General features: G+C 35.5%; 1 protein-coding gene across 2 annotated transcripts; it reads left to right on the plus strand.

Moving 5' to 3' along the window:
• Nucleotides 1-6,672: 6,672 nt before the first annotated feature.
• Nucleotides 6,673-111,963, plus strand: LOC149085721 (ATP-dependent DNA/RNA helicase DHX36-like). 2 transcript variants are annotated; one of them, XM_089232110.1, is made up of 26 exons: nt 6,673-6,858; nt 16,271-16,464; nt 18,608-18,703; nt 18,971-19,072; nt 23,783-24,058; nt 27,654-27,728; nt 34,318-34,413; nt 35,573-35,649; nt 35,800-35,874; nt 36,060-36,226; nt 39,653-39,734; nt 44,020-44,145; nt 55,296-55,398; nt 58,889-58,976; nt 64,181-64,301; nt 68,216-68,359; nt 73,231-73,348; nt 74,952-75,050; nt 79,534-79,707; nt 83,124-83,210; nt 84,777-84,854; nt 90,233-90,332; nt 90,440-90,533; nt 98,659-98,782; nt 107,083-107,235; nt 111,300-111,963. In XM_089232110.1, exons 1-26 carry the CDS (start codon nt 6,822-6,824, stop codon nt 111,807-111,809), a joined length of 3,396 nt encoding a protein of 1,131 aa, XP_089088236.1. In that variant the 5' UTR covers nt 6,673-6,821; the 3' UTR covers nt 111,810-111,963. The 2 variants fall into 2 exon arrangements, with proteins under 2 accessions (XP_089088236.1, XP_089088237.1); XM_089232111.1 differs by lacking the exon at nt 18,971-19,072 and having other exon boundaries at nt 6,674-6,858.
• Nucleotides 111,964-117,006: the final 5,043 nt, after the last annotated feature.

Below are 117,006 nucleotides of genomic sequence, written 5' to 3' on the forward strand. Positions count from 1 at the left end.
AGAATTGATGAAAAAATTGTTCCAGAATTGATGAAAGAATTGTTCCAGAATTGATGAAAAAATTGTTCCAGAATTAATGAAAAAATTGTTCCAGAATTAATGAAAGAAAATTCAAGAATTGATGAAAGAAATTATTCCAGCATTAATGAAAGCAATAATTTAATCTTTTTTCATCTTAGATGAGTTCTCTATCCCTTTTTTAATCTTTAAAGCCCAATACACGTTTAGAGACCGAACTGTACATTATTGTGGGCAAATTGCAGGCACGAACTTTGTTTTCATCGAGTCACGTGATTTCCTTGCATTTGATGTCACTGCCGTCGCGGAGGCTGGATGCTCGGCTACGAATTCAAAAGTAGGTCGCCATGGATTGGAGAAAAAATGGCGGCTTATTCATCACGCGTTTGAGGTCGGCTTTTTCTTCCTGTTTGCTTAATTTTCAGGGTTTTTTTTTATCTGTTTCGCTTAATTCTTCGCTTTTGTCGTTTTTTTAGTGTTCAAACGTATATATAATATTTATTTTGCTCTTTTTGGTCAACTAGTTAGTATCTGGGGTGTTTCTTCAGTGACGTAGGTGTAGATACTTCTAATACTGCATTGTTCTCTCCCAATGAATACCATCAATCATTGAATTCTCTATCCTCTAATATGTTTTCTCCCATGGAGACATTGAATGACTTACCTTCTACATCGGCGGAAAATAATCTCTGGGTTTCGGTCATCGGCCCCAAGGACATTATTCAAAATCTATCTGGATCAAACTTACAGTTCACCGTCAAGATTGTTGGAGATACAACCATCCCAAAATCAAAGCCCAAGGAATTACGTATGTGCCTTGAACAAAAATTCCTGAATGCAAAACTCATCGATGAAATCCGATTCGCAAGAAATGGTGACCTACTTCTCACTTCGGCATCACCTGAAGTTGTATTGGAGGCCCTATCGCTGTCCTCTATTGGAAATATTCGGGTTAGAGCGACTCTACTTACTGATACATTATCTTCAAAACTGCTTCTGAGAGATATTCCATGTTCCGAAAAGCTGAGTGATGTGGCTTTAGAGCTGATGGACAATGGTTTGGTTCCATTGTGCATTAGACGTTTTGTGAAAAATAAAATACCCACAAATACTTTGTTAATTACCATCTTGGGCAGTTCCATTCCTGCTGATCTCAAATTATGGTTCCAAATCTTCCATCCTCAAGAGTTTATAGAAAAACCAAGCCAATGCACTCGTTGCTTCAAATTTACCCATCGTACTAAATTTTGTCCAGTTACGAACACTATCTGTAGGACCTGTGGTGATCATCATGATACAGAATCATGTTCAAATGCTCCTAAATGTATAAACTGCGCTCAAGGTCATGATCCCATGGACAAGAAGTGCCCAACATTTATTAAAGAGGCAGAAATAATCAAGTACAAAACAATCAAGCGGATTCCAATTCATCAAGCTCGCAAATTCTTCCAAGATAAATCGCCAACTTTTGCCGACAGAGCAAGTATAAATTGTGTGCCATCAACTATCACAGACTTAAAAATCGATATTCAAAATTTGGTCCGTAAAGAAATCGAATCAATGCATGAAAAAATAATTGAAGATGTGAAAATCTCCATGCATGCACTGATCACTGAAGCTATTCAGGCAATTGTTCCAGATCTGATATCTCAAGTCATCAAGGAAGCTGTACCACTATTGTCATCTGCACTTAACAGCGAGCTGATCACATCCGCATTCACCAGTGAACTGCCTCATAAGAAAAATAAATTACAAGTTCCTCCTTCAAAGGATACTCCTGCGCAGCAGCCATTGCTAGAGTCCTCTACAGTCACACCAAAGCGAAACTGTTCAAACCATCATAATCAATGATAACTTTTTTTTTTCTTTTTCTTTTTCCCCTCTCTTATTTCAGTACAAGTCAGTACTGTTTTTGTGTTCAACTGCTAGATTTGCAGATATGTTCATTTTCAATTTTACTTCATTGAATAAGCTATTCATGGTTTTCAAAATTTTGTTCTTTCTACTTTAGTCAAGATTATTCAATTTTCTGTATGTTTACATCATTGAAGGTGCTTCAATGGAACTTACGCAGCATCAATAACAAGAGATTACACCTTCTTCGTTTTCAAAAAGATTATGATGTGCTTTGTCTCCGGGAGACATTCCTTACATGTAATGACCGTTTCCACTTACCAAACTTTATAACATACAGATGTGACCGAGACAACAGCTCAGGCAGAGGTGGTGTTCTCACTGCTGTTCGCTCTACATACCCTTCACACGTTATTCATAAATTCTGTCTTCAAGGCGTTGAAGTAATAATTATCAAGATTCATTTCCATAACAAGTACATTCATATAGCAAACACCTATTTGGCTGACACTTCCGAAATCCCTACAGTCATGAATACCATTCTTTCTAAAATCTCATCTTCATTCATCATTGTTGGTGATTTTAATTCGTCCCATTCTTCTTGGAATAGTCCTCGGACAGACACAGCTGGCAGAAATCTTTTTTTGTGGCTTCCACAAAACCCAGTTTGTCTGATCCAACCCAAGTGTGCTACTCACTTTTCAAGCAATTCGTCTAACACAATAGATTTATGTTTTTGTTCTTCAAACTTAATGGGTAAAATTAACTGGTACAGCAGTGACTCCCTTTACGACAGTGATCATCTGCCTATTTGTCTCGACATCAATCTTCGGGTAAATAAATTTTCTCGCAAAATAGCCATCACAAACTGGGATTTCTTCAAGGAAAAGTTGACATCATTTCACAATACTTGCTCTTTTTCTGATCATGTAGAAAAATCCTGCATATCAGCTACAAAAAAGGTACAATCACATCCTCACCAGTATAATGAGTATTTTGATTCATCCTTAAGATCATTGCTCATCTGCAAGAAAAGGTCATTCAGACAATATCTGAGATGCCCTTGTCCTCCGTGTTGGATCATCTTTAAGAAAAATAATGCAAAATTCAAGGAGCTCAACCTCCGAAAAAGGGAATTTATGTCAGAAAATATTTTTATTCATGCCACTTATCCTAAGATTTTTACAATTCTTAGAAAACTCAAACTCATCCAGTCTAAACTCCAAGTGGATCGTCATCTTGTGTTCCAGGTCAACAATTTAGAAGTGGTGGACCCTATGGATCAGCTAAATCTTCTCCAGTCAGCTCTTATAAATAATTACACTCACAAGGTCTTTGACTGTTTCAGGGGCCCCCATCAAGACTTCTCTAGTTTGATGAATGTTCCGATTACCATTGGAGAGCTCAAATCTGCAATTCGTCGTACTCCAAACACATCGCCAGGTCCTGATGGTATCATCGCTAAATCATACTCTTTAATTCCTGACTATCAAATTCATCTCTTGTGTGCTGAATACAACAAATTTGGCTCTCTGGAACTATTCCAGTGGATTGGAAGTATGGAAAAGTAATTTTTTTACTCAAACCTAATAAAAACCCAAGTTTTCCTAAGTCTTATCGTCCACTGACATTAACAAACGTAAAACTGAAGATTTTGGAACGAATAATTCTGTACAGACTCAACTGGATCTCATTAAAATACAAACTCTTCTCAGCGAACATTTGTGCCTTTAAACCACGTTCTGGATCTCAAAACCTTATTAATGACTTAAAATGCTTTATTTCTAATACTTTCAGGCTCAAAGAATTTGGCGTCATGGTTTCCTTGATATTAAAGGCGCCTATGACTCTGTCATCTATTCTGCACTTTTATACAAGCTCAAATCTTTTGGGTTTCATGGTACTTTCGTTAAATGGATGGAGAATTTTTTGATGGACAGAAGATGCATCATTAGTTGGAGAAACCATCAGTCAGATTGGATTGACTTAAAAAGGGGATTGCCTCAAGGATGTGTTACTTCTCCATGACTATTTAATATTTATATTGCTGACATTCTTTCTCACCTTCCCAACTCCATTCATCCCTTCATTTATGCTGATGACATTTTTCTTTGGATCAGTAAATCAGACTTGAATGTTGTTACAGACGAATTGAATTCTGCCTTAAACCTTGTTTCAAACTGGATGGATCAGTGGGGATTTGTTCTGTCTACTGAGAAATGCAGTTACAGCATTTTTACGAAAAAAAATATTCCTTTTCTCCCAAATATCCAAATCAACGGTGCTCAGATAAATTACGAGGAAAATATCAAGATTCTTGGAGTTATTTGGGATCAAAAGCTGAGTTGGAGCCCCCAGATCAATCACATTTCCAAAAAAGCCATTAACATTTGTAATATCATGAAGTTGATTGCAGGCAGGCTTCGTGGAGCTAAAGGGCATAAACTTTTGGCTATCTGTTCTAACATTACTTCAAGCTTCATGAATTACAGTTCATTCTTGTGGCATAATAGCTCCAAGAAAAATATTCAAAAGTGTTCTGCTATCTATCACCAATCTCTTCGCATAGCTACTGGTCTTCCAATCTCAACACCGATTCCTCTGTTACTCAGCATCTGTGGAAAACCTCCATTTTCACTGTTTTTGTTAAAAAATGTTACTAATCATATTATCAAAGCAAGAGCTTCCCATTACAGCTCTGTGTTCAAACATATCTGTTCTAATTTCAGTTTTGACCGTCAAGGCTTACATACTAAAATTTTGGATCTTTCTATTATTCAATTCATCAAGGACAACAATTTACTTATTCCTCTTCAACCTCTGTTTTTTGCGAATCCTCCTTGGCTTATCACCAATATTGATTTCACAACCAGTTCTCTACCATTTCAAACATCATCAAATGATCTCCTCACAAAGCAACTATTTTATGAACATGAACAAAAATTCTGGTCTTGTTCTACTATTATAGCTACAGATGCCTCAAAAGGAGCTCATACCTCTATTGGAATTTTCTGTGCAAAATCTCGTAATTCATTTCAAGCAGCGCTCCATGATTGCTCATCTGTCTTCACTGGAGAATGTGTTGCAATAATGATCGCAGCACTAAAATTCATTGTCAGTAATGAAAACTACATAATTTTATCCGATAGCAAATCAGCTATTCAAGCAATCGCCAACATCAACCCAAAATCTCATTCCGTGGTTTTAGCAACTTTTTATGCCTTATATTTAGCATCATTGCTGGCGACAAGAATCTCATTAGTTTGGTGTCCAGGCCACAAGGGTGTCTTCTACAATGAGCTTGCAGATCATCTAGCACGTACAGCAGTTGATTCCGAAAATCCAGTTTTCCCTACATATGCTTACTTCGAGGATGTGATTAATCTTTCACACAAAAATTGGCAATCATCAATTCATCAATATTTTTGTAATCAACCCCTTTATCCAGTTGCAGATCGTTTCTTCGATGCTGTTAAAAAATTTTCGCCCTATTTTACTAGCCGCAAGTTTGAATCACTCTTTTGTCGTCTCATGACCAACAGAGCACCTACCAATGGTTACCTTCACAGAATTCATCAAATAAGTTCACCTAACTGTATCTGTGGCAACAATTGTGAATCTAACAATCATTTCATATTTACGTGTCCTAAATGGTCAATTTTTAGGGAATGCTTTCTGCAGAATGTAGGCCTTGGTAATAATCAGATATCTGACTGGCACACACTCATTGAAGTGACTCCGAGCACTTTGATCAAGGAATTTGAAATTTTCATGGGAAAATGTAATCGTTTTTGACATTGGCTGCTTTCATTTTTCTTGGAGCTGAGATTTTTTTGGTTTTTTTTCCTTTGCATCATCTACCAGTTTTTTTGGTTTTTTTTTTGCTAAGACTGTTTCTTTATTGTACTTTGTTCCCCACAGTTCTGTTGTTCCTGTTCATCTTCGCAAATGTTTTTGTACAAGATTGCACTCTGACGTTGTGAACTAAAGCTGTCCTAGAGCCCTAAGCAGGCATAGAGGACGTTAATCTATCTGTATCTCGCCATGTTTGTTGACATAAAAATTCGGACGGCTTTGACCAGTAGTGAAGGAAAAAAAAATCAATAACCAGAATTTGCTGCCATCTATGGTTTAGAAGTAGAAGGGCTCACACTGGCCAACAAGCCAACGAGGGAAGACGCGTGGTCCAGGACCTGGCCTGGACACGGCGGAGGGCTCACCCGAGCCAACAAGCCAATGAGGGAAAACATGGTTCAGGACCTGGCGCTTGGCCGCAGAGAGGAACAGGGGGCTCGGGCTCAATAAAGCTGGAAAGGACATCAGAAGAGCTCATCGGAATAAATTGTATATCGTATAATAGAAATATTTAACTCTGTATATACTTTTTTTTTTTTTAATAATGTGTTTTTATATTCAATGTTCATGTATTTTATATGCATAATAAAGCACCCAACATCACCCAGCCCCCTCATCCGGGCAATGGCTAAAATTGACAATGGTCGATAGAGCCTGGGCGGTGCACGAAATGAAATGAATGGTTTAGAAGTAGTACTATTCGGTAATTTTCCGTTTTTATTTTCAATAATAGATAGCAGCACCAGTCCTATTTTTTTTTTCCGTTTGTGATTCATTAATGAAGTTCTCAAATTACTAAATAGGTGGCAACAAAAGCCATCATGGACTTCGAATTGTTTCAGTACATAGCTGACCATATATTTCAAATATTTGGGGTTACTTTTTGGCTACTTTTTGGGGATTGTTTTGGCTGGAAATTTTTCTAAGGATCTGGCAACTCTTGTATGTTTACTTTCGGTTTCAGTCATTCGCAAATTCGCTCCCAGACATCACGTTCCAATTGCTGTATATTGAACTATAGTTCGCCCGTGTTGCACTTGTTCAGTATTTTCGTGGTTGAAGTCGCTCGAAATTCCGGATGCAACCCGCGTTTAATGACATCATTTGGTTTTTTGAATTGCACTTTCAAAAGTAAGTTGTTATTCATTCCTTTTTTTGAGTTTCTTAATTCGTATGACATTCGAAATTTGCGACGCCCACAAGCGGTAAAACCATAAAATCCGCCTCTGCCTAGAGCGACCAAATTAGTGACTTAGGGAGTTTGTAAACATGCTGAGTGAGCACAAGTATCACCTAGAAAGTGATGAAACAGGTTAATGTGTGACCAAAACAGTGTGCGAGCATGTGAGTGACATAGAATGTGTGAATGACCGAGAGCATGGCCAGGTCAGCGTTTGCAAGCATGTGAGCTATGAAAAGAGTATCCAAGAGAGCGAAGGAACATGTTGATGTGTGACCAAACGAGTGGCCTAGAGAGTGTGCAAACAAAAAGCGTGACTTCGAGAGTTTGCAAGCAATGTGAGTGGCCTCGAGGGTGTGCAAGTATGTGAATGACCGTAAGCGTGACTAGGTCAGTGAGTGACCTAAAGAGTTTGCAAGTACGTGAAGGATCAGAGAAAGTGACCTAAAGAGCTGGGGACAAAATCCATGAGCGATCAAAATAGTGACCTAGAGAGTTTGCAAGCATATGAATTTCCAGAAGTGTAGGGTAGGGAGCAGGGTTTAAGCTAGATTTTAAAAAATTCCTGTAGCAAAAAAAGCAAAAATTGGAAAAAAAGCTTTAGCAAAATACACTCGTGCTAACATTGGCTTAATGCTTGTCAGTAGTGATGAATGTTAAGCTTTGCCATAGGGGGTACCCCCCCCCCCAGGACAACATAATCGTAGTGCAATAAAAAAATTTAATTTTAAGTGAAAGTTCATTAAATACAATATCTCGTTGGCACTGGAATCTACAAGGTTCAGGCCGCATAACCCCTGAAGCAACTTTCCGAGGTTGCTGAGTCCCTTAATAATTCATGGATATTCAATGCAATCCCAACCTGCATACACTCTTTTGGGCCATACAGACATCTAGCAACCCTACATCCCCCTCCCTATTGCTGTTTTGTTCTCATCAGAGTTCTCGCAGCACCTATGATGAAACATTCTTTCCGACACAAGTTCCGTGAGCTCGACCATGCACTATGGAAATAAAGTCTGGATCCGGACCTGTAGCGCTGAACCACTCAAAAACCTTTTTTTAAAGCACCGCGTGGGACGGTTTTGCTGGGAAACAGGTTTTTTTCCGCATTTGGGCATCAAGTAGAGCTGTGGATTTAGAGACTGCCTTCCGCGCACAGACAAAACAGATGTTGTTTGTCTTCTCTCGAACTCTCTCACATGGGTATACAAATTCATTGTTATAGTAAAGATCGATGCAATTTTAACAAATAATAATAGTAATGAAAAAAAGTAAAACACCAGAAGAAACTCAAAGGCCTGATTTTTGTTTTTTTTAACTGATTTTAGTAGTATTTAGAGTGTCTCCCATAGCTTCGTAGTTTATTATAGACAGTCTGTAGTAGTTGGCTGCTCTGAAAATGCTAAAATGTGTTAATGATTGATGGATGAATGCCTACCCATTTTGTACCTCCTGCACGCATTTTTTGCGAAAGTGGCTACTACTTCTTTTGCATTCTAAGGTTTTCTTTAGCATTTTCCAAAAAATGTGACCGTATCTTAAACCCTGGTAGAGAGCAAGTGCGAGAGTGATCTGGAGAGTTTTCGAGCATGTGAGTGATCTAAGGAGCAGATGAACAGGTCATTGAGTGACGAGAAGCTCATGAAAAATGCTCACAAATTCAATGCTCATGCTTCTACTTGATCTTTTTGCAGCATTTTCTTCTTTTTTTATTAATATAGTCCATTCTTTAGCCCTATATTTGCTTTATTATAAGTGTTAAAAAATTTCATGCATCGAAAAATTCATGTTGAGAAAAAAACTGTGTTTAAAAATTGTGAAGCGTTAAGTTCTTATTGAATTACTTTTTCTTCAAACCTAGAACTGTTAAGAAAAATTTAAAAATACTCAAATGTTTAAAAATGTGAGCATTTGAAACATGTGTTCACATTGTTGTCATGTTCTCTTAAATTTTTTGGTCTTTTTAATTTTTCTGAGACATGCAATGAAACTTGTGCACGCCCGATTTAATTTTGTTTTCCCAAGTTCGGTCATTTGGCAGATGGCAATAAAGAAACACGATATTTTCCACTTGAACATTTATTACAGCTTATTTAAGTTACATCAACAATTTCAATTTTCTTTCTATAATCAAACTAAATAACACAATGCTGTAATTTTAGAGTTTAGCTTTAATAAAATATCCCGAGTTTGTCACAGTAAATTAGACTGATTTCACCCAATGGCCATCAATCCGACTAGAACATATCAAAGTTTGTTCCCACTCTGGAACCACCTTTCTGTGGCATCACAATCACATCAAACGTCTAGGAAGTCCATGCTGATCCGCATCACCTTTTCATGGACAGCATAGGAAGAACAAGAATTTTCAGGAAAAGGAGGTGTTGTCGAATCTATCCAACATTAGTTCCAGAAACCAGTGAACAGAAGACTATTAGAAGTTACGATCAAGTCATGATCACATTGAAGGCATCGAAGTGATTATTGGCGAGGAAATCTGTTTGTTCATCGCAGCAAGAGTTTTGAGACATCCACCAAGGTGATATTTACTGCATTCAATCCATTTCAATGTCCAAGCAATCGGGAAGTGCTTTCATTCAGATCATAACTAGAAACAAGCATAGGAGCAAGTGGAGAAGTATTGTATGTTACATCACAAAACTAGTATTTAAAGGGAAATTCACAGGAGCCCATCAGTCAAGATCTCAAAGATCAGTTTAATTTACATGCGCACACATAATATTGAAAGATCATGACAATCAGAACCAGGCGCGGATCCAGGGTGATGTGTTGGGAGGGGGGGCGATTTTTTTACAATGAAGATGTCGATCGGTGAGACCCAACCTAGTGTCCGCAGGTGCCAAACGTACTTAAAATAAAAAAATTAATTAAGAATTAAAATTATTTAAAACTTTCAATTAATTTTTATTTAAAAAATTAATTGAACATTAAAATTAATTACGATTACATTTTAATTGAAAATAAAAATTAATTAAAAATTGAAGGCAGTTAAAAATTAAATCTAAATTAAAATTTATATTTATAAAAATTATATTTTTTCAATATGCAGCATACTTATTTAAAAACTTGCTTGCAGCAACTGGTGTTACAATTAATGAATAAGCTGTTTTTGATAATAAATTTGAACGTTTGTGCCGGCTACCCTCGCAAAAAATACCGTACGAAAAAAAAGTTTGAGGTGCAGACTGAATAATGTGTGTTATATTTATAAACATTGTAAGGAATTCTGATGCACATTACCAGTTAAAAATGTTTTTTTATTAACAGTATCATGAGCAATTGTACAAATAAATAAAAAGTTTGCAGATGAAAAGAGAGCAGAATATGAAAAGCGTATGAATGAAGAATTGGTATTTTAAAATGTTCCTAGAATACTACTTCTTCCTCCTTCGCTTGATAAAAATTAAGGCTCACAGTTAACCGGACAAAACAATGTGCACAAATAAAAATTCATCCGAATGTATTCGATAAATACAAATACAAATACAAATACAACGCCACAACAGGCAAAATGCCCAACGAGGTGGCTGATAAAAAGATGCCCATAAAAATATGGTTGTCATATGTTTCAAAAATACAGCAACCCAATTAAAAATGCAATTAACACAAATTACAAACAATATATACACACTTTTCAAATGCTTTTTTCCAGCTTTTCAAGTCAAAGTAGAGAGATACTTTCCGTTTAAATTTAATTGTTTTGATCCCTGTGAAAGTATTAAACGTTTCTCTTTGTGACGTTATGATAACAATTAGGCAAATTAATATGAATAAAATAAGGATCTCGGTCAACCAGAGGAAATGATTTCTAAGCTAACTCGGATACAAGAAACCTCGTTTAAGAGAGACGATCCTGGAACATTTGAAGGAAAAAAATATTATCTAAAGCCCTGACCATGGCCTCCACATCCTAGAGCGGGGCCCCTAGGCTAAAGCCTCTAGTGGGCCCCCAGACCAGACTTTTCACGGGCCCCTTTATAGTTAATTTATAGCTTAAAAAAACAAAAAAAATGATGAGAATCGTCCCCGGCCCTGTCAGCTCCACCCTTGGGAGCATGAACTTTACGCACAACAACAAAGTAGTTATCAAATAAATAGGTAGGCTACTACGCGCACACCGACAGCCCCCTTACCCGTAACGGGTCGCACTGAGCTTGCGAAAAATTCTTGTGACCGCTCAAACTTTAAATGACTTCATGGCTTCAGATAAAAAGCTGAACCTATGCGGCGCCGCTTTTGTCCTCTCATATGTAGGGTCCGTGATAAGGCAGTTTCGGTTTCAGTACAGCACAGGGTAGATGTTTTCCCTGTTCAGATTTTGAATGCTGGTGATGGGATCGGCCAAATGAGCTTTGTTTACATCAGTGATTCCAGGTGAGCCCTCTGTGGTCTGTCTCGTTCGATAGAGAATTCTATCTATTTGCCGGCAGATCCATGTGGGGCCCTCAACTGGCTCTGCTTGTCTCGTACTAATTCATATCAGCTCAGTACTCCCCACTCGGCACTGGACCCGACCAAAGGGACTTTGTTTCCATCCATGGGATGCCTAAGGTGGTCCCTCTTGTTTCGCTCAATACCTTGTTTAGTATTTACTCATGATCTGCTTGGTGTATGCACTGAAAAGGTTCGGAACCGCTGCTGGAAACTCAAGCATCCAAAGCCGAGCTACACTCACTCCAGCAACTTTTCGTGTTCACGTATACGCTTCGAGGACTTGGCGATTGATGTAGAGAACATTAAGCAGTCTTCTTTCAGTTACTCACGTTCTAGACAGTTAATTTTTCTTTCTGTGAACAATTTTATAGCACACCAAACTTGTATCCTTTCTTAAAATGAAAATAAGTACTACACACAATAAAACACCCATTTATGACATGTCTGTATTTACAAATAATACCTTTAACTTCCTCATTTATCACATAATTTTCAAACGAGACGATAAAATTTAAAAAATTACAAATTTCCAGCTTTGTGTACCCGATTTATGAAAATATTTTGCGTCTGAAACCCCTTCAAATAAAGTTGCCCATCCTACTACGTATAGAGTCAGACTTTCAATAATCCCTCCAGTAATCCGGTGTTTTTAGGCCGGTTTTCTCCGAGCATAGAAGAGGAAAACATAGTGCGCACATGTTTATGAGCAGAAGTTTGTTATTTAAATGGACTTTTTCAATCAATCTGCAGTAATTCGGCGATTTCGTTAACCCAGTACACCCTGGTGTGATATGTGCCAGATTAGCGCGAGTCTACTGTACTAATAATCCATATCTTTATTAGTTCTAGAAAAATTGAATTCCATCAGCCTTTTTTTTTTTGCTGGTAACTTTTCAGTTTTTCCCCTCAATTTTTTTTTTGCAACACTGATTTTAACCATCCTCATGCCCCGTTACTGAAGACAATGTCCTATTTACAGAACTAAATGGGCTATAGCCCAGGGCGGGCAAGTTCAGAAGGTCGGCAAATTTGAGGATTGAGTGGCCAAGAAAATTAGCAAAATGGGAGAAGGGCGGTGAAATTTTTATAACCTTCAAATAAACCCACCTCTTCCCAGACAGCAAGTGACCGTGTCAGTGAGTGACCTAGAGAGTTTGCAAGCACGTGAATGAGCAAAAGCGTGACTTAGAGCGGGAGTAATGAATGATCAAATGAGTGACATAAAGAGTGAGGGACCAGTTCAGTGAGTGGCCTAGAGTCAGCCGTCAGAAGCGTATACTGGGCCCTCGGAAAAAGTAATTTTTCTGAGCCCCCTACCTGGCGAGACACGTTTACTTTTAAAATTTTAAACCAGAGGCCCCTCTGCATTTGAGGCCCCCGCGGGCGGGGGCAATGGTAAATCTTGCTTATTCGAATAGGACGTCAAGATAAAATATGAAAATGTTTTTAAATATGAAAATATAGCATTGAAAAGTCAAACAAGTATAGACTGTTTTCGATAACAAGAAATAATTGACGCATATTTCAATAAAATATGTGGGTACTAATTTGTCTGCATAATTAAGAAAAATTTAAGAGTAAAAAAACTTCCTAATGAAATTCTAATATTGCGCGATTTAAAATAATAAATTTCTTATTCAATTTTGTGCAGACTATATGGTTGTCAAAAACCTATTCAACAACAGTTTTTCGCCACAGATACGTTAAATAGCAAAAGCTTACTTTCATGCAAATTGGAATGATTTTCATTAATATTTAATTATGATTATCAAGTGCACAATATTAATTTTCAGATTTTTTGGCTGAAAAGATGGTGGTTAAATTTAATTCCCGCAGAACATCCGACACCACACAATCAATTTTATATAGTGGGTTCCACTTATAACGTTCCTCAAGGCCGAAACATGGGAAGAGGAGGTAGGTTTGGTGCCCCGGGCGCTGGACCGGAGGGGGGGGGCGTGAATTTCAACCTTTTACCTGCCCTTTAACATTACAAGGGACACCAAGATGCTGACCAAGCATCTGGTTGCGGCACTGCTCTTAGAACCTTTTCCCACTTAGTGCGATTCATTTTCGTGGTTCCATCTTCAACTAATGCTCAGACCATAGAGACGTTGCAAGCGGAAAAACGCTTTGAATAATAAAAATGCTTTGAATAATAAAAACGCTTTGAATAATAAAAACGCTTTAATATTTCCCGTTTAAAGCGTTTTTCCGCTTAAAACGATTTTATGGTGGTTTTTGGAAAAGCATTATACGCGCGATCCACTTTTAATGTTTAATCCAGGTACTTATTTCAAATTACAAAGGCTTTAATTATTAGATGGGGCCGAGGCCTATATTTTCATAGATATTATAGAGAAGCTATATGTGTTCAAATGCTCACCTTCTGGCGCAGGGCTTTTGAGCTACGTTTTCGAGGAGGGGGGGGGGCTTTGCTGAGATTTTTCATACTTTTAGGCCCCACTATAGGGAATTTGTAGAGTGAAAATCAAAAAATGATAAGAATCGTCCTGAGCCCTGTTAGCCTCACCCTGTGGGGGAACCCCCCGTTAATGTCATCATCAGTGAATCCGTAAGCGAATGCAGCTTCATTCTCTGGGAAAACCCCAGATGTGCTACAAAAAGTAATAGAATTAATTTTCTTAACATCCATTTATTTTAAAATTTTGAAATTTTTGCTTACTGAAAACAGTTTTTTTCGAAGACATGGCCATTTTTTGATCCACGTCAAGCTTGCGGGTTTCAGGACTGAATTTTAAAAAAAAGAGATAACAAAGGCTAGAAAACGATGATTCATCTTATTGGATGGCTTGTGCTTTATTGCGCGTTACCATGAAAACTGAAGGGTGTACATTTTTTTGCCTCTCTACCCGAGCCCTTAGGCGCTAGGGGGTATGTTGCAGCGAAAAGGCAGCGTGACAGCCGAATCGCATGGAATCCCTGTAGAATTTTGGTGGGAATACAATTGACCCTCCTCCGGCTATGACTTCTTTATTTTTTCGACCTTACCAGCAGAAGAAATCTCAAGGTGGAACTTGGGAAACAAATTTTAGGGAAAGGAACTTTGAGAAAAAAAGGAAATTAATTAAAAAAATTAAGGATTAATAAAGAATAAAAGTGAGGTAACTGGAGTTATGTTTGCTTGAAGGCTCTTGGGGGGGCGATCGCCCCCATCCCCCCACCCCTGGATCCGCCACTGATCAGAACCTGACAGCGTGGATTGGCCTCGATTACTGGCACGCTATCATCCCGACTGATGCAGGAGAGCATGCCAAAGGGCACATTTTTACAGAAAAATGACTAGATTTAGACTTCTCTGCTGGGGAGGTTATGGATATTACAATTGAACGAGCAACATTAGTAGACCCAAAATTGCAAAAGGAACCACGGCTATACACGTTTCGGAACTACGAAATAAAGAAAAATTTTTAATATTTTCTTTATTTCTGCTACAGATGAAGAAACTTTATATAGTTCCAAAACGCATATAGCCATGGTTTCTTTTACAATTTCAAGTCTACTAACATCGCTTGTTCAATTGTATTATCTAACCCAAAAGGTAATTCATTTCTAGTCTATGAATATGTTACACTTGCAGCTTTGTCCACTCAAGACACAGAAAACTGTTGATTAATTAACGATACACTCAAATTTGTTTTTTATATTGTGATGCAATCCAGTGTATAAGTTTTATATTTAGTAGTGCTGCATGCAAACAGGAAAATAATATCATTTGTAGACATTATTTATGACGAGACTCGTTCATTTCTTCAACTTTTATGTGTACCAGGTGTACAAGCATGAAATGTGGATTTCAGAAAACAGATGGTGCACCAATGCAGTTTGTGCTATAAAGATTTGACACTGCACCATTTTGTTGTGTCATCAACAAGTGTCAGATGCGCACGAGTGATAAATTGGAAAAGTGTGTGCATCGTGTTGTATTGTTGTGTTCAATATGTCGAAAGTTATACTGAACAAAGAACATTCGCGGACAGCATTAATTTTTTTGTTTTCATTTGAAGAAAACTGCTGCTGGATCATACTGATTACTTCGAGAAGCTTATGGTGAACATGCTCCATCATAAGATATGTGTGAATGATGGTTTCGGTGTTTCAAAAGGGGCGACTTCGATGTTGCAGACAAGGAACATGGAAAACCGCCAAAAAAAAAAAAGAAGATGTGGATTTGGAAGCATTGTTGGATGAAGATGATACTACACAGACACAAAAACAACTCGCAGAGCAATTGGGCCTTAGTCAACAAGCTGTTTCCAATCGCAATGCCCCATGACAATGTGAAATGCTCCTTGACAATGTTCAATGGTCAGTGTTCTATCACATACGGCAAACACGGTTCGCAGCACGTTGGAAGCGCTCAGCTGGCAGTTCTACCCTATGCGGCTTACTCACCAGACTTGGCTCCTTCCGATTACCACTTGTTTGCATTCATGGGTCACACACTTTCTGAGCAGCGCTTTGGTTCGTACAAAGATGTGAAAAAATAGCTCGATGAATAGTTCGCAGCAAAAGGGGAAGATTTTTACTGGCGTGATATTCACAAATTTCAGGAAAGATGGGGGAAATGTATAACAAGCAATGGAGCATACTTTGAATAAAGCACTTTTTATCATTCTTCCAAATTTAACGTGGTTTTTTTTTTTTTAAAAATCCGCATTTCATACTTGTACACCTGGTATAAATATATATATGAAACACTCCCCCGTAAGGCTTGACTGATTTTTTCTCCTGTTACTTCTGCAACCATTCTCAAGGTGGTTGAAAAATAGCACGCTTTTAAAATTCAAACGTAAGTATGCATAACGTGATTGGCTTAAGTACTGAATTAGCTATATTTTTGTCTTTTCTTAACGAGTTGTTACAAATCATCTGTTATTGCAGGTATATTGAATTGTCTAAATGAGAAGTGTTCCTCCATCAGTATTCTCATAAAGAGGTTGCATTCTGCTTTGACGACGATGAACCGTGGCAGTCCACATAGGTGGAGTCGGCGAAGGCCGTTCTCGAGAGGAAGAATTAGCAATTATGGTGATGAAAGATACAAAGGAGATAGGGAAATGGGAGAAGGCAGACCGGTCAGTTGTTTTTCTTGCATATGTTTTTTATTAATAAATATCCAAGTATTGCACATTGTAAATAGAACAGGTTTTTTTTTTTTTTATAAATTGGGTTTTTTTTTTTAAATTCTTAATGCAGAAAACAAGTGTAAAGAAATCTCAATATAACAGTAGGCCTACTCTTTAGACTTTGAAAAAATATTGTTGCAGAGGAATTATCGAGTCAAAAGGCAGCGTTATCATCATACATCACCAAATGTATACAGTTGGTAATATTTTGTGTGCATCGACATTGTTAGTTCCACCAGAAAATGTTCTTATAAGCATCTCACAAAAATTATAATTGACTAGCTATAGTACCCAGCGCTGCCCAGGTTTTCTTCATTTATTGAGAGGATTGAAAAAGTGGCAAACTATTGTAAAGCCATGTGCATGTCTGAAACACATTGTTAGGGAACCCACTGTAATCAAAGTAAGCATTCCGAAAGTGGTTGTTGAGGACGAGGAAACATTGTTTTCTAATATTTCTTTTGCCCAGCTCTGACAAACTCCTAACGTAGCTCATCATTTAAGTCAGGTTCCTGTTTGATGTATATGCAAAATTTGATGACGATCGATCTAAAATTGTAGATTTTTATAGAGAACACACACAGACAGAAAATTAATGTTATATATGTATACTAAAATAAAATGCAGTTAGAAGTTGCATCCCTCAAACAATGCTAAAAGTCATAATTAGTTAATAAGGTTCAGTTAGGTATTTTGTCCCTCGAAAATGTTCCTCATTACTCTTTTATGACTTCACACAATTTCACAAACATTTTTGGGCGGGGGGCACATACTGCAAAATACTGATGTTATTAGTCTTTCTCGAAAGAACAAAAGCTCATGAGCATATCTTTGAAAAATATTGATATAGTTATTTATGAAAGGATGACATCACTCTGCTACCATACGAAGGTTTTTTTAACAATTGGCTGTTGCAAAGATGAATTTTTTTGAAAAGAAGAGAAAATTAAATTGCCTTTGTGGGGAATTGAATCCACATACTTTTACTTTCCAGGTGAACGCTCTAGACTACAAAGGCAACGAATCTCCCAATTTTTCCTTGGTGCTCATGTGCACTGAAAGGACGTGGTTTTGATCCCCCGCAAAGGCAGTTGAATTTTCTCTTTCCAAAAAATTCATCTTCGCAACAGCCAGTTGTTAAAAAACCTTTCTAGAATGATTTAGCATAGCAAATGTTGTACAGAGAGGAATTTAACATTAGGCTGAAGGTGATTCCAAACAAGATTTGAAAAGAAAAACATCTTCGTAGAAAGACTTGATACAAAGTTTCATTGTAATAATGCTTCATAGTATTTATCTTGATCAGAAGCATTTTCCTCACTTTTCAACACGTTTACATACTTTTGTGCCATCACTATGCAAATTTTATGTCGGGTCTGCACCTGCAGCAGAAAATCAGTTTTTGAGGTGGAGCTGCACACAGTGTGGTTTATGTGGACAGTGCAAAATTGTATATTCTCGCTCATTGTAGAGGATCCACTGAGAGTCGGTACAACATCAAAGAAACTGGCTCATTCGATATGGACTGTATTTTCTTTCGACACATGTCACTGTCTGATGCAATGATGAGTACTAGCACTCGTTCCACGTGGAACCAGCTGTCTGACCACTCAGACCTCGCTCCATTCAATGCCATTTTAGTTTCTTCTACTCTGTTTCAAGCTGCTATCAGTTTTTGTGTGCTGCTGTGTCTCATAGCACTGCTGGTGTGGACCAGGCATAAAAAATATCTATTTGCTAGAGCTCCATTCCTACTTCATAAAGACACTACCATACAACTTTCTAGATGCCATCCATTATCATATAGTTGAATTGTATGCTCTGTCTTTTTTGGTTCAAGTTTTCAATCATGGAACCAGCTTTCATTACTTGTCAATATGCATTAAAGATAAACTGTATTAGCTAAAGGACAGTTTTATCCCATTTGTTGAAGTTAATTCAACGTGTTCATGAAATTTGGCGGGTAAGGAAAGCTAGTATCCAGCAAGTCATTGCAGTATTTATGCCAGCGATGTGCTCATTTTAAGAAATGCTAGCTGTATTAAGTCAGAATTCTGGTTTCTTTTTTAATGGTATCTAATTATTATTATAGGCACATCGCCATCCACCACATTTACGAGGAAAGGCTATAGGCATGTTTTATGCCAAAAGGGGTAGAGCACAAAAAGACTTTCGTGACGACCAACAGGTAAGTCAGTTTCATATTAGTAGAGTCTGCCTAATATGCAGTATCAATAAAAGCAAAGTACTGTATCCCCCCGCATTAGCCGGCATGCCGGGAAACAGCGAGGGAGACCAGCATGCTGAGAATACCCATATTTTACAGCATGCTGGGAAGCAGTGAGAGACCAGCCACATGTTGAAAATACCATTATTTTACGGCATGCCGGGAAATTCGAGTCGGAGAATCCAGAAATGTTTTTAAATATTTGACACCTAATTGTCATTATGATAGGCACTCCGCCATCCACCTTATTTACGAGGAAGGGATATCGGCATGTTCTATGCTAAAGCTAAAAAGAATAGAGCAAAAAAATATTTTCAGGAAGATAAAGAGGTAAGTCAATTTCATTGCAATAGAATCTCCCTAGTATGCAATATAATTTTGTACAAAGTACTGTATTCCAGGGCTGGACAAATCAAAAAACAAATTGGGTGCCAGCCAGATTTTTCAGGAGTCATTTTTCTCCCGGGGTAAAATGGTCCAAAATCAATTTTTTCATCCGACTTTTCAAGATTTTGTTGAACTTTTTTCCCTGACAGTAGACACACTGATATAAATTCAGAAAATTTTGTGTTGTCCTGAGGTGCCAATTTAATCACACATAAAAAGTTTTAGATACCAATTCAACTTCTTCAGTCGATATGACGAACTTGCTCCAGGGCTATAACTATATACTTGCGCCTCCTTAATATCTGAGCTCTAACAATCGATTAAGTAGGTTTATTTGAACCTTTTGTCTGTTCTCTGCATTTGCAATCCTTGGGATTTTACGAACCACAATCGAGATGGTTCAAATTTCAGTTTTGCTACAGCATATCATTGATGCAGAATGAAGAGGTAATGGTTGCAGTGAGAATGGATTATTCATATTCTGCCATTGATATCTGCAAGACAGCACTTTGCAGATGGAAATTTTCTTAATCTGTACACAAAATGTACATTTCGTCCCAGCTTACTACCTTTGTTTTCAACCGATCGCAACTCCAGTCTATCATCATGGGCGATTCACTACTGGGTGAGTTGTGTTGGAAGTGTGTCTGTGTTCCCATACCAAATAGCAATATTGGTTGTGCTGTCTCGGGGAATTTTCCTCTTTCAAAGGGTTGTGGATAAATGAAATAACTTACCCTCAGGGGGGTCATGAATTCTAACTCAGTTGACACGTTTAAAAAGAAATACAATAAACATATTGGGATAAATTGAGAAGCTATCCATACTTAGATAAGACAATCATACATTTTCTTTTTATGGACAGTGCATTATATTGTATCATAATTATTGGTTTTTTTATTGCTCTTATTGGGTTGCTGTATTTTTGATTTAGTTTAGGGCTGGACAAATCAGGCACCGGGTCGCCATGGGGATTATAAAATTGGTATTGACACCTAAAATTTTCTTTGTGTAGTTACTAAATTGCCGGCTGTGAGCAGTACACAAAATTTTGGAATTTATAGCAGCATATCTACCAACATGAAAGACAGTACCTATGCCCTAAAAAGTAACAAAAAACATTATACGAAGTTTTTTAACAGCTGGCTGTTGCGAAGATATATTTTGGAAAGAGAAAAAGTCCAACTGCCCTTGCGGAGAATCAAACCCACGTCCCTTCACTTTCCGGGTAAACACACTAGACTACAAAGGCAGCAAACATCTCAATATTTCCTTGGAGCTGGTGTGCACTGAATGGGACTGTACATGAATGGTCAGACCTAACTCAGGCAAAAGTTCACACTGCCACCAGATGGTGACTTATCCGAGGATGATGTCACTCTCCTCTATCCATATGAAGGTTTTTAACAGCTGTTAAAAATTTTCATATGCATAGCAGAGAGTGACATCATCCCCGAAAAAAGCATTATTTTGGACTTTTTTCTATGGGTAAAACTTTTTTTGATGCCTAGATTTTTTGCGATTTGTCCAGCGCTGGTTTAGTTACTTTTGTCATCCATATTTTTTAGGGGCATCTTTTTTTCGGCCACCTCATTGAGCAATTTGCTTGTTGTGGTCTTCATATTTGTGTTTGCTTAGCAGTCTGAGTGCATATTTAGTGTTGTGTGTGCAAACTGTCATCTATATCTCAAATTGTAAGGGAAAAAACTGGCTTAATATCATTTCTATTCTACAAGCAAATTTCCCATGTGTTAGTGGACGCCATCTATATGTAAATTTTTAAGTTTTTTCTTCCTTAACCAAAATCCCATTGCTTAACCCTTCTGGTACCACATTATGATAAAGTGAAATAATTATCATGAAAAGTTTTTGTCATTTTAGCAGGGTTGTTTGGTTTAAACCATGGTTTAAACCTTGGTTTTAACCAAGTGGTTTTTTTCAAAAAATCAAATAAAAGTTGCCTAAATATAATTTTTTTCCTTGAAAAATATCATATTGGTTCATTATTAGCTAAAATGTTTAATTTTTACCACATTTTATATCCTTGGGGTACATTCTGATGGTATACCGTTAAATGACATAAGATTTTATAAGTGGTTTTTTTCAAAAAGTCTCATAAAAGTGGCCAGAATATATATATATTTTTCATATGAAGTATCTTAGTTATTTAAAGTTATACATAAAAGCCAAAATTTCTCATTCTTACAACATTTTCTAACCTTTGGCTACATTCTGATGCTGTATCTTTAGCAAATTCATGAATAAGGATTGCATCACACATCTAAATGTAGTGGTGTATTATCTCACAGGGTTTCTTTTTCCCTTCACAAAGAAACAGCAACAGTAGTGACACCATCATGCTAGGGGCAGGTGGTCCTACAATCCAATAAAAACACCATATGTCCTTAAAGGACAAAGACCAGTGTACTAGTAGTTACATTACCTCACATACATTTTTATTTTCTTTCCCATAAGAAGTAGCACATCTCCTATTTTTTATCTCCCAGTCTTAATATTCTCTCTCAATAGTTGTTTGTTTTTATACTTTCACACTGTTAAGCCCAGTTAATCAAGGTTCTACTGTATAGCAGTAACAGATTTATGAAAAATAATCGGCTATATACAGGGTGATTATAATTTAAGTTTTGATCCCAAAACTATACAATAAGTACTGGTCAGAATGACTTAAAAATTTGCATGGATACTCCTGAAGCAATGGAAGTTTCTTTTGCAAAAGGGAAAAAGTGCAAGTAGTGCAAAATGTGCAAGTAGATGATGCTGTACTTGGCCAGCAGTATAATCTATTTTGTGCAACCACATCATTTCAGCACTTCCACAGCATCAGTGTGTGGATAGAACTTCTATCAAGATGCACATTGTAATACCAACAAAGCAGCTGCTGAAGACCCATTTTGACAGGATGCACCTTAACCCTTGCAACTTCTGGCTGTGGGTGTAGCTCAAAATGTTATAAACAGGGGTCAGATTGCAAACTTTGGTGTATTGCAATCTCCAGCACATTCCCTATATGTTAGAAGTTCCTCAGGAATATTAACCGGGGGGGGGGGGCGCATTTGGTTCAATAACACTGAATTGCAAGCACATCCACATTATGACCATGGCATATTCCGATTCTGTTGTTGAACAACAATTTTTGTGCTTTCAACCTCAGGTTGGATAACATATTTAACATTTCTTAAGTAAGTTGTAGTTATTTGTTCAATTACTTCGTTTTTGGTGATGTTTCCATGAATTATGAAATCATGCAATACTATAATTAAGGTATCATTTTGCCATGACTGGCTATCGTTTCCATTCTGCGAGCAAATTTCCCACATGTTGGATGATGTCATTAATTTTACATTTTTAAGTATTTTTTCCCCTTAACCAAATAAAATTGAATTTTTTCAGGAATATTCATGTCAATTTTCAAGTCATTCTGACAATCGTTCTTTTTTTTACAGTGTTTTGAAATCAGAACCTTAGTTATAATCACCCTGTATATCGTAAATCATTGCTAATTAATCTGCATTATTTATGCTTCATTAAATACATTATATTCACCTAATTTTTATTAGTTTTTGCAAAATAGCTTCCTAATTAAGCATACTGAAAGTAAATGGAGAAAAACCTTTATATACTATATGATTAATAATAACATTGAAAGAATTTTCAAACACACAGTAATCCATTGAGTTAAGTAAAAAATAATGAAATTGCAAAAGTTGGTTTTTGTTACAATGTAAGAAATATTTATTGATTAATTAGCATGGGAATAGTATTAATTACATTAATAACCATTTTATTTTAGTTAATTATTAGAAGTTTGGATGATTTTTCAGAAATTTCATTGTTTTTAATGTTAATACTATTTAAAACAAAAAAAAAACGGTTTAAACCAAAAAAACCCGGTTTTTTGGTTTTTTTACTAACCCTGCATTTTAGTTTTAATTAAGACCTAAAAAATAATTGTAATTTAATGTGCCTGATGATTTCAATAATCTGGTATCCAAAGGTTTTGTCAGCACTATACTCTTACAATAAAAATAAAAAATACCAATTGTGAAATATGTTTAACGTGGTAAATAGTATGAATATTATTTTACCACGTAGAAAGCCATAATTTGTTATTTACATTTGTTAGGGAACATTTTGTAAAAGCTGTGTTTTACTGCATTACACTGCAATTTTGAGCAAAATATTTGCTCAAATATTTGACAGTTTAGGTCAATTTAACCCAGTCCACAGTTCTAGGTATACCGAAGATGCTGCAGCTCTAATACAAATACAAAAACAATACCAAAAACAAGCAAAATGCTCAACCCTCTAGTGTTAAGTACTGTCAGTACTGAAAGGGTTAAGAAGTATTTGTGCAAATGTTCAAGTCATTTCAACAAGTGGTTCTCATTTTAAAGCTTTTTGAAATTGTGAGTTACAATCAGCCTGTACTTGTTGTTTCGGCTGTGATTTCCAGCACAAATTGCTGACAAACTCTGAAGTATCACTGCATGTCTTGCAGATTATTTTTCGATAGAATGAAGGCTTTTATAATTTTTTTTTTAAATTTTTGTTAAGGAGTCATTTTATTGCATGAAACTTTCATGGATTATGTTCCTTATTTTAATATTAATACTCATTATATTTTTCATGAAGAGGTTAGTGGTCAATTTGACTAACCGTGAAGAACTAGAGGTTGTGCGCCTACTTGAAACTGTGAGGACCAAGAAATATCCAGTCTCTGGTAGATCTCGTGATTGGAAAGATGTGGAGGGTATCAAGCTGTTCCCAACGTATGTTAAGGTTCCTCTAGAAAGGAATCCTGTTATCGATGAGCAACTGTATTGCGAATTGGCAGAGCGGACAAAAACTGAGAAGTATTTGAATATGCTAAAATCTAGAAAGACTCTGCCAGCTTTCAAGAAGAGAGAGGTAATTCCTTTTTTTTTTTTTTTTGTTTAGATTTATTATTACATAAATGCTTTGCCTGATAATAAAACTATTAAAAACAAAACCAGTGATAAAGGTGAGTAGCAAGAAAATGCAAAATATCTACACAGAAGTTTGTGTTCTGACTTACATGGATATATTTTAGTCTGAGTGACTACTACTTTACTGCACACCAACTCTGGTCATATCGCCATACTACAATTCACTACCAATTGAGTTGAGTTGAAAATCTCTCTCCAGAGAAGTTCTCATCTTGAACTGAGGGGATTTCTGGCAAGAGCATATTGAGGCACCATTGGTCAATCTTAGGTTCGGTAGGGAAAGAACTTATCTACGTCCTTCCCCGGGATCAAACCTGCTGACTTCATGGTGATAGATAAGCATCTTACCATTGCACCACTTGATCTCCCTTTTTATGAATGACAAGGATTTGGAGATTTTTGTCAATCAACTCAAGTAGAATTTCTGATCAACATGATACTGGTGTATTTTTTCTTGTGAATACAACATCTATAATAGTGTCTGAAACATCAGGATTTTAATGTTTTCTTGTTACATATTTGCCTTTATCTGTGGTTCTTCGTCTTTACATTGTTGTTTTCACATTTATTGATACTTTTTTCTTGTGGCATTGAAATTCTTTGGAGCTTAATGGGAAAATTTCACAGTTGTACATTTACTATAACCTTTTTCCCAATTTTAAATGAAAAAAAGGGTGAAAAATGATAAATTTATAATTTGACAAAAAAAATCTGAATTATTGCAAGAGCATTTTTTGCTATTTTCTACTGTGAGAAATCTTTTTTTTTTTTTTTTTTTTTTTAATCAGGTTGACCAGATTTTAGTGAGATCAAACTGGAAAATTTTTTTTAGCTGAATATTACTAAACTATGCCTAATTGATGACAAATTGATTGTATCAAGTTCACTGCATGAAATAAAATTGACAAAATAAATGCAGGATTTCATCTTAAAGGAAAATTATCCTGTTTTAGAACAACATTAAAAAAAAAAAATGTCACGATGGAACATTTTTTTTTATCTCTTTATATGAGAAAGAATAATAGGGTTGTCCCATTTTCATATGCCCTGTTCAACCAAATGGGATGTATGGTTCCCAACTTTGAGGCATGAATGTAAGCTGATCTCCCTGTTGAAAAGTCTCCATGTAAATATTCATTCATTGTGCACTTCAACTCACAATTTTAATTTAGATGGCAGCTCTAAAATTCATAACTCAGACTATTGGGTACACACGCAATACTGGCGAAACTCTTTCTATATCACCTCTACATCAGAAAGATAGAGAGAGAGAGAGACCACTATAGCGGTAGAGATTTGATGGTTTAGACAAGCATCATGTATGATGGGCACACAGACCTCTGTCTTTAACAGAGAATCTGTGACTGATGTTAGATATAGGAATGACATCTTGGAGCCCCATGTTCGCCTTTTCCGGGGAGCAGTTGCCACTGAATTAATTTCAATGGACAACAATTAAAGTTCACATAGGGCTGACAAACTTCTGGAAAGTGGAGATATTTGCTGGGTGGAGAGGGACTAGCCATATCTCCAGACCTAAATTTTACTCAGCATCAAGGTTATGTGATAAGGGCTGTTTCATGCACGGGAGTTGGTACCAGCTGACGTCATTGCTCAAACAGAACTGAGTGCACTCGCTTTGCTACCCTGTGAATTATAATAGTCTGCAATCGCTGTACTGCCCATTCCATTAAAATATTTATAAAATTGTATTTTCGATTATTGTCATTAGTATCTGTCTTTTCATTGGTTTGTTTTTCTTAACTACAATGAAACCTCTCTCTACAACTATTCTCAATATAACGATAAATCCCTCTACAATGATATTTTTTCAGGTCTTGTTTAAAAATGTCTATACTCCAATGTTAAACTGCTGCCTCTCGATGTAGCAATAATCTCTCCATAGCAATATTTTTCTTGATACTCAGAGTATTGTTATATCGAAGTTTCGCTGTATTTCGAAATTTAAATTACGAAATTTAGTATTTGATTATGAAGTAACTTTCACTGAGAATATTTTCCTCGGATCCATTTCAGTTGAATCACATGCACGTTAGTCAACTCTTATTGGGTTGCTTGAAAGCTAACTTAAGGCATAATTTCAATTATCTTCTGAACTTTCTAATAATTTTTTATTATCTTTTTGTTTTCATTTGAATTAGGTGTAGCTTTTAGAAACCTTGGACTTTATTATTACTAATACAATTGCAACATAAAAATATGAAAAGCAAATGTAAAAAATCCAAATATAAAATGTTTGAAGTTGTTTTTAATGTCATTTTGAATGCTAAATATCAAGACATTATTGTTTTCTAATTATTTCTTGGATTTAGTCCAATTTTTAGTTATAGGGTACGAAAAACATTATAAAAATGTCATATGCACATATTTGTGATACTGCAACAGCACCATGAATGAGAGATCACTCACTTAAAGCAGTAAAATAAGCATCTAAAATGTAAAAAGAGCAAGTTTCTCATGTGTTGATGTCATCTTCTAAAAAAGGTTTTGGAGCTGTGACATCACGCAGTAGCTCTGACACACTTCTTCACTCGCTATGAGAAACGAGAAAAAACTCATAGTTTAAAAAATGTATTGCAGTTGGCAGCACTGCACATAGCAAGCGTTACGCAGAAACAAACTTCACGGAAGGTGCACTATACATACACACACATTCCAACATGTACCAATTCATTAGAAGTTCCGTAGAAGAATATGGATGAGGGGCATGTCTGGTTTAGTAGTAGCTCTGACATGCGAGCCAATCTTCCCTTTAAAAAGTCTCACTGCAAAGAGCAACAGTACAATTGTTCAATCATTACATTTCACTCATAGTTAGATGAATTGATGGCAGATGGCAGCACTACTATAACAAGCATTACACAGAAACAATCTTCATGTTAAGTTCGCAACATGTACATGCACATTCCGGCATGTATCAGTTTGTTAGAAATTCAGTAGAATAATGTATATGAGGTGTGCATACTGTTAAAAAGTAGTAGTAGTAGTATTAGCTCTGAGGCTACACCCACTGGCCCAAGGCAGCAAGTGCAACTTCAAAGAGATGAAACAGCTCTTACTATATAGCCCTGATTCAGCATGCCTGAGGCTATACCCCCTATTACCTCTTTTTTTCAATGTTATAAACCGCTGTTAGACCTTTTGGCACTGATGCATCTTATGCACGATCATGTATGTGTAGAATAACAGGTGTATGCCTATTTTGTTTGTATTATATCAACCCTTCTACCAAATTTTATTAAAATTTCTCCAGAAATTCTGGAGATAATCAACTGAAAGTGAAAATTCTCTTAACTTTGAACACCCCAGCATAGTACATTTTAATCCACAATCAATACTCAGATAAATGAGTGTTGCCAAACTGTGAGGTTTATGTCACCGGAAAGGCAATGAAGTTTTTCGAGAAGGTGCCAGAACTTTAAAAATTTTGAAATTATTCAATGAATGATACTGATACTTTACCGATATCATTTCAATTAAACTGAATTTTTTTTTTTTTTTTCCTCTTCATTTAGGCTATTTTGAAACTTGTGAAAGAAAATCAAGTTGTGGTTATAACCGGAGAAACTGGCTGTGGTAAAACTACTCAAGTATGTTCATTCAATATTTTTAAAGTTTCAACAAGAGCACTTTATTAGTAAGAAATACTGAATACTGGGGGGGGGGAGTTACCAAGGAACCAATTAGCCCTTGCAATCACACTTTAGTATGAAGCATTGAAGCATGTTAGGATATAAATTATAGATTCTAGGGATAAAAGATTTGGCATGTTCATTCTTACAGAAAAATAAAAATTGTTTATAACATTAATACAATGAAAGTGATTATTTTTATCGCAAAGCTACTTTGGCATGCGATTACACCCAAACTTTTTATCTCAAGTTGTTGAAATCCCATGATTTTCTCATCTTGTTAAGGCTCTTAAATTCCTAAAATACAAATGTTCTGGGTTTCTTAATTCAGTGGTAAAATTAAATTCTACCTTAGAATGACAATAGCAGTCATTTTGATCACTATAGAGAGATTTAATTAATATGATTGCAAAACATGCTGAAATGGACAGTTTTCTTATGGGAACATTAATATTGTTTGCTTTTCTCCAGCACCCATTTTGCACCATTCAAAAGTACACTTTTGAAGAAGCTCATTGTCGTACTTTATTCAATTCAATTAGCGTTTCTGTGTGGATCTTTGCACTTTTACCGTATTGCATTTACTGGTGCAAAATGTATGTCGCATGACAAAAAGAATCTTCATTTCTCACGATTTTACCCGTGGACGGGGCTTCAGCACTGATGCAACATCAGTACTCTCGGAATGCCCCATAGCCACCATTACAGGTGCAGATTGGTGGAAAGCATGCACAAACACATACACAAGTGATATCAGTGGATCGAATTGACTTCTGAGTAAGAAGGTCACACTACAGCGACATGACCAGGAAGGCATCAGATCATCATGAAGAAATGGTTGGCGGCATCTGTAGAGGATCAGAATGAAGGACAACAACAAGGATGGATGACAGTGGTGGTGATGATGAGGATGAAAGTCTGACCCAACTAGTATTGTGCCACTGCAAAAGTGGAGTTCAATGAGGATTAGTTGTACAGCATCACAGATGATTGAGCAAATGAGAAACTCCCCAAGGAGCACTTGGTGAGTGACATCGTTTAGAACAAGCAGCAACAGGCAAACATATCATTGCTAGCGGGTTATGTTTATATCTTTAAAAAACACTAGTGGCGGGACCCTACTCTGGGAACCGACTGTCTCCAAAAAAACTACAGTCGAATCCCGTTGTAACTAACTCCAAGAGACCAGAAAAATCACTTCGTTATAATGAAATTTCGTAATAAAAGATTGTTCCTAAGTAAACTTATCTAGAGGATTAGAAACGTGTTCGTTAAAACAGGATTCGACTGTATTTAAACAACAACCGATACAAAATGTTTAACAAATCTGATTTACATAATCATTCTCAAGAACTGATAATTTGGAACTTAAAAATTATTTTGGCAACAATAATTGAAACAGCAATTTGATCAGGGTCATAGGTCTCAAGCCATGGTGGATGAAGCAGTAAATAAAATACAACGGCAATTGTGCATGATCTAGTGAAGTAAAATTAAATATTTTTCATAAGTTTCTACTATTAATGTATACAAATTCAGTTGTATAAACATGTGCAAAAAATAACAGAAGCAAGATAGGCCTATTCCACATGGGTCCAGAGTATGTTGCATAGTGTTAAAGGTAATGTTGTACTCCGTTTTTTATCAATATAACTATTGATTTGAAGAACTAGAGATGGTACAGTGAAAAAATATTCAGGGAATCTAAAAGTTCAAGTAAAAGAGTACTATAATCATTATTTATCAACCCGATTATTTTTTCATGAAAAGTAATCAAAGGATTTAAGTTAGTGATGTAGTCACTTCCCTAAGTGTTAATCCGTAGAATAGTTGTGAGTGAAAAAATGAGTAGGGTACATTGAGGTAAATGTAAATTCGGGGTAGGAACCCACCATCGTTTGTAAAATTCTGTTGGTTTCTGGCAGATTTTTTTCATTTGTAATCATTCTATTTTTCAATAAAAAAAAGTGTTTGTTGTGGTAGCTACTCTTACAAGATTACAGGAAACTTCATGTTGAGAGGTTAGATTTGTGATCATGTTGCTTCCTGTTAAGTTCTTTCCATTTCAACCATTTCTGAAAGTGGGAATTGACATAATATTCATATTTTGTGTCAAGTTCTTCCTTTCTTATTATTTAATCTATCATTATGATATTTCTTTATGGAAAGTAAAAATTAATAGGTTATATACTTTTTCTTATGCTGGGACAAGTGGAACAAATGAATATACGCTAACCTTGTACCTACTTGCACTGGCTTTATCAATTGTTGTATGACACTGAAGAAAAGAGGAAGAAAAGCCCCTGAGTCAGCATAGACTTCCGCAATAGACCTAAAATATGAATGTCGAGAAGTGAGGAAGAACGAAACTTCATATAGTTTTAAAAACCATTTCAAAAGTAATGGCTGTTGACTGGGTTCTTGTCAACCTCACAAATGAAACAAACAAAAAGTCAAAGATATTTTTTGGGCAACTAACCAGAGTTAAGACTCACCTGGAAGGAAAATTTTAAAAAAAGAGTCTATGCTACATCTACCTCATATAATGTCTTAATATTTACGGGGGAGGGGGGGAGTATATTATTATGAGTTTTCCATGTATCAAATTATTAATTAAAATTGAGTTTTCTTCATAGTAAGGTTGTTAATTAGCTTTGTATACGAGAACAATAAATATTTTGGGCTTTTTATATGGTTCAAATGAATTCTTTCTCTTTGTTTATACTATCCCTTTGTTATGATCTTCATTTTGTGAATGGCTGATTCTGCTTTAAAATCATAGGTTCCACTTTCCCCACTCATTAAGGGAATTGAACCCTTCACCAGGTAAAAATTAATCAATCATGAAAATGAAAACACTGCAGAAAATAAGTAAAAGATTAGCCCTAAAAATAGAATGATTAAAAAATTTTCTGCTGTATTTTCAAGAAGGTTCATTTACATCTCTAATATATGTGTTAGGTTGAATTTGCATTAATGAAAAAATCTTGATGTACCGTAGTACAAAACTAAAAAAAAAGAGGAATGGACATGAAGTTTGCGATAACAAAATTTATGCATAGTAATCTACACTGGTGTAAGAAATTAAGAGAATTTGCAGACTTGTTTGATTATTTCTAGAACTACTGTACCGTTTTTAATGAAATTTGATATGTACATACATTGATACAATACAAAACAAATAACCATTCAATAATTGTAATACACACGCATGATCGTGCGTAACACTCGTTGGATTCGGAAGGTATGAAACAGCGGTTGCAGAATAAACCAAAAAAAATGGGTTACTAGATGTGTTAATAGGGGGTATGGTCCCCTCTTACAGATATACAGGTCTCGCAGCATGATTTCATACTTGAAATAAGGCAGTTTATCATTTCCTGTGGCAATTGGTCCCACTCGTTCAGCAATGCTGTTTTCATTCCCTGGATGGTTCCCGGAGGGGGGTTACGAGTTGCAATTGCCCTCCCTAGAGCGTCCCAGACATGCTCTATAGGGTTAAGGGCTGGAGATCTGGCTGGCCAATCCATCCGGCGAATGTCCTCACTCTCTAGAAAATCGTTGAGCAGAAGAGCTCTATGTGGCCTCGCGTTATCATCCATTAAAATGAACTCAGGGCCAACTGCACCCCTGAAAAGTTGAACATAGGGCTCCAAGACCTCATCCCTATACCTCACACCAGTCACAGTGCCTCTTTCAAAGCCATGGAGAGGTGTGCGGCCATCCAACATGATGCCTGCCCAGACCAATAAACCTCCTCCGCCATGATGGTAGATTTTACTGACATTGGAGGGTAGGTAGCGGATCCCTGGTTCTCTCCATATGAACGTACGGCGAGAATCGGTGCTTAGGCTGAACCGGGACTCATCAGTGAAGAGAACGGTTGCCCATTGATCCATACTCCAATCTCTATGCTCTCTGCACCATAATAAATGGATTCTCCTGTCCGTAGAAGTGAGCGGGACGCAAACAGCAGGTCTTCTTGCAAACAACCCTCTCTCATGAAGTCTTTTGGAAACAGTCACCCTTGATACACAGGTTCCTGTGGCTGCATACAAGTCACGAGAGAGCTGAGAAGCTGTAGCACTCCTGTTACGCCTCGCTATAATCGACAAATGGCGATCTTCTCTGGCCATCGTGGCTCTTGAACGACCTTGCCCAGGCTTTCTTTTGATGAATCCAGTATCCTGGAACTGTTTCCATAAGTTACACACGACACTGGGCGTTAAATTGAACTCTCTACAAATCTGGACTTGAGATTGGCCTGTCCCACTAGCCTCCCCACAATTCGCCACCTCATTCCATCATCTAAACGTTGGTGGTTACTCATTTTTACTGTTACAATTTGAAATTAACCGATTGCTGCAAAATAACACCAAGAAATTCACCAACGTGTGCTAGCGAACGAAATTGCTCTTAACTTACGCGCGCTTATAAAGCCTGTTTCTCTACTGGCTCCGTCTACACACACGTGTATGCTTACGTATTTGATGTACAAGATTTGCATTTTTGTCTAGAAGCAGGGGTTTTACATTCAGTTCAGTTCTTTTCATGAAATTTGATTAAATATGCAAATTCTCTTAACTTATTTCACCAGTGTAGTTTATAATATCTAACCACTCCTTCATAATATTTAATAACTCCCACTTTTCCTACTTGGTAAAATGTCCTACTTTCTCAATTTTGTCTTACTTTTCCTACCAAAACCTATCAAAACTCATATAATTGATTTTAATTTAAAAAATTTATATATAATGCCAAATAATGCAAATGTAGTAGATTGCAATTAATGATTCTGCCAAAGCAGAAAATGTATGGTTTTTAAATTTATTTGGGGGAGGGGTGTATGTGAACCATTTAGGGTTTATTAATTTTTCATTTGCTTAGTTTGAGGGTTCAACGAGTAGAGTAGCCATGAAAAACTTCTTTGTGGATAGAATAAGTAATTTTGTATTTACTACACTTCAGGTCTTGGACAGTAACATTCATAATTCAAAATTATGGTGCACATTCTGAGTGTAGGTGAAACAACAGTTTGGATAACAAAGCAGTTGGTTACATAGACCTTTTCTAGGTTTTGTGACTCTGGTGATACTTAATACATTCAATTGTCTTCTGTATTTTTAGGGCATGCAAAGGCATAAACAATATTTACACTGTTCAGCAAGGAGCTAGAAATGAACATGCTTCATTTGTCAAAAACGATTACACTGTCATTGAGTGTTAAAATTTAAACAAATCCTTTTAAAAAAAGGATGGACAATGACATAAAACTATCTGGTCCATCTTGACATATTTATATCAGACCTTGCAATTTACACATTTTGTTTTGTGCTTTTGGAAGTGGCTTAGAAAGAGCATCATTCTTAAAAAACTTGCGTCTTCATAATTTGTTGTGTGCATTTTCAAAGAGAGTTGACAGAACTGGACTGTGGAAGACTCCAAAAAAGTATGTAATATATGTTGTGAGGAGAGACAGGATAGAATTATCTGTGGTTGCAAGTGCACTATTTTGTCCAAAAATTGTTTTCATTACCAAGTCATTTCTGTCATTTTGCTTTGGCTCGAGTCAATCTTACAGGATATTGAATTAGTGCTATGAAAAAAAAAAGCAATTTTAAAATTAAATTCAAAAAAAAAAATTACAGGGATTTTTTTTAAATTATGCTATGGTTATGTTGTCTGGGGGATACCCTTCCCCATCCTACTATTTCTAATTTTTAGAATGGGAGCCTTGAGTATTGTTTGTTTTTGATTTTTTTTTTTCTACTGTTGTGTTTGTTAGTGCTATGTAAAAATTTAGATTTTGTGTAACTGAAAAAATCTGAGTTTGGTTGTAGCAAATGTTTTTGTTTAATGCCATTTCTAACAGTTATGTCCAAAATGAAGAATAGTTTGATAACACATACAAAATAGCTGCGTATCCGGAGATATATATATATATATACCCAGAGACCTGGAAAGTCTGAGAAAATCAGGGAAATGTAAAATGGCAGAAGTCAAGGAAGTATGCAAATATGGTGAAACGTGTATAATGCTACTTTCTATAAAGATAAACCTGCATGTAACAATATTTTCTTTATTCCTGGTAGAATTTCTATTCAATAGGAAATAGCGGAAATGCTCAAAATGTCTACAATAATAACCTGTTTATAACACTATTTTTCCTAGATTCATACAGTATCGTTATAGACAGAATTTACTGCATGTGATAGAAGTCAAGGAGAAATTTTGTGAAGGGGGAAAACTAGCAAACTTGAAAAACATTTGGAAGGTTAAGCATTTGAATTGTATTTTTTTCTTCTGGAGCTTTGATCAGGGAAAATCATGAGAACGATAATGATATTTTACTGGGAACAACGCTTCATATTTTCTTTTTCTTCATATTTCTAAATTCATAAATTTTAGTATTATTTCAGTGTTTATAGTTTAGCATCTTTGGTGTTACATTTTCCTTTCCAAAAATAGAAAACAATTTTTTTTTGCAGAATCTTGTAATATGGTTTTTATTGCATATTTATTTATTTATTTTACTCTGTTTTGTCAGGTTCCGCAGTATATTTTGGAGTCTTACATTGACTCTTTGAAAGGATCAGTTTGCAAAATTGTTTGTACTCAACCAAGAAGAATCAGTGCTATTTCTGTAAGTTTATATCATTTCTCATTTTGATTGATATCAGTTTTTGTTGTTTTTTGTCTTGAAATGAACCTGAAATATTGTCATCAGCATCATCAACTATTTTAAATTCACTGTTAGTTGTAAGTTTACTCTGAATTTTCCAAAAAAAAAACTTGAAATATTATATTTTATTGTATTAAATCATGCTTTTATACATTCTTTTCACCTATATCCCTATGTACATTATAATGATGATTGACAAATAATATAAAAAACCATCTATAATAAAATGGACCAATTTTGATGCATGAAACTGATGTATGAACTTATGAAACATAGGTTTTTCGCAGCACTGCTGAAAGGTTGCTGACCCTGGTCCAACTTATGGCATGTATAAGTGCATTTCAAGCCTTCTGGGGTTATTATTGTTAAAGTAAAAAGTTTTGCTTATACACCCAAACCCTGTTAATTCGAAAAACATCTGAACGGCTTTAAAAAAATTATGATGTCCGTTAGAAAGTGAAATAGTTGTGGGCATTCTTAATTTCTTAATGCAATCCTATATTTGTCTGCATCTAGTAAATAGGTGTGTGAAATGAATAAAATATATTTTTATAGCATCAATTAATATCATATAGTTACAAATACGATGTTTGTTATAAATGGTTAGCATTTGAAAATATTTGATTAATCAATTGAAATTTTTCGATTGGCCAGTTAATTTTGTTAGATTCCCAGGCCTAGTCATAACCTATCCGATATAATCTTAGCATAATTTAAATTTGTCTGATGTAAATTGTCTTAACTTTTTCACATTGCTCTTTCTCTCTCTCATTGTTCTTGGTTTGTGTGATGTAAAAATTAATATGATTTGAATTGCTTTTCGAAAATGTCGTTCTGCAATAAAAGTGGATTTCAAGAAAAAAGACTTTCTGAATGTATTAATACCAAGATGAACTTCGGAAAGAAAAGTTTCTAGTCTCTGCTGGGGAAGAATTTAACCCTGGTCCTCTTGAGACCTGGGCAAGCTCTCTGTTTCCAACGCAAGAAGACCAAGCTTGATTCCTTGCTGAGACTATAAACTTCTCTTTTTAAAGAAAAGTCTGTTTCCTTGATGTGTTGTGGGCTGAGAAAAAAACACCTCTGCAGTGTAAAAATTGGTTTATTTTTGCATTTCTTTCAGGTTGCAGAGAGAGTTGCCCAGGAGAGAGCAGTTCCCTGTGGTGGTGTTGATGTTGGTTACCAGATAAGACTAGAAAGGTTCGAAGTTTTCAGTGGCTTCAAACATTTTTCCTTCAACTTGTTAAAAATCTGCATTTTATGAAGCCAGTGTGTGTGTGCATGTGTGTGCGCGCTTTTTTTGCATAGTATCATAGTATGAGATCCTGGAATTTTCTGTTATATTTTCAGTGAAATGCCCAGAGACCATGGCTGCATTTTGTACTGTACAACTGGCATTCTTCTTCAGCAGCTGCAGGTTGTGCCGTAAGTGAGATAAAAAAGAAATTTAAGCTTTGTATGTGCACTCACGGTAGTCTTATTTTTGAATGACCAATTCATAAATTTGTGGTCTTGTTCAGGTGTTTGTCATTAAAATTGATATGAAATATTCAAAATAAGATTTAGAAGCGAGCATTATTGATTTATTCATTTTGAAATGTTTTCTTTAGTAATTTGAATGGTATATCGCATGTCATTGTTGATGAGGTCCACGAGCAAGATCTGCAGTCTGACTTCTTGTTGATCAACCTCAAGGACATATTGAAAGTTAGGAAAGATCTGAAGGTTATATTGATGAGCGCAACAGTGAATGCTGAGGAATTTGCTTCATACTTTGGTGAGTGATTAGTTTATCATGATGTTTTAAATACCTTTCAGAAAATATTGTCTTTGCTACATCCCATCATTTTAATATGATTATTTTCTTAATACAGTAATACCCTGACTTACACTTTCCCAAGTTGTGTGATTTTGGAGATACACGATTTTCTGTGAAGAATTCACAGTTCGGAAATTCAATCATAATCACAGGATTATTGCTGAAATAGTAGAGTTGTGTTTTTAGTAAGAGAAGTGTTTTTTAGTAAATAATTTTTTTTTTTAATCGATCAGAACGTGGCGTGATGAACAATCACCTTAAAAATGCTTTTTTGAAGGTTGATAACCGAGAATTTCTCTGGAAAAAATTTATTATGTGCACCCCCTCCCCCAACCCCGTGTGCCCCCCTCCGAAGATCTATCTGCATATGCCCCTGAGTAGAAGCTGTATATACAGGGTGTCCTGCAATTCCTAATGCTGCCTTTATCTAATCAACCATTCATCCTAGAGCATATGGTTTCAGTCCAAACAATGTTCAAAATGTGTTCAGAAATCACCCTGTGCCAGTTTTGAGAGCAAGAATACAGTGTGCTACAAAATAAAGTACAAACTTTATGCAGACACCCTGTCCTAAAAAATCAAATTAGAGAAAGCTGTTGTCCTGTCTTTTCTAAAGCCAACAAAACAATTTCATGTTTCTAAGTGCAATATTCACTGAGATATTTGAATTCAGAAATCTGAGAAAAGTTAGGTAAAACCACATGAATTACTAAAACCACATGAATTACCACACAACACTTCTTTCCCTTATTTATGATTTTCTACCCAACTTTTCTCCAATTTTGGAATTCAAATATCTCAGCAAATATTTCACTTGGAAACGAAATTTTTTGTTGGCCTCGACAGACACGAGGCAACAACTTTCTAATTGGATATTTTAGAACAGAGGAGTCCGTATAAAAATTTTGATTTTTTTTTTATTTTGTGACACAGTGTATTTTCACTCTGAAAACTGGTACAGGGTAATTTTTGAACAGCTGTTGAGAATTTTTATAATTTGGAATCATACCTCTATGACAAATGGTTAAGATAAACGCTGCATTAGGACTTGCCTTATTAATATACAGTGTGTCCTTTGTGTTTGTATTTGTCTCAAGATGTATTGGTAGATAGCACTGACTATTTCCTGCATAGTATTATAGGTTTTGAAATATTAATCATTTAACATGTCACCAGCTTACCAGTAAAGCATTAAGAGGGTAGCCGATCAAGTGCCCAAAAACCCAATAATTCAATCACACAACCTCTTTTTGGTGGGGAGCTGCAATACATTTACAGTAAAACCTCCTCTAAATACCACCTTTGAACAATGGTAGTCTCCGAATAATGGCTATATTTTCTTGGAACCGAACGTGTGCCATAGACTTAACACTAGAGGTAACGGCAACCTCTAAACAACAACCACTTTCAACATGGAGTCTCAAAAAAAAATGTATATCCCCATGAGAAAAATAATTTTCAAGGGAGTTACTCCTCCCCATCCTCCTCGAACTCTATGGAAGAGAAATGGTGTATGCTTTCCTTCCCTAGGTATAAGAAGTCTTCAACCTTTTTCTAGTGGCAAGCACTGCCTGTATCTATCATAAAAAAAGCACCCACAGAGCAAGTTTGACGTATGCATGCCTGAAATCATGTGATGATTCTAATCCTTGAATGCAATTTGTAAAAGGTATTAAATTGGGACATTGATGAAGTGCTCTTGACCACAAAATTGGTCACAAGCATCGAGCACTCTGAGTGTTTCAGGGAGCACCAGGTTTATGACTCCCGGTATAAATGCTATATGAGTACATTGAAAGCAGTGAAGAGGGGGAAAATAGCCACTTAAGTAACTGTAGTTGTGCAGAGGGCCTTTTCAGTGATTTTTAAATGCACCTCAGGTCACTTGATCTGCAAATATACTGTGGGTCACTGATGTGATGTAAGAATGTGCCACTTAGTTAATTAGTTAATTCTTACAAAAGTAGGTTTGAAATCACATGCCACATCAGATGACTTTCGGGGTGGCATTTGGTCATGCATTGAGCATGTATTGTCTATTAGGAATAAACAACTATATTCAAGGGTTGCTGGTATGCCATCTTGGTTCATATCAGTTTTTTTCACCAAATCGTTTCTGCTGTGTTCTACCATAGCATTGCAACCCTAAACTTTAGGGTGCCAAAATAGCACTATGCATTGATTAACAGGGCTGCTGCAACTAGATGCTTGATCAGCCTGAGCAACATCACATTTTTACGACCCCCCCCCCCCCCCTGTAATGTTGGAGAGTTTAAAGGATGAAATTGGCACCCTCTCTGGTCTGGTGCATGGGGCATCAGACCCGCCTGATCTCCTCTAGTTGTGGCCCTGTCAATTAATCCATTATTATAATATTACAGTGCCAATATAATCATACTTTCTAATGTAATCAATTATATAATTATCATAATCAATTACGACAGAACAGATATTTATAGATGTTACATAGATAGCAAATTTTAGTGGGTTTTTTTAGGGCTGGTCCGATTAGTTGATTTATCGAGTCGATTAAAATAAGTTAAAAATTTTAGTTGAGTTAATCGACTTGACCAATTCGATTAAAATTTTATTAAAAGTTTGTGAATTAACTTGACAATTAGATGTCATAAATCATGTTTTATACAGAACATTTTGGATAAGTAAGTATTTAAAATATTTGAATCAATATTTTGATGAAATTAGATTCAATGGAACTTATGATTTCAGTTTCAAATTGAGTTTAATGGACATTTTAGAAGACAAAATCAAAATTTATTGTTTCCACTATGAACAGTACATTTTCCGTATTCTTGAAAGCATCAGCTCATCTCCTCACTAATACCATTCGAGAGGAGTTTCTAGGCAAGCAAGCGACAGTATAATGGAAAGCAGTTTCAAAATCAATGAATAATAACCGAAAATAATCATTTTCTTTTAAGAAAACGACAAGATCCAAGTGAAGAAATTACAGATTTTTGCAATTATGTTCGGCATATTAAATTGATTGAAGCGGGCAACCCTAATTTCTTAACCATTTCTATATTTGTTTACATGTACAGAATAGGTGTGTGATATCAATAAAATATATTTTTGTCATCTTAATATCATGATCACAAAAATATTCGATTAAATTTTTTTGATTAATCGGTTAAAAATTTTATTCAATTCCCAGCCCTAGTTTATTTTTGTTTTCAGAAATAAAGCGCCACTACCCAATAGTGGCCACATTTTCTCGGTCCTGTTCATTCTTATTATTGGAAGGTTTTATTTTAATTACCTTAATATGAATTTGACATTTCTTTATTTTCACCTTTCTACCCTCTCTGTAAATATTGTATTTATTAAAGTGAGTTATCATTTTTGATATTTTATGTCTCTTCAAAGGAAACTGTCCCATGTTGCAAATTCCCGGTTTCACATACCCAGTTGAGGTCTTTACACTGGAAGATATGATTCAAATGACCAAGTTAGTTCCTACACATTAATTTATGTTTTAGTTATTTTCAACATTGAAGGTTTTTTTGTTTTAATGTTGTACATTCAATATGTTTAAGTTTAGTTTCTTCAATCCTTTCAAGTTTAATTCATAATTTTAGGTCTTCTTCAATGCAAATGGGACAGGCATTGTACAGTTGTACAGTGGTCCCACCACACTATATGACTTTTGGCAATATTTTCTTCTATATATTTAATCCTAAAAAAAATAATATAAAGGGAAACAGGCATAATAATAAGAGGAATATTTAATCCACAATTCCCTCATCCATTGAAATACCTACTTGAAACTTTTTTGCTGTAATCACAAAAACAAGTCCATTATTTTTAGTTACTTTGTTAACTTCAATTATTTTTTATCGTTCCTTAGATTTTGTGAAGTCATCATCTCTTGTGTAACTATACATAATTTTTGAGCACTCTAAAACTAATTACACTATCAAAAAGAATAAAACAACCCTCACCTATATATTTAGACTCTATCGTTTTCATATCCTTAAGCAATAATCTTATTTTAATCTTCCCAGATTGAAATCATGTCATGGATTTCATCATCTGCTTTGTTTATAATCGATGTATTGATATCAATATTCACTGCTCTTCAATTTAAAGTTAAAAACTCCTCTTTTGCTGGCACCAGCAGGACAAAATAGTTTTACCGGAAAAAAAAAGACGGGTTCCTATTGAAGCCTTTAAAATAATCGCAGGTTTAATAACATAAATCAGAGATTGTTGGTGAAATGAGTATTGTGCATACTCTGTGTTGTACATGCACACAGTTTAATTAAAAATGTAACTTGAAAAATATATATATTATAGCTTCCTGCAAATAAGCCACAACCAAAAAAATAGCCTGAGAAAAAGTCCTTGGGGAAACACTGACACTTCATGCATGCCGCAGTATTGTCATTCAAGGTCACACTAGCGGTTGAATAAGCCGCCGTGGTGGTTATATTGTGAGGACGTGGGTTCCAACCCCACTGTCGCCAGAGAGGTGGTCAGCTGGTTTTCTGTGGTTCCCAATTTTGAGGTGTGAATGCAGGTTGATCGTCCCGTTAAATTGTCTCGCCACAGAGAGCAGCAGGCCTACTATGGTGCAAAAATTCAATCATCACACTTCACGTCTAAAATATAAATGGCAGCACTGAAAAATCAGACACGGCACTATAAATGCACTCAGACTGTTAGATATTCTCTTCTGGCACAACTCACTCAATAGTAAACTGCCCATGGCAATAGACCGAAGTTGTGCTCGGTTTAAACGAAAAGAAAGCAGTTGAATAAAACTCTGCTCAAGTTTTTGTCAAAAGTTTTATAATAGTATTGATTAAATTTAATATCGGCATGGTCAGAAATGCTTTGCAAAAAATAATTAACAATGTAAATATTCATGATCTAGGACTGCAATAATGACTATAGATTTGACACTGACAAAAACTTTATCTTTGCAAAACTATTATTCGTTCAGTAAAACCTTGTCTGGTTCAAAATAAAACAAACAGTGAGACAAACTAGACGAACAGGAATCCAATATCAAGTAATAAAACCTTATTAATAAATAACCTTATAATACAAACTTTTTGATGTAGTAGACCGCTCTTTAGTGAATGTCAAGGCACCACATATTCCCTGTAGCGAAGGTCGATTTCCATGCTGCCTCCCCCATGGAATCAAAAATGTGTTTTTTATCATTTGCACGTATAAAAAATTGAAGTAGTAAATTACAATTTTGTAACATTAAATGTATCTTTCATGCAATCAGGGCCACAACTGGTAGAAGGGGAGCAGTTGAGTATGGGGCACCAGGGGTGCAAATTACACCCTTTAATCTCTCCAAAAAGGTGCCAAAATGCATGTATGCCCTGGCTGACCAAACATCTAGGTGCAGCCCTGCATGTGATAATAGTAAATGAAAATTATTTTTTTTCACGTGCCCGAGGAGATCAGTTAAAACGCACTGCTATACAGTGTGCATGATTTTATGTACCCTGTAATTGAGTTAGGAAAATTATAAAGTTTTTCATAAAATATGAGCAATATTTTTATTCTTGGACTTCTTTTTCTGTAGTCTAGTAAATAGAACAGTTCAGAAAGTACATAACAAACATTTATTAAGTTATCGCCTGTATTTCGAGGTCAGAAATAGGAATAAGAGAAGGTTCTGGTAGAAAAAAAGATGTTTTCGATGATATATGGGGGGGGGGGGAGTAGGAAGTGAGAGTACTGTATTTATGGAATTTCAGCTTTTCTGTTATGCAACCGGTCCTTCTGCCCCAGTAGGATGGATAGTTCAGAGTCTACTAAATGTTTTTTTAGTATCTTATGATTGATTGTATTTGTGTTTATGATCTGATCAGATTTCAAATAAGGAATAAAAAATTATGATTACCAATTAATGATATCAATTTCTTAATGAACAAACATAGTGAATTATAATTTTTGTACATAAGTTATGAATGCTATACTACTGTTATCAAGTATATGTGAATCAATGAACCCTGGTTGAGTCGTATGATCCCTTGGGTAAATATTAGAATGTAATATGTGTTTGTATCTGTGACATTATCTTGGTGTAAAAATATATATTTTTTATTAAGAACACAGATCAATAGAAAAAGACATCCATTGCAAATTAAAATTCTGCCAGGGGTAATAACAGATTTTACATCTTCCGTTGCAGGGTTGGGAGAGTTTAGAACAGATTGCTATTGAATCTGGCATGATCATCCTCATGTCATAGATTTTGTCATTCTCTTAGTGCTTATATTTTATTATTTTTAACATATGCCTTTTAATTTATCACCTATTGAGTTTTATTTGTGTTTTTATGTTTATTTTGTGGTTGGTTTGTGTTCAGATTTTTTTTTAACCTATTAATTGTATTTTTTTTCCTCCTTTGCTTGGGTTTCTTGTATGTGATTTATTTTGTTTTTACTGATAGTTCTGCTTCTCCTCCTACCCCCAATTTCATTGATGCAGATCTGTTATGGGAATTACAGTAGGAGAAATATTCAAAGAATGTGTTTGTTCAAGGGTTCTAGCCCACACAACTGGAATGAATGATGAAAATAATGTCCAGACCTTATCTGAGGGTGTCCATCAAGTAGGGGTTCGGAGTGCATACTTTTAATAAGGTTTTAAGGAAATTATCATAGGGATGGGGTGACCCCATCTGCGAGATGACCATTAAGAAGCATTGTACTCGAGCCCGTCATTTCAACTTTTTTCAGATTTCACCTTGTTTGTCCATTTCTATCATTTTTATAATTTTTGTAAAAACCAAGGGGAGGCAATTGCCCCACCCTAATTCACCCTCCTCCCAAATGATGGGCCTGATTGTTAAAAGCATTTATACAAATACAACGCCACAACAACAACGCAAAATGCCCAACGAGGTGGCTGAGAAAAAGATGCTCATGAAAATATGGATGTCATATATTTCAAAAATACAGCAACCCAATTAAAAATACAATTAACAAAAATTATAAACAATATGTACACATGATAAAATATTATACAATGCCCATAAAGAATTTATTACCACTATATTATTTGGACTATATTGTGATAGTCCAAAACTGTAGCTTTTTTAAAAGTGAATTTTCTTTTCACTTTAATACTTAGTGCAAAATACTTTAGCTGTGGTTCACAACCAATCAACCTGATATGAAAGATTCCTATCGGTCATGGGACACAAACTAAAGTGTTAATTGGGCTTGTTGGAGATAGGCCACCAAAAGACATTCATAAAAAGTATCTAAGTTTGTGCAAAGTTTGAAAACTAGAGAGTTTTTGTTGATATTTCTGCTTGTAGCTTGGATCCATTAAATTTCAGAATCTTTTTAGGGCATGTATCTAAAGTTTTCAATCCTTAGAAAATAAAAAAAACCGGTGCCTGAAAGTTTAGAAACACGTGTGGTTAACCCTACAGGAAACAAATGGTAAAATTTATTAGATCAGTTGAACAATTATGTCCATTGAACTACAATGAAAATTGGAAATGACTGATCCAAATATAAAAGAGCTTGTACACTGATTTTAGGTTACAATAGAAGTCTAAGTCCAAGTTTTATAAAAAACCAGAACAAAGTTAGAGATAAAAATGTTCTGATTTATCGGAGTCTGGTTTTCTGACTTTCTACTACATATTGTTATGTATTGCTTGTTATGAAAAATGTTAAAATATATGCTAGCATAATTTAATTTTTGAAGTTTGTTATTGATTGTACTCTGACAGTTTTTTTTTTAATGCATAGTTACAAATTTCCTGTTATGGAAAAACCGTTTTTGCGCCATTGGGGGACAAAAGCTTGGGAACGGACAAAGGCAGAGAGATTGGCAGAGCAGAAAAGAATGATGTACCTTAATACTATTCATGATAAGTATGCATCAATTTTTTTCTTACACATTTGATTGTCTTGTTACTATTGTTATCACTTCAATCAACTTTATCAATGAATTAATCTCTGTATTATTTTTTTTAGAACATGAATAATTTGAGCACTTTTCAATAAGTTGCCATACTAAAACTTTCAAAAAGTAAATCTGGAAAAGGTTTTTGAATTTTTTGATACTTTGTCTACTTGCATTGTTTCACCATGATTTGAATATTTTTAGATCAGCTAGGGGCATTTTTAAGTTTTCTTGAAATAATGCAATAGAAACCACTTTCATGAATTGGATCAAGTTACAATTGACTCTGTCATGGCCCCCAAAGCGGAATAGGCCGAAAATCTGCGATGTACGTTGCAGAATAATCAGTGTTACTGCATGAAAATAGTTAACAATCTGGAAAATTTTTAAGAAAAATGTAGAAAACACTATTGTGGGAATTTTTACTTCAGAACATTTCCAGTCAGCCAAGGTCTTGTTGCAGAACAATACAAAACATCCTGCTTTGGAGGTCATAGCTTAGTAAAACATCAGACATCATTTGCATGGAGATGAGGTTGATACATTTCTCATACAGTGTAACCTCTTTCACTGGGTATTTTTTGTATAGCATCCCATATTTTGCTGTCATGTCAAAATTTTGTGCAACTATGATTCATCAGGTCTGGGTCCAAATCTTTGGGCATGTATGAAAGAATATCTATTTGAATTTGGCTTCAAACTGTAGCTTCCATCCTCTTAAGTAGTTTGTGTGTGCATTAAATGTCAGAAAAATTCATCTGGTGCATGAGAGATTGGGCATTTTGAACAAACCGAAGGCTTTTTTTTTTTTCTCTTCATCAAAACAAAAACTATTATATGACAAGAATGTCGCTCTACACTTGTTAATACAAGATATACAGAAGACTGGATGAGTTTTTTCCTTCCTTAAAAAATTAACATCGCAAATAATAAATATCTTCACAACATCCAGTCTTCTGTATATCTTGTAAAAACTATTATATTTTAAAGATTATGGTTTTTAATAAGAATCTTACCATAGTGAAGAATTTTTGCTGTGCACTTGTTATAATAAGCCAATGTTAAGGTTACAAAAACTGTGTGTTAAGAGAAAGAAGCAAAATTCAAAGCATTCGCTATAATACCAATAAAAAATTTTTAGAAAAAAATGTATATTTCATACTCTTTTCAAGAGTTGTGCAAAATACAGTAAAACCTTGGATTACGAGTAACTCTGTTTGCAAGTGTTTCTCAAGACGAGCAAAATTTTTCAACTAATTTTGACTCTATCAACGAATGATGCCTTACAAGATGAACTGTGATTAAAAAAAAGTATATTTCGATTTGATAAACAAGATATTTCTTGCAGTACGAGTAGTATGTATGCCAAAGACTTTGGTATATGGTTAGCTCTTGTCAATATGAGTCTTTGTGTATTCATGTTGTCTGATATTGATCAAAACTAAAAAGGCAATAGGTTGCTTTCACTCACTGTGCACAAGGCCATCTCAATGTGTTAAGAGACCATGTTCAAGAATTTTCTGGAGATTTTTAAAAAAATTATTTTAATGAAAGATTAAATTTAAAAATATATTGCATGGAAATGTGTATTAATGAAACATTTCGATAGTGTAAGGTCCTTGTTTGATTTGAGTCCATTTATTGAAACTTTGCTGACTGCCGGAGTACCATTCATAGCACAAGCTCTTGAAAGACTGTGTCACCCTCTTCTTGGGTGTTAATCGAAGTGATAATTTCAAAGCAAAACCCCTCGCTTTTCTGTATCATTCCAGAGATACTCGAGACCTCAATATGAAATAAGTAAAACTACAAAACTTAAAGCAACATGCACTTTTCTTTCATTAAGAATCATGGCTGGTTTGAGAAATAAAGTGGCGGAAAGAGTCATTTGAGTTTGCATTTTTTATGGGGTTGGGCAGTTAGATTGCATGCACATGCAATGAAGCTTGCACTCCCAGATTAATTTTTAGTTATCCCAAAAGGAAGTTTTAGCAGACAATAAGGAATGACAAATTTATAATACTTTCCACTTGAGAATGTATCATAATTAATTTACTTTACCTGCAACAACAATTAATCATTAAATTTTCAATAATTTAATTATCACAATACAACAATTAGGAAAATTTACGTTAATAAAAACAATTAAAATATCACAGTCCGGACGTATATTTGATCTTATCAAACAGATAATCTGAAAAAGCCATTTCAATCAATGTGACTAGAAAATTCGTCATTATCACATTGATGAAGCACTCAATCCTTACCGCTTCCTGTACCTTCCGGAAACACTAGGATTGTAGCGAAGAGAGTTTGTGTAGATTCAGATCAGAGGCTATTCATTGCGAAGATGGGTTCCAGCAAATTATCCCTATCCGACCATGATGACTACTAGTCTCCAAGAAGCCTGCAAAACTGTAGGGGAGTTCGGCATGAACTAAATTATCCCCTCGAAGACGGTGAGACAATATCCAGAGGTTACTATGCCATTAGTTGACTAGACTGCATCGCAATGAATGCAGAAGTGTGCATAACTATAAAGTGTGCATCCCACACTTTATAGTTACTCAAATCATGCTGTAAGAAACAACTGTGTCTGATCACATAATACACAATCAGTATATAAAGGAATTTCCCCCCAGCCATGCAGGGCCTCCGCCAATCAACGTTGAGAGACAATGGCATAATACCATAACACTATAAAAAAAATGTATTTTGCCCATTTACATTACATTCACATTATTTTATATTGTTGAATATTCTTGTCTGTGATCTGACAACATATGAATGGGCCATGATCACCAGGTCAGGCTTGCGGGGGGGGGGGGGGAACCTCCCTGGCTTTTGAAAATCACTAAAAATGGTATGTATGTGTATATATATATACATATATGTATGTATGATTTTCTACATTTCCACGAAACTAAAATCTTCACTAAACATAAACTCATGGGCTTTAGATATATCGATGATCTCATTATTTTTAATTTTGAGAACTCTCTTGATCTTAGCGGTGAAATTTACCCTACGGATTTGACACTCAAGAAAACCAATCACAACCCCCTATCTACGGACTTCTTGGATCTTAAAATTTGCTTATCTAATAATATAGCTTTTATCGGTATTTTCGACAAAAGGAAAGAATTTCAATTTAAAGTCAATTTTCTGACTAATTTCAATTCTAATATTAGTATTAGAATTTTGAAAAATATATATTTTGGACAACTTTCAAGAATTAAAAAAACTTGCAGTAATGCTAAGGATTTTTTAGAAGCATATTCTGAATTTTTAAATATCTTGAGTGGCAACGGATTTCTTTTCTGGGTTTCAAAATTTCACCCACACACTTCTAATAGTCAATTCAGGCGGCACGCTTTAAAAAGAGTCTTACTCTTGGTATGTTTTTCTTCAAGTTTTCTAATTTTTCAATTTTTAACACACTTTGTGTATACATATTTTTGTGTTCTTAACTCATTTGTTATTTCATATTTTGATTCTAATTGTGTATTCTCATTTTTGCTGTTTGACTTCCAAAGCTTGTTTATCGCAAAAATGTTGAGGGAACTGATGGTAATTTTATGCCTATTAGGCTTACCATCATTAGAAACATTTTTGCAGTTTGGAGCAATGTGGGGGGGGGGGTCCCCCTTGAGAACGATCTCCTCATTGATCCATATTTCTTTACTTTTTACAATTTTTCAATAACTTCTCATCTTTCGCCTTTTCATAATATTTAATTTCGAGTTGTGTGTATAAAGCAGCCTTTTGTGGCGTGATACTCTAACTTTTGAAATTTATCATTGAAATCTGATTTTGTTAATTTTCTCTTTGATGCATACTGTGTATATATATATATATACCTAACATTACATCATTTATTTGTCTCCAGTCAGTTTCTATATGATACTATACAAATTAGAGTTTACAATTGAATTACATATTTCACAATATTTGAAAGAGTATGTAAAGAGAAAGAAAAAATGTTTGAATTGGCACGGTAGAACAGTTAATTCATGATATGGTGAGGAAAGCTAGGACAGGGAAGAGAGCAGTAGCTAAAAGCTAGTAGAATGATCTCGACCCTATGACATCTTTGCTCTTGCGATACACATAAATCTTCTTATTTCTTTTGACCTGAAAGAAAGATAAAGAGAACGGAGTATATCGTCCAAGTAGGTGTAAGTATATTTATTAAATTAAAAAATGAATTATGGCAACCAAAAGCTGATATAAGAGAATTTCATGCTACGGTTTTTTTTTTTCACTTTAATTCTATGGCAAATTTGTAATAATACAGAAGGGAGAGAAAAAGCTAGACAAAAATAGAAATTAAAATAAATGGAATCTACGCTTGATGTTAACTATCCACATAACCAAATTGAATTATTGTTTCCACTTAAATTTACCTGTCAAATTATTTATTATTTGATGTAGAAAATTTGATATCAGGTGAAATTAATTTTTCATTGTGTAATATTTGTTTAAATTTCATTTATTGTCTTCCCATTCATTAATTTGTTAATGTGACATTGCTATTGCAGTACTTTACTAACCACCGTTAATGAAACAGAAGGAAAGTTGCTTTCACCAACAAAGGAATTTATCTGAGTTTCTGTGAAAAGTTCATAATTAGTTCAGAAGAAGGAGTCAGCAAAAAGAATAATTTTTTAAGAAAGAGCAAGCAAGTCACTTCACAAGGGTCGTTGATGTGGGGGAACATAAAAAGGTATAGATAAAGTAAAGGTGCTGATAAGGACACGAATGAAAGACCCCATGCCCTTCAACAGTTTGGTTATGGAGATCAGGTATTGGGAAAAAAAAAAATTTATAAAGGGAGAAACATTTACAAAGATGGGATTTAAAAAGAAAATAGTTTTTGGCGAGAGGAGAGGGAGGGGGGTGAAGGAGAAAAAACCTCTTATCAGTGCTATTGTACATATGTACAGACGAGCACGCATGCACTGTTCATTCCAAGGGATTTTCATCCAGAAGATGGTTAAATACAGTCATTTTGAACAATGCTAAGGATTTATTTTGAACACTCAATGACAGAGAATTCCAAATGTGAATACCCCGGAAGAAAATCGTATTTTTCTTGAAATTAGTTCTCGCTGTAGGGGTCGGGATACAGTTTCTAGAGGGGAATGTTGTTGGATATCCGTGTGCAGTGATAGTAAAAGAGGGAATATGTGTTCGTTTATGTAGTGATTCATACATTATTATAGCTAACCGATATTTTACCAAGATATCTAACAGAAAAATTCACCATAGTTTAAAAAGAGGAGCCGTGTGCTCATTAAATGAGGCAAAGCTCATTACCCTCAATATTTTCTTTTGAGCAATTATCAGGGGTTATAGAGTTGTTTGAGTGGCAGATGACCATACTTCCAATCAATAAGTTAATTTAGGGGAAAAAAGTGAAAAATATAACAGGCGCATTACATAAAAGAGTACGAAATGCCTTGCTTTCGAAAATATGTATGTATAGGAGTTTAATGATTTGCTGACATCTAGTGTATGGGTAGACCATGAAAGATGCTCATCGATTAAAACTCTGAGGTATTTAACCGAATCGACAAACTTTAACTCATCCTGTTTGAATTTTATTGGCAATGGCACAGTGTCCAACGGCTTTTGCCAAGGCCTGAAAAGTATGCAAACTGATTTAGAAGTATTGAGTTTTAGCTTATTCACTGATAGCCAGGTGCTTAATAAGTTCATATCGTAGTTGATTTCATCTATGATTTTAGGAATTTGATTTCCTGAATGTAAAAGGGTCGTGTCATCTGCATGCATAAATACTTTGCAATTTCTGAATATTTTATAAATGTCATTGACATAAACCAGAAATAAAAATTGTCCAAGACAAGAACCCTGAGGTACCCCGCAAGTGACGTTGTTGACACTAGAGTTGTACGTTCCGATATTTACAAATTGCTTCCTGTTTGAGAGGTAACTCTCAAACAACTTTAATGCTACACCACGAATTCCATAGGGAGCAAGTTTTTTTTAGTAAAAGTTTGTGGTTTTCGAAATCAAATGCTTTTTTAAAATCTAAGAATATTCCATACGTGAAATTACCATCATCTATAGCGCATAGCACTGTGTCAATGAACCATGTAAGTGCAGTTTTAGTTGACATATTTTTACGAAATCCAAATTGTTTTTCATATATGGACCAATTGTTTTCTACAAAATTTGAAATTCTATTGTAAAACACTTTTTTAATGATTTTACTCAATGTTGGCAAAATTGATATGGGACGATAGTTTAGGGGATCAGTTCGATCACCTTTTTTAAATGTTTCACGCATAGCTTTATTTTCTGCACTTGACAAGAATGTTTCATCTTATTTTTAATTAATCATTTGTTTTGGCGCATTTTGGCCTTGTTGGCCCTTGCGCCATTAAACCAAAAATCCAAATCCCTTTTTAAATAATGGAATTACTTTTGCAATTTTTAGTTGATCTGGAAAAATTCCGCTTTCAAAGATCAAATTTATTAGATATAACAGAAATTTTTTTAAAAATTTTATATTTTCTCTCACAATATGTATACTTATCTTATCAAAACCAACAGAAGATTTAGAACTAAGTTTTGATATTATTCTGTTTAGTGCATCAGCAGTAACTGGGTTCAGGAACAAAGAATTCAAGAGAGATATATTATAATTTACAAAAATTTCATTATTAATAGCAGGTGGGATATCAGTGTTATGATTACAGAATACATGATTCAGTGTTTCTGCAATCTCTAGAGCAGCGGTTCTCAATCTGTGCTCCGCGGAGCCCTTGGGGCTCCTTATGCACTTTCCAGGGGCTCCGCGGCCGCTTGAGGAAAATAAAAAAAAATGATTAGAAATATTTTTAAATAGTAAAAATAAATCAGTAACTTTGATGAATAATTAAGAAATGGACCTACGGGGCTCCGCCATAGAATTTTTTTACTAAAAAGGGCTCCGCGAGTCAAAAAGGTTGAGAACCGCTGCTCTAGAGTATTAGTTGATTCTGATGCAGACCCTAAAATTTTTAGGCTCGGGATCACAGTAGATTGTTTGGTATTCTTATTTAAAACTTGATTAATTACTTTCCATGTTTCTGAAATATTTCCATTAGAGTTTAAAAATTGATCTTCAAAATACTTTCTTTTGGCATTTCGTAAAGTAGATGTCAGTATATTTCTAAAGGTTTTATATTTTTCTCTTAATTGAATGTTGAAAGGATTGGATTATAATCTATATATATAAAATTGATTTTCTCTCTGTGTGTCTGTATGTTCTCTATACAAATCTACAATTTTAGATCAATTGTCGCCAAATTTTGCATATATACCAAATGGGACCCGACTAGGCTACTTTAAAATTTCGTCAGCCCAGGGCAAATGCCCCAAACGGGCAAAAAACTGTCCGGCAGCAATGGTTTTTGGGCCTCAACAATCACTTTCCGAACGTTTACTTTGGATACCATGGTTCCCTAGCAATGCGTTTCAGACGTGTATATGCCTTTACAACGGTTTGTCACTTCTTTAATCCTGTTAGTATATGTATAATAGTTTATGCCTTTATAGTGGTTTGCCACATTTTCAATATACTCTCAGTAATGAGGCTTTTTGAATAGACGTCATAATCATCATCAGCATCGCTTTGAGAGTCAGGAAAAGGGTGATCCTCATAGAAATCAGTGCTAAAATTGTCGATTTCACTGTAGAAATGCGGAAATTAGTGGGATTTTCCGCCCTATCAATAATTTTAAAAATTGTATTGAATTCTCGATTTTTGAAATATTCAGTTCGCTTAGAGATATACGAAGCCCAGGAGATTAAATATGAAGTAATTAGCCAAACCTATACTTTTGAGTTGGATATTCGATCAATATCATTGATTTCATTTATATCTTCTCAAGTATGAACATTAATGTCTCCATATTGTCTCTTTTGATATTTATTTGCATAAATTCATGTGGGTTAGGGTATTTTAAAATTAGTTATGAGCCCGTGAAAAGTGCATCGAAAAAATTCCACATCTTTAACTAAGGATTTTTGGAAGCTGGAACAGACAGATGGATAACTTGAAGTTCGGGGGGGGGGGGGATCAAAATCCTAGCTCCCCTTAAAAAAAGAAAAATATATATTCATTTCTACGTTTCTGTGTAAATCTATATTTGTTTATTTCATGAATCGCGCAGGTCGCCATATTGGTTAACTTGGACACGGTTTGTATGTCCCTCAAGAAAAAGAGAGGGAGATATCACGTGATCCAAAAAAGCCTCATTGAAGAAAACCCGGGCAGCGCCGGGTATTATAGCTAGTCTACTATAAAGCCTGTCTTTGTTTTTAATAGACTTGAGAAGTGAGCTAGAGACCCAGGGTTGTTTGGGGATGCTGTACTTTTTAATTCTGACTTTTTTATTTCTGCTGCTTTTAATATATCCTCAAAATGTTTAGAAAAGATTTGATAAGCAGTGTTAGGATCATTGCATGACAATATATTGGAGACCCAAGGTGGATCAGATAATAATAAATTTAGTTTGCTATGATCATAACGAGTGTGGATATCTTTACGGCTGTCAATATTATTTTTAAAATTATCAAGATGAATAAAGATCGGATGATGATCTGTTATATCAGAGTTTATAATGCCTACTGTAGATATTTGTTTCTTTGTTCTAATAAAAATGTGATCCAAAGCTGATGGTTTTCTAGTGGCATTGGTTATAACATGTTCTAGTTCGTAAGACAACAAAATATTATTGTAATCTGAACAAACTCTGTTATTAGCTAATAAGTTTATGTTGATATCACCACAAACTAATATTTCGGTAGACTTTGTGGACAGCGAGTTTAAGACAGAATCAAGTGACTCTAAAAATCTGTTCACATTAGAGCTAGGAGGTCGATAAATTTATCCAATTATTAAGCTGTCCTTTAAATTATTATAATTTACTTCAATCCATATTGATTCACATTCATCGATAACTATTTCTGATTTGCATTTGTAATTCAACTTATTATGCATGTATATTCCAGAGCCACCATGTGACTTATCTTTTCTAGGTGAAATTAATAGTTCAAAATATTTAATACCCAAGTAATTACATTTTACTTTATTAGTGACCTTGATTTCACTTAACGCAATAATTTTAAAAGGTGTTTTGCAACACGTCAAAATTTCAGATAATGAGTCTAAGTTCTTTTTAAGGCTTCATATATTTGCATGAAACAATGATAATTTGCAGCGTTTGTTGTTGTATAATGGATAAATTTCCTCAGTGCTAAAATTTCTACAATTAATTAACCACTAAGAGTTAGTACTATTCTTTTTTCTTTTTTTGAAATTACGTTTTAAATTTAACTGAAAAAAAATTCTATGAGATCAGAAAAAATTCAGAATAATACTTATCTTCCAAAAACCTTGTCTTTCGTAGACCTCCCTTATATCGTATTTGGAGCCTAGCTGGAACACTCTGCTCCCCTCGTCCTTTCGGGTGTAGATAGTTCCATTCTTCGTCCACAGGAAGCGCCAATCGTGTGTCTTCTTTGCTGCCAGGGACAGGGTGTAGATCTCTTGCATCCTTGGTGTCAGGTGTTCACCGAAATATATTCTTGTTGCTTCTCCTGGAAATCCAAGATCATTGGTTGTAGACTACCTCTTTTTCGCCTTGGTTAGTATCTGCTCCTTGTGCTGACGGTTCGCAAAACAGACTGTATAATTGGTCAACTTTTGCCTTTGTCTTTTCTGCTTCCGAGATTGTGACTTGCTTCAATGTTGCTTTTGTCTACTGTCACTTCCATTTTCTCCGCAAGTTTCATAACAATCTCGTTTCGTATCCTCTCCTTTTCCTTCAGGAACATTTCGGATGATGAGGTTATTTCTTCGTGCATAGGCATCCATGTGTTCAAACCTATCTTTCAGCATTTGGTTTTGGCGCCACATTTCATTCTCCTCTTATAATTTCCTATTCTCGTCTTGTAGATGTTCTTTATCCCCCCCCCCCCCCCCCCCAGAAAAAGTTGAAATGACGGCCCTGCGCCAGGTGAATAAAGGTAAATACATTTTGATAATATTTAAGAAATAAGATGACAAGATTTTAAAATTTCCACCGACCATCTTGTCATGTTACATGTGAGTGTTTTGATTTACTAGGACATTCATGGAATAAATTATGTTTGTAAACCAAAAATTACACTGTATTGCCTACTAATACTGTTACTGCCCATATGTTCTTGTGCACATTCCTGTGAGTAACTAACAAAGGATGGAGAGAAAAGTGAAATTCTTTCATCTCTTCTGTTCATTATGTTTCCCAACTCACATGGGTAGTTAGTAATGCTCAAATTTGAACTTCATTTGATTTTGAATTTACTTCCAGCGACTAACAGACAAGTTCATCTATATGGTGTAATGGACTTCTTACAAGTCAGAGGCAATTGATGTTAATTGCTATGTTACATCATCAAATCCCCCCCCCCCCAATTCACAAAAGGGCTTCCAGAGCTGTATTAGCTGTATGCAGGCGTTAAGACAGACCATGGTCATCTTTCACTGTCAAGGCCTATTTAGTATTACTTTCCAGTTGACTTGTTTCCAAAAAACCTGAAATTCTGATACTGAACTCATTTTCTGCAATTTCTTCCTACACGATTATTTTTCAAAAAAAATCTGGTACACCTGTCAGGGAGAGTTAGCTTGAGGTATAACATTTTTATAGTACAAGTGAAATTTGAAACTAACTTAAAAAATGCACTTGCACATGGAGGAGTTTGATAGCAAATGTTAACATGAAAAAACCCTCTCTCCATTTGCTCCCCAAAATTTGTCTAGTTTTAAAAAGTTGCCGTGTTTTGAAAATTACCTAAAATTATTTTACAAATACAAATACAACGCCACAACAGGCAAAATGCCCAATGAGATGGCTGAGAAAAAGATGCAGATAAAAATATAGATGTCATATATTTCCAAAAAAATAATACAGCAACCCAATTAAAAATACAATTAAAAAAAATTATAATGAATATATACACAATTGTAAGCTACTAACAAATTTCTCCATTTTCTTTTGCTGCAATATCTGAAAAAAAATCACTTTTTGAACCATTCAATGAATCCATTTTTTGATTTCAGGTATTCAAGAGTAACTATCGATTCATTGGTGAATTGGGATGAAAAAAAAATAGATTTGGATCTCATAGTCGTTATGCTGCGGTACATAAATATGCATGAAAGAGTAAGAGATCATTTTATTTTTTTCAAATGCCATTGAATTTTGTGACATAACAGTTAATATTATGATCTGTTCCTCTTCAAATGATAGTGATAATCTGAAAAAGCTGATCGATTCACCTTGTTATAATACAGTAATGTTCTGCATATAATCTGGGAATTATATATTTAAGAAACATCTGAATTTTTTTGTGTGCAAATTATATAGATTGCTATGTATTCTTGTATCTACAGCTTTCCCAGATAGGTTGAGATAAAATAAATGCAGTGAAATTTCTATATACAGTCAAACCTCAGTATAACATCACCCTCCTTAGGACCCGAATAAAACTTACTTTATAAGTAGGTTGATGTAATAACGAGTAATTGCAATTCACTAATACTGAACTGAACTCATTTTTTGCAGGGGCCGATAAAAAGTTACATTAAAAGTGATGACGTCGTACTGGCGTCTCCCACTGAATACATTTACAAGAATGTAAACAACAAAAAACCCTTGCTATTTTTTTGGATTTACATAAAGCATTTGACAGTGTTGACCATAAAATACTTCTGGACAAAATTTATAAGGCTGGTATAAAAGGAAAAATACACGACTTGTTTAAAAGGTACTTAACAAACAGAAAACAGTCAATTGAAATTAAAAATGAAACAGGATCTTTTAAGCAAATAGCAAGCAATGTTCCACAGGGATTGGTACTCTGAGCAATACTCTTTTTCATTTATGTAAACGATATACAGGGTGATTATAAAAAACTATCCCGACATATGGGCCCCTAACTATCGTACCATTCACAGAAACTGAATGAAATTTTGGCATAAAGTATTTTGATGTATGCGCTCAAGAATGATATGGAAAACAACAGTGTCACTCTAACAAATACAACGCCACAACAGACAAAATGGCCAACGAGCTGGCTGATAAAAAGATGCCCATGAAAATATGGTTGTCATATATTTCAAAAATACAGCAACCCAATTAAAAATGCAATTAACACAAATTATAAACAATATATACACATGATAAAGTATTATACAATGCCCATAAAAAATACTTATGGTTGTCTTATTCTAAGAATGGATAGCTTCTCGATTTACCCCAACATGTTTATCGTACTTCTTTTTAATTAATTACTCTTTTAAAACCGTAACAGTTATGGTTACGGTGAGAAAATTTCGAAAATATCAAATGGCAACACCAAGTTTTTTGTATTGGAATGTGATCTCCATTGTGAAAATCCCTAAATAGCGTTTGAACGGCAACTATAGCATGAAAATCACCGGCGGTAGATAGGCTAAAAGTGAGGACAACCAATAAAGGCAGAGAAGCAGCATAAAATAAAGCATTTTATTGTGTTTCACAAATTTTCCACATGACCTTGTGGAGGACTAATCAGGTTGGGATCTCAGCCGAAGAAACGGTGTGACGAATGAAACGAACATTAATGCTCTGGTGCACGGCAAAGTCCTTTTTACTTTTTCTTTGCCTAGCTCCGGGGATTTTCGTGCTACAGGTGCCATTCCAACGCTATTTAGTGTTTTTGAGTATGGAGATTGCATTCCAATACAAAAAACTTGGTGTTGCCATTTGATATTTTCGTAATTTTCTCACTGTAACCGTAACTGTTAGAGTGACACTGTTGTTTTCCATATCATTCTTGAGCGCATACCTCAAAATACCTTATGCCAAAATTTCATTCAGTTTCTGTGAATGGTATGATAGTTAGGGGCCCATATGTCGGGATAGTTTTTTTATAATCACCCCGTACAACACTTACATATGAATGGAAACATAAGTTATGCAGATGACACACTGCTTTTTATTTCGTCAGATAATGATAATCTGAACCTCAAATATAAAGCTGAAAATGATATGACTATAATTTCACAATGGGTAAAATACAATAAATTGACTCTTAACCTAAATAAAACTAAATTCATTCATTTCCAATTATATAATAACAGAAACATAGAACCAATAACACTGCAACCAATAATACTGTCTGTGCACTTAAATAACTGAGTTCAATGTGAAATAAATTATCTAGGAATCATTTTCAGTTAAAACCTCAAATGAAAGTCTCAAGCTGCGATAATAAGTAATAAACTAAAATGTATCAATACCAGGATTTACTGCTTGAAAATTATCCTCTAAATTTCTTTGTATGATTTATTTTGCATGGATTTTGCCAGTCATGCAATATGGTATATCGGTACGAGACGGTCGGTGATTATGGTTTAAATATAACTATTACAAGAAACACTCTGAGAAAGATTGTGAATAACATATCTGAAAAAATTAATGCAATCCAAGACTCACAATGATTATAGATTTAACATCAATAAAGTATCTTTAAAAAATATAATTTTTTATTCAGAAAAATTCCGATTGGTTCGAAATTAAACACCAACAGACAAACAAGACGACATGGAATTCAATATGATGCACCTAAACCAAACACAACCATAATACAAAAACAATTCATATACATTTATTACAAATTATACGTTTATTATATATATATTCTTCAGATGCTATGTATATTAGCACCTGAAGAATATAATAAATTGAATGACAAAAAATATGATCAGAAAAATCACTGCACAAATTTAAGAAACTACTAATAAACAAAATCAACAAAATTGAATTATGATTTATATGTACATTTTTTTTTTGTTTCTCTTTATGAATGTAATGAGGACTGAATATTATATCTTAAATTGTGTATGTGTGGCCGTGCGTGCGTGTGCTCACCATTGGTCTCACCATTGTTGTCAACCCCCAATATATATAGTATCAATATGCCCTGGACAGATTATGTAATCCCTTTGGCCAATACATAAATGGTAATGTATATGTGTGTGTGTATAATAATAAATATGGGCTTCATTATTCAGACAATTTTAATACATCAACTAATATAGTAACTAACTTGGTGGGAACTAGTAATTATAATTAATACGAGATTAATAATATTAATTGATAAATAGGTATTTCGTATTGAGTATCAACAAGTTAGAGATGGATTAACCAATAAAAGCTTTGTAGAAATGAGTGCTAGTCCTATCACTGGTTAGATAAAATGTTCTTTTGCCAGTTGGTTCAGTAAAAGATCGAAATAGGAATCGCCACTGACATTTTTTAGACCAGTGTGCTTCAGTAAATCCTGGGTTTTATGAGTAAAAACATAGGATTTATCCGTCTTTGGGCTTTTATAGTAACATATTGATATGAATGGAAGTATCAAAGTTATTCGTAAAAAATGTGATCAAAAACAGTTTCATGCCCTAATATTTTATTTGCAATAAAGATAACAACCCAAAGGTCACATGTGCAAGAAAAGGGCAATATTTTCCTTTCAGTGGAGTGAAATTTTCATGTTCAGGTTATACGCAATGAATCAATCATGATACATATCTTTGTTTGAAAAAAAAAATTCTGTTTTGAACATTTTCATGAATTAAAATTTGTGTATGAAATATATGTGTTTCAGGAAGGAGCTGTTCTTGTCTTCTTGCCTGGCTGGGCGGAAATCAGCAAGCTCAATCGCTTGATTACAAGTGATACATTTTTCACACCATGTAAGTAAATGTTATTTTGTACCTTTTCTCTGAAAAAATAAAATTTTTGTAAACTTTTGTTCAGTATAATACCATGATGTAAACACTATTATAATCTGTTATGCAGGGTGAATTTCACCTACTCTGTCTAGCGAATGGAGGGGGGGGCGGAGTGTTAGGGCTACTACTACAGAACGAGACATGCATCTCGTCCATATTCCTTTGCGGAATTTCTAACAGATTGGTACATGTTGATATGTGCATTGAACATTTGACGTGAAGTTTGTTTCTGTGTAATGCTTGTTATATATATGTGTAGTTCTGCCATCAATTTTTTTCTAACTATGGGTGAAGTGTAATGATTGAATAATTTTATTGTTGTACACCTGTTGTTCTCTGTGGCGAGACTTTTTAATGGGAAGATCTGCTCGCATTCGCTCCTCGACAATACATAGACAGGACAGTTATACCAGTTTCTGGATGGCTGCAAATCCAGGGCATACAGTGAAAAAACGTCCTATAATTAGAACAATTATTTTCCATTGTCTTTCTGGCATTTATGGTGGGATGCCATCCTATCTTCCCCAAACCATGCCTGTTCCAGGCCAACGAATGTTAGAGCCAAAACCACCTCTAATTCAAATGAAACCATAATGGTAATTAAAAATAATCCAAATAATTAAAATATAATTGAAATTATGTGTCTCAAATTTGCTCAAATCAAGTCAGTAAAATTTAAGTTGTGAATTTCAACTGAAATGGATCCAAGAAAAATTTTCTTAGTGGAAGTTACCTAATAAGCAAATACTGAAATTTCTTGATTTTATTATTTAAGTGGTTGAAAAAAAGAAGCAAACCAATAAATGGAAATAATAATTAATAATAATAAATAATTTTGGAAATAATCCAGTAAATAATGGGTAGTACAGCCATTGCAACATTGCAAACTATTGTAATTAACAGGGTAGCAAAGTGGGCTTACACAGTTCTGTCAGAGCAACAACCTCACACAACTCCAGCTTGTACTGACTCTGGTGCGTCATAAAACAGCCCTGGTGATAGACGAGCTCAAGTGGAATGTAACCTCTTCACACCTAAACCAAAACTGACTATGAAAAAATCAGTTTTTGATTTTGTGCATTTTATGTCAAAATGTCCTTTAAAAAAATCAGTTGGGCTTGATATTTTGACTAGGGCCATTTGAGTTAGGTACATATATGTGTACTTCAGGTCTTAACTTAAAAAGAAACATTAAAAACCATTTAAAATAAGATACGCATGTGTGTACTTAGAGTGAAGGGAATATAACACCACAAAGAGAGAGCAAACTTTGTTCTATTTCTTACCATTCTCAAGATATGGTGGAAAGAAGGAAAATGTGTCAGTGCTGAAAAATCTTAAATTTGTGAAGTTTCTGTTACATGCAAACTAAGCACATATTTGGAGAGATTAGAAAAATTATTTTAAGGTGGCACCATTTCCATCAGAACATCTGGATTTAATTGCGTTCTACAAATATTGAAAGAGTGGCGAAATTCAAAATCAAATTGTTGCCAAAATCTATAACTGCCAATTCTGAATGTCTACCTTGTGTGTCCCTAGGGTGTTTGCAAAATCGGTGGTTACAGATTTTGATGACAAGGCAATTTTTCACTTGATGAATCTTTCAGGGCTTGTATCTCACCAACCCAGCAGATATTCCGATGGAAATTTTGTAGAATTTTTCTGCTCTTTCCAAATATGTGCTTAGTTTGTGTGTAGGCCTTTCAGAAACTTAGAAGAGTTGATCAACTTTGCCCAAGAATATTAAGAAGACACCAACAAATAAGGCAAATACACGAAAATAAAAAGTCGTAATGCATTTCAACACCAATGGGTGCCGTCTTCAGAGGAAAATTTAACCACTAGTCATGCTGACCGAGTTTCCCACTTGGGTTGAATACCAAATCTTAACGCTCGGTTGCTGAGCGGAAGAAGTATGTCTGTTCATTTCAAACGTTGTGGTCAGAATGTATTTGCCTTATTCATTGGTGTCTTCTTAATAACTTTCAGAAACTTCACAAATTTAGGTTTTTCAAATTTGATGCACTTTTCTTCTATCCATCATGACTGGAAAAGTGTGAGAGAGAGGACACAGTTGCTATGGTGTTTAATGTTCCACTTGAGCTCATATATCACCCCCACCTTTGGTTTGGCTGATTAGGTGAAATTTATTCTGTCTATGGTTGAAAATTGATTTAAAAAAACAATATGTATATGATATACATTTTGAGCCCTAGCATGTTCAAGTCAAGTAAGCAGAAATCTGTTCACTTGTTCATAATTTGCGACATGCTGCTATTTTTTGTTGGTTGTCATAATTTGAAACCTAATCTTGGGGTACTGAAAAGTATCATTAAGAATTGAGAGGGAGAAACTATGTCACTCTCCCCTGTTTATACAATGTACAAATGGCTGGATGCCACAGCTCAGATGAACTTCAGAAAGAATGTCCATATTTCAAATTTTTATGAATTTTCTTTTTGAAATTCATCTCTTAGCTTGGTATCCAGTCGTTCTTTGTTCACAGAGAACAACAGGCCTACAAAAATAAATACACTTATTCAATCATAGAAATCACTTCGCTCATAGTTAGAGAAACTGATGGCAGATATCGGCACTACACATAACAAGCATTACACAGAAACAAACTTCACGTCAGGTCCACTATACATTCATGCACATTCCAACATGTACCAATTCGTTAGAAGTTCTGCTGAGGAATGTAGACGAAGTACATGTGCGTTTTAATGGTAGTCATTCTTCATATCATTGAGGGTTGTTTTAGAAATATTTTATTTGGGTTATACAATTATATGCGAATTTTGCTTTTGCCATCCTGAATTCTTCAAATTCAAACTCGAGGGAAGATATAGATAAGATATTTTCCCAAATGAATTTGAGGCGCTCACCATAGGCGGACATAGACTTGAAAGTCTACGGGGCACTGTCATTATTGCTGTGGGGGAGGCGCACGATGATGACGTCAATTCATATATACACATATACATTAGATCAGTCTACTCCACCTTTGACGCTGGGAGAAGGGGGCAATGCACCCCCCCCCCCCATATTTCCACCCATGGTGCCTTTATTTCCAACCCATTGCATTAATGGCAGTAAATTGCAATATAGCCAGAGTTTGTGCTTAGTGGAGTAGTATATCATGCTAGTGCTAATTGCCATGTTCTTCAACTGGAACTGCAGCAGCAGCTTTATTCACATTTGCAGGAGGTAGACACTGCCAGATACCTATGCCCCTAGATACACTTGGAGGGACAAAAAATTAGGTGTCCAAAAATATATTGGTGATTTTATGTTAGTTACAAAAGAGGTTGTATATATATGTAGATGTTTTAAAATCTTTTCAAAAAATATTGGTACAGAAGAATTTATTGCAGAAAAGCATCATTGTGTACCATAATTTCACACAACTATGGTCCAAACGCCCGTGCTCACTAAAGCATTAATATTTGAAATGCTAACAACATCTAGTAGACTATTTAATTACTAAAGCAAAGAGCATAAATAGTGTAATATGGAGATATGGTTAGGATGCCCTCTCTCCGATATTTTCCAGAGAATCAGCTTTTAGTTGGGGTTATGTTTTTTACGTTATCTTGTCAGTTGCAAACTTTCTCTGCTACAAGTTTCTACAGCAAGCTGTTCTGCACTACTGATGTTCTGTATTACAGGTAATTTAGTATTTACATATGTTTAATGAAAAATTTTACTGTTGTGTGCGAATAAAAATAATTATAGAAAAATAATAGAAAATTTTACTTTGCTCTCAACTATGGACCAACCATTTTTATGGACCACAAGCTATTACCCACAGCTTCTCTCGTGTGGATTTGGTACTCTTAAAATTACTCGTTGATGATCCCCCATGTAAACCCTTCAGGACCCCTTACAGGATGAATTTTCAGAAATCCTTAGTGGGTATCTACATTAAAAAATATAATATTGACTAAATTTCGTATTTATGGTTTCAGCAATTTCAGCTCAGTGATGATTGTTCCATACGACATTTGAACCCCCTCTATTAGGAGGTTACATTTTGAAGAATTCCTTCTTAGTGAATTACAATACAAAAATACTGACCAATTTTCGTATTTATAGCATCAGCGGTTTCAGCTCGGCATGATTTCTCCATACAGCCCACCCTATTGAACCCCCCCCCCCATGATCCCCCTTAGCGGTTAAATTTCAAAAAATCCCTTCATAGTTGGTCTTCACGTCATCATGACACAACGTCTGACCAAATTTCATGATGATAGCTTCAGCAGTTATGGCTCAGTATGATTTCTCTAGGAACCCCCCTTTTTGACCCCCCTTAGGGGTAGAATTTAGAAAAAAAACCATCTTCTAGCAAAGAGGATAAAGATGGATATGTAATTATAGTTGTAGTTCATTCTCTCAACTATGATTCGCTAGTGATTCATAACACGAAATATTTGATGGACTATAGTTCGGACTTAATTGCACAACTATGGTCCAAAATTTAATTTTTTTAAAATCCATATTTGAGCTGCATGAGGAATAAAAAAGTGTTTAATATTAATGCTTGATCTTTCTACAGGCAATATCAGCAAAAAAAAAAAATTAATAGCTTGAATACAGAAGTTGTGATGATTAATCTAGAAAATGGTGTTATTTTGAACCATAGTTGTGTGAAATTACTGTATCTAAAAGGAGTGTAACATTAGATTAAAGGAAAATCCCTAGCAAGATTTGTGTAGAATATCCTTTTAGAAAGATTTATCATTATATCAAGTGCCATTTAGGCTTCATTGTATTGCATTTGAATGATTTTAAAGGCAACTGAACACTGACACTGAGCAGTTTTTGCAGAATGTGTTTTAATTCCTATCAGCATATTTGCTGCAATTTCCTAACAGTGGGATCGTTGAAGTCTTTCAAAAGAATAATACTTCCATACTAGTGTTATCGTGCCAATGTAGATTCACATAAAGAATATGTTACTGTGTGTTGCATTTGGTTGGAATATCTAGAAAGAGACTTATCTTCACATTGCACCTTTATGCACACAGCTTTAGCTTTATTGTGTCTGTGTGATATCTTCATCACCTCTTGTATCAATCAAGAGTATGGTATTGGTTGTTAATTTAAATATTTTAAAACTAAGAATGTGTAAGTGATGTCTGTGTCTGTTTCTTCTACAGCACGTTTTCGAATCATCCCTCTCCATTCTTTAATGCCCACCGTATCGCAGAGAGAGGTTTTTGAGACCCCACCAAAAGGAGTTCAAAAGATTGTTTTGGCCACGAATATTGCAGAGACCAGGTTTCAATGAGTTTTTCTTTTTTCTTTTATGTAAAAATTCATTTTGGTGAGATATAGACGATTTGTTAACATCTTAATCCAGTATTTAGTTATGTTTGCTTATTGTTTCATTATTTTTTTCCCCACGTCATGTGCAACATGACACTTAGGCCAGGTTCACATTAGAATGAAGTGACTGCAATGCAAAGAAATTGTCACTGCCTGGTTAGAAACCTGAAATTAATATCAGTTTAGTGTTTTTTAACTAATCTGCATCGATTTTGTTATGTGCCACAGTCGTGTTGCATTGATCCAATGTCAACCCGGCCTTATTTAATTTAACAACTTCAAGATATAAGCAGTGAGTGCTTGTAATAAAATTACGCAAATATAAAACACTAGTGAAGTCATAGACAATTGATGCTTGATTGGCTGTTTAATAGGGAAAGTATAAATAATTAAAAGTTAATGATAAAGTATAAATAATAATTTCCTCTCCATATGTCCTCTTAGATCTAAATGCACCATTCAGAACGATGAAAAACTCTATGATATGAATCAATATGCACTATGGAAATGGCACATACAAGTTTTGTTCAAAAGGTATCTGACCATTATTTTTCGTGCATAAACTAATGAAGCTAGGGAGGCATGGTTTAGTGTACGTATGTAGGTAAGCCTAGTGTGTATACTTGAATTTTTCTCTGCCTGCAGAAGTTGGATCACCGCCAGCAGTGAAGAAGTGTAATTGAGCTGTGTCACATTTTCTTTTTTGACAAAATGGCAGAAAAAATTGTTATGAAGCTGGCAATGGCCACACAGAACCTCTTGTTAGTACTCCATGGTGATGATTGTGCGGTTGTGCCATACAGTGCATACTCGTGATGAACCACCCCGCTGGAGTCAAAGAAGATGGTCAGCTTGGCTTTGAAATTACATCTCCTGAAGACCAAATCATCAGTCAAAATAGAATTAATGGAGCCAAAATGCTAATGCTTGCCTCGTCTGAAAATTCTCTGATCGTGATTCGGTGATCGTGCACTCAGTCAATAACTGTCTCATTTCTAGATATTGAGAGCCTACCAGAACATGCTTCACTCTTCATCAGTGTGTGGTCATCTTTGAAGCAGTACCACTCCTTTATCAGTGTGGTGCCCATATCTTCATCTCTGAAGGCCTGTTGAATCTTTCAAATTATTTCCACTTGCGAATCACCAAACTTTACATAAAATTTAATGCAGTATCATTGTTCAAGTTTTCCCTGCTATTTTTCATTAACGAAATTGCATGCCACCAGTCACTGGCAGTTTGCCAGTACCACAGGTGACTGGCAGCTTCTGCAAGCAGGAAAAAATTCAAGTATGAGCATCATGATATATATGCGCATATATACATGCACCAAATCACGCCTCCCTAGCTTCATTGGTTCATGCACGAAAAGTTATGGTCGGATACTTTTTTAACAAACCTTGTATTTGAAAACTGCTGGCAGTCTTAAATTCCTTAAAGTTTTATTTGTAAATATGTGGTCCAAATGCACACCAGTTTTTCATCTAAAAAAATATGTGAAAAATATTCATTCAATGCCAATTTCTCACCCCTGGTTTGAAGATACGTGGCAGCGACAAACACGGACATGCATGACACTTAGATACATAGGGTTTCACAGAAAGCTTTTTTTCTTTTTTTTACCAGCTCATATTTTTGGAGATGGGTAAGGAACATTAGTAAATTTTCAAGTGCTCTTATCCTTTTATGTTCCAAGAACCCTTACTTCCACAGATCTCTTGTGCCAGTGAAAGAAAGACCATGTGTCTCCCATTTACAAACTAATAGGAGGTTTGTTCAAAAAGTATCAGACCATAATTTTTCATTCATAGACCAATGAAGCTAGGGAGGCTTGTATGTAGGCGATCCTAATGCACATGATTGAAGCTGCCATTCGCTGGCAGATCACTGATGAGTATTGCAGAAGTGTAAGAGAGCACCATCTGATTTTTGTTTTTTACAAAATGGAAGACAAACTTGAACAATGATGCTGCATTTAAATTTCCATAGAGCTTGGTGATTCCCAAATGGAAACAATCTGCAAGATTCAATAGGCCTTCAGGATGTACTAACGAGCACCACACAAATAAAAGAGTGGTACAAACCGCTTCAAAGATGGCAGCACATCAGTGGAGAGACCATAGTCACGCGGACTGCATGGGCGGAGATACGGGGGGCAGGGGGGGGTCAAAGATGGAGTCGACTGATCTAATGTATATATATGAATTGACATCATCGTGCCCCCCCCCCCCCCCCGCCAGACTTCCAAGTCTATCTACGCCTATGGCTGACTGTCTTCTCTGACTCCAGTGCCATAGTTCATCATGAGTATGCACCACATGGCGCAACCATAACCAAGGAGTACCACCAAGAGGTTCTGGGTTTTCTTTGTGATGCTGTGAGACACAAATGGCTGAACCTGTAGGCTGTGAGTAATTGGCAGCTCCATCATATGCTCATTCTTTGCAATAGGTTCAGCATTTCCCTGCCAAACTTAATGCAGCAACCCTATGCTTCATCAGGCTCCCTACTCTTCCGACATGGCTCTGTGGAACTTCTGGCTCTTCCCAAAGCTGAAAGTGTCCCAGAAAGGGACCAGATTTCAATTGAATAAAAATCTGACTATGACCACTTACACTTCCTTGCTCATCAGCGATCTGTCGGAAACTGGCAACTTCTTCAGGAAGAGAAAAATTCAAGCATGCACATTAGGATTGCCTATATATGTTCATCAAGCTATTCCTTCCTAACTTAATTGATTTAAGCATAAAAAATTATGGTCGAATATTCTTTAAATAACCCTTGTATATTCAATATATGGCAATGTAAAAACAATGAGTGAATTTTTTTCTCCTCCAAGCTAACAAACTCCTTGAAATCTCTCCGAGGCCCCTGGTTAAAAACCCCAGCTCTATGTCAATAGAGTGAGTGTATGGTCAAGTCTTAGGCTTTCACATCTTTTTAATGTATTTTAAGGCTCTTCTTCAGTGAAGTGACCAGGTCAAATCACCAAAGCAGGAAGGCAGACTATTTGGAGAAGTCTGCCAAAATTGTCTTTTTGAACCCAAGTGGAATCCAAAATCCTCTTACAACATTTCTTGAAATTCTGTAACATTTAACATTCATTCAGAATCCACAGTTAACCCATTCCTGGCATCATTTCCAGAAAAGCATGAACCAATCATCACATTTACATGGAAACAGCGTGCCTTGCCACGAACGTTTTGCCTCATTTTAGGTTTTTCCATAGATTTTCATGTTTCCCCATCTGCATCTCAGCCAGAGGAGGGGGGGGTCTATGGTAAGTGATCACCTAACTTCCTGTTGTACGTCTGCCTGTTGTACATCCCCTAAGGGCAGTTCTGGTTGTCAATCAAAATTGATAATGTATAGCTATAGTGTCTGCTATAGAGATCCTATAGCAGGATCTCTAGGCAGCCAGGTATAGTTAAAAAGCGTTAAAGTGTAAACAAGATATTGTTACACCAGAAAAAAAACCAGTGCATTTCAGCCTACCTTCTTTCTTTTGGTTCTCTCGAATCAGCCAATGCTGATCTCCAGCGCCACCTATCTTTTCAGAGAAGGTTGTCCTTGACCATTACAATAGATGTAATATGCAGCAGTGTAAAAGTGAACAATTTCAAAATTCTCTAATAGAAACCATTTTATTATAGAAAAAGATTGTATACAGTGTTGGGGTCATTTTCAGTCTTTATTGGTTTGCTGTTTCGTTTGATTAGAAAGTAACTGAAGTTTTCTGTAGGCCACTGTTCATGTCAATCAGAATTGTTTTCTATAGATTTTTTGTTATTTATTGTAGTTTTTTTCCTAATTGCAAAAAATTTGTAAGATTTAATGAATAGTTTTAATTGAAAAGTTTTTTTCAGCATAACAATCGATGACATAGTGTTTGTCATTGATTGTGGGAAAATCAAGATGAAAAGCCTGGATCCAGTGACAAATGTTCAGCTCCTCCAGTCTGAATGGGTTTCGTTGTCCAACATGAAGCAAAGAAGAGGAAGAGCTGGTCGGTAAGTTGTGCTTATGAATGTAAACAGAATTTTTTATTTTATTTAAGAATATATTTATGAGTGGCGCTGCTTGAGTTTCACTCTATTTTGGTGCCTCTGTGTTTTGGATTTTGATCAAAGATATATATACAAAGGCTACAAGGGTGGGGGCTGACAAGACTTCAGTGCAGGACAAATATTATTTTTGTTTCTGTACACCAGGAGTGCACAATCTCTGGCTCACCAATAAGTTAAATCTGGTGTGCGAAAGGTGCTTCGGTAGAAAAGTGTCAATACACATAACATGATAAATGCCTAGGCCAGGGGTTCTCAAATTGTGTGCCACCAACCTTTGCTGGGAGCCTCAGAGCGGTGCCAGCCCGACAAAGGCTTTTTGAAGAGATTCTTTGTTAAACCACTCTGGGGAGCCGCAGTAAGTATTCATTAGGTTAAGGGGTGCCACAGGTGGAAAAGGTTTGATCACCCCTGGTCTAGGAGTATATTTCCTTTTATAAAAAAAAAAATGAGAAATCAATATCCATTCGGAATGTCGCATATTATTGCAAAAACATTACAATTAAAGTTTCTAATTAGAGCAAAAAAATTTTCAAAGGCAAGCAAAGTTACTTACAGTAAAAGAAATTGTTAAAGATTCTTGATTTCAAAAATTCAAGTCACCCTTTTGTGAAATTAAGGGGAAACCTAACATTTTATAAAAATGTTAATCTTGATTAACATTTTGATAGACATTTTATAAAAATGTTAGGACGACCAAAATTACAGGAATGTCCCATAAAATACAAATGACGTAGTTACCCTATACAGGGTGATTCAAAACTCAATGTACAAACTTTTAAGGGAGGTAAAAAACACCAAAACAAAGCAGAATCATATAGGAATGTATGACCAGAAACCCCAACCTGATCAGCAGAAATGACAAGCCAATAATGGGTGGAAAAACTCTTTGTTTAGCGATAATTTACATGAGGAACCATAACAGCAATGCATTGACTCTTGAACCCTTTCAAAAATACCTGGCATTTTTCAGACATTTGAGCTAAAACAGAGATTCTTATGACAAGGTCAGTCAACAGGTGTCTCATAAGCCGTGGCTTTCAGAGTTCCCCACATGAAGAAATCCAAGCTAGATAAATCGGGTGGTTGTGGTGGGATTGGGATGGGCTCACCTCTCCTAATCCATCGAGGCGCAAACACCGCCAGTTGATCAGGTTGGGGTTTCCGGTCCTATGTGATTGTTTTGTGTTTGTGTTTTCTACCTCCCCTAAAAGTTTGTACCTTGAGTTTTGAATCACCCTGTATATGTATACATACAAGTTTCTGGGCGCATGAGTCGCAGAAATAGTGCATATCTGGCCCCTGGACTGAAAATGTTATGCACCCCTGCTTCCCACCATAAATTTGCCATAGAAAGGCTCATGAAAAATCTTTGTCTATTTGCCTGACGAAGGATCTCAATGTAAGGGACCAAACTCCAGCCCTGGAGCTCACGAAAAATCTTATTGTTTCTTTACACTATATAGAAGTGACATTATACTGTTGACTGCATTAGCATGAGGTCAAAAAAAGAAATGGCAGAAAAATATCTCCAGACTATGCTATAGCTGCTAATTTCAATGTTTGGCACATTTTGTTGCAATGCAGTAAATGAACCAGGTACACATGATAAAAAATGCTGTGAAACACTTTTGACTTAACCCCATAGTTTGTCACCTTGTTTGATAGTACAGTTCATGCCGCTTAATGTGATCACATTAAGACTGAAGGCTTCTGATAAAAATAAGCTGATTGATAACTATATCCAAAAAATTCTAGTTGTAAGGGTGATGTCTGCATGTCCTATTTGGTTGAATGGACGTATGGAAAAGCAACAGGCCTATTTTTTTTCCCACATAACAGGTTTCAAAAAGTTAAATTATGTTTTTTTTAATAGAACTAAACCAGGATTTTTTCCCCCTTTAAGCCAAAATCCTTTTATTACTCATAAATTGCAAAGAATTGAAATGGAACTGTTCTAATGTGTATTACAAATTATACTTTTCATAATGTACGGTACATTCAATAGATTCTCTCAAGCCTGCCATTTGGGGGACATTGCTATAAAAAAATTATCGCTTTTAAAAATACAATAGAAATAGACAAATAAGGTGAGCTAAATATATATATTGAGTATATGTTCTTTGTCCCCCCCCCCCCCCCAGGAAAAATTGAAATGACAGGTCTGGATTCCCTATTGAATGTTTTCTGGCCAAGGAACTGTGAATCTGGTCAACTGAAAGGAACTGACCATGAAGAAAGGAACTTTTTTATACATATGCCTACACTATAGGAAAGAAATCACATAAGAAGCACTACATGTTCATGGATTATAGTTGCTATATTACTCCCCATTAGGACATTGGGATAAGAGTACAGAAATTTTTGTCAATAAGGGAGCCTTCTGACCTCCCACTTCCTCCTACTAGATTGATAATAACTTGTGGCGGGGGGGGAGAGTCTGGTCCAACCTTAGCTTCAAAATATTCAAGAAAAACTTTAGACGAAAAAAAGTAACATAAACCGTCAACCAAAAGATATCCAGGCCACATCGCCATATTGCAATATCGGCTCATTGTCCTCGTGGACTGAATATACCTCTGGCAATCTATTTATAAAAAAACACACACACTACAAAATGCATTACAATCATAACAAGTATAAAATCAATGGCAAGACCATAACCTATGTATGCAATCAGAAATCAAACATGTAATCCTAAATCGCATATTGAAATCAATAAATAAATCGGATATAAAATTCATAATTTATTTCTACGGCATTACTCTTCTTGTGCCATCAGTCAGTCTTCTTTATAGTTGAACACTTTCTTTTTTTTGTGAACGGCAAAGTGGTGCAGTTTGTATTTTTTTACTGCAGACACATACAAAGTATACAAGTAGCATACACAAATACACACGTGAAATTGAGCGTGCGCACACAAAAATGGCATCTATGTGGCTCCAAGGAACAATTGTCCTTCCAGGAAGCTTACGAGGTTGAGATCTTCTCTGTTTACACAAGAAAGAGAGAGAGAAAAATAAAATAAACGAAATGAAATAATTAAATAAAAATAACAAATATATATATATATAAAATAAGTGATACATGCATTAAAAGAGCAACTGACAAAAACCAGATTTCAATGAAAAACTTCAAAAGTCAGAGTATAGTGCCAAAAAAGGCTGCTTTATACACATAACTCAAAATTATAAATTAGATATTTTAGATTAGATTTTTCGCCTTTTCATAATACCTAATTAATAAGTGATATATATATATATATATATATATATATATATTCCTTTTGAATATTTCCATTCGTTTAGCCGCCAATTTGAACCAAAGTACATTACAATGTTATTAAGTTTTCTATTAAGTTTTCTATTTGCATGAAGATATAAAGTAATGAGCTAAAATTGATCAAAATAAAAATATAAAACAGGCGATTGTAATTTTACAAATGTAAAGATTTCGTAGAAAGTTCAAAATTCTATATATTGTAGGTGACTCAGTGTGCAAGACATAATTTATGTGATAGTTTCTAGGTATGTTATTAATAGGATATGTATGTATGTGAAAATGAAATAAAACAATCAAAATGTTTCATAATACTAGGAGAATATCATTTTCACTATTTCAGACATTTTTACATATTGATGCATTTCATACTTTTTGTGAGTGTTGTTAGTTGTTTGGTACTCCGATTGGAAAAATTCATTATTTTAGGTGCATTGAAGGAGAAACTTTTTTGAAGAGATGTTTTTAGTTTTTGGTATTTGATATTCGTGTTCAAATGTTATTGCAATTCTATTTGTTTTTATCTGTAACCATTCGTTGTTTCTTGTTAAGAAGTTAATCATTCTGTAAATATATAACTGTCTGATGTTAAAAAAAGTATGCCTATTTATAGTATTATTGTTTTCACAATATTTATCCATTACCATATGACTTATTTTATTATATATGTTGTTTAGTTTTTCAATGCTAGTTTGGTATGCCCCTCCCCAAGCAAATACAAATACAACGCCACAGCAGGCAAAATGCCCAACGAGGTGGCTGATAAAAAGATGCCTGAGGTCTTCCTCATCTCTAATTCTCCATACTTAACTGTTTTCAGTTTTCTGGAGGAAATTTTTCCCCTCTTTTGTCCATGCATAATTATAATCATAGGACATTTTGAAACACTCTGACTAGATAAAATAGGTGCTTGCTCTCCTGGGAAAGATTCCCATTTATATTGTTAGATTTGAAGTTTAGTTCAATTTTATCAGCTGTAACTTGGTTTTCTACTGCCTTCTGTATCCAGTCTTTTTGAATCTTCATTCACAAATCTCACTATTATGGGTTTGCTTAGGGCTGAATTTCTGGTAGGTAACTCTAATTGTACTATTAGTTGAAATGCCGTCTGTGGGATCACTTTGTCTTCATTTTCTTCTATTCATCTAATTATTTTCTTGACTTTATTCACTCTTGTTTTTAAAAATACCTCTGATTCAGAGTATTACATTTTTAGCAGTGAGCACAGCCACAGGCCTCACATCTAAAGCATATGATGATAACATTAGCCAATCTAAATAACAAACCAAAGTCCTGATAACTATAAAAGAGTGTTTCTCATATTATGATATTGGTCTGTTCCATACTTTGCAAACATGATAATAATGCACGAATGATAACATTATCTGACTTTAATAAGCAGCATCTACTGTATTTTATTGCAAAACTGTGTAACACTTTATGAGTAGAAATATGAGAAATACACACAAAGTTTATCAGCACATAAAAGACCAATTTTTTAAATAATTTTGAAATTCAAAATTTTCTTGTTTGTGTAGAACTCAGCCAGGAAAATGCTATCATATGTTCACAAAGATGAAGGAGTCTGAATTGGCTGCATACCAATTACCAGAAATGTTACGTTCGACTTTGGAGGAGCTCATTCTTAAAGTGAAGGTGAATATTTCCATAATCAACTATTGATTTTCGATTATTATTATTATTTTTTTAAATACATTCTGTCCATTCAGTCAAGTGGTTGTCTGTTCGGTTACATTGGTATTGTCATGGGCTTCATATCACATTAACCAGAGTTCAAGCCTAGTGACTTGCATTATGTTGGTTGACTAAAGTTGGTTTTCTGTGCTTTTAGTCCCTTGGGGTCACAGAGTGTCTATCATCGTAATGTCATTTTTTGTGGGGTTTTGTTTTTGCAAACTAATCACATATTTGGAATGAACAGAAAAAGTGCTATAAGGGACAACATGTCCATCAGAATATCTAGATTTAATGGTGAGCTACAAGCACTTAAAGATTGGTGGAAAAGATCAGAATTAAAGTTTTTGCCAGTTCCTGGCTATGCCATCATGCAGGGATAAAAGAAAAGACTGTGTATTATATGTTTGTGACTTTATTTAGTTAGTGCTAATGTGAGTGAATGAGAAAAATTTTAAAGTCTGTATCAGGATAAATTGTCAGCTAATAATGATAAAAAATTGGTCAAGATAAAAATTTACCGCCACAACCGTACAGTATTGATGTGACTTCATATCAAGAGCACTACCATTAGTTTAAATAAACTGGCAGTCGTTCCTTATTGGCTGGAGACCATTTTACTTGATGTTCGCTGATTTCAGGATCTTACCAGCAATGATTGTGATGATGAAAAGGAAAAAACATCAGTCCTTGAGGGCTGTAATGCAAAAACAACCCACACTTTTTTTTCTCCCACAGAGGTGGTGTCACCTTATAGCATTTTGTCTGCAAAATCAAATTTTTGCCAAAATTTGTAATCATCAATCGCAGATGTTCATCGAGGTAGACATTCAGCGAAAGCTGATTTCAGTGATATACTGCAAACAAAGGGCTAAATTTTCCCTGCACAATTTTGTTTATTGGTAGGCTCTTTCAAAATCTGGTGGAATGAACAAGTTTTTGATGAATTTGACCGATTGTAGATAGAAGGGTTGCATAATTGGTGGTTATAGATTTTGATGACAATCTGATTTTGCACTTCACCATTCTTTCAGCGATTGTAGTTTGTCTTTATATTCTGATGGAAATGGCGTCGTTGTGTAGGATTTCTTCTGCTATTTCCAAACGTGTTTAATTTGTGTGTGGGCCTTTCAGAAACTTCACAAATTGGAGTTTTTCAGATTTGTCACATTTCTCTTCTATCCACTATAACTCAAGTGTTTTAAAGATAGGACAGTTACCATGGTGTTTTATACCCCACTTATTCAGGTCTATCACCCACTTTCGTTCAACAGATAAGTCGTTCCAGCATTCACCAATATGTTTAAAATCCCTCAAATTAATGTTTAGGTGGTGCATTATCTAATTGGGTTTTAGGTCTGTTTCGACGTTTATATTTCTAATTATATTTGGTTGTTTCGTCTTTTTATAGGAATCATAATTCTTATCAAAGGAAAATGTTTTTATTCTAATGCAAGATTTTCAGAGCATGAAAAGTTTAAAATTTCAAAAAATTCTATCCTAAGTGTTTAAAATATACTTCAATAAAACTTAATCATTTAAATTCATCCTGCTCTATTTACAGATCCTTAATCTTGGCAGGGCTGTGCCATTTTTGTCCAAAGCAATGTGCCCACCAGAGGAAAAGATTGTGAGGGCATCTCTTGACACCCTGCAGCACTTGGTGAGCTACTTTATAAAATTGGAAATTCTTTGAGTACAAAATGACTTTCCATTTTGTTATTTTGAAATGTGTCTGTTTGAAACATTTAAAAAAATCTATCAGTAGAAGTAGGCGAGAAGATTCCAGGCTAAAGAGTCATGTTTCAATGGAATTATTTCATCCGCATGTTTCATTATAGACCTCCTGCTGCCATCTTTATGGAATATGATTTTTGCTGCAAACAGAAGGTTTGGAAGATCTACTGGACTACGACTCTTTAGCTTGCAGAATCTTCTTAGCATGATACTTCAATCTATAGAATTTTTCAGTGGTGTTTCCTCATCAGACTTTTGTATACATTTTCACATATTTATTATAGAGGTAAAATACAGGCTCTCCTGAATTGTTTTCATAGCAGATATCTCTGCAACCATTGGCTTTAGAATTGATCATTGATCATTTTTGTTGCACCATGGTAATTTTCTGTGCATGAGGGCTAATTAGACTGGAACCTATGATTTATTGCTGATTCCGGCAGCTTTTTTTATATTCACCAAGAAGTTGTTGCACTAATACAAATACAAATACAACGCCACAACAGGCAAAATGCCCAACGAGGTGGCTGATAAAAAGATGCCCATAAAAATATGGATGTCATATGTTTCAAAAATACAGCAACCCAATTAAAAATGCAATTAACACAAATTACAAACAATATATACACGTGATAAAATATTATACAATGCCCATAAAGAATACTTATGGTTGTCTTATTCTAAGAATGGATAGCTTCTCGATTTACCCCAACATGTTTATCGTATTTCTTTTTAAACGTGTCAATTGTGTTACAATTTACTACCTCCGGGGGTAAGCTATTCCATTTATTAACAACCCTATTGGAGAAAAATTCCCTGCGACACCATAACCTTGCATTGTCCCTCACCAATCGATACTGGTGTCCCCTTGTAAAAGCAGTCGATTGGCGGTGTACTAAAAGTTCATGGTCCATCCTATCCATCCCATTGAAAATTTTGAACACTTCGATCATATCTCCTCGACACCTGCGTTCATCCAATGTAAACATATTCAAAAAATGAAGTCTTTCTTCATAACTCAAGCCCTGTGTGCCAATAAGGACACGCGTAGCTCTTCTCTGCACCCCTTCAACCAAGTCTATGTCCCTCTGTAGGTATGGTCTCCAAAACCTTACAGCATACTCCAGTCCAGGACGAACTAAGCCTCAAAAAAGCGGAAGAATGACTTTAGGAGAACGCGAAGAGACCTTTTTGAAAATGAGACCAAGCATTCTATTCGCTTTTTTGACAACCGCTGAACAATGTTCAGAAAACTTAAGTCGCTCGTCAATGAGAATTCCTAAATCGGTGACTCTAGTTGCATCCGGGATAGTGACACCATTCAACTCGTAAGAGAACCGTGGGTTGTTCGAACCAAAATGAGCGACCATGCACTTATCTACGCTAAACGTCATGCTCCATTCATTTGCCCATGCTGCAATCTTGTTTAAGTTGGTCTGAAGCAACTCCCTATCGCTTTCATTTCCGATTACCCCCATTAGCTTCACATCATCTGCGAATTTGCTAGTAATTCCATCGATACCCTGATCGAGTTTGTCGATAAAAAGTGAAAAAAGTATGGGGCCAAGGACACTTCCCTGAGGAACTCCACTTGTGACGTCTGTCCAACCAGAGAATTCCCCGTTCACCATAACTCGTTGCGACCTATCTCTTAACCACGATTCTATCCAATTCAGCAAGTTGCCCCCTATTCCAATCTCGTGTAAACGCTTCAAGAGTTTGCCATGTTGGACCCGATCGAATGCCTTCTGGAAATCAAGGTAAACAACGTCGACATTTTTGCTCTTACCCAAAGCCTTAGTCACATAATCATAGAAGCAAAGGAGGTTAGTTACACATGACTTCCCCTTCCTGAACCCATGCTGATTATCAGACAATACATTATTCTCGTCTATCCACTTCACAAACTGCCTTTTGATGATAATTTCCAAAATTTTCGAGAGGGAGCTCGTCAAACTCACTGGACGATAATTAGACACCACTTCTCTACTACCCTTCTTAAATATCGGAACAACGTTAGCCAGTTTCCAATCTCTCGGGACGATACCCTCAGCAACACTACTCCTGTATATCTGTGCGACTGGCCCCAACAATTCATTAGCACCTTCCCTGAGAACCCTGGGATAGATATCATCTGGTCCTGGTGCTTTGCTTGCACATACATTTCTTAGAAGATTTAGGACCTCCACGTCTTCCACTTGAATATCGTTGAGCGTTTTATTACCCCATGCAACACCTGTATATCGAATATCATTATCTCCATTAAAAACCGACGCGAAAAAGTCATTGAAAGCACTACACATGCCTACATTGCTCTCTACTTTTGAGCCTCCTATCGAGAGGGGGCCAACTGTCCCCTTACATCCATTATTGACGTATCGAAAAAATGATTTTGGGTCAGAGCCAATGTTATCTGCCAACCTAGATTCAACTTGCTTTTTACTATCCCTTATCGCTTTCTTCAACAGTCTTCTTTTATCAGTAAACAATGATAGGTCACCTCGTCCACTTTTATACTCTCTGAATGCTCTTTTCTTTTCAAGATAAAGGTTCCGCACGCTATCCGTGCACTAATCCCCTCAGTGTAGGACTTCCTGTGGTAGCAATCTTTCTCTGAAGTCATGTCTGCATTTCTGTTGTACCTCTATGTCCGGAAAGTTTCTGACAAGGATGAACCGGGTTCAAACTCGCGACGCTTTTAAACATCCTTTTGGCACTTTAGGCAAGTATCTTATCAACCTGGGCTACCACATTCCTGGCTTTGGAAACATGCATTCAGTTACAAAGCATTTTTAAATCGTGTGCAGTTACCTAAAACCTCAAAATTTGTTTTAAGGATCGTATGCATAAAAAATAAAGAATGTAACTTTCTATATAGACTTTGTGTGCTAAACCTCCAATTAGTGTAGATCCCGCTCTGAAAAGTCATTTGCAAAAAATTCTTCATTTTTAAAAACACTATATTTATTGAGATATTAAATATATAAAATCACTGTTTTGGCAAATTATGACTGTATTGGCAAGTTTTCACTGGCTCAAAAATTGCCATTTTTCGGGAACTGTACACAAACAGAAACTCAACCCTTTTATTTTTTTCTTTACATTAAATAACAGCTAAATTTTCTGACAATTATTTTGACTATTACAGAATTTTTACAACTTTGAATTCCATTTACATTTTTGTAATCTGTGTACTACACCCTCTATCATTGACGATAAATGCTTAGAACTTCAAAGTCAAATATCTTCATTGACGTTGTGTAGGAAGCTATTGAGCAGTTGCTGAAAGGGAAGAGATATATGGTGACTTTGTGCTCGAGCAACGAATGCCATTTTGGAGAAGGTAAATTCAAACAGTAAGAGAGGGGCAGTGATTGATTGAAGAATGTAGGTGGAAAGAAGTCGGATTGAGATTATGCATTTTGAACATTGTTAAGGTCAATAAAGTTCATTTTGAAGCTGCGCCCATTCCTTGGAAGTTAACAATTATATTTAAAAATATGAAATTTTTTGTGAATGACTTCTTAGAGCCACATTCACATTTCACAAATTTGAAGTTTTAGCTTATTGGGTAGTTAGGAAAAGTTAATTTTAGAAAGTTAATTAATCATAGAAAGTTAATTTTTCTATTTTTTTAAGTGTACAACCCCTTGGGAAATTTAAGACATTTTGAGTAACCACACCGTCATTCAAAAACTTTTTGTAATTAAAAGTATGTGTGTGTTTATAGAAGTACAAGGCCACAACAGGCAAAATACCCAACGAGGTGGCTGATGTCCATAACAGATATGGATGTCATATTTTAAAAATACAGCAACCCAATTAAAAATGCTGTATTTTTAAAATATGACATCCATATCTGTTATGGACATCAGCCACCTCGTTGGGTATTTTGCCTGTTGTGGCCTTGTACTTCTATAAACACACACATACTTTTAATTACAAAAAGTTTTTGAATGACGGTGTGGTTACTCAAAATGTCTTAAATTTTGATAATAATTTGATAATATTTTAATCGTGTGTGTATATATATATATATATATATATATATATATATATATATATATATATATACATGATTAAAATATTATGCAATGCCCATGAAGAATATTTAAGGTTGTCTTATCTATGTGTGGACGCCATTGGTTGCAGTGATATCTGCTGTGCAAAAATTTGGGACAACCTGTATTGTTAAATAATAGTAATTCTAGATTATAATATCTGTTTTGTAATTTATATGTTATGGTAGAATTCTGAAGTCTAGCGCCATTGTGAAAAGGCTGGTCACTTTGCAAAGTGGCAGAGTATTTGATAGCCCCTTTGCAAAGATGCCTGACTTCGAATATGGATTGTAACTTATACATTTTACATTAAATTCCAATCTCACCTTGTGTATTCCAAATGAATAGAATGCCTTAACTCCAGATGAAAAATTGACTCCATTGGGTTATCACCTTGCTCGTCTTCCAATGGATCCTCGTTCCGGTAAGATGATTCTTTTCGGAGCGATATTCTCATGCCTTGACCCCATCCTTACAGTGGCAGCAAGTCTTTCTTTCAAGGATGCATTTATCATTCCTCTGGTAAGAAATTCTCCATTTTCACATTCTCCTTTGATCGATAGAATTTTTATACCATGTTTATCCAACTGTAAGATTTCCCTGAGTTTCCGTCTGAATGATACGAACTCAGGGGTGCATGCAGATTCAACCTTCGGAAGGGGAGGACAAGAATTCTATTGTAGAGAAATTTTGAATTACTATCCCTCAAAAGCATTAGTTTTTTTGTATATTTTTAATTGACTAGAGGGAGAGAAAACGTACCCTCTGTGTCTCCCCTTACATATGCCTGAATGAATGAACGCCAGAACTTTGCCACTGGACTTATCCTGTTGCCGAGATCTCTTCCAGCCCAGCTTTGTGGCAGAGTCTGGAACAGCTTACATATGCCTGTGTAAGAACACAATTTATACTCGAAAAGACTTCGACAAAAAGAAAAAATGATAGTTCTCATAATTTTCGTAATGCTGTTAGTCTGTAAATTAGATGTTCAGTCTTGAAAACTTGGAGATTCTGGAAGAAACCTGCTGTTTTGCTCACATGAAATGCCATGAGCAAGAAGAAGTGGAAATTCTTATTTACAAGAGTTTTATTTCTATCAGTGCGGTTGTACATCACTGACCGCATCACAAGGCAACAAACGCATTGCTTCACATTCTGTAGTTATCCAGCATAAGGTTTGCTCAAAAAGTATGAGCATAATTTTTTTATGCATAAATTATATGCTAGGAAGACATAGTTTGCTGCATGTATGTACCATTACCAAGGAATACCACCAAGAGATTCAGAGTCTCCTTTGTGATGCTATGATATGCAAACAGCCTGACCTGTGGGCTGCGAGCAATTGACAGCTTCATCACGTTAATGCATCCACCTATCCTTCACATTTTGTTCAGTGTTTCCTGGCCAAATACAACAGGCTTGTGCTTTTATGAGGCTCCCTACTCTCCTGACATATCTCCGTGTGACTCCTGACTCTTTCCCAAGCTGAAAATGCTCCCTAGAAGGGGCCAGATTTCTGTCGAATGAAAATTTGGCCATACTCACTTATACTTCCTCACTCAGCTGCAATCTGCCTGCAACTGGCACCTTCTGCGGGCATGAAAAAATCCGTTTTCTTGGTTTCTCATTTTACATGCAAACAATTATGGTCAGATATTTTTTAAATAAACCTCATGCACAAGCTTTTTCCTCTTTTTTTGTGTCAGATTAGAAAATTTGTTTCAGGCCACATATTATAAAATACAAACAATTACTGATGAGCTCTCTAAACCTAAACTTGCCATCTCAAAACAAGCTTAACTTTACTTCTTGGTAGCTTGTAATCCACTCAAAGCAGTAGAAAGTTATTTAAAGTTTCTTGCATAAAAGTTATTTTATCTGTAGCCAAGACCATCTTAAAAACATCATGGGCCCCGGGCCAAGGGATTTTTCTGAGGCCCTACGTGAAAAATTCTCGAAAAATTCAACTACTTCTCATTTTTCTGAGGCCCCCTGGCCGTGCCCTAGTGGGCACATGCATTAAGACTGCCTTATCTGTCGCAAGTTGATAATACCCTTAAACTTGCATATACAGAACATAAAAAATCAAACACAACCAGGCTCTGTTGCCATAGTGATATAAGCTTGTATGGATGGTTGCCTTCAGAAGAAGAAAATGCTGATTTCTCAGCTCATATGCCATTATCATATGCTCACCACATCTATATGCCATCGGATACCTCTAAAAATTATTTTTATGGAATATATAAATTTTTAAATATGTATAATATTTGAACCTCTTTCTGAAAAAATAATCTTCGCAGATAACACTGGACAACAATGAAATTGCAACATGAATAGCGATGAAATTTTTCCAAAGTGAAAATATACAATTCTGAATGGTTTTGATCTCCTGAACACAAATATCACCGTGAAAAAGCTTAGTGGCTTTCGCCATTGAGACATTATCATGTTAACAGTTAAAAAGTGCTTTACAAACGTGTATTGTGAAAAAGTAGTAAGGACTATAGAACAACATTACCAGGGAAAATTATCCACCTGGATGCCACTAACTACTTTTCGACAGTTGCAAGAGATGCTACTTAAGTTCACAGTACTAGCACAATGCAAAACAAAGATGCTTCAGACACGATAAATGAACTATTTTTGCTGTAATGTATTTGGTATGTTTTTTGTTGTCAGGGAGATAGATATTTTCTGGATATTATGCCGAGGTGAACTTAGAAAAGTCATTTGGTCTCCACTGGGAATCGAACCCATATATTCTTGCAAATCATGTCTCCAGTGGTGTATATGATAGTGCAACAGGACCTGGGTTCTATTCCCGGCAGAGACTAGATGACTTTTTTTTCCGAGTTCACCTTGGCATAATATCCAGAAAATGTATCTCCTTGATACATTGGGCTGAGGGAAAAAAAGCCATCCCACTCTCTTTATTTTTGTTGTGTTTTATGTATATTAAAGTTTATATATATTTGTGGGGGGTTTTTTTTTCTATATATTTTGCTTTATATATTTTTATGTTTTGTTTCAGTGTATTGTATTGTGTTATTATATATGTAGTAAATGTGCAATTTCTGAGAAAAACGTAGCCAATCAAGCTTTTTTTATGGTCAAATTCATGTTCAGCATATCAAAGTATATAAGAAATAACTGTTTTTGTTTCAGACGCAGAAACTTTGTCAAAATTTGTTATCCAATGTAATTGGCGTTTCTATAATCTGCACCAAGACATTCAGCTTTTTTCAGAATGTAATTTGTAAATTATATAGGCAGGAATTTTTATGGTTATAAAGTTTTTAAGATATAAAGAGAGCTGATATTTTTAATTTTGTTTAAGTATTACATCCAAAGTCTGAAATTTGACCAGATTTCAGATATTGGCCAGTTTATAATTTTTTCGGTCCAGACCAAGGCTTGGCAAATCTCAGGTCACCATAGCAACTGAAAAATTGCCATTGGTGCCTAAAAAATGTATGTTACTGAATAAGACCTAAGCTCAAAACGCTATTTTTTCAATTATGTCAGTGTGTCTACCAACGAGAAAAGCAGTCACTAAGTTCCAGATAAATATGGTGTGGGGGGGGGGGCATTATTTTGATCATTTTTTTCAAGGTGGGACGGGGAGGACATATGCTTGGCTTCTGAGAAACTAGGTTGACACCTACATTATTTTTTTATTTGTCAATCCCTGACTTCTTATATTGTCTGTAAGATTAATACAATTAATGCATAAACACAATTAATTGTAATTTAAAATTATTATAAATTTTTTGGATACATGGTTTTAACTTTTTCATGTAGACAGGTTAAAAATGTTGATTTCTTCATGTGGTTATGAAAATTTTCAATGTAATTTCAGATCAAATGTGTGTCTATACTTTTGTCATGCATGATTTTCTATTTGTTATTGATTAAAGTGTTGAAAATGCTTTTAGGGTAAAGAACAACTTGTTGATGAATGTAGAGTAAATTTGGCGGCAGGCTCTGAGAGTGACCATCTTATGTTTGCTAAAGCCATGAGGGTGAATATTCATTAAAGTTATACTTATTCTATTGTAGTATTTGAGTGTACATTCAATATAGAGGTTGTACGATCATCAAGACCTAAAATGTGAATATCCTCAAATAATCCCAAGTCTGTTATTCTTGAGTATTATTTTATCTTGAGAAATATTTTGTCATGCGACAAACTGCAGATTTTTCAAGTGTGGGAGTCGGCACCTATGGTGAATCTGATCAGTGAGGATGTATCTGTTTCTCTTGGGGCAGGCTCAGCCCTTCGGTTCCAGTGTGAGGCCCTGTCAACCACTTCTAAATACAATCAAATTCTGAAATTCAGGGTGGACGAGAAGTTCTGTACACATTTTAAAAATTAATAAAAAATCAACCAATTAACATCAAAGGTGTGTTTTGCACCACACCAAAACACTCATCATGCCTAGTTTTCTTTTCTTTTTTTTTTGATAAAAAAAGTTCAAATTCCACTCACAGGTGGCTCTGTAAAACAAAAAACTCAACATTACACATAAAATGCAACCTAAACTTTGCATAATTAATGTTTATGATAATTTGCATTCGTAAAACTACAGTGTTGGGACATAAGCAACCTTTTTAACCATTTAAATGTAGCCCAAGCTAAAAAAAGGTGCTCATTTGAAATATTGTACTTTTATGTAATGCAAATTGCCCAAAAACATCAAATAATTATTCGATATTTATTAGGCAGAACTGTTTTATTATGAGATTTCAAAGTGCCCACAGTCTTTTCAGATAAGTATCTTCTGGTGCTTTGTTTGCACATGTATTTTTTAGAAGTTTGAAGATTTTGTTACCCCATGACACATCAGTACTTTGAATATCACCTTCGCTATTAAAGAATGACATGAAAAAGCACTACACATGCTCTCTACCCTAGACCCTCCTATCGTGAGGGGGCCAACTATTCCCTTATAGCTGTTATTGACATTTACCTAAAAAATGGTTTTGGGTCAGAGCCAATGGTATCTGCCAGCCTTGATTCATCACCTCATCTCTTCAACTTTTTACTATCTCTTATTACTTTCTTCAACACCCTTACTTTTTCAGTAAATGATGATGGGTCACCTCACTTTTTCCATTTTTGTACTTTCTGAATGCTCTTGTCTTTTTTAAGATAAAGATTACACATGCTATCCGTGAATGAGCAAGCCCGTTTTTTTAAGAACAAAGGCTATGACATCATACAAAACAGAGGAGAGTTTTGTTCTGAATTCTTCCTACTGACTTACATACCCACTGATACCAACCAGTCTTAATAATCAAACCTCTTCCATTTGTGTGTACAATTGCCACTCAATTTTATGAACGATACGTTTTTACAAACATAGTTTTCTGGTGTCAAACAATATGCCATTTCTTTGAACATCCTTTCTATTTTCAAACTTTCGATTTTGAAAAAAACTGTATTAGCCTTTTTTTTTTTTTTTTTGCTTTGTTTGTACATGACTTCATTATGTACATGCATACACATAATTAAGATCAGTCATTTTGCATATTGTGCATCAATTATCAATACATTTAATGGTCTTTCAATTGTTTTATTCATGCAGCAGTGGGAAGTAGCTGAAAGCCGAGGATATGGCAGCAGGTTCTGCTATGACAATTTTCTATCGGAGAGTACCTTAAGAGTGAGTGAACATTTTTCCTTTGTCTGTCCCAGCGTTTCTCAACCGGTGCTTCGTGTGCACCTCCCACGGGCTCCGCAGTGACTCGATGAAAATAAAATGAATCAGTAAATTTGACAGATAAGTAAATAAGAGAGGCCATAAAAATTATGTACAAAAAAAGGGCTCCGGCATAGAAATTATATAGTGAAAAGGGCTCCGCCATAGTAATTACATACTGAAAGGGCTCCGCGAGTCAAAAATGGTTGAGAATCGCTGGTCTATCCAATCTACTTGGTATCATATCATAAATATTTCTTAAATTCTGCTTGCTATTAATGTCCTGGCTAGTCATTACCAAACTGTGTTCCGCAACACTCCAGTCATGATCAATATTCTAACCTCATACCAATGTGTGCGAAAATTAGTTTTAACAAGAGTTAAAAATTATAGTACTCAAAAAATTGGGAATTCCGGGTTTAGATTATATTGGCAAATTACTCTTTAATTATTCAAAATATACTGTGAAACCGGTGGTTTTATTAATCAATTTATACTTGTGTATATAAGTAATCATTCCAACAAAACAACTCTTGTATCATTTGTGTTTGAAATCCACTAATGATTTTATTAAGTAAGGGAGCTTTGCAGATGTCACCAAAACAAAGTCGGAAGCAGTTTTCATCCTGATGTACAGTAGAAAAGAGGTTTCCAAATACAGGGTTAGCATAAATGAATGACACGATTTTAAAAATTAATATTTTCAAAATTATTGCACTCAATACTGTCCCAAATTGTTTGTACAGTGAATATATCTCTGTACCATTGACTTTCCAAACATGTGTTCAATTACCAAAAGTTTTCAAATAATGTGTAGTTACTTAAAACTTCAAAATTTGTTTGAGGGGTCGTATGTATGAAAAAATAAAGGAATTAATTTTTTATACAGTCCTCATGGGCTCAAAAACCTAATTAAAAAGTTGTTGCCCTCTCTCTTCTGGTGCAAACAAAAAAAGTTCCATGTTTCTAAGTGCAATATTCACTGAGATTTTCAAATTCTAAAAATGGAGGAAATTTGGGCAAAAACAGCATTAAATGTGGGTAAAATGGTTTTCCTTCATTTAGAGCTGTTTTTACTTAAATTTCCTCCATTCCTCCATTTTTTGAATTTGAAAATCTTGGCGAATATTGCACTTAGAAATGAACTTATTTTGTTGGACTGAGAAGAGACGGGGCAACAACATTCCAATGAAGTTTTTGAGCGCACGAGGGCTGTATAAAAAGTTAATCCCTTTATTTTTTCATACATACAACCCCTCAAACAAATTTTGAAATTTTTAAGTAATTGAACGTATGTTTGGATATTTAATGGTACATATCTGCTGCGCAAACAAATTGGGACAGCCTTTATAATCAGCAATACATAAAAATAAAGAAAAACATTTTTATTTGTAGTTGCAAATGATCAGTGTCTGAACCTTTCGTGATATGACAAATCTGTAATAAGTTTTCATTCCACACATTTTTCAGTTTTATGTAGCCAATTGTTTAAAATGCTTTTTAAGTTCATTGTGAGTGCAGGGCTCCCACTCGTCCTACTTTTCCTACTTTTTGGTAAAATGTCCTACTTTTGTCCTACTTTCTTGGTTTTTGTCCTACTTTTCCACCAAATTCTATCGACAAAATTTGTGTAATTGATTTTAATTGAGCAGGAAATTATTGATATATTGCCAAATATTACAGATGTTGGAGAATGCGATTAATGATTCTGCCAAAGCAGAAATTGTTTCATTTTTAAGGTAATTTAGAGGGGGGGGGGGTATGTGAACCATTTGATTGATTAATTTTTCATTTGCTTAGTTTGAGGGTTCAACAAGTATAGTAGTCATTAAAAACTTCTGTCTGGATGGAAAAATAATTTTGTATTTATTACTTCATGGTCTTGGACAGTAACTTTCATCATTCAAAATTATGGTGCAAATAGGGGAAACAACAGTTTGCATTTCAAAGCAGTTGGATACATAGGCCTATTCTAGGTTTGGTAATTCTGATGCTACCCAATAGCATTCAGTTATCTTCTGTATTTTTAAGGCATGAACAGGCATGAACAATAATTACAATGCTCAGCAAAGAGCTAGAAATGGAAGTGCTTCATTTGTCAAAAATGATTACACTGGCATTGAACAGTAAAATGTGAACAAAACAGAAAAATTTAAAAAATGATGAGCAACGCAGTAAAACTATCTGGTTCACCTTGCCTTATATACGTCGGGTCTTGTAATTTACACATTTTGCATTGTGCTTTCGAAAGTGGTCTCGAAGGTGCGTCATTCTTGAAAATTTTCGTCTTTGAAATTTGCTGTGCCTTGTCGAAGAGAGTTGACAAGCTCCTCACTTTGGAAGACTCCAAAAAAGAATGCAATATATATGAGGAAAGACAGCAAAGAATTATCTGTGGTTGCTAGTGCACTGTTTTGGCCAAAAATTGGTTTTGTAACCAAGTCATTTGTCATTAGCTTGACTGAAATAGTGCTAGGGGAAAAAAAAGTTAATTCAAAATTAAAAAAAAATTTTTTTTTTAGGGATTTTTTCCATTATGCTATGATTATGTTGTCTAAGGGGGTTACCCTCCCCCCTCCTACTTTTTAGTCCTGCGTTTTCTTACTTTTTCTCATTGTTTGAGTGGAAGCCCTGTGAGTTTTTGGCAATTGTTTACAAACCACTGTTGCCAATAGAACTTAAAGAACGCATCAGTGCTGCCCATTGACTGTGTAAGAACTGCAAAGTGTGTGTAATGAACTTGATTGCAGATTAGATGTTTGTTGTGTCACGAAAGGTTCAAATATCGAACATTTGCACCTGAAAAAAATCTTTGGATGTTTTTATTTTTATGTATTGCTGATTATATTATGTGTAATAGTTTTTAAAATAGGAATTTTTAAAATCATGTCATTCATTTATGCTAACCCTGTACTTTTAGTTTCATGGGCCCCCATTTATAAAAAAAATTATTGCGCTCAATACAAATGCATCATTTACACTAGTAAATGTGATGCGATAGCAAAAACATCTACTAGACTGCAAAAGAACTACAACGTTTCATATACTACTCTAGAGAGATGTCACTAAAATTTTCATCAAATCATAATATTACTACTGCAGTCTACCAACATTGCTTTTGCATATTAATTGATTAAAATGTTTTTAGTTTTTTTTCCTTTTAGCATTAATTTTATTTTTACATAATTTTGCAATTGGGCTCCCCATTAAAAAGGACAGTGCAGCGGACATAGTTTCTAAATGTTCACATCATTGCTTTCCAACTCAAGCCAACAAAAAGGGTCCTATACTACATGAACCCAAAGCATCTACTTCCCCCCCCCCCCCAGACAATGCCATTGTGTCGCCCCTAGGGTGTGATACCTGATCAGGGGTGATATTCCTGATATTTTCAGAAAAATGCAGTAGAACCTCTATATCTCAACTCTTTTTTTTTTTTTTTCTTGATGGAAAAAAATTTATAAATAAAATATATTTCAACCTCTCTATCTCAAAGCATTTTCTTTAAAAACCTCTTTCGAAAACTCCAATTACGGTGATGAGGTTATTCAAAACTTTGATTTGCTATTGGCTGATGTTTTGAGAGAGAGACAATCGAGAATATTGTTGATAGAATACTGATCTATCCAGTGATCAGTCTATTTGATAACATAAGCAATGATACCATGACTTACGTTGTTGGTTTTGGAACGAATTACTGGCATTAATCAAGCTAAATTTTTCACTGATAATGCTCCTCTTTCCTTGGAAGAAGGGAAATAGATTTCGCAGGTTTTCTTTATTTGTGCTTATATAACTACACTCAAGGGACCAAATAAACATATCATTATAATAGATGGAGTATATTAACATTATGAAAATTATTATTTCCTCTTTTGTTTTCGAATTTAAACTTGAGCTTAATATCACCCTCTTATTATTCACTGACTTATTTCTCGATTTTCCATGCTATATACGATTCTGCATGGTCATCTAAATTTTAATATTTCTGATGTACTTTCTAAGCCTTTCTGTTTCTCTAACAGACTTAACCACTCCCAAAAATTAAAACCTATATTTTTTTTTGGCTTCTACCAACTATTTTAAATTCAGCTTCTTTTCTTATACCTTAGTTGACTGAAACAAACTCCCCTCTGCTATTGTTGATTCTCCCACAACTGCTGAATTTTTTGTACAATATAAAACAATATCTCACAATCAAATGCACTCTATTGTATAAATCACTTTTTCAAAGCTGAGGATTTTCTATTTTCCAACAAACAAGGCAAGAGCAGTGTGCATCAGCAAAACGGTATGACAGCCACCCACCACCACCACCATTTTCTCCCTCACTCTTGAACCAGTCTTCGCATAATAGTGCTATCTTGGCCAAAAATTAAACCACGTACAATGAATTTCAATGTACTAAATTATCCCTGTATTCTTGAATATAATTTAATTATGTGTGCAACACTTGTTTTTTTTTTAAATTAATTTGTGGCATTGTCACTGCTAACACAATCATAAGAAGCTTTAATGCATCGAAATTGCATTTAAATATGATTTTATGGTATTTTTTTGGTTTCATTCATGATGAATAAATCCTCAATTGAATTTGTGAATACTGGTAACAATTTTAAGAAGCTTTTATGCATTGAAGGTTGTATTTAAATATGATTTTAGGGTATGTTTTTATTTTATTCATGATAAATTGAATCAGTGAGAAAAGGAACAGTACTTGGCAGAAATTCCTAATTCAAGATAATCAAGTTTTAAGGTTCAAAATTGTGTAGGTTACAACCTATTGATTTTGTAGTATTGCTCTAAAGCTCATTGTTTAGATCTGCATCTACTGAATCGGTTAATTTAAAAAAAAAAACGGAATTTTTACTTGTACTGTTTTTTTTCTCACCGATTCAATTAATCTTCAATTTAATTTGCGTCACTGTCACTGATAATATAATTGTAAGAAGCTTTATAATGAATCGAAAATTGCATTTAAATATGATTTTATGGTATTTTTCCATTTTATTGAGGATAAATTAATCTCTAATATGTGATGCTGTCACTGATTACAGTGGAATCTCGATATAACAATACTCTGTGGAGGACCAAGAAAAAATATCATTGTACAAGAAATATTATTACATTGAACAATGTAACAATGTACAGCAATTTAACATTAAACAAAAGGCATTTCCAAACAAGAGTTAAAAAATATCGCTAGTGGGATTTATCATTATATCGAATTTCAGTGTTGCGAGGTTTCACTGTAATTGTAAGAAGCTCTGATGCATCAAAGGTTTCATTTAAATATGATTTTATGGGGTTTTTTTCATGACAAAATTAATCTTCTTGTACAGCTGTTGGCAAATCTGAAAAAACAGTACACAGAATATCTTTGCCAGATGCATTTTCTGAACAAAAGTGATCCAAAGAATATTCAGTATAACTTGAACTCTGGTAAGTTGGATTTATTTTGAACTCGTTTCTACAGAAACTTATCCATGTACTAAAAAAGGTTTTGCATTTGTGATTGGACTGTTACCTATGTATTTTATGTTTTTTAGATAATGAATTACTGCTGAAAGCGGTGATATGCGCTGGCCTTTATCCTAATGCTGCCAAAGTCATATCAAGAAAGGTGAACCGGAGGCGAGCAAGGTACTTTCATTTGTTTTAGCTTTCTGTTGTATCTACGTCATATTTTGTGAGTATGTAGTAGAGTCTCTATGTTTGCTAATTTCTGTTGTGTTAACAAAAATTTTTTAACATATGTTAATATAGTAGGACCCTGATTATTTGAACTAAATGCGGACCAGACTTAACTTTGGGTACCAAAACCTAGGAATGATCAGAACCTTACCCTAGTGCCTTACTGAATTTTGGTCTTGAATGCAATAAAGCTATAGATAGTGGAAATTACTTATACAAAAATTATTTGTAATTATTGTATAGTACATTGAAATGAATATAATGAAGTTACATGAAATACTACTGCTACTAAACCACACATGCACCTCGTCCAGATTCATCTGTCGAACTTCTAACGAATTCGTACATGTTAGAATGTATGTATGTGTTGTGAGCCTGACGTGAAGTTTGTTTCAGTGTAATAACTTGTGAGGTGTAGTGCTGCCATCTGCCATCAATTCATCTAACAGTGAGTGAAATGTAATGATTGAGTAATTGTATCATTGTAGACCTGTTGCTCTCTGTAGTGAGATTTTCTAGCAAAGAGATCACGGCTCCCATTCTTGTCTCAAAATTGGGAACCACAGAAAACTAACTTTAGCTGACCACTGTGTCGACGGCGCAGTTCGAACCTGGGTCCTCTCGATGAGAGTCCATCACTATGACCACTCAACTACCATAGCGGCTACATAAAATACTGCAACAGATTCAGTCTGCAATATTTCGAAGATCACACATTGTTCTTTACAAAATAGTCTTCCAATGTCTTCTGTCATCGAGTACTGTCTTAAATGCTTCAGGGAGCACTGGGGTGCTCACAAGAAATAGGCTCAAGATGTTCGTCTTGTCAAGAGTGTTTTAAATATATTTTTCTAATTGACCTCTTAAGAAAAATTAAATTCTTATTGTCTCCTGGGCAATTCAACCCATAAGAACTCATGTAATTTTGTATCTGTAGCTTCCTCTTCCCCCCCCCCCGATCAATCTAGCACCTTTCCTGAAAGACAATATCACCCTCCCCCTTTTTTAAGAGCAAAACCTTCACAACCTGGGAGCTTTTTTACACACTTTGGTATTCTCTTGAAGAGTTTCTTGTGACACTAGTCCTTTAACATGTCGTTTTAAAAATTAATTTATTAAGAGTGCCTAAATAGCCAAAAGAAAAACTCAGTTTATTAAGACTCGAATAATCGAGGTCCTACTCTATCTTGATATCCAGACTCTGCCTTTATATCTTTAACTTGCTGTTATCCTGTTTGTTTTCTTTCTTTATGATATACAGTAGTCTTGATAATCTGAGTTGGATGAGACCAAAGCATCTGATAATGTTTGATGATAAAAAAATCAAATCATCTCGAATCAATAAAAAAATCAAATTATCTGAAAAAAAAAAACAACTTTAAATATTGATTTTATTTTTTTAAAAAAAGACAAGCAAAGCAGTTCTAGCATACGTACTGTATTTTTATTATTTAATAAAATATAGATGTGCCATATGATGTGTTTCAAAAAGTGAATGTGAAAAGAGTGTGAAGATGAGAGAGCGATTGAAAAGAGTTGGGGGATGGGATCGATGGTGAACGAGGGATGCTGAGACCATAGGGGAGATAGACTTGGAAGTCTGGGGGGCACGATGGATGATGATGTCAATTCATATATACATTTATACATTAGATCAGTCGACTCCAGAGGGCAATGATCCCCTCACCCCCCCCCCCCCCCCCCCCGTATCTCTGCCCATGGCTGAGACACTGATAGCTTTTAACTGCCTTTTCAATGATTTTAAGTAAAAAATTAGGGGACAATGCCATTGTCCACCATTGGGGAAAAAAGGTCAAACGCTCCTTTTTCTCAGTGACGCCTTTAAAATTAAAATGGTCTATGTCCATTAAAGGTATATTACACCAGTGATACCTATTATAGGCCTAGGCACTAGGTAGTGCTCCTGGGAAAAGAAATAAAAAAGTTGTGTTCTTGGTAGAAAAAAAAGAGGGAATGAATATCCCTCAAGAAGGAAATTAGAAAATTTTCTATGCCTCGGATTATCAAGAAACTCAAACCTTTGGGGCTGAGATTTTCAAGACTGTATTTTATTTCTGGAGTGATGAGGCAATTACCACTGAGCAGAAAGAAATGTGATGTCACTCTCTGCTGTTCGTACAAAGATCAAAAGACTGGATACCAGGTGGGTTTCGGAAAGAAAATTCATATGCCTCTGTTGGGAATTTGTAGACCTTCCCCTATTCAATCTGGGCAAATACTCTACCATCAAGTTAGAGGTATCCAATCTTACATACTTTGTACGAACACCAGAGGGTGACATCACACACATACACATTAAACTCTATATATCACCATCCAAAGGCTCTAGGCATTAAGAGCTATTTGTTGAGTTGAGTGGTTGTCCATGCAGTCCCATTCAAGCTACCTTTTTGGACATTTTGTGGCATTTTGTCTGTTGTGGCCTTGTATAAGGGAATGTTCTAAGGCTGGTGTGCACAATCTCTGCCCTGCAGGCCAAATGCAGATAGCCAAGAGGCCCCCCATCTGCCCGCAAAAGGTGTTTTGTAGGAAATACAAAATAAAAAGTATTGACTCATAACGATAATACCTAGGCTGACCATATTTCCTTCATAAAAATAAAGGATATCAGCCAAGTACAGCGAATAAAGGCAAGTGAAGTTGCCAATTAATTACTAATCAACCTATTATTTAGAGTATGAAAAAAAAATTTTTAATCAAAAAATCTGATTTTTTTCATTTAAATTAACTGAATATTTATTTATTAAAGCAAATCTTGTTAATCATCAAGAATGCATATTTTCATATCACCTAATTGCTTTTTCTCCTTATCACTAAAATTTAACTAAGCATTAATGAATAAAATACAAGCAAAAAATATGCACATTCAAAATCTGTTTTTGTAACATGAAGAGTCATTGAGCCAAAATTAACATCATGAATCATTAACATCAAATTGCTTTTATTAATGAGGGCTTCCCCCCCCCCTTTTAAAGTGAATTCTTGGTTTGTTGTCAACATTGTATCACATATGGTGCGGATTTCTCGATTCACTCTATGTACAACCAAATTGTCATTCAGCATCAACTAAATGGAAAACATATTCTATTGACGAGATTGTTTCTTGCGCAATTTTGATGGATGCATTTATTATGGTGTTTCCAACTTACATGATATTGCTTAATAATTTACATATTTGTATGCTTTCACAGATTTAATGAGTTTTGGTTGAAAAAACGAACAAACTCTAGCCCTTTTAACTTAAGGCATGTAAATGCATATCCGATTATTCAAAGGCATGTAAATGCATATCTGATTATTCAAAGGCATGTAAATGCATATCCGAATATGTGGTGTGCCGGCTATGGCTGAAATTGTGAGATCAACATATTTATATTACCAAAATTATGATAGTCACATAATTATATCATATCTTAATTTTCAATTCCAGTAAGAAATAAAAGTTTCATTGAAAGTAAGCAGGAAAAAAATGGGCATTTTTATTTTAAAAAGTGAACATGGTCAAAATTACAAGAATTCCCGATAAATACAGGTCATATGGTTGAGTGGTCTTGGTGACGGACTTGCATCATGAGAACCTGAGTTCAAACCCCACTGTTGCCACAGTGGTGGTCAGCTGAAGTTGGTTTACTTTAGTTCTCCCAACTTTGAAGCAACGTGAGCTGATTTCCCAGTTGAAATGTTTCTCCACAGAGAGCAACAGGCCTACAGTGATGTAATTATATGATCACTACTTCACTCATGGCTAGAAAAATTGATGGCAGATGCAACACTACACTTAACAAGTAATACACTGAAACATACTTCACATTAGTTTCACAACACATGCCTGCACAGCTTCCACATGGCCCAGATCTTTTTCGACCACCTGCTAAAATCTCTTCATTGAGACACAGCAGCTGGCCATATTCTGGTTAGGACCAGATTATGGCCAAGTTATATAATATGGTTGTTGACCTTGAAGATTTGTCACATTATACAAGTTTCTGGCCCAATAGCAGCAGAAATATTGCATATCTGACCCGTGAACTGAAAAGGTTGTGAACTCCTACTCTAATGGAAGAAAATTTAATTTTCTGTAGCCTAATGGGGAAAGAGCATTCTCCTGGACTTCTTTTTGAAATCCATTTCTGCTGGGTATCAAGTCTTTCGCACTTGGTAATTATCCCTAAAGTTCAAAATTTTTTCTCCAATGAAAGATGGGAATAATTTATAGTGATGTAAAAGTAGGGAAACTATGATATAGAGGAAAAATTAAATTTAAATTTTGTGATTTAAATCAATGGTTTTTTTTTTAAAAATCAAGTGATTTAAATTGCCGTACCCTGTTGCCAATTACAGTAAAAAAAATTGTCATAGAGGCAAGTAATTGAAATGATAGGGGTAACTTTTTAAAAGTTAGAAACATCTCCTGAATGTTTTTCAAACGGCCTCGATTAGTTGGAATAGCAAGAACGTTTTGAGCCATTGGAACTAATGTTGGCACTACTACTACTACTTAACCGTACATGAACTTCGTACACATTCCTCTGCGGAATTTCAGTGCTACTACTGCTAAACCACATGAACACCTCATAGTTAGTCCTTTGAAGAATTTCTAACGAATCAATGCATTTAGGAAAGTGTTGTCAAAATATCCTTAAGGCATTTAATGGATGTCTGAGTTATGCTTGTTTTGCATTGGAAGTGCGTCAACTTCGAAAACCAAATTCAACCCTGATGTACTAATGCCATCAGAAGTGCTGCCATATATTTCTAAAATTGGAACTGAAAAAGGAAGGTCGTAAAAATTGCATAAATTTTTCATGTCTTGTATTTGTACTTCAAAAACCATCACTTGTACATTGCTAACTGCTATTACGAAACTGCATATTCACCTGCTAAAAATTTCTCAGAATAATTAACAGCTAATAAAAATGAGTAGTGTTGATTACACAGACCAACATGACTCTGGGGTTCACAATATCGGGCGATTCAATCATTTTGTCACAACACTCATTTTCTGCATTCGAGGCTAATTAGCCGGGACCTACAATTTATTGCCGATTCCAAGCAGCAGCGTTCGAAATTTTTATTTTGGTTATATTCACTGAGAGTTTGGTGTGCTAACCTCTCGGTGTGGGAGTCCCTGTGGTATCAATCATTGTTTTCTGTGGTCATGTTGTTGCCGTTTCTGTTGTACCACCGCATCAAGAATTTGAAGTAAATCACATAAAGCTGAACACAATAACTAAACATTTTCTTTATTTCATGCAGACTTCTCACAATTTTTGTCAATATGTTAACTTAATATGTACTTATAATTAATTTGTTAATAAATTAACAGCATTAAATAAACAACGAAATGTGCAGTAAGGGAGCGCCTTCCTATTGTTAAATTTTTCAGGGAATCCTGAAATTGACAACTATTCCAGAAGCAGGGTATGAAGTAATCATGATTTTTTTTTAACAGGGTTCGTACAGTCCTTGAAAAAAAAGTTCATTTTCAAGTCTTTAAAAGTCCTTGAAAAATCATTAGAGTCCTTGAAAAAAAAATGGTTTTCAAGTGCTTGAAAAAAATTATTTTGTGTCAATTTCTTCCATAAATTTTTGTTCCCCTTCAACTCAATCTCCCTCGAAACCATATTCCACTAGGGCGAAAATGTGTAGAGCAACAATGGTACAATTATTATGTGACAATGTTCAAAGCAGGACATATGGTCACACATACCTGAGGTATTTCTATGTTAAAAAAGATGTTGCCTAAAATATGGCAGCAAAACATTGTGCTTAAGATATAACGCTTCAAAATATTTTAAACTATTGAATTAATGAATGTCAGTTGAATATATGTGGGCTGACCATATTTCCTTGATAAAAATAAGGGAAAATCGCCAATTGTCACCAAAAGTGTTAATAAAGGTAAGCAAAGTTGCCAATTATTGCTAAAATTGCCAAAAAAGCAGAAAAGGAAGCACCATTGCATTGAAGCAGTAGATTTAAATGGATTCTATGTGGGGAAATGTTAACATGACAATATTTAGTCATAATTATCATAATATTAGGATTAGGAAAATAATTTTAATACTTAATTTCAGTAAAGAATAAAAACTTCAATAGGCTTTGTTAAAAATATTTGGAAAATAATGGAATATTTTCATGAAAAAATTGGGATGGTCAAAATTACATGAAAATATGGGAATATCCCAGGAAATACAAGTCATATAGTCACCCTAGATATATAATTACATGCTTTCTAATTTTTTTTCATCAAAGTCAAAGTTCAATACTGTTTCAAACATAAAATGATTTCTGCTTAAATGTGATTTGCGTACTGAACTACAGTGGCTTTTTTCAAAAGTAAGACCTTTAGAACTTGACATTGTCTACAAATTGAAATGAGAATTATAATTGTTTTTAAAAATTATATAGCTTTAAATGATTGGCATTTCAAATTAAAAATGAGTAAATGTTGAATACAAATGAAAAAAATTCAAGCAATTTAATTTTTGTAAAAAATCACTGTTTTTGTCAATCGTGATATGAATGTCCTTGAATTTTAAAATTTTGCCTGGAAAAGTGCTTGAATAGTCCTTGAATTTTAAAATTTTGCCTGGAAAAGTGCTTGAATAGTCCTTGAATTTTTTTACTTTCAAAGAGATGAACCATGTTTTAAGAAATCAAAAAAAATCAGATTTTCATTTCATTTTAATTAACTGACTGTTTGTCAATCAAAGCAAATCTCATTAATCATTAAGAATGCATATTTTTTCACCTAATTGCTCAAATTTAATTCAGCAAATTGATGAATAAGCTAACAAATGAATTTCAAGCAAAAAATACAAACACCAAAAATCTGTGTTTATGTAACATCAAAGGTCATTGAGTCTGAATAAACTTCATGGATTAGCACTTTTGTAGAGAAAAGTGTTTTTATTCATCGGGGACCCTCCTCTCCATTAAAGTGAATGTGTGGTGGTAACTCGGTATCACACATATGGTGCAGGTTTCTTTGTTCACTCGATGTACAATCAAAAGGTCATTCCGCATCAACTGAACAAGATTTTTTCTTCCACAATTGATGGATGCATTTATTATGTGTTTCTGGCATGATATGTTGCTTAACAGTTTGTTCTTTCACAAATTTGGAGAGTTTTGTTAAAAAAACGAGCAAACTGAAAATTTTGATACGAAAAGTAGAGTCCAACAGTATTTATGTTGTACAACATCTTTTGTTATTTTGAATCAGCAATTAGGCCATAGAATTCAAGGATCTTTACAAAAAATAGTTGTTGTTTTTTTTTGTAATCTGGGAACCCTAGTGCCCCATTGTAATGCATTGTGAATGCAGTGAAACCTCTCTTTGTTCTTAAAACCAAGGTGGCCGTTAATCGAGTTTGAAATACATGCTTTTATTATGCTTGGGGAGAAATTATTATTTGATCATAAAAGAGGTGTGATCGCATCTGAGGGATGTTCATTAAAGACCCATTTACAAGTGCAATATTGTGGTAGCATTGGGAGTTCTAGTGCCTACTTGACAAATTTTTTCCATCATAAGAAAAAAAATGGAGTGCAGTCATTGGTGAAAATTGTTTAAGCTGGTTTTGAACCCGCTTTTTCTATTTCTCATGTAAACGGGGCTTATGAGGGGTTTCATTGTACTGAGTGCAGTTTAGCCAAGTGCTAGGTTGAATTCCCTATATTTTTCTGCAAATTTTTCATACACAAAATCTAGAAATACAACAGCTTTTTCTTTCTGCACTGTATCTAGGAGTTAAGTTTGAATCTATAGTTATACCCCAAATATCGTCTATACTTTTCTTAATAACGAACTTTACCACACATCAATAACATGTATACTATACCAGGTTACTTTTACTTCAATATCATTAAGGTTATGTTAAAAAAAATTAAATTTTGTAATTTAAATCAATGATTTCTTTTTAAGTGATTTAAATTGTTGTACCCTGTCCAAACATCCTAAGAATTCTGTACAGTAGTCTGGGATATAGAGTAAAAATGTTTTAAGATTACTGTTTATATTGATCCAGATTTTTACATATTGTTTCAGAACCTTAAGAGCACGATCGGGTGATGGTTTGAAAGTCAGTGTGCACCCGAAATCAGTCAATGCTTATAATGGAACTGTAAAATCGAATTGGCTTGTTTATCATCTCAAACTCAAAAGTGCAGATGTAAGTATCAGTTTAAAAATTTTGATAAAGGTTTTTCAAACTAAATTTTTTTTAAAAATGCTGTATTCACCCGCATTAGCCAGCATACCATAAAAATTGGGGGACATCAGTTTTTTTTAATATTGGAGTCTACTTCACCACACACAAACTCGCATATCGCATCACTGCAATATACTGCCATTAACAAGTTCGGTTGGAAATGAAGGCACCGTCTATCAGTGGTCACCTTAAGCTTGTTAAGGAAAATGTGTATCTATATTCTTCTTCCTGCTGGAACCTGAGACCTGATACCAACCTTCACAGTGGTGGACGAGCATCTTACCACCACATCACTTTGGCAATGTTGGACTCCATTTCCAACATATCCGGCATCCATTTCCATTCTATTGGAAAAAGTTAGGTTCAATAAAGATCACATGATGCATTCAGAAAAGCAATATGAATATACCAAATACAGTGCTGTCTTAACACATGGTCCATGGACTTCAAAAGAAGAAGAGGCCTCCAGGGCTCCCACTCATCCTACTTTTCCTACTTTTTGGTAAAATGTCCTACTTTCTAGTTTTTGTCCTACTTTTCCTACTTTTTTACCAAATCCTATCGACAAAATTTGTGTAATTGATTTTAATTGAGCAGGAAACTATTTATATATTGCCAAATATTACAAATTTTGGAGAATGCAATTAATGATTCTGCCAGAGCAGAAATTGTATCATTTTTAAGGTAATTTGGAGGAGGGGGGGGGGTGTATGTGGACCATTTGATTGATTAATTTTTCATTTGCTTAGTTTGAGGGTTCAACAAGTATAGTAATTAAAAACTTCTGTCTAGATGGAAAAATGATTTTGTATTTATTACTTTGTGGTCTTGGACAGTAACTTTCATCATTCAAAATTATGGTGCAAATAGGTGAAACAACAGTTTGCATTTCAAAGTGGTTGGATACATAGGCATATTCTAGGTTTGGTGATTCTGATGCTACCCTATAGCATTCAGTTGTCTTCTGTATTTTTAAGGCATGAAGAGGCATAAACAATATTTACAATAAAAATTGTTTTTTCGGGTTCGAAGACCGTCGTCCGTTTGAGTTTGTTCTCAACGTTTCCCCAACACTAGTGGTTGGCATCATCAGGAGAATTGATAAACTGGATCAAAGTCAAGTTTTCCGGAGTCTCAGGTTGTATTTATGCACATAAGTGGCTTGAACTACACTATTGTTTTGCGATTGGTCAGTTGATTCTATGGCTGGCAGCGTATTGTAAACAGTTGTTATGCTGGTAGAACCTGATTGGCCGAGAGATGTGGAGTTATCTGATTGGCTGTTGTCATCATTCTGTTGCTGGACCTTGAAGGGGAAGGTTCTTGTTCTTCTGAGAGCTGGTGTCCAGGATCTGCTCAATTTCAAAGTTTCTTCTCTTCTATTATAGCTGTTTTTGTGCTTGTATATTTCAATAGCCTCTCTGTAGATTCGTGGGAAGAAGTGGTCAACATTAGCTATTACCTGTGTTTTGCTGAACTGTACACTGTGGTTGTCGTAAAGCGCATGCTCTGCCACCGCCGACTTTTCTGTTTGGCCCATTCTGCAGCATCGTTCGTGCTCTTTTATTCTCGTGGCCACAGATCTTTTTGTGGTTCCAATATATACCTGACCACAGGTGCACGGTATTCGGTAGATCCCCGGTGTTGATAGAGGGTCACGGTGGTCTTTTGCTGATCGCAGCATTTCACATATTTTTCTGGTTGGTTTGAAAATGGTCTTTATACGATGTTTTTTCATGACCTTGCTGATTCTTGCCGTCACTCCGGGGATAAAAGGCAGCACAGCTTTTCCAATTGATTGTGACTGCTCATTTTCCGTTGGTGATTCCTTGATGGAGCGTAAGGCTTTCTTGATGTCGTCTTTCGTGTACCCATTAGAGCGGAAAACTGATTTTAAGTGCTCAATCTCTTTACCTAGATCTTTTCCTTCACATAGTCTTCTTGCCCTTTCGATCAAGGTTTTCAGTACGCCTCGTTTTTGGTGAGGATGATGATTGGAGAGCTTATGCACATATCTGTTGGTGTGAGTAGGCTTACGATAAATGCTGTGGCCTAAACGTTGACCTTGACGGCTGACCAGAACGTCCAAGAACGGGATCTGTCCTTCTTTCTCTATTTCCATAGTGAACTTGATGTTCGGATGGATTCTGTTGAGATGGTCCAAGAATCGGTGTAAATTTTCTTCACCATGCCCCCAAACAACGAATGTATCGTCAACGTAGCGGAGCCAAATTGTTGGTTTGAGAGGTGCTGTTGTTACTGCCTGCTCCTCGAATTTTTCCATAAAGAAGTTGGCAACTACCGGGCTCAAGGGGCTTCCCATAGCTACTCCATCCGTCTGTTCATAGATGACGTTGTTCCAGGTGAAATAGGTTGTAGTAAGGCAAAGCTGGAAAAGGCCTACTATATCTTTTTGGAATATTTCATCGAGTAGTGCTAAGACGTCTTTCAGTGGCACCTTGGTGAACAATGATACGATGTCGAAGCTCACCAGTATATCATCAGGTTGCAAGTTGATATTTCTTATTTTTTCGACGAAGTGACCAGAATCTTTCACAAATGTGCTTGTTTTTCCTATGTGTGGCTGCAAGATGGTGGTTAACACCTTGGCTAGATTGTAGGTTGACCACTTCTTCCCACGAATCTACAGAGAGGCTATTGAAATATACAAGCACAAAAACAGCTATAATAGAAGAGAAGAAACTTTGAAATTGAGCAGATCCTGGACACCAGCTCTCAGAAGAACAAGAACCTTCCCCTTCAAGGTCCAGCAACAGAATGATGACAACAGCCAATCAGATAACTCCACATCTCTCGGCCAATCAGGTTCTACCAGCATAACAACTGTTTACAATACGCTGCCAGCCATAGAATCAACTGACCAATCGCAAAACAATAGTGTAGTTCAAGCCACTTATGTGCATAAATACAACCTGAGACTCCGGAAAACTTGACTTTGATCCAGTTTATCAATTCTCCTGATGATGCCAACCACTAGTGTTGGGGAAACATTGAGAACAAACTCAAACGGACGACGGTCTTCGAACCCGAAAAAACAATTTTTATCAAATGATGGCCGCGAAAACCTTATAGACTATTAATATTTACAATGCTCAGCAAAGAGCTAGAAATGGAAGTGCTTCATTTGTCAAAAATGATTACACTGGCATTGAACAGTAAAATGTGAACAAAACAGAAAAATTAAAAAAATAATGAACAACGCAGTAAAACTATCTGGTTCACCTTGCCTTATTTACATTGGGTCTTGTAATTTACACATTTTGCATTGTGCTTTCGAAAGTGGTCTCGAAGGTGCGTCATTCTTGAAAATTTTCGTCTTTGAAATTTGCTGTGCCTTGTCGAAGAGAGTTGACAAGCTCCTCACTTTGGAAGACTCCAAAAAAGAATGCAATATATATGAGGAAAGACAGCAAAGAATTATCTGTGGTTGCTAGTGCACTGTTTTGGCCAAAAATTGGTTTTGTAACCAAGCCATTTGTCATTTTGTTTCGGCTTGACTGAAATAGTGCTAGGGGAAAAAAAAGTTAATTCAAAATTAAAAAAAAAAAATTTTCCATTATGCTATGATTATGTTGTCTAAGGGGGTTACCCTCCCCCATCCTACTTTTTAGTCCTGCGTTTTTCTACTTTTTCTCATTTTTTGAGTGGGAGCTCTGGGCCTCACAAAAATGAGAACTGATTGAAATTTCCTAGAATTTTCTAGGTAAGACGTCAGAAAAGTCGCTTTGTCCGGAAGCCTATGATGATCTCAAAACAGCCCTGATTAAATACTGAATAAATACATTAATCTGAATGAAATAATATTTATTATTGTAGAGCACACATGTTTTGCCCAAGAATATGGTAGCAATAATAAAAATCTAACATTTCCTTATCACTCTAACCTAGTTATTCCCAGCCTAATAAAAAATACACAGATACTGTATTCTGGATGTTTTTCTGCATGTTCTGAAATTAGAAAAATATGTATTCGCTTTTGTATCATAATATCGTGTTCTGCAATGCAATTCTTTGCTCTGCTTATTCAAATCTTAAACACATGATCGAAGAATACAAAAATACTTCACAGTCTACTAATTTTTTCATTTACCTCATCCAATCTACAAGAATGAACATACTTATTATCTGAAGTTCACAATAAACCAGGATTTATTGCGAAAAAGCCAACATGGAATTCTAATTATCTCCAACGTACACTGCTGGCCACCCAAATTGCAACACCAAGAAAGACAAGAGATATCGCAACAATATTTATTTTGTAGTTAACATGTTGACCAAGCATCAAATGATTGAATTTATAGACTTCTGTGAAGTGTGGTTCCTGCCAAAATCAGTAGCCAGAGTAGCCACCATTGTTGGAGATCACCGCTGCCACACGCCTCGGCATTGATTCAAAGAGACTTTGGATGTGTTCTTGGGGTACAGCAGACCAAGCAGCTTCCACGCGTTGCCAAAGTTGATCTGGTGTGGCAGCTGGGGATGTAATCTGGGTCAATCGCTGAGCAACCATGGACCACATGTTTTCTATCGGCGAAAGATCCGGAGAGCGAGCTGGCCAGGGAAGCAATTCAATCTGGCGATTGACGAAGAACCTTTGGACAATGCGTGCCACGTGTGGTCGCGCATTATCCTGTTGAAATATGGCTGTGGGCAAGCCCTGAAAGTAAGGAAGGACAACTGGTTCCAACACCTCGGAGATGTAGCGCTGGCTTTTTAAAGTACCGGCAATGCGTACTAGAGGAGTGCGAGAGTGATATCCAATACCGCCCCATACCATAATACCCGATGCAGGACCAGTGTGGCGGTGCATAACGCAGCTGTTCAGCATCCTCTTTCCACGGTGTCTCCAGACTCGAATCCGACCATCGTGGTGTTGCAGACAGAAGTGTGATTCGTCAGTAAAGACAATTTCATTCCATTGTGCCGTCCACATCCTTCTTTCATCGCACCATTGGCGGCAGAGACGTCTGTGGTTCTGCGTCAAGGGTAGACGAAGCAATGGACGTCTTGCGGACAGACCACTCTGCTGTAAACAGCGTCGAATGGTACGTGCAGACACTGGATGATGCGGTACAGACTGAATGTGCTGTGCTATGGTTCGTGATGTGGCTGAGCGATCCGTCACTGCCATACGCACAATACGCCTGTCATCACGTGAAGTGGTGCACTGAGGTGGATGCGATCGAACACGTCGGTCCGTCGTACCCTCCTGCATCCAACGATCACATATCTGCATTACAGTTGTTTGGTTTCGTCCAACACGACTACCGATTTCCCTGAAAGATAATCCACAATCTCGGTAGGCCACTATCCTTCCTCTGTCGAACTCGGATACTTGATCAAAAGATGGTCGCTGTTTTCTACGAGGCATAATTGATCGTTTTTTTGAAAAAACCACAAGAAAAACACAATTGCCGTACTTCAAATCGTCAAAATCTCCAAGCCTTAAATAGCGCTTTGAAGTGGCGCCACAGGCGCGCGTGATGTGCGTCTGCGCTGAAATTCTAATCATTTGCATATCTCACCTCCGCTAATGCATGTTGTAAATTTCATATTATTTGCATGCTTCCTTCAGGGTGTTGCATTTACGGTGGCCAGCAGTGTATATATGATTTATAAAACACAAAGGAGCCTAAAATTCAGAGAATAGAAAAGCTTCAAATCAGCTTCAACCCGGCTCGACCGGGTTGTCATAAATTGCAACGTCCCTTATGGGAGTTGCTTGCCCGTTTCGAAATATCCAGTAATTAAGGTGGCAAACGACAAGTGGAAAATTATTAAAAACAAACTTTCGCATGAAAATATTATTTATTAGATTCAAATGTGTTAGTTAGACAAATTTAACAGTAGATTAATTCAACATAGAGCCCTCTATTTGACGTTAACGGAAAGATACAGTCTCACCGGTTTATGGTCATCAACAGTCAATCTTCTATGCCGATCGGATATCCGATGTTGTTAGTCACTTCGGCGTAGCGTATTCCCGCAAGTATCAGTGGAGGTCTCTGGGTTGAGAGCCGGATTGCTTCGATCAGCACCAGGAGGCCTCTCGGTTGAGGGTCGTCGGATCTATTCCAGCAGTGGTCTCTCGGTTGAGGGCCAGACCACTTTGATCAGCTCCAAGGGGCCTCTCGGTTGAGGGCCGGATCTCCAAGATGTCTCTTACTACACGTAGCCTTGACAAGGCCAGCTGCTACGTCTATCATCAGTAATGAAGTATTTCGACTATGAAGATTAATTAATGCTTTCGATTCCGGACCTGCCGGGAAACAAATTCAGATACTATAAACTATTTCATTTTAAATAATTATTAGCTTATTTTCCCAGCCTAAGGCCACATGATACGGTAGCAAGACGGAGAACCGTCCAACCTGAGGGCTTCAGTTGAATGAACAAAACAAAGGATGAGCGCAGAGTGAGAGAGCGTTGTTACAATGTACGGCCGGTATTTAAAGGAAAAACTCCCTACTGCACGTGTCTAATCAAGCCAATACGCTTCGAGGTCACCTCATTTGCATATGATCGCAGGCGGACATCATCACGATCGGCCTTGATTGTCGCCATACGATCACCGCTGTGGATGAATAGTAACAAAATTTATGACAACAGATTTACATAACGGCGACTACAGACTTTTACGCCGGGGGACCATCGGCACGTTACACGATTCAATCAATTATAGCCTAATTGTGTGTGTATGTGCGATTAGATAATTTCTAAGAGTCCAGATATTTAAGAATTTCCCAGACTCAGTGATTCAAATTTCCCGTCATGGCAGAAAATGCAAATATTCCTGGCGTGCTGGTCTCCCTTGCCGTTTCCTGTCATGCTAGCTAATGCAGCATAAAGTTTAACAATAAATTCTTTAAATAAAATTTATATTTGATAGAAATAAAATCTCCAACTCTGTTAGATCCACTTTTTCCTTCATCAAACTGTTCTTGTAGTTGGAGTTAGGACAATGTATTTAGCGTCTATCTCCTGTAGTGAAGGAGCATAGGTTTCAGAATTTTCTCCCATGAAAAAGCTGTCTTCATTTTTCTGTCTGTTCTATGATTAGTACTACTGGTTATGTGTGCAGTTTCAAGACTGTAACGTGTAACCACTAAGCTATGTAGACAGTTTTGCAATGGTTTCATGAAACTTTAAAACATGGGTTATGATAAGAGTAGGGGGGGGGGACATGATAAGTATCAGAGATTTAGGCACACCTTTTAATCATGGAGGCTCACTCTTGCGGCTGGACCTGGAATCGCCTCTTTATTTCATTTGCAGCGACTATGGCGTCATCGTGAGTAAAAAAATTAGAGGATGTACCTGTTACCTTGCTAGTCACCAATTCACCCCATTTGATGGTATTTATTTTGCTAATTTAAGTTAATATTTGCTGCATATCATTGTTATTCTTGTCAAACAATCACGATTTAAATTAAAGGCAAGCAGCTTTGAGCCTATTTATTAGGTACTGAATGCCTACTTTTTCCAAGGCTTACCAGTCACAGAGACATTTCATACCGTGCACCACCCAGGCTCTATCGATCATTGTCAATTTTAGCCATTGCCCCGGATGAGGGGGCTGGGCAGTGTCAAGTGCTTTATTATGCATATAAAAATATAAAATACATGAACATTGAGTATAAAAACCACATTTAAAAAAAAAAAGTATAGACACAGATTTTAAATATTTCTAATATACAATATATTCTGATGAGCTTTTCTGATTCCCTCCGCCATGGCCAGGCCAGGTCCTGGACCATGTTTTCCCTCATTCAGACACAGAGACACACCTTTCCTTTTTGCACAACTCGAACAGTAACAGGATTTGTTGAGGGAAAAAATATAGCAGTCCCCATTTGTTTCAGCAATGGCCCTTTCTCTCTCTCCCAGGTGGCTACAGTTTCAACTCACAGCGCATGAATGAAGATTTTCTAGATATTTATGTTGAGAAGAACTTCGAAAAGGAAACTATTTTAATTGTAGTGTCACTATGGTATATTGTTTAGCATGTTTGCCTGGATTGTAAGAGGACCAGGGTTTGGACCTCCAAACATTTGTCTTGACTTCACCATCCAAATAGTCTCTTTCCTTGAATGTGGTTTTGTTGTGGATGAAAATGTATGTAGTTTTTGAATCAGAAATGTTGTTGCTGTTAACAATACATACACCAGTGCCATTCAATTCATATTTACTCAGGAAATTTGAGGAGTTTATTACGATTGTTATTATTTTTTAACTTTCAGATATATTTGCATGACACAACCGCAGTCTCGCCGTATTCTTTGTTGTTCTTCGGAAATAAATTGGAACCAGGAGACATGCGAGGAAATGAAACTATATCGGTGGATGATTGGATTGTATTTTATTGCTCTCGGAGGAAAGCTGAACTTTTTCTGGTATGTTTTCATTATAAGTTAAAATAAATATGGCATTCATACTTGGATTCTAGTCATAGTGCAATACTGCTACAAGATTCTAAATGTTGCATCGCCAGATTTGCATGTTGGAGTGAGAGCGGTATTAGAAAGTTATATACTATACAAACTATAGTTCTCCCAGGGCTTGTCGTACTATTCATACTTTTTCACAAATGTCCTACTTTTTTTTTACTAAATCCTTTTAAAAAACATTCATGCATCACATAGTTAATTAGGGGTAACGGGTACATCCTTTCATTTTTTTCTATCACAGGTTTTTAAGTCATGCTCTAAGAAATTCAATTTCTGATGTTTAGCCCACATGTTGCAGTCGTCTTCAGAGGTTTAAACATGTGTATATGTCTGCGACAAGTGACAAAAGTAATTTCTCTGCATCACTACACCTTTCTCATTTGTGACAGAGAGACCTATGTGCATAGCTGCCAAGTCTCCCGAATTTTTCGGGAATCTCCCGAATTTTATCTTCATCGCTCGATCTCCCGAAATGTTCTTAAATCTCCCGAATTTTTACGAAAATCACAAAAATCCCTAATTGTCCCTAAAAATTCCCTACTTCATTAAAAAAATCCCCGCTTACGAAAACAATCCCTAAGGAATTTCTTGTGGGCATGAAGCCTCTTTTTTTTCCCTTTCGAAATGACGTCACACGTCGTAAATGGGGAAATTCCCTTTTTAAGGAAGTTTTACAAACCCTCTGATGGTAACAAGAAAGTTGTTTGCCTTATCGTGCAGGGAAATGGCTTAGCAGCCAATAGTCCTGGATAATAATTGAAGATTATGGTGATTCACATGTGGTCAAAATTTCTTTTGTTGAAGTTACGTACGTGCGATATAACAAAGCATGAATAATGATAAGCAAAAACATATTTAATCAATTTTAAAGATACTTATTCCGATGAATTTCCTTTCATCAAACGTTCCAGAAGAGGGCTGACTTTTCCTTTTTGTACAAGTTGTGTTACGGACATAAACATCGGTCATGGAAAGACTGCCATCATCAGTCGTGAAGTGAAAAAAAAACATCAAGCAAGTGTCACAAAAAGTCAGTGTTCTTGAAAAATTGACGGTGTTTTCCTTCATCTTCCGATGATTTTGGGGTCATTCGCGCAGAATGTTTGTCCACAGCGTTTCTGATTGAACACAATATTTATTTTTACATCATTGAAGTTTTGACCTCCAATTACACTTGTTTTTTGCGTAGGAATTTTATTCCCAAGGGTTTAACTTCCATGTGTGTAAAATCCCTATTTTAATTTGACTTCAGTTTTTGAGTAGGGATTTTATTCCCTACGCTTTAACTTTTATGTTTGGAAAATCCCTATTTTATTTGGAAAAATCCCTATTGTATTTATTAGGGAGTGGTTTTAGCATAAAATACGGGTGTGCGTGAAAATCTCCCGAATTTTCATTTTCAAAAGTTGGCAGCTATGTATGTGTATTTGAACCACTGGAGATATCTTCAGAGCGACACATGTGGGTGAAACATCAAAAAATGAATTTCTTAGACTAGTGATGGGCCAAATCTGGCACACAGGCCATTTTTGCCTACCAAAGGTGTTCCAGTAGAAAAGTATCACTAAACAAAACACAATAAATACCTAGGCTCACCATATATATATATATATGTCCTTCATAAATGTATGGGAAATAGAAAATCCAGATCCATATGAGATATTGCAAAAAATTGTCAAATGCAAGTTAAGCTGCTAATTATAGCCAAAATAAATTTCATAGACAAGTAGCCAACTATTGCTAAAATTACTGAAAAATTACCAATGGCGAGAAGTAGGGAGTTTCCACAATATGCATGGGGGGGGGGATTTTATAATTCACTGAACAAAATGTGTATGCTTGACAAATATGCAAGATAAATATGTTTATATGACTATAATATTAATTATGATATAAATTATGATAATTATGACTGTCATGAAAAAAAAAATCTTAATTCTTGATTTCAGAAGGTCAATTAAGCTTCATTGAAAATTAGAGAGAAAACCCTGGAAATTTTATAAAGTTGGGACATGTCCAAAATTATGAGAACGTCCTGTAAAATACGGTTCACACTATACATACAAGTTTCGGTCCCGCAAATGACAAATACTGCTTATCTTACCCATGGACTGAAAAGTTTGTGCGCCCCTGTCTTAGACCATGGCCTATAATAACAACCCGGAACCGGAAAATACATGCTTGAATGCTGGCCATGAAGGCCTTAGACAATAATTCATGTAATTTTTTGTAAATGATGAGGGAATAGTCTAAGTATCACCTAATAGTATAATTATGATAGATTGTAATTAATTCTGCCAAAGCAGAAATTGTTGATTTTTCAGTTTATATTGACTGTGCATACACCATTTCGTTTGTTAATTTTCCTTTTGCTCAATTTGGTGGTTTGAAAACTCATTTTGCATCAATGTTTTGAGTACCCATTCTGTCCAGATGTAAAACTAAAGTTGTATATTTACTACTTCATGCTTTTTGACTCTTCAATGTACTATAACTAACCTTTGTCATTTGAAATTGTGTGTATTTTATGTGTAGGTGAAAAGTTTGCATAACAAAGCAGTTGGATATGTAGGTGTTGCCCATTTAGCATTCTATTTTCTTCCATATTTTCAGGACATGCTGAGGCATAAACAATGTTTACAAAGCTCCGCAAAGAGCAAGAAATGAAAGTGCTTTGTTTGTCAAAAATGATCATATTAGTGTTAAACAATCCAAATGTAAACAAATCTGATTGCTCTTGACTTATTTACATTGGACCTTTTAAACTACACGTTTTCACAGTGCTTTTGAAAGTGGTCTTAAAGGAGCATCATTCTTTAAAAAAAAACTTAGCTCATTGCACCACAAACTAAGAAGATATGCGAGAGATAAATATTTCTTTAGTGCATAGCTTATCAAACGCTCTATGAATCACATGTAGTTTTTTGGTTGTTAGGGCATTCCTGTAGGGTTGTTTCCTACATAGGCATTTGAGACTTGATCAGCCACAGAAGATCCCTATTGACTGGTGGCAGTGTCTGGTCCTGATTGGCTGTGTATGGAGTGTAGTGGCAATTGGCTGTCGATGTCATTTCCCACTCTGGTTCTCGTCAGGGGGCACGTCTCTGCTCTTTTGCACCACTGGAGCAATAGGATCCAAGTGGGAAACATTTTCGTCTCCTTCTTTCAATTTATACTGTACTTAAAAATTCCATTTGCTTCTCTATGAAGGTGGACATGGTAGTGCACTTTAGAAGATTTTAACAGATGCTCTGTTATTGTGAGTGTGACAGGGACAAGGACAAAATTTTAGATCAGTGGCGGTTATAACGGATAGATGACGAATAGAACATTTAAGAAAAAAAGAATGAGTTGAATATCACCGAATTGATTATTATTTGGCACAAACATTCACGATCAAATCTCTATAGAGTGGAGCTACTTATATTCACGTTGGGCAGATGATGGAAACGACTTCGGAACACCCATTGCAAAAAGAACCAAATTTATTGTAGGGAGAGATAGAAAATAAATTTAACAGCTAGTGTGTCGTTTTGCCGCAAAATTGTTTTTGTAGCCAAGCTATTTCTGTCATGTCTGCACTATTTTTTCTGCCTTTACTCTATACAAGTCAATGTTACTGATATCGAAATAGTGGTACATTGAAGTAGTGCAGTGAAGATATATCTCGAAGATTTGATGCTCAACTACCAAGTGGTTGTTAAATTATACGTGTATTAAAATTGATGTCATTAGTTATTATTGTAGAGACAGTTTTCTTTACTATCAAGGAACTAAATCATGTGACTAAATTATCGTAACTATGATCACTTATACTACTTTTTTTCTTTAAAATTGTCCTTTTTCAAATTGAGTTGGTGAGTGTCCCCTGTCTTTCACAAATTTGGAAAATCAACTCTCACGATTTACGGCTTAAAGAATTTACATGAAATCTGCTCTATGTGTATGAAATTTCTGTAGTTTTAAGTTTATTTTATAAAATTTGTGACTCATTGTTTTAATGTTTCTAGGAGTTGAGAAAAGAACTGGATGGTCTTCTCGAGTACAAAATATGCAAACCTGGTGTCTCTGATTGGAAGTCTGATTCGAAGGAAGCTGTGGTGTTGAAGTGCATTGTGAAGCTCCTCTCGTCCGAAGAAATGATATCTGCTGCCGATCTCAATGTGGACCTGGATCAGCAAGAGCAAGACGATGGCAGCGATCAGGAGGACAACAGTGCCTGCTTCTCATCTGATGAAGCAGTACCTGCTGCTGATTTTTACATGGACTCTGAGCATCAAGAACTATTCAACAGTGATAGTGACTATGGCGGTGTTGGTGGTCCTTCTCAAGGAACGAGCGATCAAGAGGTAACCAGTGCCTGTTTCTCATCTGACGAAGCAGTACCTGCTGCTGATCTCGACATGGACTCAGAGCAGGATGAACAAGACAACAGCGATGGTGACCATGGCAGTGTTAGTGGTCCTTCTTCTAAAGGAATGGTATCTGTCTCTAATCTCAACATGGCCAAAAAAGAGTGATCGCTGTGTGAGGAAGCATTTAATCATGAACGGAAGTTGTAAAGTCATTGTAGAACAGTGTACAGATTACATATACTTTTGTTTTTTTGTAAAGTCACAAATGTATCATATTTATTTTCTGTTATAGAACAAGTAAATTCTTTTGCGATGTATCAAAGTTTGGTAATTTCCAGAAGATAAGCTGATTCGTTCAATGATGTTTTACATTTAACAAATTTCTAAGCTTTAGTTGAAAATTGGATGGTGTTATCAATTAAGACACTGATACAAAATTTGCTGGGCACATGATGATCAAAAGCAAGTGTTCAATAGGTTAATAGGTTAAATCGATGAAAGTACTCGTACTGAAAGAAAAGCCATAGATCCTAATCAGAATTATTTTGTTGCCAATATGACGTTTTAAGTGATCAGATTACACACTCCCTGTATAACAAATTTCCAGAGTCAATTAACACTTTCCAGGCTAAATTTATCCCAGATTGAATGATCAACAAGTGAAAAAGTGCAGAAATCATGCGATTTAGAGTTTCAGAATCATGAATAACAAAGTTTGAGTATTCTGGAATTTCTTTGATACCTCACTTTTTGACTGTTTTTTGCTTTATACCAACTACATAGTTTCAATTTTAAAAGCAACAATAGAACATGCTTTGTGCTTGGACATTCTGAAAATTTACTCGCATGCAATAACACCACAACAACCAACATCTGAATCTAGGTAAAGAACAGTGGTAAATGTAACAAAGGTGTTTTGGAGGTTCAGTGCTTAGGAATAAGTAACTTTTTTTTTCTTTTAAGAATTTCGTCAAGCAAAATAAAACAAAAAAATTAGAAGATTTTTATTGTAAATACCAAAAAATCGCTAATACAGGGATTCTCAAACTGTGCACTGGGATGCCCTGGTGCATCTCCAACATTACCCAGGAGCACCACAGAGCAGTGGCCGTAAAAAAGGTTTTTCGAAGCTATTCTTTGATAATTTGTTTTTGGTAGCCACTGATATAAGCGTTGATTAGAAAAGAAAGGGATGCAGCAGGTGAAAAAAATTTGAGAAACCCTGCCCTAGTAGAATGCTTTTCTATGAAATAAAAAGAGATTTATACTACTATTTTCAAAAAATTCAGAGTTTTATTTTATTACAGAAGAATGAATACAGATAGAATCTGTATATTTGGTGTTTCCTTCGAAATTACTACCCTGCGCAATTATGCATTTTTGACCTCTTCCCCCTTGTCAGTAAAATTTTATCATCAGCTCTGCCTCCTAATGCATATTGCTGGGATCAGAGACATATGCATGGGGGGGGGGGGGCATGGGGTAGCTCGTGCCCCCATTCCTTGACGATCAAAAATTAATTTTTTTAATGGAAAAAAAATTTATTAAAATTTTGGAAGAAAATGCCTTTATATATGTTATAATAAATTTTGTTGCTATTTCAGTGCTATTTGAAGTCTAAGAACAAAAACATTATTTTTAAGAAATTCATTGTGACCCACGCTTTAAGCCATATATGATAAACCCTTGGCCGCTGGCAAAATGTGGCCCTGGGAGTTATCTGATGTGGCCTGTCCATCAAACTAATTTTGTAAAAGTAAAGTGGCATATTCAAAGATCCCTTAAGTGACTTGTGACAGTTCCAGAACACTTAAGTGATTTGTGACACATTTAGAGTTCCCTTGAGTGACATGACACAGTTTTAAAGCACTTACGCTGCACTCAGTGTGGTTCTACATTTCAAATTGCCTGTTGCCCATTCCCAGATTACTTAAGTGATCCGCAGCATAACTATGGATCACTTGAGTGATGTGTGAGACAGCTCTCTCCAGAGCACTTAAGCGACCGGACACATTTCCAGATCACTTGGATCCCAGAAACATTTAGGGATCACTAAAGTGGCTCTGTAGGAGACTTATCAGTAGGGAGAATGTTAAGGTGTCCACTAACTATCGAAAGATTTTTCTCATTTTTGCACACAAAGTAAGAGACTATTAAGAATATTTCATATTTTCATAAAGGGTGGTTGATGACATAAGCATCATTCAATCCCCTCTTCTCATCAAAAGTCAGCAAATCCGAAACCCCCCCCCCCTTCCCAAATTGATGCTTACATAATACTTGAATGACCCCTAGGGCTAGGATTTCTGTGACATAAAAGCTAATAGAAAATGCATTTATGCCCTAAAAAACTAAATATGCCCATAAAGGCAAAAAAGGCCTACAATCTTTCCTTCTCTATTTCTGGTAACATTTATCTTAGCAAAGCAATTTGAGAATCAGAAATTATTGTATTTAATATGCTGTTCATAGAATTATTTGTTGCTCTTGTAATAAAATTATTAGGTTTAGACATGGGTGGGTGGTTCCACAGAACCTAGCACTGCGATCAGAGATCTATTGTACTATCCCCAAAAGAAAATAGAAGTCTTTAATAGAGACCTGTAGCTGAAGCAAAATTCAGTAGAGTTCTAATAGGAAAATGTCTTAAAGCTCCCATGGTTCAATCAAATTACGACCCAAGTGCTCAAACCTGTGTGCAGAGTACATTTCACATTCACAAAGAAAGTGAGTAGCTGTCTCTTCCTTATATAAACAACCTCTACAGGTTGAGTCACTACTAACTCCTATGACATTAAGATGCCTTTTAAGAGTACAGTGGCCAGTAAGTAGACCAACAGCTCTAATAATACCATTTTTGCTAAGCTTCATCAGCTCCTTCTGCCTAAAACTAGGGCAGTCACAATTTATCTCTTTTGCCTGTCGTTGACCATCAGTGTTCATCCAATCTTAATACTGTTTTCTCCAAAATGAGTTGAAAACAGTATTTCTGATCAATTCCCGTGAAATGCCCAAAGCTGGCTCAGGACCAATGAACGGAGTCCTAGAACCCCTTCTAGCCAGCTTGTCAGCCAATTACCTGAGATACGTGAATGAAAAATTATTAGGTTTACTATTGTATTACAGAATCGAGAAGTAATGCAGGGAAACTCAACTGGGAAAGGTAGGGTGTTGGGAATATCCCGTTCCCTGTCTATGGCCATGTCCAAAAGCAGCAAAGTATGTGAAAACATTAAAATATTTCGGTCTTGTTAATCTATAACTAGATGACAAGTCAATTTACAACTACACTATTACTAAGGAGAAGAGGACGTTGAGAGGTCCACCAGGCTACCTACAGTACTACTAGACTAGCTTGTAACAAGTCAGGCCCGTGGCCAGAAATTTTGTTCAGAGGGGGGACCACTTTCATTTCGGGGGAAGGAGGGGAACTCAAGTGATAGAGCACACACACACAATAGATTTGCCATCTTTTTACCTTTTTTTCGGTCATTCTCTCACATTTCAGGACCAGACCCCCCTAAGTCCCCCCCCCCCACACTACGGCCTTGCAACAAGTCCACTCCAGGGTCATAACTAAACTGGGGCACTGCTCCAGGGCCCTGACTTGAATTGGGACCACAAAAAATTTACATTTATTTTGCGTAATAATAACTCTTTCAAGACAGACTCCAAGGAAAAGTCTGTCCCAGGGTCCTGAAAAGGCACACTACGGCCCTGGTCCACTCTTGAACATTTTAAATCCAGCTTGGAGAAGGTATCGGTTGTGTCAATAAAATACATGTACAGATGGCCTAAACACCAAGATCCACCCCATTTTTAATTTCAATCCAGTAATACGTAAGAAATGGAATTGGGGCTCTATTGAAGAAAATATTCATTTTTATTAAAAACGTTTAAAAGAGCAAAAGAAATTGCTCGAAAATCATGAAAATATACTTTTGAAATGACTAAAAATCATGAAAAAAATGCTGTCTCATAAAAATATCGAAATACGCAAGATCATATAAAAAAATGTCATAGAAATCCTAGCACTAGTTATAAGCAATCAAAATGACACAGAAAATAAAACTCACAGGCCCTGGTGGAAATTTTGTTACATGTGAAAATTCATAATATCGCTGTTCGTTATAAGCAAGTCTGACTGTATGATAAAAATAAGTTATTTGCAAATATAATTGAATTTGATTCCTGTACAATGACCTATGCCTAAACATTTGCGCAGGTGGAAGACGCAGTGCTCTTGCAGCTGAATGCTTCCACTGAGAGGTGTAGCAGCCCGTATATGATCCAAGTCCCCTGTATTATAAGATATAAAGCCAATGAAACTTGCCGGCAAAACATCATAATTTTACAATACAATTCTACAGGCCATTGGCCCAGCCAGGTTGCTATATAAAAAGCTTCCTCCCTCGTTCCATAATTTTCTCAAAATTACTGCCCTATTGTGTCTCATGTGCCTGATGTGGTTATCATATGTCTTCGAGACAATTAGCAGAATGGAAGAAGGGCGGTAAAATTTTTATAGCTAACAAGTGATAAAATCACAAATTTGACTCTGTCCCAGAGAAGGAGGGACAGGTCAATGACTGAGTGACCTAGATAATTTGCACACAAAGCAGACGTCAGATTAAATTGTAATATTATGTCGTTGTACACATTGGCGTACATAGAGATGTGAGGTGAGAATATTCTCGGAGAACGAGAATATTCTGAGAATATTCTCCTGGATGTAAAAATTGGAGAATAATCGAGAATATTCATTTTTCTTTTAAATAATTTAAATTTTTGTACTAATTTTGTTTATATTGTGAAATATAAATCAGTTTTCATTGCCTGAAACATTTACAACAAAACAATTTTTGGTGTAATCACCCCGAATGACAACTTTTAGTTCGAGAATATTCTCCAGGTCATGAGAGGTTTTAAAAGTTTGGTTATAAAAAGATTTAAGAAACCTTTAGATTAAAACCTTAAAAAATTATTTTAAAATTAGATAAATTTTCAGAAATAAGTTCACAACAAAAGAAATTAAATCAAACTTGATTGATAAAAGAAGCTATTCTTATACAATCACCTTCATTCTAAGAAGATACAGAACTGTTGTTTTTTCAATGCACATACATTTATAAATTCTGTATCACTCACATTTCTTTAAAAGTCGTGTAATTCAGCCCTGTTGGTTTAATTTTCTTGCTTTCAAACTTCAATATTGTGGTCTACAAACATTAATATTCCCATCTTCTTGACAGGAAGAGAGACAGGGTCAGAATATATTCTCTTAAAGGACTATTATAAATTACTAGAGAATGTTCTTATCAAAAATAATAATTATTATACAAAAATAATTATTATACAAAAA

Source organism: Pholcus phalangioides, unplaced genomic scaffold, assembly GCF_987345545.1.
Source record: "Pholcus phalangioides strain wild (caught in Gottingen) unplaced genomic scaffold, Ppha-v1.0 ptg000005l_1, whole genome shotgun sequence".
NCBI classification, from domain to species: Eukaryota; Metazoa; Arthropoda; class Arachnida; order Araneae; family Pholcidae; genus Pholcus; species Pholcus phalangioides.

What these genes read in the sequence shown, in the direction of transcription:
- LOC149085721 (XM_089232110.1), top strand. Translation starts at nt 6,822, where the DNA reads ATGACATCATTTGGTTTTTTGAATTGCACTTTCAAAA. An exon ending in GAAGAATCAGTGCTATTTCT is followed by an intron (nt 34,414 to 35,572) that starts GTAAGTTTATAT and finishes CATTTCTTTCAG; the next exon opens with GTTGCAGAGAGAGTTGCCCA. An exon ending in TCAAACTCAAAAGTGCAGAT is followed by an intron (nt 98,783 to 107,082) that starts GTAAGTATCAGT and finishes TTTAACTTTCAG; the next exon opens with ATATATTTGCATGACACAAC.